Below are 121,896 nucleotides of genomic sequence, written 5' to 3'. Positions count from 1 at the left end.
AAGAAAGTAGAATGATTTTTTTTACACATTTAATAAATAATTCATAGTTTTTTTTATTGATTAATAGGCAATTAATACACCATATAAGAAGTACAAGGGTTATACAAATTCTTTAGGATAACCTCTACATCAAAAGAAACAAAAAAAAAAAGTGAGGAAAGAGAGATAACGGTGATTTAAGTATATTATAGGTTCCTCTAAAAAAAGTATTATAAGTTGTGATTTCTAACTACATACATGATCCTTGTTTCATTATTAAACAACTAGCATTTTTTGCACGCGATGCGTGCTTGAATTCTTTTCAAGACATGAACTCGATTTTTTTCGACTTATGTAAAAGTCAAAATTTGAACATTAGACAAACAAAGTATAATTATTTTTAGTTACAAAATTTAATTGGTTTAGTCTCTGTCACTTAAGTCTCTCACCAGTCTCTTTTCTTTTTTTACTTCTCAAGGTCGAAATTCTATGAACAAAATAGAAATTTTATTCAATTTATCTATGATTTCTAATATTATAATTTTTTAGTTGATTTTTAAATTAAGTACACTACTTCATATATTGTGAAGAAAGTGGACACTTGGATTTCAAGTCAAATTTTTGTGAGTATGTATTGACGTGGTAGTGTATTGGTTGTAGTTTGTAAGTTAATTTTTTTGTTTTTGTAAAGTTTCATCATTTGGGTGATTTGTATAATGTAAAATATGCAATTCTATGGTTTAAGTTGACTTAGCTTGTGAATGATTGTTATAATTTTATTTCCAGTATTTTTATTTAAATCTCCCTTTGGTTTTTAAGTGGATTTGTAATTTACAAAGGAAAAGGGGTAAAATAGTCTCTTCATTCGGGGACGCCATAGCCCCCCTCCCTCCCTTATATAATAGAGATATGTTGTACTTTAATTCTTGAATGATAATTTACATAAACCTTTTTACCTTGATAATTAATCGCTATTATATAATAGAAAGAGATAGGTCCAAATATAAGTAAAAGTTTAATTATATATAGGAAACACTATAAAAAAGTAAATAATATTTTTTTTCCTTGTCTAACTTCTAAATTATGATTTCACTACAAATACACCTCAGGGTTTTTTCCTTGTCTAACTTCTAAATTAGTTTGCACACATTGATATTTAAAAATTTTCATCGTTTAATTTTTGTCCTTTTCTAAATTTTAACACTTTGAGCTTCAATTATATTTGAAATGAAATTTTGATTTTTTATCATACACAATTTGATATTGTATTATTTTTTGTAGAAAAACAAAAATCGTTACTTTTCGCAAATGAATTTAGTTTTTTTTTTCTGAAAATGGATTTTTGCAAAAATTGTTCGCAAAAAGTTTGATATTGTTTTGTTTTTCAAAATTTATTTCTGAACATGAATTTTTCGCAAAAGTTATGGGCAAAATTTTTAATATTGACATTTTTTTAGAAAAAAACTAAATTTGTTTTATATGAAAATGAATTAAATTTAAGTCTAATTGTATAAAAGCCCTTTTGAACTCATTGTTGTCATCTCCATTTTTTTAACTACATAACAGTCAACTAATTTGCTATTGTTTATTTCAACTTATGTGAAATAATTTTGAAGGTTAAAAGAATTATGTACCTTTTTCGAAGTTCGTGAATTGCCGATGGATGAATGTGTGATATCGCCGTCAAAATCCTATGCTTTTCTCAAATTTGTGTTTATATGTAACTTTTGTGAGTATGTAATTGTGAATGGTTCTTGAGAACAGTGATTTCTAAGTAAATTTTTGTAGTAAACGTTTTTATATGTATTGACGTTCTAGGTTATTAGTTTTACTTTGTATGTTAATTTTAAGTTTTAATAAAGTTTCCTGATTATTTGAGTGATTTGCGTGATTTTGATAGCATGATTTTCTTAATTATGAGTGATTTGTAAAATTTCTTCTTTTAAGTGATTTGTGAGTGATTTGTGAGTGAGTGTTAAATTAATTTTCGGTAGTTTTTTTGAGTCCCGATTCTAATTTTGAGATTCCTTTTGTAATTTAGAAAGTAAGGGGGGCAAAATAGTCAGTTCAAAAGAGGACACCATAACTCTCCTCTTCCCTTATATAATAGAGATAGAATTGTTTGATCCCTTTAATATATACTGATAGAACTAGACCATGTTTTTGTAGGCTAAACTAATTTGAAGTAAGCTAAATCGAATTGAATTGGAATTATGGAGGAAAGTAATTGAACACTGGAATGAGCTAAATTTAATTAAGCTGAATTAAAGTTAGATGAATCTAACCTAACTAAAGTGAGTTGAACTTAAATTATGCCCAAAAGAACATGATCTTAGTATAAAGATAACAAAGTTACGATGCGATTAAGATCAGATTGTTCATATAGTACTTACATTGTCATCTTTATAATCCTCGGTGCATAATTACTAAGATACTTAGAATGTCAATAATATTAAAGGTAACAATAATTGTATTTACACAGAGATTAAAAAAAAAATACATACAAGTATCGATCAAGAAAGAAGTTATAAAAAGTAATTATTTGATAAAAGTGTATATAAAGGTAGTCATTGTCAATTTTCCAGGTTCTTTATAATGTAGTTACTAATAATTTAGACATATGCAAGAACAAAACTTTTATTATTTTTTTCGATTTTTCACCAAATACCCTTGACAAAAAAAATAAACCAAATACCCCAACTTTTTTCAAAATTCACCAGATACCCCTAACTTTTTAAAAAAATTCACCAGATACCCCAAATTTTTTAAAAAAATGACAAATAATGCCCTTAATGACTAACGACGTTTAACCCCGTTAGTCATTAGTGTTAATTAACCCTAAAAAGCCTAAAAAACTCTAATTAACCTAAAAAAAACCCTAAAAAACCTAACTAACCTAACCCCCCTCTCTCTCCCCTAACCCACCACCCCCCAACAACCCCAGCCCCACCACCCTGCCCCCCTCCCCTTCCCTGCCAGTCGCGCGCGCCCCCTCCCCTTCCCCGCCAATCGCGCCACCCCCCTCCCTTTCCCCGCCAGTCGCGCAACCCCCTCCCTTCGTCTCCCCGACCCTTCGCGCATCTTTCAGTCGGATTTTTTTTTTTTGCATTTCAGAGGGGGTTGGCGGCGTTTGCGGGGGAAGTGGAGGGGTTGGCGGCGTTTGCGGGGGAAGAGGAGGGGAGGGGTTGGCGGCGTTTGCAGGGGAAGGGGAGGGGAGGGGGTTTGGTGGCGTTTGCAGGAGAAGGAGAGGGGGGCTGCGGGGGGTGGGGAAAGGGGGAGGGGTGCTGCGGCAGTTGGAAGGGAAGGGGAGGGGGATGCGAGGGGTGGGGAAGGGGGAGGGGGTGTTGCGGTAGTTGCAGGGGAAGGGGCTGCAGGGGGGGGAAAGGGGGAGGGGGGTGGCTGCGGCGGTTGCAGGGGAAGGGGAGGGGGCTGCGGGGGGTGGGGAAAGGGGCATGGGGTGCTGCGGGAGTGGTGGGTGTGGTGGGGGGAAGAGGTGTGGTGGGGGAGGGGTGGTGGGGGAAGAGGTGGGATGGTGGGTTAGGGTTAGTTAGGGTTAATTAGTTTGACTTAGGACTAATTAGTTTGACTTAGGGAAAACTTGTAAATAAAGACTGACTAACGTCCGTCAATTTTTGGGATATCCGGTGAATTTTATTAAAAGTTAGGGGTATCTGGTGAATTTTGAAAAAAGCTGGGGTATTTGGTGAATAAATTTTTTTGTCAGGGGTATTTGGTGAAAAAACTGTATTTTTTTTGGCCCTCTTTCGAAAACTAGTGATAAGATGAATTTCTGGACTGCCCTCACACAGGGCCACTCACCCAGAGACCCAACAAGCCTCAAATTCGGACTTTTTTGCCTCCAACGGAAGGTATTTTGGTAGCGTCTATACCCAAATGATATTACTTAACATTTACCTCCTCGTAAATATAATACTTTAATTTTTGCATTATTCTTATAGTTAATCTTGATCGTATTTTAAGCCAATACATAAAAACGAAAATGATGATAAGAAATGTTGTTGCCTTGTTGGTATTGTTTTGAATGATACTAACAACAGTTATGGGTGGGCCTTAAATTTGGTTAAAAGTGAGCGGATAAATAAATAAAGACGCGATCCATGAGTGATGAGTCCCCCGAAAATGAGAGGGCAGGCCCAATTCCGGATTTCCAATACCCGAAGAAGAAGAATTGGATGGCGTTGAGTGTACTGCTGAGACTTGAGAGCGCCATTAACTCCAAATTCAAAAATATGCTCTCTCGTCTGTATTTTCTCCCCTCTAACTGAAATTCTGAATTGTGATTGGTGAATGGGTGTGCAACTGTGAAGTTTTGGGAAGATTTACATCTCTCTTTGATTAGAGATGCAATCAGAGGTTTGCTTTATCCATTTTCCATGGACGGGGAACCTAACCTTCCGGTTCCGGCCCCACAACTAAGCTCCAAGACCAACTTCAACTCCTCCTCCTCGTCCTCGTCATCGTCTTCTTCCCAACCTGATTTTCTCCGTAATGTTCAAGCTGCTTTCAAACGACATCGTTCCATTGGTATTTTTTCCCCTTTTCTCTTCTACTGTATTTCCGTCTCTTGCCATTTTTAGGGTTTTCTTTTTACCTTTTGCATGTTTGCAATTCGTTGATTCATGTATCTCGTAGGTTATCAATCATCATCTCATTCGCCTTATTTTAGGCTTTCAATTAGATTATGCACCTTACTAGCTAGGGTATTAATTTGCACTACTGTCTCAATTTGATTATACATCAATGCTCCAAATTCGTGTAATCAAACAAACCCTAGCTCAATTCACTTTTACTTTGTTTTTTCAATTTCTTCTTCCGTCATCCTAGGTACAATGCAATCAACTAATTTGTTACCAAGACGTAGCGTGCCGCCGCAACGAGACACATCCTCAAGCTCCGGCTTCTATTCAGGTTTAAAAGTAGAGACCAAAAGGTGTGTAGATGTTGCTTCTCAACCCAAGATTTTTGATGGGCAAAGGAATGAGGCCGCTGTTGAGGCTCAGGAAGATGCCTCATTTACACCTCCTTCCATCTCGGCTACTATCACAAATACATATGATGACAAGTATAACCCATTTGGAGCTAACATCAAGGAAGATCAACCAGCTGTTCACTGTAAAGACGTCGACATGAATGTTTCCTCGTGCGTAGAATCAAAACATTGTCAAATGCCCGAGGGATCAAAGAAAGTCAAGTTTTCAGTGGCTAGTTCCGCCGTTGCACAGGGTAATATAGTCTCTGAATTAATACTTATTGATAATAATCTAGCTCTTTTCACTCTGTAAAAATGCTGTTTATTTTTTTTTATGATTATGTTGACTTGTGTTAGCTTGTTTATCAAACATACATGCATATCACTCTTGTCTCTGTGTGTTTTGCTTGGATATACCTTTGAGTGGAATTCACTTTCTTTAATGCCATCTTCTTCTTTTTCCATACTAGACATTTATATCCTCTAACCGCTTTGAAGCTGGGTAAACATTGTATTGCCTAATCATTTTGTGGGGAACATACCATTTCCTTTCCTTCAATCGTGCAATCAATGCAGGCGCTGATGGTCAAAAGGCCACCAGATTGGACTTGATCACCAGATTGGACAACTTATCTTCTCATATGGATTCACTTGCATTGACAGAAATGGACTGGGATGCAGTTAATCAAGCAGAGTCGTCAAATGTGATTAGCAATGAACCAAAACACCAGAATCCTGTTAGCACTGATGCAGATGGTGTTATAAGAGCTGATGGAGGCTCTTCTGTACTTGCAACAAGAATGTCATCTCTTCAGAATCAGCTGCACCACTTTAGGAACTTCCTGCATAATGATGTAAACCATCCAATGACACAATCTTCGTGTGCCACCACAACCTCTGTCCACGCAACGTCTGCTCCACTGCTTAATTCAACTACTCATTCGTGTCTGCATCAAGACAGTTCAGCTGTAAGGTCCTTAGCTGATGCCAATATCAAATCTGAAAACATAGCCCTAGGAGATGGGATGCAGCAAGCCGGTTCTACATCCATGCTAGTCAGTGTAGCTGATACTGATAGGGCACTCAGTGGAGCTCAAGCTTCAAGCTCTGCAACAAATGCCTCAACACAAGTTAAAGAAATTCTTCAAAATAGCAACTTGCTGCAGCAAAGTCAAGCATTGACAGATCCATCTCAAATTCAAGGTCAGGCTGTAAAAGAGAAAGAACGAGCGCCAGATGCTTCAAATATTCCGCCACCTTGCGCCCCATCAAAAGACGTATCTTCTGATGCAAAGCTGGAGCCTTCTAAATCAGATAAACACGAAAAGGCTCCATCTCGGAGAAAGGGTTATGATCCTGACTTGTTCTTTAAGGTGAATGGGAAACTTTATCAAAGGCTTGGCAAGATAGGAAGTGGTGGAAGCAGCGAAGTTCATAAAGTTATTTCATCTGAATGTACAATTTATGCCCTGAAAAAGATCAAGCTCAAAGGTCGTGATTATGCAACTGCTTTAGGATTTTGTCAAGAGATCGTCTATTTAAAGAAGTTGAAGGGGAAGGATAACATTATCCAACTTATTGATTATGAGGTAGGTGTTCTTCAAATTCCCATTTCACTGTATGTCCTCATAAAACAAGGTTTTTTTTTTCTTAAAATGTAATGGAGATGGTTCCTTTAAATAGTGGTCTCCACGTCCCCGAGTCTTCTACTTTGTCAGTCGTTTAAAAAGTTGTCAAATTAGTCTATTAAAAAAATAATTATCAAATTAGTGGTACCTTATGTCTGCGTACTAGCTGCAGGCTTAATTAGATGTAGCACACTTGAATATTTCCCTCATCTAATCATACCACACTGAAGCTCCCTCTTGTTCCATTCGACAAAAACATTCCTGAAGATTATTATTAATCTAAAGGTTTTATCGGATTGAGCTACACAACAAAACCAACTAGCTACAAGTCTTTCTTGAGGACTTTGATTGCTGGACTAAGTTTTTTGCAATCTTATTTTCTAGGTCACGGATAAAGCTTTATTGCATGAAGTCATGAACGGCTCTACTAGTAGCAAGGACAACCGAGTCAAAGATGATGGATATATTTACATGGTTCTTGAGTATGGAGAAATTGACTTGGCTCACATGCTGTCACAAAAATGGAAAGAAATTGAACGGTCCAACTCAACTATGGATCAAAACTGGCTTCGTTTTTACTGGCAGGTAAATGGCATTATTCTTAGTTCATCAAAACCTACTGGAATTGCTAGTTTATGCAGAATGAATTTTAATGTTCTGCTAAGTTTGTTTGTCGTATTTGCGCTTAATGTTTCCCTAAAAGTTATTTGTGAGACATAGTTTCTGATTAAGTAGACAAGGGTGACCATATAGACTGACTTGCTTATGAATTGTCCATTATACCAGGTATATAGATAGGTCACTCTCAGATAGAAGTTTGAAATATATCTTTTGAAACTGGTTTTAACTTTTTGATTAGATAAAGGGTACAAGGCAATAATTTTCTTTATGTCAAATACACTGGCAGCAAATACTCCAAGCTGTAAACACAATTCATGAGGAACGTATAGTGCACTCTGACTTGAAGCCAGCTAATTTCCTCCTTGTCAAAGGTTCATTGAAGCTCATTGATTTTGGCATTGCTAAAGCTATAATGAGTGACACAACCAACATCCAACGGGATGCCCAGGTTTTCTAATCCTTCTTCCACTATATATATGGTATATTGTGATTTGTTGAATAAAAACTGGAATTCAGGCCGTGCTAGCTGCTTAGTTACCCTTTAATGTTCATGCAGGTGGGTACATTGAGTTACATGTCTCCAGAGGCATTCATGTGCAACGAGAGTGATGCACATGGGAACACTATAAAGTGCGGGCGCTCATCCGACATATGGTCTCTTGGTTGCATTCTTTATCAAATGGTATATGGACGGACACCTTTTTCAGAATACAGGACATTCTGGGCCAAATTCAAAGTAATCACTGATCCCAATCATGAAGTCATATATGGTCCAGTTTCCAATCCATGGCTTCTGGATCTTATGAAGAAGTGTCTTGCATGGGATCGCAATGAAAGATGGAGAATCCCTCAGCTTCTCGAACACCCATTTCTTGTTCCTCCTGTAAAGTCGGTAATGTCCCCTGCACAAGAACAGAACTGTAAATTTATTGATGTGCTAGTTGAATCTTGTGCAAATGATGAGAAAGTCTCAAGTCTATGTTCTGAGCTACAACAGCTACTAGGAGATCCAGCTGCAGCAGCTCGTGATCAGCAATTTAGAAATTTATCGCAAATCTCAAGCATATGTCGGCAACTACAGGAGCACATCACAAAGACCAGCTAGTTAAAAGTCTCAAGTCTATGTACAGTACAAGTTTTTTGTTAAGCACTTGATTCACGTTCTCTTCTACACAAAATGAGTTGTTTTTATAGTCGCTGATTTACAAAAGTTCTTCAAGACGCCTGTTGACGAATTTATTGAATCTGGATTTATGATTGTTGTACAATCCTGTAATGTCCAAGAAGTGAATGTAGCTCCCATTGTTCTGAAGTGATATAGTATTCTCCAATCCGAGAGGTTTTCTCTATTTTAGTTCTTGAATTGCTTGAGATAGAACTAGAATGAAATCAAATTCGATCTGGCAAACTTGGATTGATGTAGTAAACTTTCATTTGATGGCCCCTACAAGGCTACAATGATGGATGATCTGCCTTGTAATTTTCATCATTGATCTTTTGCCTCCCAAGTTGCTATGTATTGTTTCTTTCGATGTAGTTTGTTATGCTAAGAAATTTAGCAAATTTCACTTCATCTAACAAATATCATCACCTTTCACAATGGAAATTATAGCCATCTGTCTGATCACACTGACAGCTCTTAACATTACTATCAGATTCGCAAGTCCTTTTCAATTTTCATATACAACTCATGGCGTCCTCAACAAAAACAACACGAAATTTCTGGAAGTTTATCATTAAATTTCCAAATTGTCTACTAAGTACTTATATATGAAGCCAACACTGATACTCAAGCTGGAGGAAGGAAATGACAAATTCGAATCTCAGATTAATTTGTTTGAAATTCCAGTCTGTACAAATTCTCAAGAACAAGGTCTTGCTAGCATAGAACACTGAAAAGCAGAAACTATTTTTTCTTGAAAGGCACAGATGTACTGATCCTTGCAGCAGAGCACATATTCAGTCCTCATCAAAGGTCTTAAGTTTGAAAGAGGCTTCAGCACGGGCTTCCTCCAGCTTGACAAGTAACTCTTTGGTAAATTGCGTGTTTGTCCCATGGGTCACTCGCAATATATCCACAGCCTTCATTAATGATCTAACACAATTCTCGGTCTCCCCAAGTAACCTGTGCACATTGTCTTTCTCAAAATTGATCCACATAACAAGGGTAATTAATCAAGTTAGAGCATAACCGTTTCCCAGATAAATTTAATTATATCTAGCATCCTCTTCTTGATCATAGCATATCTAGAATTCTATGTAATCAATGAAGGCTACACATAGACAATGTAGCAATTTGTTTTTTTGTTTTGGGGGGGTGGGGGGGGGGGGGGGGGAGGAACATGGACTGTTTAAAATCAAGAGCAAATTCTTACCATTCGAGTTTTCCACATGTATAATATTGCAATCCAAGCATAGGATGACAACCAGGGTATACCACTGTAAAAGAAGTCCCACAAATGGTCAAAAAGAGTTGGCAAGAGATTGAAAATTAACAGCTCTATACCTAGAATCTATATAATTAGAAAGACCACCAGTCCCGCCAACAAAATGAAACCTTAATCAAACTTGAAATGAACACTCTGACCTAACAGAAGATATCGAGGCTTACTTTCATAAACAGGGACAGTCATTCTACAATAAACTAGTGCATCTTCCCAGTTACTCAGCTTCATATAAATCTGCAATGAGATTGTATATCAATGAGATGCAGGTGCTTATTATCCGATATAAGTTTATAAATTATGTTGGAAGATTGATGTACCAACAGACAACAGTCCAACACTAATTCAGAAAATTAAATGTAGAAATGATAAAAGAGCTATATTCATTCAGCTTCCAAGAATTGCACTCACTAAAGTCCAATTAAGATAATTGGAAAAGGATTGCTCAACACTTCATTGTGTCTCTTGGATATGCACCTATATATAGCGCATAAGCTCACTAGTATTATACACGCAAGAAAAATCTGAATTATTTAGTATCTGCAGTCCAATGTTCTCTAAAGCTTTCTAAGGTTCCTGGAGCTCCGACATCTCCACTATGTATCTGTTTTTAATCCCCCTCTTGCGACATTCATAGCTTCACTCTGCAAAGAGCGACGAGCTTTTTGATATATTGACGTAAAAAGCCAACACATTCATTACTCTTCTAAATGGTCAAAGAAAATATGAAAAAAAGACTTCACACAATTTGAAATTTTGCAACAAACAGGTTCCCCCCTTAACTTGTGCTTACTGCAGGAAGAAAAGTTAAGCACCTCATAATGTACCTTTAAGAGAGAATCTCGTGTGCGCATTAGATTAAGAGATGATGGATGACATAATTTTAACTGTAGCTTTTCAACCATGCTATACAAAGAACCAGCTTCTTCACAATCTGAACTTTGTCAAAGAACCAACTCCATGGGAAATGATAGAAGGAAGAGGAATAATATTGGGGAGGGGGAACCGAGATACACGGCAAAGTAACCGTAGAATATGAACAATATTCCTACTTTCCTGGCTTTTAGAAAACATCAGAAAGGATACTCCCTGATTTAAGGGAAACTTCAGCCTTTTCAGAAAAGGTTTTCACTTTACTTGCAATCTGTTTAATATCTTCCAAATTCCTCACACAGCCACATTCTTGGCATATGAACACCTTGTTATCTGCATATCGTGACAATATAACTGAACATAGATATCCAAGTGATGTTCATGAATTTGCTAAAGAAAATATGTACCTGAATCACGAAGTAAAAAACCCATGCATGTATAATCATCACACCTATAACCTTCCAATATTGCACTTTCTTGAATATCTTCGTTTTGCCCCTTCAATATAATAAGAGGGCTGGTGTCAAACTTTAGTTTGATTAATGTATAAGGGCATTATTCTAGGAAATTACCAGTTTCATGCACCGAGGACACGAGCAGCTGAAGAAATACTGTTCTTTTAGAGCCTTTTGCCTAGTCATGGTGCTTGCAGCCGTCTCTATATAACTTATCAATACCTTAATGAGCATCAGAAGAAAAATAGCGATCAGGTTTCCGAAATGCCACCCTTTATGTTTCTCTTTCCCCAGCTATTAGGGGGAGGGGATCAGTTCATACTTGGGATGGTATGGACAGAAGAATACAACTTAGTTTGTGCAATGTTAATGCTACTCTAACACATTTAAAATAATTGCAAGTTGCAACACAGGATTTGGAGAAGTATGCAAGTTGCAACACAGGATTTGGAGAAGTATGCAATTTGCGACAGGATTCAGAGAAGTACTAGTTGAATGATATTTAGTACCTCAGTACCTTTAGGTATGCATTGCACAGCACGAACCACGGCTGTTCTTCCTTCAAACATCAATACAGCATTTGGGAAGCAGCTGAAGTACATATAACCAATTAGCAGAAACAGTTTCAGAGAAAGTACATGTAGAAGGGAGAAATGTAGCCAGATCACCTGTGATTGATGACAGATATAACAGGATAGAGTCCAGTACCGAGAGGCCTGAGTTCTGGATCACAGATACTGTGTGCATTGCACGCAAGCTGCAACAACATAGAGCAATGAAAGACAGTTCCAGATTCCACAAACTAAAGAAGAAAGAGTGACAAAAGACGGAATTAACTATCATGATAACAATTTCAAACCTCACTAGAAATCCGATCAACCAAACAAATGCTTAAGTCTTTCTTGAAGCACTGAGATAACAATTATATTTGTTTTTAGAAAAGAACTTGATGTAAGTGTGCTTGAGGTTACAGGAGTAACAAATCGACGACATTATATAACTTTCTCATAATCTATAATGTAACACCAGGCATAATATTGGTATTGGTCGGCAAAAAGGTTAAGCATTGCGCAATCAGAGCATATCCAGCACTGAACATATTCGAAGTCAAATTAATCTGAAACTAGCCCACTTCGCGTTTCAACGCAAACCTTGGAAAAGTTCTCTGCAATTTCTTTTAGTTTCAGGTCAGGCCACTGAAGTATTACGTTAACAAGGTTGGCCATCTGTGCATATAGAAGCAGCTGCTTCTCATCCATGTCAGGCATATCTTCAAAGGTATGTGGTTAAGTAAAACAGTAAAGTTTAGGAGAAGAGCATGTCAAGAGAAGGATGTGTAGATGCATTATACAAAATAGCAACAAGCAAGCAAGGATACGCGACACCAAGGCCTCCACCAAGTTGTAGTTGTCAGTCACGGTTGTTGGTATAACCTGCCAAAAGAACCCAGCTCTTAGTTAGGATCGGAAAACAAATTAATGGAGACAAGCTATTTGGCTGAGAACAATACTAGGTAAGTAACTTGGTCAAGTTGGTAAGAACTTTGACAATAAAATGGAGACAAAGGCATCTCACGTCAGAAAAAAATAAATATCAGCAGAACTTCCAAGTCATGACAGTTACTGCAAATATAGGAGTATAGGCCAGGAGATAAATCTCTGTACATGCAATGAGTATGGCCATAAAGCTTTGCCTTCTGCTATTATATGAAGAATTTCTCTAATGAGTTGAATTCAAAGAAACATGACATATGCAAGATGCCCCACATTTTCGTCCTGCAGCTTTCTTCTCAAGTAGAGCTTTACCATCAGGCGTATAGAGGGTGTAAGGTACTTCTGTCGTTCCTTTCCAAGCTTTGAGAGTGTCTGGCATTCAACACGATGCAAAGTCCAATCTGCTTTCTGGTAGATGAGAAACAAATAGCATTTCTTCAACTATCCAACAATATATGAAGAGTACATCAAAGTGGGATTAACGAAAACATCAGGATATATACAAAATAATCCACTCAAAGCTCTCCCCGTTCTTGAAAAATTAAAAAGCATCCCAACCCAAATGTTGATGCTTTGGCTGTATAGTTGACGCTACTGATCCTAAATTTGGTTACAAGTGATATTCTATGCTATCAAGTGGAATTCACCAAAACAAGAGGATATATATAGAAATCATAATTTTGCTTCGAACTTTGGAGAAGAAAAAAATACTAATTATTCTGACACATATATTGATTGTTCACATACATTAGAGAGACATGAGGCGTTGAGTATACATCAATGATGCCATTTTCTCTAATTAGTAAGGAGTCATAAAAGTTTTATTCCAGTGTATAACGTTCTTATGGTATGCATTGACAATTTAGATGTTCTCTTATGCACACTTCGTCTCTGAGATCTCAGCTTCAAAGGCTTCTCTAGAAAACAACCATTTCAAATAGGAATATTAATAGCAGATCAGAACACGCATACTGATGATAAGATACCTGGCATGTCCTTCCACAATACCACACAAGATGACAAGCAGAGCATTTCTTGACATTAGCAGTCGCAAAACAGACTTCACATCTTGAGACCCCCGAGGAATTGTTTGGTACAGAAATACAAGGTTCTTGACTTATGATAATCTCGCCTGCAGTGACAGAGCTACAGGTCAATGAAAATTGGACAGGAAAGCCTATTGGTTGTAGACAAAGATTCATTACTCAGCTACCCTACTTGTGTCCACGAACAGTCGCGAAACCCAGTTGAAGCAGCGAAGATAGTTGATTACAGATTTAGGGTACATATTTGCTTTCCAAGCAGGTAAGGAAAATCTGCTAACTAGACCATTCTGACGAGGTTGGCAAGAATACAGAGGTGGAATGAAGGACGAAGCCGAAGTTAAGTATATCATTGTTTAGACTTTAGATTACAAGTTGGGTGGAATTGGGAATTAACATTGAAACCTGGCCACTTAGCTGGGGATAGAGAGCAGGTACCCCTCCCCATTAAGGTAATAGTTAGCAATTATGACTTATGAAGGCACTACAAGTAAATCAGTTATCAGTACCAAAAAACAATGATCAACACCAAAGTACGCTGCTCTAGTAAGAACTAAGAATAGAAGGAACACATAAAGTCATTCTAGGGTAATTTTCACAAACACCTTACCTGCTTTCCTAACTAGTAATTAGTATATATAATAGCTAAGTGCAGGGAATTGGGTTTGTTGCAGCAGCAAATTAGCAAATTAGCAAATTACTAATGAACTTGGAATGATTGTTTGAGAACGTATATTGATTTAATTAACTGTATAAGAAAGTTATTGATTAATTCAAACAGGAAACTTGTAGTCAATGTCGTTGGTAAGAAATCTTCCTAAAAAAGACAGACCTGGAGAAAAGTTGTTGGCGGCAAGAAGACAACGGCCTTTTTCTGGCAGAAATGAAACCGTCAGACTCAGTTCCGCGAGAGCGCGGCGAAGCTCCTCCATGCTTGATGCTTCTTCTTCCCCCACTTCCAAGTTCCAACTCACTCACTCACCACAAAACTACTTCTATGGACATTACAGTTAACGGTTAAACCCTTGCCATCAATTAGCGCAAACTTCTTTAATGCAAAACGAGTAAATATAAAATGTACTTCTATAGACTATAGTCTAGTCGGACTAACATTATCACTTCTGAAAATACCATGCGAGATGCGAGACGATGATGATAATAGTGGCGGAGATTACGATGATGATGAACAGAGAGAAAGTAGGAGAAGTTTGTTTTGCTTAAACTGATGAAAGAAAAATTAAGAGGTTTGATCTTATTTTCCTTATGGGAACATATTGGTCCGCATAAGAAATTTTCCATACTTTGTTTCTTTTAGACTCATTGGCCCAAAAATTGACGTGTTGATACAAGATGATGACCTTCCCTCAATTCTCTTTTTTTACTATAAAGAATAAAGATATACTCCCTCCGTCTTTTTTTATTTGCTACAAGCACTTTTTCACAAAGATCAAGGAGGGAGTGGAGACCATTGATATAAATGGAATTAACAAAAAAGCAAATAGGTAAATTGTGGGACCTATGTATTATATATGGAAACATTTACAAAATCAAGAAGGGAGTGATGACAAATTTGTAAATAAAGTGTGGGACCTATGAACTATCTATGAAAATATTTGCAAATGTAACAAATAAATTGAAATACCTCTAAATGGCAAAATGTAGCAAATAAAAAAAGACAGAGGAAGTAAGAATTAAGAAACCCCTAAAATCTAAATGGCCACACAAAAATCCAAATTACGTGGAAGATAGACCTTCCCTCAATCCCGATTCCCGATGCCAGTAATGGACGGTAATTGAAGCTTGGAAATAGCTTTCTATAAGATGATGACAAGTGGGCGGCAGATGAATCACATTCTCTTTTCAATCACTGTTATAAGTACCTCCTCTCTACTCTTCATTATCTATCCGCTCTATTCTGTTTTGATTATATCTTTCTTCTTTACTTTCCCAACTTTTGCTCCCATTTTCTCAAATTAAAAGAATGTCTTGCTGTGGTGGAAACTGTGGTTGTGGATCTTCTTGCCAGTGTGGCAACGGCTGCGGAGGGTAACCCCTACTCTGTTTAATTGTCACTCTTGATTCATTGCTCATGTTTAAAATTTAATAATGAGGTTTTGTGAAAAAAAAATAAAGGGACAAAATGGTAGATTAGAGATCATCACTATAAGAAAAACCAATTTTAATAAATCTTTCTTTTCTATAATTTTTTTCAAAAAAAGGATTAAACTAGAATTCTTTTTGACTTGTCTAAAATTATCACTGAGTCACGTTAATAATAGCATGTCATGGTAGTATTTGATTATGTTTATAAAAAAATAAAAAGAATAGCGGTGTTTGTGTAGTATTTTCCTGTATTTTTAACTTACACAAACTTACAATTGGTATACCCATTATTTACATGGGTCGATGAGATTTTGTTATTTTCTCGTTCATTTGCCTGGATGTTCTTCCATCTTCTAAATCTTACAAAATGAAAAAGTAGGAAAAAAAGGGGAAAATTCTATTTATTAACTAAGTGTTGCAATTAATTGATATCTTTTTTGTTTCTTTATCAAAATTTGTTGATCCAGGTGCAAGATGTTCCCAGACTTTGGCGAGAACGCTTCCAAGCCTACTATTCAAATCTACGGTGTTGCTCCCAAGATCTCGTAAGTACTGTTTTTGGCTCTTGATTATTAAGTTGGAGATGTTTGACATATTTATCAAACCCTTTTTTGTTTTTTAATTCTAATTTATTTTTATCCTTGCATGTTGGGGTAGGAGAAAAATTAGATCATGTCTCAAGAGAAAAAAAGTGTGACCACACAAGATAGTGAAATAATCTTTGAATGATTAAGGCTATGTTTGGTAATATTGGTTGAAATAGAACTGATAAGGTGGTTGAAGTTAATTAGGTAATAGCTAAAATTATTAATATGTTGAAATTGATAAGTTAATTGATTGTATAATCTGTTTGGTAAAATTATTTATGACTGTAGCTGAAATATTGTTTAGGTTTAAAAAGATTAAAAAAAAATATTTTTAGGCTTCAAAAGATAAAAGGAAAATACAAAAAAGTTAAAAAGTTTTAGCACCTGATCTCATACGCTATATTCTATTCCAATTCAATTTCAATCAAATTTTGGACTTAAATTTTATTTAAGTTCCTTCACCAAACACCACTAATCATATAAGCAATTTAACATTATAGCTCCTTATTATTTAAGTCACCTGAAATACTTTCTCAAACATAGCTTAAAATAAAAAATGAAACCTGATGTAATTTATTAGTACTTGGGAAATTAGGGTGATTTTGAATATTTTATCAAATTTATGCACATTGAAATGATTGGTTCACAAAAAGAAAAAGTAGTTAGTAAGATAAAGCTCACTCATGCCTCCATCAAGGTCCGTATACAAACTATTTTGATTCAATCTACCTTTTAAAAGGGTTTGGTCACATGATCGAGGACATGGAAGATCCTCTGAGCTAGACATGCAAGATAAGTTAAAACTCCTTAATGAGCTACCCTATAACTTTACAAAATATTATCTTATTTTTTGAGACGGTCACTACAATTAGTAAATATATAGGTATTACATAGTTACTGTTTGGTTAAGAGAGGTTTGGGGTAAAAATAGAGGGTTGAACATATATTAGATGATTCTAGTCAATTTTCTAACGTGGGTATTTGGTAATGAGAGGTTTGAAGTAGTTTTTTTTAGCTTAAGAAACACTTTTGAAAAAGTTGAAGTTAGGGGATGAGTTTTTTGATATGAGAGGTTTGAGAATGAGTAGGAAACATATATTTATGTCCTAAAGTTCAATATTTCTACCCTTACTAAGGTATCCCTAAAGGCCTAAACCTATCATAACGGTATTTTTTTGATATGATTTTTCTTTTCTTGTAATTGTTTTTGTTAATCTTGTATAGTCTTATATCTTTCTTTTTTCTTGTATGTCTTATTCTCAATATATATATTCACCAAATATATTTATTTTATGAACAATAAATTGTACATTAATGGATTTATGTTCATGTCTTTATTAATTATATTTGTTAATTATCTACCCATAAGTTTAAATATTTAAAAAATTTAAATAATGATGAATATTTATAGATTTGTTTAAATTAAACTGGAAAGAATACGACACTGATAAAGGAAGGAAATAGTGAAAGAGTTATACTTACAATTGTGGACTACTTGTGATATTGAACGTATACAGGTACGAGGAAGGATCGGAGATGGGCGTTCCTGCCGAAAACGATGGATGCAAGTGCGGTTCCAACTGCCAATGCGATCCTTGCACCTGCAAATGAGACCCATATTAAGATATCGAGCCATTCATGGCAGTAGTTTAATATAACTTATGTGATTTGTGTTAAGAAGTGTTATAAGTTTCGTGGACTACTATTGTGTGAACCAACTTATTATGTAGAATAATCATATCACTAGAATATGATATGATATGTCATGTTGTTTCTTATTTCTTTTGGTCTAATGTTGTTGTGTCTTAAAACACTTTTGTGATCGTGGTGGTGTTGCTTCTATGGCGAGCCACTTTCTAACGAGAATCTTAATTATGTAATGTCTTACCATGTGGTTTCTTTTTCCTTAATCTTGTTAAGACAAGAATTCAGTTTCACTATAATGTTTACGTATTTTGGGCACAAAAATTAACATCTAGAGAGAAATATATTGATAGAAAAAGATATAATCGTATCTTCTTATTCAAAAATCTAATGATATAATATATACTTATATAGTGGTTTTAATTGGTCCAATTTAAAGAGAGAGCAGTTTGAAAAGTCAACTCAAAATAATTTTTAAAATGTTAAATTTATATTTTAAAACTAAATTAATTATTCTTAATAGTTAACTGCATTTTGAGCTCATAAATAAAGTTTTGAACACAATTCTTTAAAAAAGCGCAATCATGAATTATTCTTGATAATTGATTATTTAGTTTTAATAATTATTATTGTTGATAATTAATTATTTAGTTTTAATAGATAAATAATTTTAAAGACATTTTTATAACTAAAATTGAATTTTCAGAGTAAAAAGATAATAAAAAATTGTTAAATTGCGTTTAACAAAAGAGCTGTGAAAACGTATCGAAAAGCAAAGCAGTGCGCTTAGCGTACCATTGTCCAATTGTGTCAGGTGCACTTGTAACACCCCGACAATTCAATATTTTCCAAAAAACTTATCAATATAAAATTAGAAAATTATCAAAACATCATCGCCCATGTGATAATTTATTAGTTTATTTAGAATTTTGCAGCATAAAATAATAAATAACTTTGAAAACAATAAATTAGACAACCATAAGTCAGCTCCAAAACCAAACTAAAGTCAAACCAACATAAAGTCAAACTCAAACCATAATTAAAGTCAACTAAGAGTATTAAAGCTAAACACAAGTTTTACACGACTCTCGAACCCATGATGCATTATCCTCAAACCTGAAATGAACGATGCGTTAATAATTTGAGATACTGTTCACCATATGGGTTATCACAGGATCAATAAGGCACAACCATGATCGACATACACACACAAAACACGTAATTAGCAAACATGAGTATTACATAGTAAATAAATATAAAACCTAACATGATACTTCTAATCATTAAAATAAAGTTAAATAATAATATAACAAAAAGACGGACTAACTTGACCGAACTTGACTCTAGAACCAATAAGTTAATTAAATTTAGATTGAATAGACAATTGAAAGAATTCTCTAAACCAAATCAGACCAGTATTCAATTTATTGGAAGACAAAGTACCGGGGCGACTCCGTAGTCACATGACCAATGATATCGAGATACTAATTTAAATAGCCTCGACAAATTTAAAAATTCACCATATACCCTAAATGTTACAAAAATTCACAATATACCCTTGAGTTTTCGAAAACGTTCACCAAATGCCCTTTTTCTAACTTGCATTAATTCACCGTTAGCTTTATTTACGATTTTGCCATCATTAAGCCTAAATCCTAATTTAACACTCACCCTTACCGTAATCCTAATCCTAATCCTAATCCTAAACCTCACCCTAACCCTACCCCTAACCCTAATTCTTTGGCAGCCTCCACCCCACCCCTCCCCCACCGCTGCGGCACCCCTCCTTCTCCCATCTTCGTTCACTGTCGCATCACCTGCCACCACACTAGATCGGAATTCTAACCTAACATGATTTTTTCATTAGAGAAGAAGAGAGAAGTGGCGGGAGGGAATGGGTCAGAATTTTTCGATTAACCTTAACGTGGGGGGTGGGGGGGGACCGGTGGTGAACGAAGATGGGGTGGGTCGGACTTTTCGATTAACCCGGACGCAAGGGGTGGGGGAGGCCGGTGGTGAACGAAAAGGGCGTGGGTCAAATTTTCGATTAACCCTAACGAGGGGGTGGGGTAGGCCGGCGGTGAACGAAGATGGGTGGGGAATCGACGATGAACGAAGAGGGGGTGGGGGAATCGCCGGTGAACGAAGAGGGGGAGGGGGAGGGGGAGAGGGGGGTGCTGCGGTGGTGGGGGGGAAGGTGCTACGGCGGTGAGGGAGGGGTGGGGGCTGCCAAGGAATTAAGGTTAGGGGTAGGGTTAGGGTTAAGGGAAGGGGAAGGGGAAGGGTTTAGGTGTAGGATTAGATCTAGTAAGAGTTAGGGTTAGATGAGGGTTATGGTTAGATCAAATTAAGATTAAGGCTTAATAATGGCAAGATCGTAAATAACGCTAATGGTGAGTTAGCGGAAGTTAGAAAAAGGGTATTTGGTGAACGTTTTCGAAAACTCAAGGGTACTTGGTGAATTTTTGAAACATTGAGGGTATATGGTGAATTTTTAAATTTGTCAGGGGTATTTGGTGAAAAAATCGTTTAAATAAAATAGGACATAGTGATCAATCTGATCCCGAGAAAAGCCATGGGCTGTCACCATGTACTCCAACTCATAATAGTTTAACACTTCATATGTGCACAACTCTAAAACTTATTGCTATTTGCTTTCCACTTTAATTGTTTAATAATTTATTTACTTGTTATGACTCATAAGGTAAGACAAACAATATAACAATCAAGGATACATAAAACTTCCATTTTTATCTTAGGATTAGATAATAAGGTGATCAACAACATAACCATCCAAGAATAATCCATTATTAGTTCCATAACCATTATTTTTTTGTTGATCTAAGTCACAATCAAACAACTTTTCATAGGTGAAAAACTAACTTACCAAATAAGACACTCGGTTTTTATAAAGTAGATAAAATAATACAAAGGGAACACCATGATCCAATTCATGATCCAATAACAACAAATTATTAATCACTCAAGTGAATTAATAAAATATATTCTCAATGACATATGCTTGCATCAATCATACATGCAAACATAATACAACCAACATAGGCAACATGCTTCACACAACAACATAAAACATTTAATTTCACGTGAATATAAATCACACATGAACTATAAATAGTTCCCTATACATGATATTACATCAATACTAATCTTAGAATATGATACTAGTCTACTAACATATAGTGTAGACAATATGCGAGACCACTTTAATAATCTTATAAGTCGTCTAAAGAGAATTCTCCGCCTACCAAATATCAATACAACCACTAATCAATATTCAAATAAAATTCCAGGGACTTTAAAATATTTTAAACCCTCTTTAAAAGTGTTTAAAATCCTTTTTAATCATTAAAACTTCAACTATAGATGTCTCCTAGTATAGTACTACCATACTAGTCATTAAAACTCTAAAAAACCCATAATTTGACAATTAAAACTCCAACATAAGCATACTAATAAAAATTTCAATAACTTATAATGTATTTAAAATCCTTTAAAACATGCTTAAATATAATCATAATCATAAGAGTATTCAATTTTCATAGTACTACAATTTCCAACTCATAAAACCCTAAAAATCCATAATTTGATACTTAAAACCCTTACTCAAACAAAATAAATAAATCTGAAATTTAATTACTTCATACAAATTACATAATTTGAAATTTATATTTAAATTATCAAACTACAAACTTTAATCATGAAAAAATTAAATCAATCTATACTCCAGTTAGAGTTTGTGGGGCTGTAGTAGAAGTGATCATGGGCCGGGGCGGCAAAAAAAAAATTGCCCATTGGTCGAGTCGGGGCGAAATTTTGTGTCTAAAGCTCGCTATTTCGGGCCTAAATTAGCAGGCTTTTGCGAGCCAAAACGGACCGGGAAAAAAAACAAACTACAAAATCATTTTTAGCTTGCCCAAAGCCCGTCCAAAGCCAAAAAAAATTCTACCAAATCCTGGCCTAAAAACGAGCCGGGCCAAAAATGATCACCTCTAGGCCTAGCCCGTAGAAGTAGAAGTAGAAGTCCAAGGGTTTGACTAATTGATGACCTTTCAGTTCCAGTTGATCCGCGCTAGTTCCCGACTTCCCTCAGTCATCAAAATTCCAAGTACCAATTCAGTCGCTTTCTCTCTCCTCCCCAAATTGATTAATTCTGTTGTTTCCATGGAATCCAGCGAGCAGCTTCAATTATTTTTGTGTGGAAAGTCATGTTCCGAGAAAGAACTCGCAACTTATCTCCACTCCAATCACACTCTTCAACTTTCTCATACCTCTAATCTTCTCCTTCGTCTTCAATCTCACCTTCCTAAACCCTCCACGACGTCGTTTAGTGTCCATTCCTTCTTCAATTCCCTTTCAACCTCTCGTTTTGGACGTTTTCTCATTTGGTCTCCTCGCTTGCCTTCTACCCACGACGTCGTTTCTCAGTATACATTATTCCCTCTTTGTTTTTTCCCCCCAATTTTCTCTCTTTAATCTTTATTTATTTTTTTAAATTTCTGTGTGTGACAGGAATTTCAGTGAGCTTCCTGTTGGAGCTGTTTGTGTTGCTGATGTTCAATATAAAGGCAGAGGTTTCACTTTCTCTTCATACTAATGAGCCATACTCCCTCCGTTTCATTTTAATCTATATGACATTTTATACTATTCACAAATTGCACTTTGACTTTTGTTTGTGATTTATAGGTGAATAAAAACATAGTCATGTGGGATCTTGTTAGATTCGTCTTAGTATAGTATGTATTTTATTAATATGTACTTTTTATAATTTTTACAAATACAAAACTAAAGATATATGTCCTCAAAATTTTGCATTGTCATGCGTGAAAAGTGTAAATGTGTAGATTAATATGAAATGGAGGGAGTACTATTTAAGGGTCATACTATATCATCCTTATATGACTAATATGAGTATTGAATGTGTAGGAAGGACAACAAATGTCTGGGAATCTCCACCAGGTTGTCTTATGTTTTCATTTACAATAGAAATGGAGGATGGACGAGTAGTGCCTTTACTACAATATGTTGCTTCACTTGCTGTTACTGAGGCTATAAAAGATCTTTGTTTTGAAAATGTAAGTTTCCCCCAATATGAATCACTATATAAGTTAGTCACTTTTGTGTTACTTGTATATCACTTAATTGATGTTGTCTCATTTTTTATAATTTCATCTTGTAACATATGGATCTTGCTTACTCTAGTTTCATGATCTTGCACATCAAGTTTACATATTTTACTCTGATTAACTACTTTTTGGGTTTATATTTTTCTCTATGAGGATGTTTCTTTGACTATGTGATATGCAGGGCTTGCCTCAGCTGGGGGTTAAGATTAAATGGCCAAATGATCTTTACTTGAATGATTTAAAAGTTGGTGGGATATTGTGCACTTCCACATATCAATCAAAGAAATTCAATATAAGTGTGGGTAAATGCCATCAATTGCAATTTTTACTTCTGTAGACCTTTTTCCCCCTTTCAATGGTTTGCCTTTCCAATCATATACTAGTGTACTATTATTGTAATTTCTGAATTAACAACCTTTATAGTCCGTATGTGTCAACATTATCGTTTCACTTTCAGGGGTCGGCTTAAATGTTGATAATAAACAGCCTACAACATGCTTGAATGCAAGGTTGCAACAAATAGCCTCTAAGGTCTGCCAATTACGCAAAGAAGACATTTTGGCCTCCTTCTTTGGCAAATTTGAGAATTTCTTTCAGATATTCTTAAGCCAAGGTAAATCGTTTTTAATAAAAAATATTCATCCATAGTTAGTTTGTACTTTGTAGTTCTTTTTAGACCTGCCCACTGGCCAGCTTAATGTTAGGCCAATGCCAGTTTATCACTGTATGCCTGGTGGCGCACCTGTGAATTATTTTTAATGATAGTGCCAGTGAAGGCTTCCCTTTGCTTTTCTGATTAAGATTCCTTACAAAGTGCAAACTGTAATCATTGTACAGAAAAGAGTAGTGCTTATTTTATTTTCAGTCCAATTCTATTTTCGGTCATTAAACTCGTCAATATCTCTTCTTTCTTTTTTTAATTTAATTATGAATTTCTCACAATGAGCTGCTGTGTGTGGTGTGTGCGTTGAGGGTGGGGGGTTGTTAGATGTAGGATTTGTGATTGTATCTCCGCACATGAAAGTAAAGATAGACATTCTTTCTTGCCATAGCCATCAACCTAATTCTCTTATACTCCCACTATCCCTATTTTTGATATACGAAGAAACCAAGGTAAATGCACTTTTTGCACTCTCTTTGTTACTTTTTGGTACTTCTCTCTTACTTTTATTTGGCCAAATAGGGTAATATTCTCTATAGGAAGAACTTTCTGAAACATCTCAATGGAGTAAGCAGAAAGAACAAACAGGATCGCAGGGAGTTCTATGTCTTATTCTAGGCAATAATGTTTCCTACACTATATTTCTTCATTTATTCTAGTATCTGGTCCGAAATATTAACCTTTTAGAAATCTGCTTGATATTTGACATTGTATATGGTAGGGTCTTTTCTTTTGCTGTCATGGATCCTAGTTGTATGTGGGACCATATGTAATTGGTCTTTATCTTCTTCCAATTAAAGGGCTATGTAAGTCAGACCCTCTTGATAAGCCAGAGTCGAGCATTAAAAGAATTTGGAGGAAAGCCTCACAGGCGTAAATGATGATCAAGAGCCTTTCACAGACATTGTTCAAGGGAAAAGTATGCAACTATTAAGAGGCCTTCCAGGATCCATACTGGTCTTATGGATCACATATGAAATTTAACCCAAAGTCGTCGATAGAGGGGAGGGGGAGGAGTTACCCGCATAGGACCTATACAGGAGCCAATGCTTAATGCTTTTGGAATTGGAAATTTTAATGTCAGTGTGTAACAAACTCCCAAGAGTATAGATGTCACCATTCACCAGGCACAATCGTTGTTAACCTTGAAAAAGGCCCTAATCATCCTTGGGGACCCTACAATACAAAGTTTTTTTTTTTTTCCTTTTTGGTCATTTGGCTCTATAAGACACCCGTTCAAAAGTGCCCGCTATTAATATTGATAAAATCGAGGGAGCTGCATCTGAAAGTCTCACTACTTTTAGAGAATTAAAGACACAGGGCAACGCGGCACTTGTTTGACCTTGCTTGAAGTCATGCTGAATACCCTTTAGGACGCTGAGTCGCTGACTAGAATATCATCAAGCAAAGATTCCCGAAACCAGAGATCCATATTACTCATATCGATTATATATGAGATGGAATGCAAATATATCTGTTAAATTCCCTTTGTGAAGGTTGGCCATATTGGCCTGAGATTTTGTCTGAGTGACTCTAAGTTATGGTATCTTTCCTGGTCAGGTGTTTGATAATATCAAGAGAAACGGGAAGGAAGTGTTCTGAACTGCTGAAGATCTTGCCAAGAGTCAGTACTAGTTGATGCTGGTCATTTGCATCTTATATGACATTGCACCCAAAAGTTTCCTTGGGAGTTTTGGAAAATGCTACTAGTCCATTTAAAAATCAGATTGATGTTTGACATTGATGTAAAATAGCAATGGTACTGAGACAAAAGTGCATGCAAATGGTTGATGCAAGTGCTGAATGTACACAGCATATCACTTTAAGTTATTCCTTTAATGAGTGTGCGGCTACTGAAGACATAAGAGGATAGTACATATGAGTAAAATATGATCAGTACTGATCTGTCTGAGTGAGAGTGTACCTTTTTCCCACAAATTGTTGCTTCCCATATATTTAGTTTTTGAATTTTATCCCATATATCCATGTTTTTTGAGGCCATTTTCTGATCCAATTCCCACGTTTGCTCCCTTCTCGCAATAACCCTAACTGTCATTTAATTTTACTGAAAAGCTAATGTTAAATCAATTTTATTTTCTAATGAAAAACCTTTCTTTATATTACAAAATTCCTTTCTCCGTTTCCTGCTGGCCTCCAAACTCCTTCCATTCTCCTCCCTGCCAGCTGACTTGATTAAGGCCAGCAATACATTTGAATTTGTCACAACACAACAAGGCCTTGGAGGGAGGGGCTGGATTCCTTGCGGAGAGGAGGGGGTGGGGGAATTAATGGCGGGGATGGGACTTTTTGTTGGAGATAAAGAGGGGATGGGTAGCAGTGGAAAGCGGAAGAGATGAAGGGTGTTTGCTTCAGACTAGGGAGGGATTGTTTCATTTGGCCGGGACAGGGGAGGGGTTCCTTTTGCTTTAAGCTTCACATTAGATTTTTATTTTTATAGAGCTAAAAGTTGCAATTGACTTGACAACATTAGCCTTTTCGTGAAGTCTTAATGATTTTATTCAAGTTGGGGTTATCATTGAAAGGTGTGCACATATGGGGGGTTAAATCAGAAAATTCCCCAAAGCATGGGGTTATATGTGGTAAACTTTCTATCTATTGATATATTGCATGTCACTGTACCTGTTGTTCCTCATATGCCTGCTACATGGTGATCATTCTTCTTCCTAGCTTTTAGATTTTCATTTGTTGTGTGAGTTGGGACAATGGAGCAGGAATACTGAAGACCCTGAGTTCTATTATGATATTTTGTAGGTAAATTTGTAATGACAGAAAGTGCATGCATCCCTTTTAGAGTATATATCATTATATTGTGCATGTTGCATTGTATCTGGTGCCAATAGATATACATCATGCATGATTTGTATAAAGCCAACTTGTCAAGCTCATTGTTCGACTTCCCTCATTGACAGAAACGAGGAGGAATTTTTCGCAGAAAATGGTAATATGTCGTCTTTTGTATAATACTGATGATTCTGATACCTTTTTTTTCAGGTTTCCAACCTCTGGAGGAACTCTACTACAAGACTTGGTTACACAGGTCCTAACTTGTTTATACCTCAGTTAGGAGATGTTGCTTCTTTTTGTTACTAAATCCTATTATGGTTGTCTAAAGACCTTGTTATGTTATCACTTCCATGCAATTTTCACATATTTAATTTGGACATTCAGACCCTTTAGTGTTTAATCATTAATGAGTGCTGCACTGCTGCTAGCCTTTGGGGAGTTGATCAGCAATTTGTAGTTTGGAATTAAACTTGCATAAAGAAACTGGGGTATATAACACTAGCATGTCTATGTCTGAATTCTCAAGTATACTGCTATCAGCTTTTACTTTTTTGCCACAATCTTTGCACTCCTTTTTTAGTCTCTAAGACAAATATTTAACCAATAATATTTTTGATATCACATTTACAAAATTATGAAAAGTACATTAAAAGGAAACTACAATATGTTCTTTGTACATTTTAGTGGAAATTAACTATCTAAGTTAATGAACTCCAAAAAGCAAAGGAGCAAAGATTCTGGGTCATTATAATAACAAAGTTTTTGAGGTCTTTCTTATGTATAGCACTATAGCTGAAGCATCTCTTAGTCGTTCGCATAAGGATGCAGGTTTTGCACTGCAAAAGGACATAATCCATACTCTTCCGTCAACTTCTTTTCTCTTTTCTTTTTCTTTGAGCAAATCTGTAATGGGGAAAAACTAGTCATTAGCAGCTTGCAAATCCAAAGACAACAAAAAAGTAACAGCGAACGACAAATTATTTACAGAAATTCTTCTACCTGTCTTGCATGACAACAATGAGCCATTCATCAACTCAGTCCTGTCCCTCCAACAGAAGACCCAGAAAACCATAGCAAAATGAGAAGTATTCTTTAAGATCAAACAAAAGTAGTTCAAGCCTGTTCTCTTTTCTTTAAAGCTTCTACAACACTCTGGCAACCACTGTCCTATACTATCTTGCTAACGCAAACTCCTCTGCCACCATCTTTCCCAATAGCACAACCTAGGCTTCTGCAAATTTGAAGACCCCCCAAAAGTTGAAGGTGCTCGCAGCCCCAGGAGTTGCTATATTGGGACTATAGATCAATTGTGTATGAAAGTAGTGGTTTGGGGTTGAGAATATGCATTTTGATCAACTTTTCAAGTATTTCTAGCTAGAGGTTTAGTGTCGTCAGAAAGCGGGTCTAGTAGATGCTTCCAGTTCTGAACTACCGTGAGTGGTTACTTCTGAGAATTGGTTCCACTTCTAGTTATCTCTCCGTAAAAACCCATATTGCAAATCCTTGACTGGTTGTAGGTATCAGTATATTTAGTTTTTTCTCATCTATTAAATTTTATATTAAAGCAAGTATCTTGGTTCGCTTCAAGCAATTTAATTTGTTGTGGTGACTTGTTCTTTTGCTGTATGCCTGCAGTGGACAAAGAGTTATCATACAAGATACTTGCGAGGGGAAACCAGTGGATAATATTGTGACTATTCAGGTAATAATAGGAATGGATGAGTGCAGGTTTTCTCAGGCCTTTCCATTTGTTTTTCTTCACATTTATTTTACTCTCTTTACCCACTTTTATGAAAATTTTTCAAATTTTATTTTTATATCCTCAGTTTATTCTCTCTTTACACCATCTTTTATAAAAACCTTCTCAAATTTTATTTTTATATACTCATGTTCTGGTTTGCTCTCTTTACACTTCATTCAGATCTTTGTTCCTTATGTTTTATCTTGTCTTACTTTACTCACTTTCACTTCCTCAATTTTCTTTGCTCACTCTCTTTAACTTTATTTCTAAGTTTACTGGTCATGGAAACGATTTTATATGGCTATTCATGTCAGTAGACCCCAAATCATTTTGGTGGTGACTGCAAGTTTTCTTGTCAATCCCTGGTAAAGGATTATGATGGACCATGTGCCTTGCTCTTTTACTTCAACTCTTCAGTTTACCTTTCTGCACCTGTGATGCACTCATATCTGACACACCTTTAACGGGTTTGTATGTCGTTATGATCCTTGAAAACTAATGGGTAAACATAGAAAAGCTTGACCTATCCACATTAGATGAAACCATTTCTGAAGCATCCAAGTGACTCAGCTTCCTCATAGTTGCTACTTGCTAGTTCAAAGATAACTTAAATCAAGAAAATTTTAGGTGTTATTAATAGATGATAATCACAGTGGTTATTTATTTATGTTTAGACGGTAAATCCCTGCCTGTCTTTGATTGTTGTTGTTATTGTTTGAGTTGACTGTGATGCTAGCCAGATGAGCTGAGTCTATTGATCTGTCATTGGATGCTCTTGCAGGGATTGACATCATCAGGATATTTACGGGCAATTGGAGATGATGGTCAAATGTGTGAGCTGCACCCAGATGGCAATAGGTACGTCTTAATAAATAGTATTATCCTTCCAATGTTGATTAAATGCTTACTTTCTTAGTATAGGCAATTAGACGTCCTATATTACCCATTTCCGTAGTTTAGGACAAAGATGGTTTTCATTCATCACAATTGTATTAATCTTGGGAACATTGAAACTTTTGTATTTGAAGGAAAGATAGGAACAAAGGTGTGAAATCGATTACTGCATTCCTGGTTGGGTAGGCCTTGAAACATATTGCAAATTTGCAATGTTAATCATGGAGCCTAAAGGTGTCTCCTTGGAACTTTTGCCAGTCTCTTTCTGAGAAAGTGCCAAAGGTTTTGTTCTTCTGTAAGATGAGAGCATCATGTTTTGTTGTTTTAGATCTATTACTCTGATGACCATATAGAGCTTATGACCTGCCTTATACTGTAAACATGAGGATTAGTCACGTTTTATGAATCTTACGTTGCTAGGTTATTCCTTCAGTACTTCTGTTGCCCATCCATCTCAGACATTGTCCCCAATCTAGACATAATCAAGTCGTTCTTTTTATGACATCTTTTAAAATCTAAAGCATGCCCTTTAGGGAGAACCCCCTTCTCCAAGTGTTCTGCAGAGCAGCTGTTTACATCAAAAAACAATACTCAATCTGTCCCATTTTATCCTCTGGTTTGCCTTTTTATGAGTCTGAGCTAACATAACCATATAGTTCATCAATGAATATAAATATTAGCATGTCTGATTTTGTTGGATTTATTTCAATATGTAACTTCAAAACAACAATTGTCCTTAACTTCTATCCCCAATTAAGTATATTAATTTTCAAAGATGTGCCCATGCTTTCTAGGAAGATTTGAAATTGGATGGTGGGAGCACAAAAGATTCTTCTAAAATCTAATTATTTTCCTTAGATCTTGCTGTGATTTCAAAGAACTAAAAAGAACCTCCATAATTGAAGAAAAGAACACAAGAATAATGGCTGATGCATTATTATCAGAAGAATAAATTAAAGGTGGAATCAATCATTTGAGCTAACATAAGCAGGGAAAAAAAGAAAAGGAGATTATTACTAAAAGTTTAGGCCCATTTTACTGTCTCCATGTTGAAAGAGTAGGAAATGTTTATAGGAGTTTGATAATAGCTTCAATCCACATTAAAAAATGAATCCAAAGGTAGTTGTTATTTGTATACCATAGTTAAGAGACGTGCCAATACAATCTTATTCTTTCACCAATCTCATATTTTTGCTCCTCTTTGTGGTGGTTGGTAGAGCAGCTAAGTTAATAGTAATATTTTATCATGGGATGCACATCTTGTCCACCATTGATGGCTTTTTGAGATCATTTATTCAAAATTTTCCCACTTTCCATGAATTTGTTATTGATACAATAGCATTGTCCATTATTACTTTGTCAGCTAAATGATTAATATCCTACATGACAGCCTTGACTTCTTCAAAGGACTAGTCAGACACAAAATGAGTTGAAGAGTGGGCTGCTAAGCTCTTTCATGTGCTATTTATGAGGTTATATCCTTTCCCTTTTTATTTTATTTTATTTTGGGGATATAATAAATATATGTAAATAGAGTAGTCTTTAATATACAATGACAGATCCCTGTACCTTGCTCTATTTCCTGTGCTTAGTGCAATCTTGGTCAAAGTTTGATTTAATTTATCATTTCACCATGTCAGAAATTGATTTGAATGATTCTCTGCAGTTTATATTCATCCCAGATCTGATTATCTTCTTGCCACAATTTTGACCAATGTTGTTTTGGTAGTTGAGAGACAAAATAATTTTGATATATCAAAGGGGTGTGTCACATATGTGATATGTGTGGGTTGATGCTCGGTTTTGGTTGCATTAGCTGTGGGAATTTTTTTTGTTTTTGTTTGTGGCTGATCCCTGATGGAGTGATGGGTTGATTCTTAGTTAATAATGTCACCAAACAACTTTATGTGGTCTGACGACCCTAACAGTTATCTGATGACTGATATCTGTTGTCTGGTGAACTGGCTGGCCTGACCTCACTGTTTTCTATAGGAGTAAAAGCTACCCAATTACTCCTTATTTATTTGTAAAAGTGCAATGAGGGGGTCCATTTTTGTATTTGGATCTTATACAGCTGCTATGCTCTCAACTCTCATGCATTTCTGACTATGTCACTCATGACTCGACACTTAAACTATATATATGAATTAACAAGTGTATAAATCTTCTTCCAAATCCCACATTGGCTAGACAAAAATAGTCCTGCTATTTAGAGAAATGTTCTCCACCTCCACTACATATGAGAAGGGGTATTTTGGTAAATTTATTAATGTGGTCTCCGCGGCAATTCCTCACTATTTGATAGAGAACAAGTTCTCCATCTAGCCTTTTTTCAAACACAATATTCTCTCAGTTTTCAACCTTCCACCTTGTGTAATGAGGATGAAGCTCTAACATTTGGATTTAATCTTTGAACGTTTGAGTTGCCCAAGCTAACTAATAAATCTACTTGCAGCATTAGTCGAATTTGTTCGATAAAATTGCCTCACTATAGATATTCGATCATTGCCTTTTTTTTTTTTTCACAAAGTGGAAGTGAATGTAAAACATCTCTCTGTGTAATTATACTTCAGGTAAATTAGTTATATGATGTCAAGACAAAGTTACTTTTTTAAGGTTGTCATATGTGATTGGATTTTTTTATATTCTTATAATAACGACAATTTGATCGATGAATTTGCACCACTACATGATTAGAAATTTGACGTTAAGTTTTTCAACATTTGACAGCCTTTCAGTTGGGTGCTCTACTGTTCTGGGCATGAGCTCATCCCATAACTTTTGTAAAAATAAGACGACAATTTGGTTGGATTTTAGTAACATGCGTATCGCTATGATTCCCTTAGTTTTGATATGAGGGGCCTTGGCCTAGCATTAAGCACACACTTTTGTTCGCATTGCAGATTTGAAGTCTCTTTATATGTTGAAGTGGGCTCCTTTTTTTCTTTCTTTCTGGTGTTAGACTACTGTCAAAGTGAAAATATATGGTCCAACTTAGATGTAGATATAGAGCTTCCAGCTCATTTTTGTCAAACAACTTTTTTGGATTTTTAACTCAAATTCCCACCTTAGAATAGATACATCATATGATTACATGTTCTCCCTATTTCACCATAGTAGTAATTAGTAACCGTTGGCACCTTTATTGCTTCTTGCATTTCATCGGCAACATATTTCCTAGTTAAGTGTAATAGTTAGTTACTTGAGAGCTTTCCAGCTTCCGAATTTCTACACCTCAAATTGAAGGCTTTATTTGGTCAAGTAAAAAGGGACCTACTAAGAACATGTTCTTTAGGATTCATTTCTTTTAGTTTTGCTTGTTTAGTTTAGTTCAGTTCAATTAGTTTCTTCTCGTAAGTTTAGTTTAGCTTAATTATCATTAAAAAAAAGTTCAGTTTAGTTCACAGCGATATGGGTTTGTTACTCCATCTTTAACCATAGGTGTTGGTTTGAGCCATGAAAGCACATCATTTCTTTTGGAGCAGCTTCACCACCAATCGGATGTCTCTAGTTCGAATCTAGATAGTAAATTTTGAATTACTAGATGATTATGGGGGATTTGAGACAAGTCTATAGTTTCACATTGATGTTGGCTTAAAATGAACAAAGTGAGTTTTTTTTTTTTATAATAGGGGTATGAATTATAGGTGAAATTCAAGATATTATCTGCAGGATGGATAATTTTGTCCATATCCAGAGATGCATCCAATATTGGGTTGTTGTCATAGTAGTTTTTGGATGTCTAGAATTACACTAGTGTAGAACCCCACTCTTAACCTGGACCCCCTTTTTTCTTTTTCCACTGGGTACTGGTGACTGGTGAAGGGAAATCCATAAATTTTGTCCAGCAATCATTCAAACTGTTGTATCGTTCAGAAATCAGAATCCAATAAATAGCACCTGCTATTCTGCTGTAAGGAGTCTTTGTTTTTTGCTTACCTTTCAATGCCACCAAAAGTACCTGTTACTTTTACTTTAAAAGTTTATCTACTTATAATTTGTGTTATTTATAGTCTAGACGGTGGAATGTCACGTGACTTTGTATAATAAAGGAAATGAACGCATTCATTGAGTTTGGTTAAGTGCACAATTTGAGCTATTTCAACTTGTATCGTATGCTTCAATATTGCAAATATGGACGTGCTTAATTTAAGCCGATTTACGTAGCTAACCATGCAGTTTAGTCTTCATGCAATGTAGCTTTCTGATTGATTTATGACCTTGGATAACTATTGAAAACGTCAAGCAATCAATTTTTGACTTTGCCTAATACTACTTTTCTCATTATTGAACTAACTAAAATGTTATCCCCACAATATTGAGTACTGTATATCATAAAAGCAACAAATCAACAAACCATGTTACAAACTTAGATTCTACATCCTGCATCATCATAGGCATTATGATCTCGAAAGCGAAGCACGAACGTTTTGAAGGAAGAGAATATAATGTTTCTTGACCGTTAAAAAAGAATAACTAGTGTGATTATGTGAATAGATCAAATTGGGCAAAAAGAAGTATTTGACATTGAAACAGAAACGGAAAGAAATGAGTAATATTGGGAAAGATATAAGGAGCATTTGATTCGGTTAAGGTAGAACATTAGCATCAATGGGGTGTATATGTGTTAGTTTAGTCACATGGTTAGCAAAGTATGGTGGGGCAGAGCTTAAGTGAAGAAAAAGAAGGTAGAGTAGCTTTCACGATCCCAGGGGCCAGGTAGTACATTACATATTTACATATACTTCCAAGTTCGAAGCGAGAGTGTGAGACTTGAGAACTACATTGAATTGTGAGGCCGTACGTTGCCCACCACTAATCTTCTGAGAGAATCACTAATTCACTATTCACTAGTAAATTTAATGCACGCTTGAAGTGGCAACCGTTGTTCATGAGTACTTTATTAGCTTTTTCCTCCTTTTCAAATATGTTAACAATATGACAGTTGTGCATGTCTAATTTGCTAAGAGTTTTTTTTTTTTTTACCTCCTAGAAAGGAAAACCTTCTTAATATTTCTTGTTATTACTTTGTAGTTTGTATGTAAAGAAAGCGTAAAAGTGCTTGTGTAACACTTGTTTATGTTGAAGCAAATCGGGCGGCGGATTATCTTATATTTATGTTGAAGCAAATCGGGCGGCGGATTATCTTATATTTATGTTGACGCGAATGTTAAAAATATACAATTGAATGAAAACAAAACTCTTGTTTTGAGCCTTAGTATTAACAAATTACAGAAAAGACATATTATATGAATTATAACTTATACAGGCAATGAGAAATTTGGTTGGTGATATATGAAGTTGAGCCTAGAAGAAGAGTACGGAGTATAGTTTGTTATTGCACTTGCACAAGTTATAGTTGGAAAGCAACTAAAAATGAACTACTAGTTATGTTGTTTGGCAAAGTGATTTGACTTATAATTTTTTAATAAAATGGCCATCTAGAACTAAATTGAATGGAGCAAGAATTTATCTTTGATTGTGTGTATGAAAGGAATAATTTTTGCGTGGTATAAATTCTAGGCATAACGCCGCATATAACATTTCAAGTGAATGAGAATTTATTCCAATTTCTATTCAGTTTAGCATTCTATGAGTGCAAAGTACAACGACCAATCATTTATTTCAATATTAGCTACTTAGCACAAATCTAATTACTCCAAAGTCCTACCTCAAAGCATACTGGCAAAGTTGTAGCATTATAGAAATATCTTTGAGGGATAAGAACTGTGATCTAACACAAATAAGTCTACCATATTTTGCTTGTAAATGAATAAGATAGGAAAAATAATATGCATATACAATACTACGTAACGTGCGTGAAGTTGGAATAAGTGATGGATTTTGTTGGGTGACAAAAATTTGACTAGTCACACAAGAATTCATCAAATTTTAATCAGGTAGGTGCAACTTAAAAAACCTATACAGCTAGATAATTCATAAGTAGACAAGTATACCATCAACCCATAACTTGGAATAAAAAAGAGATCTGTGTGTTTTTTTTGCATGACAAATGACAGAAGTTTCACTAAAAAAATTCAATACTTTAACTAAAAAATATCATGTTTACAACTTACAAGTTGAAACAAGCGTAAGCAAGTGCGGCAAATCATGAATTAGTCCAACCTAATCACTTTAAAAGATTCGTGAAAGCATACTTGGAGAGAACGTCTCGTGGTTGATTAGATAGTCTTCCGCGTCACACAACTAGATTATTTCATAACTGAAAAAAGTAATTTTTTTTTTTTTACAGTAACTGAAAAAAGTAATTAAATGTTTAAAAAAGTTCATTTGTTGAAAAACTAATAAGCTAAGTTATTTAAATAAAGATGTGTTCTTTATTTCTTTTTACCTAAATTTGTATGAACTGAATTTCGATTATTTAATTGAAAATACGATGAGCTTGCTAAACTTTCGAATTTCACTAATATGCTAAGAGGATGAGCTAGTAATCTAACATGTATCATATATAATTCCAATTAGTTGATTCTCCATGTGGTTGTTTTGTTAAAATAAATCTTTTTTTTAAGTATAATACAATTTTCGTCTAACTTAATAATGTTTTTTTGTTTGAGCACTTTGAGAAAGAAAATAGTGAATCTTCTCTTAATGTTGAAGTAAAGCGCTCAATTGAGGTACTAGGTACATGTTCATCTTCGTAACTAAAGCCAAGTGATGCTTTGTGCGTTTTGCTTTTTAGGTGTAAATAAATTAAACAAATCCGAACTTATGAATTTATCATATTTGAGTTATTTGACTATTAAAAGCAAAGGTAAGTAATATTAGCCTTTTTGTTCCTTGAAAGTTAAGACATGATTTTAAGAATAATTATGAGTCTAATTGAGGCTAAATCATCCTAAACAAGTGGGTGGATTATATCAAATACTACGTTAGTTCGATAATCTAACAGGAGTCATGTAAAATAATCTTATCTTCAATCAAGTAACATATTACCTCTATTTATTTTTTTATCTTTTTCACTTTTTTGTGTACATTTTCCAATGCACTTCTTTGAACTTAAATGTTTTTCATTACATATTAGTAAAATTTAACGATTGAATATAATATTGTACTAATTGAGACGAATCAAACAAGATTTTACATGACTATATTTTTTCTTACAAATTGAAAATATTGAGAAGATTTTTTCTAAGCATGAATAGTGTCAAATTTTAAGTGAGAATGATAAAAAAAAAAAACAAGAGTACTTTATACTTTTTACTTTAAAACTCGGGCAGTACTAACAATTTTAGCATTAATTTATATAAATGATCATTGTTTTAGCAAATAAAAATGATTTTCAGAAGAAAAAAAAACGAAAAAAAAGTTGAAGATGGTCTATGGAATATGGATGTTGTCATATGGTAATTTGGTAAACGTGTGCGAAAAATGAAAAATTTGACTCGGTGAAGATTCGTAGACGCAGTTGGAAAATGAAGAAAATAAAAACGAAATTCCAACCGCCTACAAACTCAAAACTAAATTAAACAAAAAAAAAAACATCGCACCATTAATTTTTCTCTCTATATCTCTTTTCTTCTAAGAGTCTCCTCTTCGGTATTTTTTTAAAAACTTCCCTCGACATCGTCTTCACTCTTCATCTCTTACAAGTTACATCTCTAATCTCTCTCTTCCCAATTCCCTCAAAATCTGTAATTGTAATAATTAAAATATGAAATACAGTTTGGTGGTTTTTAGATAACTCCGGTAAAATTAAGATGAGATGATCCGGTGAAAAGTGTGATGACATGCATCCTTTCTGCTGTGTGTCTCCAATCTCAGATCCAATGCCGCCTAATTCTCTCTCCTCCACCGATACTTGTTCGATAATTCACGATAACGCCGCCGTGAACAGGAGAGAGATTACCAATGGTATCAATTCTATTTCTAATTCTAATAACAGTCAACAGATGTCGACTGTTGATCAAAGAGAAGTGAAGATTAATGATATGATTGGTAACGGCATATGTGGGATTCTATATAAATGGGTCAATTATGGCAAAGGTTGGAGATCTAGATGGTTTGTACTTCAAGATGGAGTTCTTTCTTATTATAAAATTCATGGCCCTCATAAAATCACTCTTACTTTAGAGTCTGAAAAAGGGTTTAAGGTCATCGGAGATGATTCTATGCGTAGGATTCGCCGCAATAGCAGTAACAATAATAACTCACATCATCTTCTTCCTCGGAAGCCTTTTGGGGAGGTTCATCTTAAGGTAACATAACTTATGCTGCTTTACTTTTTTTCAATCATGGTGGTTTATGTTGGTATTGATTGGATTGAACTTTTTAAGGTTTCATCGATTCGCGAGAGTAGGTCAGATGATAAGAGATTCTCCATTTATACTGGAACAAAGAGACTGCATTTAAGAGCTGAAACTCGAGAAGATCGGATGGCTTGGATGGATGCATTGCAAGCTGTTAAGGATATGTTTCCTCGTATGTCTAATAGTGAACTCATGGCTCCTGTTGATAATCTTGCTATGTCTACTCAAAAACTTAGGCAACGTTTACAACAAGAGGGTCTTAGTGAAGGAGTTATACAGGATAGTGAGCAGATTATGAGGGTTGAGTTTGCTGAAATCCAGAAACAACTTGTTTTACTTAAGCAGAAGCAATGGATGTTCATTGATAATTTGCGTCAGTTAGAGGTACCACCTACATCATAATTCATAACAATGTTACACAAAACCACCTTGTTAATCGCTTTTATCATTCTTCTTCACTTTTCATCATTCATTCATTCTTTTTCTAAATCTAACTGTAATGTAATCAACCACTACTGAGTAGTGAATACATCATCAGTTCAAGGATCTTCTTTTCTAATTTCGTTTTTTTTTACAAATTCTATAAGAAATACTGCTTTTGCAATTTCTTTTCGTGTAATTTTGCAAGTATATTTTTTTATTTCTAATAATAAAGTTATTATCTTTGATCCTTTGTCTCGTTCAAAATGCTTAGATTAATAGATGATGCTTTCTACCTTTGTATTCTTGTAAATGTTTCTGGCTACATGAAGTATTATTGATTGCAGCCACTTTGAAAGTGAAGTTTTTTTCTAGTATCTCTTATAACATGTGTTTTGTCAAGATTGATTTTGAAACCCTGCTTCAAGATCCCACTCCCCCAACCTAATAATTTTTAAAGAAAAGATTGAAAAAGTAAAACTAGAAATTTGTCTGCTTGCTTTACAATGTGCATGAACATTGGTATAAACTGGTGCCTTTGGAGTGTGAGGTGTGTTAGTTTCATGCTAGGATACATGTGCAACGTTAAACTATCCAACTCATGACTCTTGTTATTGCTTCATTGTCATATTGCAACTACAAATAACATTACAACTTTGACAATTTTTTGGGCTGAAGGAGTTCAATGTAGTCATATATCGATCTCCAAGAACTGCTAATTAGATTTAAGTACTTAGCTGTTTTTTTTTTTTAAGGTGACTGTGGGACCCACATCCTTTCTCCAGTCTCTATCTTAGGGCATCCCAGACTGCCCTTTGGTTTATGGGGCGTATGAGGATTCATTAAAGTCCGGGTCATTGCTTTGAGAGTCAAGTGACTGCACCATTGCAGCGCCACTCCACTCTCTCACATTGCATCCATATATCATCACTAATTAAGAAGTCAAGGTATATTAAGGGTGACCTTGATGACAGAGATCTGTAGGATCATGATATAGGACATGAGAACCCCATCCAATTTGGTTTTTGAAGTGAACCCCATCTTTTAGAGTTCAGGATTTGATATTCTTGTATTATTTGACTATCCGAGTCAAACCTCATACATTCGTTGTGGTGAGGGTATTGTTTAGTGATGACTTTATCTTCGAATCCCCTGTAGTTTAGTCAATTATTGATGGAGGAGCTGGCATTGGCAAATTGGATGTAGATGAGCTATCATTTGTGACTATTTTCTATCATTTCCTTGTTTTTCCTAATCAATGCTAATCTTCTTTGGCTGCTATGTTGATTCATTTCGATGGTGAATCAATCTGTGCAATTTCCTCTTAGTTAACCCAATCTATTGCAAATCGAAGTAAATCAATTTGCCTAACTGGTGCACTTCTCTCTTGCTAGCTGTCTTTCGGTCATTTGTGCACCTCTTTCCATTATGCAGTTTTCTTCCTGCATTCTTATCTATTCTTTTTTTCCGTTGGCTAAGAAAGAAATAGGCATCTGAGGATATACTCTGGATCTTAGGCATCTGTTCTTTCAGTCTTTGACATCATATCGAGATGGACTTATGTGGAGCTTTTTTATTGTTGCTTGTCAAGATAGTCGGATCAAAGTACAATTCCCCACAGGGTCATGAATGTAGCATGTCTCTATTTACACTTTATGTCATCTCTAAGTTTGCAATTACGCGTCACGGATGTTGAAGTTTATAAATGCTTTGTTTTATTTTTCAAATAGCATTTGCAAACCCTTTCAAGGTATATATAGCCTTAAATGTACTACCTGAGAATTGAGATTGCATTGATCTGGTTAGCATGTAAGCTACTGAGTAAAAGAGGGGAGGACTCGTAAAATCCAGGATGTCAGACAGTATTCTAATTCAATTGAAAAGATATTCCAAACGACTATAGACTTTGAGGTTACTTAGTGATTATCATTTCTCTTTTTAAAAAGATTAGGTTTAGTGGCATTTGGTGATGCTGATATCTAAAAGGGTTCTTCCATTCCTTCTTTCTTTCTTTCTTATATTGCCTTTTTGTAGACAGAAAAAGTGGACTTGGAGAACACAGTTGTTGATGAAAGTCAGAAGCAATCAAAAGAACAAGGGGCTTCTTCCAGTACAAAGCAAGATAAATCTAGTGGTAAGATTTATATTACTGAAATTTTTTGGTTGTTTTGGTTGGTTTACTGGTTTTCCCTTTTTCTTTAACTCTCCAGGATGCCTGCTATAAGAATTGAGAAAAGTTAGACCTGATGAGAGCTTTTAGCTTCCCTCACATGGTGGTATTTGACTGGACATATTGGCATATATGCGTTGCTTTCAGATTATGCTATGTGGAACTGCGGTTCAAATACTACGCTTAATATTTTTTCATAGTTAATCATTTTCCAGAACATTGTTTTCACCGTTGTAAGCAAAGTTTGCAATGCTTATTTATATCCTTGAAACTGAAGGCACATGAATTGTAATCATGTCCTAGAATTTGAATAACGCAGACTAGTTTATGTCTTGCTATTTCAAAAGTTGAAGTTACTTTCTATTCGTACATGTTCCTTGGTTTTTTCTTTTTCTTTTGTGGTTCCTTTTGTTGTTGTTATGGTTGTATGCATTTGAGGAGATGACGTTGACATACAGTTGTCTATTCGTGGATCCTACTTCTCGAGGTTGTTCATGCTTATTGGATGTTTTCATCTTGTTATGTTTGGATTTCTACATTTGAATAATAGCTGCTGCTTATAACTTTATTAAACATGTCTTTCCTGCAGAGGCAACTCCAAGTGATTCTGATAATGATAGGGCTGATGCTGCTGAGGAAGACACAGATGAAGATGAAAATGCCTTTTTTGATACAAGAGACTTTTTATCGTCAAGTTCTTTCAAAAGCAATGGATCGGATCTGAGAATATCATCTTTCTCCTCTGATGATGATGCTTTTCATGCTTTTGAATCTGAGGAGGACATTGAATCTTCTATAAAAGATGCTGTAGCCAACTTTCCTTATGTTAAACGCCGTAAGAAGCTGCCTGATCCTAAGGAGAAAGAGAAAGGAGTTAGTCTTTGGTCTATGATAAAAGATAACATTGGAAAAGATCTTACAAAAGTTTGCCTTCCTGTGTATTTCAATGAACCTATCTCTTCTCTTCAGAAATGCTTCGAAGAGTTGGAGTACTCTTATCTCCTTGACAGAGCATATGCATGGGGGAAGCAGGTAACTGCTTAAGATTTTGTCATGTCTTTTTGTCACATATTGAGTTATTCATCTGCCTTCTAATCTTTGATACCATATTTCTGTGCAAAATGTCCTGCCAGGACGTTACTCTTTATGACTGTCTTCTTTTTGCTAGAGTTTCTGGGTCTATGTAAAACGCAATATAGTTTGGCTTCTGTTATTTTTCTTCCTCGTTTTAGAAATTGGGCTATGCATTGAGATTTAGTGTGCATTGAGAGTTTGATTTTGATATCTTAGTGGATGTCTTCTCACTTTTCTTTTTTAGTGATCTTTTATCTAGACTGGTGGCCTCTCGAATATTTTGTCCTCACCCCTTTTCCTGTGGCTTGGTAAAAGTGGGGAAGTGGAAAAGGAAATTGATGTCTTCTCTATGTGTGTGAAATTAGAAAGGCTTAACATCAGTTTCATACGGCTCGTATCTCGTATCTCTTATCTTTGCTAGTATTGTTGCTTGTTCTTAGTGAATAAGTTTCATTTCTGTATGTGTACTGGCTTGGCTCCATATTCTTGATCACGATACTGAAATGACTATTCTCACTTCTCAGGGCAACAGCCTTATGAGAATCCTCAATGTAGCTGCATTTGCAGTTTCTGGATATGCTTCTACTGAGGGACGAATCTGCAAGCCATTCAATCCATTGTTGGGAGAAACTTATGAAGCTGATTTTCCTGATAAAGGGCTCCATTTTTTCTCAGAGAAGGTTTCTCTCTCTGTCTCACTGAAAGTGCCAAGTTATTGGGCTATTGTTTCTATTATCTTTTTAAATCAATGGTGTATTCTTTTATTTGGAAAGTTTTCTTACGAATAATTAGGAAACCTGTATCTTGACTTACTGGAAATAAGATGGTCTATCTTTAATCTATTTGACTATGGGTCCTGAATCTGGGAATTGCCAATAGTGTAATTAGTAAGAAACTATCATTGACACGAGTTCATGACAACCCAGGATAATAAAGACAGAGGGATTGAATGTTTAAACCTCTCACTTATGTTTATAAGATTTTTTTGTTATCTTTTGCCAGGTAAGTCATCATCCTATGATTGTTGCCTGTCATTGTGATGGAACTGGATGGAAATTGTGGGGAGACAGCAATTTGAAAAGTAAATTTTGGGGTCGTTCTATACAACTTGATCCTGTTGGAGTTCTGACCTTAGAGTTTGATGATGGAGAAGTCTTTCAATGGAGTAAGGTGAGGTCTAAACTATTTTCAATGATGAAGAAGTCTTTCAATGGAGCATTTTTGTTTCTAATCTTCTTTTATGCTCAGATTCTGATTGAACTTTTTGAATTTCAGGTAACAACATCCATATACAACCTTATACTAGGGAAGCTATATTGCGAACACTATGGTACAATGCGTATACAGGGAAATCAGGAGTACTCCTGCAAGCTGAAGTTTAAGGAGCAGTCTATCATTGACCGAACTCCACGCCAGGTATCGTCTCTCCCCTTCCATCATTGCCAGGCCTATTTGATTTTTACTATGACCAACATCACATTGACACTTTTTTACCTCTATATGGGCATGGAAAATGAGACAGTCAAAGGCTTAGGCTGTAACTAGCTATATTTAGGATACTTTGATAACCTCTTTAGGCACGCCTCAGCAGAATCGACATGATATAGTTTGTCATATTTATTGAATGGCAGTTTTGAAGAGGGGGCCTGGATTAAGGTTACTTGAATGACATGTATGGAGCACAATTTAGCCTTATTTTGAAGGCTTACGTCAACTTTAAATATACTATTGCCTCTTCTACTCCTTTATTTTCCAGTGGGCAGTGGACAATTGCCTATCGTTTTGCTCAGTTTGAGCCTTTTCAGTTCTCTTCCATGCAAGGTGCTTTAGTTTAGTCTTTAGACAGCTATGCATGTACTTTGCGTATTCGAAGTAAGTTGCAATATGTTCTCATAGATAAAACATATGGGTTTATATTTTGTATTCATGTGGAATGATGTTTAGAGAACATTTTAGGGGTAAGGGTTGTGTAACAATTACAAGTCAACCATATGTTATAGTTCACTTTGACCTAATATGTGCTATAATGAAATTTTCTTAGGAAATAGAAACCTTCTAATGAGCTTCAAGGATCTTTCCAGATTGTGTTTTTAGAATCAGAAAGGTCTTTTATAGAAAGAACCAATCTTCAGGAATATACCCCCTGCTCTTGCCAGAAAAGAACAACAAATAAGTAGCAAAATAAAAGCAGAAATAGATACCTCGTCGTTTCTTCTACTGTATAGCTTATCAAACATCTTTCTGTCTCTACTGTATAGCTTCCTCTCGTTTTATGGATTCTAGAAATTTGTTTAGAATATATTTTCTTTTGTTATAGAGTTGGTTTTCTGGTAAACTCTTGTACTATGTGATGGTTTGAACTTGGTCATCTGAAAATTTGACATAATGAGTTAATGACGTTGCCTTGCAAGTTGCAACATGCTAAAGATACGTAGCTTAGGTCCATGCATCGTTACATCAAGATAATATCACCTGCTTTCTGAATTTGTGATTGCTTTTCAGGTACAAGGTATAGTGCAAGACAGAAATGGGAAAACAATGGCGACATTGTTTGGAAAGTGGGATGAAAGCATGCATTATGTAAATGGTGACTGCTTAGGTAAAGGAAAGGGATCCGAAGCTTTTTCAGAAGCCCACTTGTTGTGGAGGCGAAGCAAGCCTCCCAGATATCCTACCAGATATAACTTAACTCGCTTTGCAATCACATTGAATGAGCTTACTCCTGGATTGAAGGTGACTACTAAAACAAATTGTCTCTTTCTTTTATCTTGCTCTTCTTATTGATTGGTAGAATAAATGTTGTCCAATGTTGGGGTGGATTTATAGTTTTGGTAAATGTTGGAGTGGAATATTTGGTTAGTTTTATGGCTCAAATTAAATCACGGCATGCAGTAGATTGGTTTCGTTTAAGATGCTATGACATACGAATAATGCAAAGCGAAGTCTTGGGGGTGAACTTTTAATTTTCATACTGAGAGCTTGCAAGTTTAGATTTTGTCTACGGAACTTTGGATGTTGAATTTTGATTCCCATGTTTCCCTTGGATTTCGTGTAGGAGAGATTACCACCCACGGACTCTAGGCTAAGGCCCGATCAGAGGTACCTAGAAAATGGGGAGTATGAAAAGGCGAATGCAGAGAAGCTACGACTAGAGCAAAGACAACGACAGGTAAATTAAGTATTGTCTAATATTGTGATTATCCGATAGCAAGGGTGAAAACACAATGAATTTGGGCTGTCTATATATTGGAATCTCTATGCTGATAGAAATTTTAAAGCAGAGGTTCTAAAACAGTTTGCGCTTACTAATCCAGGCACGGAAAATGCAAGAAAGGGGCTGGAAGGCACGGTGGTTCGCCAAGGATAAAGAAACCGACACATATCGATTTGTCGGAGGGTATTGGGAAGCCAGGGAACAGTTGAACTGGGAATCATGTCCTGATATCTTTGGCCAAATTCCGGCTGAAATGTTGGACTGAGTAAGTACTCACATCTGACAAGACCTCTTTGGTTAAGCCAAAAAAAAAACCATACATTTTTCGGTGTCATTAGAATTCATTTTTGGTCATATTTGGTTAGGCTAGTGAAGCATTGATAGTTTTTAGTGGTTAATATGTGAATTACATCATTGTAAAGTATAGTAGATGATGATAGGTGAACAATAAAAGCAGCTCTATTCTTTTCTTCTTTTTTTTCCCATGGCATATAGGCTCCTAATCTCTTGCCTGTTGGAAGTATGTGGCAAAGTGTTGTAACTATAAGTGTATCTTATTGGCAAAGCTTAAGTGAGCACATTATAAATACAGATTTATGATTTACGCATGGTAAGGATTTTTTAAATTGCGTCTCATTGGTGTTCATTGTTTGTGTTTGAAGTGGTGAACGAGATAAGGATCAACTATCTATCAACGCAAGTCTGTGTCTGTCGGCACCTTATATTGCCAAAAGTGTAATCATTTAGGCATATTCTTATTTCTAAGCGCTGTATTCTTGATTGGTGTTGGCTATACATGAGAATTTCAAGATCAATCAAAACCCCAAGTGTCGGCAACTTATTGCCAAAAAAATCATACTATCCCCTAATGCCCTGTTATGTCTATAACAATAAAGGAGGATATGGTAACTATTTCTAATTTTAGAATTTTTTGTACAGGAAACTTGAGGTCAATACTTATGGTAGTTTTTGCCCACCTCTTGCAAGTTCTATTTTCTTAATAGAATTTATTACCATCCAGTACGGTTCAAAAAAATGTTGCTTTCCCCTGAAGCTTGATTTTGTTGTGTATGCTATAGTTTTACATGTTCTTTTTTGGGACCTTCATAGGGGACCCTATGGTAATAAGAATCCTACTGAACTTGTACCAAGTCATCAAGTACGGTAGAGACCCCAAACACAAATAGGTAGTGGGGTTCAAACTTGTGACCTTAAAGTCACAAAGTGAGTTCCCCACGACCTCCATCAAGTAAGCTTGGTTGTTTCACATGTGTTTATGGTTATATGAATTTTCTTTCAGAAAAGGTATAACATGATTTTAACTACAGTATATAAGAAAGATTTTAGAAGGTTATGAAATAAAACTTTGTTAGGGGTTTTTTAAAGTGAAGTTTTCCTTATAATTCCCTTCCTTCTTCGCAAGTCATACTTACAAAATTAATTGGTTTATACCTACCTTTAAAAGTTACTAATGGGTCGGTCCGATTGTAGGTTTAGCCACTAATCATAGATAGTAATGAGCACATGCTAACATGTCATCTACATACTCAACTTGGAAAATATTATTTTTGTCATATTTACAGAATTATTGGGTTGTCATTTTAGTATAGTACTGATCTTATCCAATAAAAAGAAACTGAATCCATTATAAACAATCTAGAGCATCATTACTCAGCACCAGAATACATATAAAAATTCCCCTCTCGCTTTTGTATCTTTATAAAATTTCAGCCTCATCACAATCTGTCTTTTTGTTCTGATGAGTCATTTTGATTACAGGACATTTTACATAAACCAAAACTGATGTTTTTTTTAAACATTTTCATATAATATATTTCTTTCATTTAGAAATAATTGCACCATTTGCATAGTGTTTACTGTTCAAATCTTATACTTTGATTGTCTATGGTGCCTTATATTTTAGGAAAAACATAGCCATATAAAATCTTGTTAGACTCCTCTCAATGTATATTTTTTTAATATCAACTTTTTATAATTTTTACTTGTTGATAATTAGAGATATTAATATTTGAAATGTTGCATTGGTAAGCGTGAAAACATGAAATGGTGCAACTATTTCTAAACAAAGGAGTACTCCCTTCGTCCCATAATATAGTGCTTGCATTCCTCTTTGGGTGTCCCAAAATGTTGTGTCTATTTATTTTTTATCAATTTGTTTGGACTAAATTATCCTTCATTTCTATATAAAACTTTCCAAAATACCCCTGCTTTCTTTTAGAATATATGTTCCTATTTATTGTTTTACACCATTTCAAGGAATATTTATTGCTCTTTCATTTTATTTTAAAGGAAAAAGAAGAAAAAAAAACTAGTTCCAAGACAAAAATACCCAATAAACATTTACCTAAATATATATCTTTGTGAAATCCTAAAACTCCTTCCATTTTCCTTATTTCTTGTGAAAAATGAGAAGTGAGCACTATATTATGGGACGGAGGGAGTATATGATTATTGATTGCAAATCGAGAGATGACGTGTTGGTGTTTATGTCATTGACATGAAAACAGAGCAAAAACTTTTAATACAATTGAGAAAATCTATCTATACTAATATATTAAAAGACATTTAATTTTCAAACAAAGAACCGTGTCACGTGGCGCTCGCCCTTAGAGTGTTTCACTCTGATTCACATACTAAAAAAAAAATAATGCATACATTGTGTAAGATTTGACCCCATGATTTCAAGCTTATATGCTAAAGTTTCAACCACTAAATCAAATGATATTTGGTATTATCATTTTATAGTAAAATATTAATAAATGAAATATATAAGTACTCGAGGCATAACTCGAGCCTAAAAACTAATCTATACAAATATATTAAAAAAACGTGTGTGATAATGTATACATGTCATGTGTCACCTCTGTTACTCCACTAGAATTGTCTAATGTGTACATAAGTCATGTCGATTAACAAAAGTACGTTGAGCTTGCAACAAGATTTGAACCCGTGACCTCTTGCTATTACAACATGACACAATTATCATCTCAACCAACTTTTAATAATGCTTTAAGTGTCCTGATAAGAAGTTTTTAGTGTGTCGTTAAGGCACTAAAAACCGTTTTCCAAACAATATTTATAAGTCCTAACAAGCAATTACTAAGAGAATAGTAAGGGCAAGTCAAGGGTCGATCCACAGGGAAAATGGGATTGATTAAAGTCTATCAAGTCCAGACTACCTAATTGAAAGGTATTTTGGGGTTTGAAAGATGTTTGTTAACAATTAAGACTAACTATCAACTAGAACAAGCAAATCTCAAGAGTTTAAATATCAAATAAAAGACACTAGAGTTAAGGTTACTAGTATGAATAAGAACGGATGATGATTGTTAACGCGATTGCGAAGCAACAGAGACGATTATGCAAGGTTTAGTTTCCCTCTAAATTACTTGAGTCCTCTCTCGAATGGTCCTCAAGAGTAATCATTCAATCAATCAACTAAATCCTCTCTCGAATGGTCTTTAGTTAATTGATTAAGCGATTCGAAAGTTTGGAAAACCCCTAATGAAGGATCCCCTTAATTTCCATCCAATATCTTGGTATAGAAATTAAGTTGATTCTTGGGGATGATAAAAGAGTTCAAAATCCGGTTTAAGAACGTTTGAAATCAAAATACCACAGTATAGATGTGATCAATATCTATCCTAAGGTCTCAAAACACCAAGATCAATGCATAATTTTCTCTAAATAATCACAATCACATCAACATCATATTTAAACCCTAATTCATACTTTCACCCTAACCCTAGATTATGAAACTACTCACTAATCATGGAATTAAAGCAATTAAACAATGAATCTATGACTAATCTAAGATTAAACATGATTAAGAAATTGTTAAACTAATAGAAATCGCAATTATTAAACTAAGAGGATGAAGATCTTAAATAATATGAGAACATAAACAAACACCAAGAGAATGAAATAAAAACTAAAACTTTGAATTGAATTGAATAAAAAGTACCTTGAATGTAAATCGAATCACAAACTATGATCTCTAATCTCAATTACCAATGAAAACTCAAGTGTTTTCTCTCTAATACAAAACCCTAAAAAGTTGTGTGAAAACTAGAATAAAGCGTAAGTCTTTTACTCCTCTCAAAAAGAGGGTTTAATGATCGAATGTTTTCTTTCCGGATCGTGAGGTGCGGGCGCACCAAAAGGAGGTGCGGGCGCACCTTGCTCAGGTGCGGGCGCACCAGACTTCAGGTGCGGGCGCACCTGAGTCTTCTGCCTTAGGGTGGAATTCTCTTCGTCAAATGGTGCGGGCGCACCAGTTGAAGGTGCGGGCGCACTAGATGAAGGTGCGGGCGCACCCAATTTAAGGTGCGGGCGCACCAATGTAGTTTGTTTTGTGCTCCAGGATTGGTCGATGGTGCGGGCGCACCAGTGGCTTGTGCGGGCGCACCATCGTGTGCGGGCATACCAAGCGCACCTCAGGCTACCTTTCAGCCTCTAGCTCGATCCCTTATGCCATGTCTCGCATTTCTCGACCCCGAAAAGGGCAATACCTGCAATAGAAACACGAACAAACATGGTGAAAGCATATGTGCTAGAAATTCGATCGAAATAGATCGAAAATCTAGCAAAATGTCACTATGACCAAGTATGATCACGTGAATGAAATAGAAGGGAAAAGTGAGGAGAAAGAAGGAAGAAAAGGAGGAAAAGGGAGCTAAAACAAGCCAAAAGAAGGATAAAGTGCGTTAGAAACGCACTTATCAAACTCCCCCAAGCTTAGCGTTTTGCTTGTCCTCAAGTAAACCAAGAATGAGAGTGAAGGAGAGAAAAAGAAAAAAAAAAAGGAATAAAAAGAAAAGGGAAACATGCAACAACCTAACCTATATGCTCTAAATGCAAGGTTACAAACATGACATGCAAGCTAAATGAGTTCATATCAAGATTTAGGAGACCAACCAAACACAAGAGGGAAGATGATTAGGAAGACAAGAGTGACTCTAAGGTCTCAATCCACCGATCAACCGAGTCTTTTTGAAAGAAAGCTTTCCAAGAATGATTTCTCACTCTTCTCCACTTCCAAGACCCAAGTTTGACTCCTCCCTAGGGATGCTCAACCATAATTGCTCGCCTCTACCATGTTTTGATGACCCTCATCATGACTTGCACAAAATCTCACCCGCCACTACTAAATAGATCAAGTCCAATCTAGAAGTCAAAAGGGGCTTTGTTAAGGTTGTAACGGGGCTAGGTTAGGGGTGTGGATCATATTCTAGGAATGTGGTGCAAAAAGGGTAAGTGGAGTACAAACTAGGGGTAAATACTCCCCCAAGCTAGTCCTAACACTATTCTCAATTAAAGAACTCTCACACATATCCTTGAATTTCACTTGTTTCTTTTTCACTTTGTGAACTTTTTCCTTTTTCTCATCAATTTGATCTTTCTTTCTTTTCATTTTCAATAATAAACCAAACACAATAAGAACTTTCTTTCTTTTATTCTTTTGTCTTTCTTTTCACAAAATTTTTCAACTTTTACCATCATACAAGCACATTAACTCTCTTCAACCAAGACTTAATATCAAAACCACTTAACTCAACAAAAACTACACATGTACTCCACTTTGGGGAAAGTTTGGCCATGACTCATTATGTGGGTTAAGCAAAAATAGGATAGAAAGGCTCAGATGGGTTGAGAAGCGAATATTATGCGGGTATTCAAGCTTTTGGCTCTGTAGCTCCTATTACTAGCAAAAGAAACGCCCTAAATCATTCTCCTAGAGGCTCGTCTTATGTAATCTTGGGGAGCTAAAATGCAAGTCACAAGTTAGGCGATCAATGGTGAGGGTTGTGAGTGAGTCTTACGAGGTTCTTGGCCCTCCTTCGGGATTCATCGCACAAGGGGCAAGGCAATCCATTCATCCAACTCGCCTAATTTCAAAGAGACTCTACCAAAAGTTATTGGTTTCAAAAGACGCCTAAAGTCACAACAGGGCTTCCAAAATCATCAAGTCTAATATAAGGAAGGTCTTCCAATCAAGTCATGAACTCTTTAGCCACAAATCATGCATGCAACCAAGCTATCCTAAATGCAGAATTTTTTTTTTTTTTTTTTTTTTTATAAAAAAAAGCAAGGCAAAAGGATAAGACAAAAAGAAACTACCAAAGCACAGCTGTACATGTGAAGAGAAGTCAGCAGGGGTGGAGGATGTCAATACCACAACAGAAACAATCACCAATAACAACCGAAAACCAATGAGACCCCTAACTTCTAACCGTCTACGACCCCGAAACTCCCTAAGATATAGACATACAAGCAAGTCCCCAAGCTTAAGCAAAACTCCGCGCTCGGAGTTGCAAAAGGAGGGAGAGGGAGGGGGGTTAGGAAAAGCTCTTAATAGTTCCCACCATCCCCCCCATCGGGAGGGGGGGAAATACCCACCAGAGGACCCATCATAGTAGGATGGGTAGTGGGGGTAAGGACGGAATGAAGGCTCCTCAAATGGCCCTTCTCGAGGGTCGAAAGAAGGGGGTAGTGGGATGGTTAGGGAAGGGAGGCTCATGTCCGGAGTGGACATTGGCGAGGTGAGTGCGCCAAGCCACCCTAGACACATGGTCCAGGTCGGTGCGGATACCGGCAAGAGTAGCCGTAACCGCATGGTGATTGGCCTCCTGAGAGGCCTGCATCTGCTAAGGCTGCCATGACAGAGCCCATGTCGAAGGATTGAGAGGAAGAAGCTTCGGCCACCTCACTCTCAGGAATGCGGTGGTCGGGCCTCGGACCTCTCGGAACGCGGGGATCGATCTCCATAGGCATGGGCTCGGGGATAGCCCGTGGGATGTCATGGGCAGGGGGAACCCGCCAACGGTTTTCGACGTTAGCTGGGAGGTCCCAAACGAAGTCGGGCCCTATATGACAGTAAGGTCGCCCCCCCACAAGCCAGATGCAGTTTTCCTTTTTATAATTGCGCAGAAATTTCATCTGCTGAAGCTGGCACCATCCAATCTGTTGGACTGGCCAACAGTAGGCATGCTGGCTTCCAAGCGAGCCAAGTCATCGGTCAAGTCAAGGTAAGATGCTAGCCGGGTGACCATGCCACCACAAAGAATCTCCCCAGTCACCGTTGTACCCCCCCGAATTTCCTGCAGTCGGTTGAGGAGGAGAGCAGCAAAGTTAATGCGGGCTCTATGGTGAGCCCCGTCAGTGGCCAACCAGAGAACCAGCAGCTCGTCCTTCCGCAACTGCCCGACTTCCTGTTTAGGAAAGATGGTGTAAACCAACATCCTATGGAAGTATCGGAGAGCAAGGTGGATGATCTCCGACGCTTTGGACGAGTTCGTTCGAAACGAAGTCGTACCGTTGGTGATCTTTGCCACCACTCTTGCTCATTTATCCCTGCCAGATGACGCCAAAGGGGCATCGCAGGGGCTCGAGGGTCCATCCCAAACACCTCACAGAATTCGTCAAAAGACAGTGCTCTTTCTTGATTAAACATGCGAAATTGAATAGTTAGCACCTGTCACATTACTTACGTTCAACGTACTCAAAAACTCGAGAGTGAGTTGATCGTAAGTAGGTTCACGAATACCGAGGAAGTCCGATAACCCGACATTAGCTGCCATCTCCCTTATCATCGACTCGATGTTAAGGTAGTTGCAGGTAGTGAGGTCATAGAACTTAGTGGGACGAAACGTGCGCTCAGAAAGTTGTTGGAAAATTTGTTTATGAGCGGCGTTTGGAAACTTTAGAGCATAAAGGGGAGGGGATGCGAGCTAGACGAAGGTCCTTGTGAAGGACCCCGTCTTTGCTCGCTTAGACCTGGATGAGCCTTCACCACCACTTCTTCCCATGGTGAAAAAGAAAATATGTTTGGCAAAAAGGGAAGGAGAAGTGATGATCTGCTGCAAAGACACAACCACAAAGCGGACTCTCTACACAAAGAAACACGCAAAAGAAAAAAAAAAAAAAAACACACAAAAAAAAAAACAAACCACACAAAAGGGAAAACACAAAAAAAAGAAAAAAAAAACTAAGCCTAAGATCTACCAGCTAGCCATCCACAATTAGTAGCAACAAAGTTGCTAGCAATCAAGAGTTTCACCACTCAAAGAGACTTTCAAGCCAATTTCGCCAAACCAACCACAATTATGCACATAAAGCAACAACACCTCACAATTTCAGCAATGTAGTTCTCACAAAGTAAGAATATTATGAATTTATCACAAACCACAAAAATTGCATATGTTCACCACATCACCAAACACAAAAATGACAAAGTTCATGAACAATCAAAAGAAATTAGGAAAAACAAGCATGCAATCAAAAGAAAAACATACTAGAAGTCCAATTTAGTAGATTATTGATGAAAAAGCAAAGATTAGAAGGGAGTTACCAACATGGAGATGAAAATCCCCAATTTTGAAACCCTAGAAATCGAATCCTTGCAAAACCCCCAATTTTTGTGCTTTGAATGTTGTAGAGAAGATGGTGTGAAGATTTTGGTGAGATTTGCCCTTGAAAGTCGCCGGAAAAGGGTGTAAAGTCGCCGGATCTAGAGAGGAGGAAGAGAGAGAAAGAGAGTGAGTGTGAGAGAGAGTTTGAAAATGTGAGGAAAAGAGGAGAGAGAGGCCCGAAAATATTGCCCAGCCGGTTTGGTGCGGGCGCACCTCTCCCTGGTGCGGGCGCACCAACCGAAATTTTTTTCAAAAAATACGATTGCTGCGGGCGCACCTCTCCCTTCTGTTTTTTCCAAAAAATATTTCGTAGGCTTTGGTGCGGGCGCACCACGTCGAGGTGCGGGCGCACCAAAGTCTACTGTTTTTGTCAAACTCAGTCGACAGAAGTGGTGCGGGCGCACCTGTGTGTGGTGCGGGCGCACCTGTTTTTTTTTCGAAATTTTTTAAAAGGTGCGGGCGCACATGGCTAGGTGCGGGCGCACCAAAGTCTTCTGTTTTTTCTGAAAATCGTGTGCAAAATTTGGTGCGGGCGCACCTTGAGGTGCGGGCGCACCAAAGTTTTTTTCCGAAAATTTTTCTCATGTGCGGGCGCACATTGAACAGGTGCGGGAGCACCTAACCCGTCTGATTTGTACATATTTCTTCTCCAAAACACTCAATTCACTCAACTTCTCATAAAAATTCAGATGTTCCAATGTACCTCTCATGGCTGACTGATAAATCAAAACCGTAACTAAAAAGGAAAAATAAAAGAAATGAAAGAGAGGAAAGAAGAGAAACGGGTTGCCTCCCGTGTAGCGCTTGTTTTAAGTCATTAGCTTGACTAAAAAGGATACATCCATCATGAGAGTCGCTCAGGTGAGCGAAGAATCAAGCAACCAATGGAGCCAACAGCATGCGAATCATGGTAGAGCTTTAATCGTTGACCGTTCACCCAGAATGGACCGTTCTCACCCATAACCTCATAAGCCCCATAAGGAGTAGTCTTCAACACGGAGAAGGGACCCGACCACTTTGACTTTAACTTTCCGGGGAAAAGCTTTAGTCTTGAGTTGAACAACAAGACTTTGTCCCCAACCCGGAAATCTCGTTGTTGAATCCGGTTGTCGTGCCATTTCTTCGTTTGCTCTTTGTATAGTCTAGAACTCTCATAAGCGTCAAAACGAAATTCCTCCAGTTCTACTAGCCTTTCTTTTCGAGCTTCTCCCGCCAAGTGTAGATCCATGTTGAGCTCCTTAACTGCCCACCAAGCCTTGTGCTCAAGCTCAACCGGCAAATGACATGCCTTGCCATACACAAGGCGATAGGGAGTGGTGCCTATGGGCGTCTTAAAGCCGTGCGAAGAGCCCAAAGAGCGTCATCAAGTTTCAAAGACCAATCCTTTCGTGTCCTATTGACCACACGCTCAAGAACATTTTTAACCTCTCGATTCGAAACCTCAACTTGGCCTTGTGTTTGGGGGTGTAAGGAAGACCTACTTTGTGATTCACCCCGTATTTCTTCAATAATGCTTCTAATTGCTTTTTGGCGAAGTGTGAACCACCATCACTGATCAATACACGGGGCACCCCAAATCGAGGGAAGATGATCTTCTTCAGAAGCTTGGTGACTACCTTATGGTCATTGGTGGGAGAGGCAATGGCTTCCACCCATTTGGTCACGTAGTCGACCGCAACAAGAATATATACATTCCCACAGGAAGGAACGAATGGGCCCATAAAATCGACCCCCAGACATCAAACGGCTCAACCTCAAGAATGTTCTGTTGAGGCATCTCGTGTCGCTTTGTGATGCCACCACTCCGTTGACATCTATCACAAGCCACCACAAATGTTCGGGCATCCTTATGCAATGTTGGCCAGAACATACCACATTGGAGCACCTTAGCAACAGTTTTGCTTGCTCCACCATGTCCTCCACATGCCAAAGTATGGCAATGATGCAAAACCGAGGCCATCTCATGATTAGGAACACACCTCCTAAACAGCCATCAGCACACTTCTTAAAAAGGAGCGGGTCATCCCAGTAGAACCTCGAAACTTCTTTAAAGAACCGCTTCCTTTGTTGGGAAGTAAAACCATGAGGTTCAATCCCACAAGCCAGATAATTTGCATAATCAGCGAACCATGGAACCTCATTGTTCAAATGGCGAACAAGGCTTCTTCTCTCAAATCGTCCTCGATAGGAATCTCCTCCAGATTGTCAGGAGGGAGGCGTGAAAGATGGTCAGCTACCACATTCTCCGTCCCCTTCTTCTCTTTCATCTCAAAATCAAACTCCTGAAGAAGCAACACCCACCTAATGAGCCTAGGCTTAGCATCCTTCTTACTCATCAAATACCGGACCGCAGAATGATCCGTATACACCACCGCCTTATTACATGTCAAGTAGGAACGGAACTTGTCAAAAGCAAATACCACGGCCAACATTTCCTTTTCCGTAGTTGCATAGTTCCGTTGAGCATCATCCAGAGTCCTACTTGCATAGGCTATCACATGTAGCCTCCCTTCCTTGCGTTGCCCAAGAACAACTCCCACTGAAAAGTCACTAGCATCGCACATTAGTTCAAAAGGCAAGCTCCAATCCGGAGCTTGCACAATGGGGGCAGAAGTAAGGGCTTTCTTAAGAGTTTCAAAAGCCTTAGTACAAGACTCATCAAACGCAAAATCAACATCTTTCTGAAGTAGATTCGTCAATGGTTTGGCTATTTGAGAGAAATCCTTGATGAAACGTCGGTAAAAACCAGCATGTCCAAGGAAAGCCGAACTCCCGTCACCGAGTTCGGTGGCGGAAGCTTCTCAATAACCGAAACCTTTGCCGGATCTACTTCAATACCCTTTTTCGACACTTTATGCCCAAGTACAATGCCTTCCTCGACCATAAAGTGACACTTTTCCCAATTCAGTACAAGGTTCGTCTCTTGACACCTTTTTAACACAACTTCAAGATTAACCAGACATGTGTCAAAAGACGAACCACACACACTAAAGTCGTCCATGAAGACTTCAATGGAATCTTCTAGCATGTCAGAGAAGATTGCTGTCATACACCTCTGAAAAGTGGATGGGGCATTACACAAACCAAAGGGCATCCTTCGATATGCAAATGTCCCATACGGACAAGTAAAGGTGGTTTTCTCTTGGTCATCCGGATGAATGGGGATTTGAAAGAATCCGGAATAACCATCAAGAAAACAGAAGTGTGAATGACGAGCAAGCCTCTCCAACATTTGGTCAATGAAGGGAAGGGGGAAATGATCTTTCCGGGTGGATTTGTTCAGTTTCCTGTAATCAATACAGACTCTCCACCCAGTGACAGTCCTAGTTGAGATTGTTTCTCCTTTCTCATTCTCAACTATAGTCATGCCTCCTTTTTTTGGAACCACGTGAATCGGGCTCACCCACTTGCTATCTGAGATAGCATAAATGATTCCCGCGTCACGTAGTTTCAAGATCTCCTTTTTACAACCTCTTTGAGGTTGGGATTGAGCCTTCTCTGATGCTCGATGGAGGAGGCATTACTATCGATGAGATGGATACGATGCATAGCAAGAGAAGGGCTTATCCCCTTAAGGTCATCAATCGAATACCCAATGACATCTTTATATTTTTGCAAAATTCCAATCAGTTTTGATATAGAAATGTCATCAAGACTCGAATTGACAATAACAGGATAAGTACATGCATCATCAAGAAAAACATATCTAAGAGAGGAGGGAAGGGGTTTGAACTCTACCTTGGGAGGAGGCTTAGAACACTCCTTTTTCAGTGGATGATGCAGCTAGAACCTCAAACGCCTCATCTTGCGTGTCCTCTTCCATGTCCAAGTTAAGGGTGTCGGTAAGTGCAGCATACAAATCGCTCCCAGAATCATCCACACTCATGGTGTCCTCCACCTCATCTTCCACTAGGCTTACCCGGCAAATTTTCTCCATCATAGGCCTCTTCAGTGTCTTAGAGAACTCGAAACACCACCCGCTCATTAGCTACCTCAACCGTGATTGTGTCGTTTTTGCAGTTTATCACGGCACCCAAAGTCTTCAGAGCTTCTCTTCCCAGAATAAGAGGAGTCTCAGGATCTTCCTCCATATCCATCACCACAAAGTCGCATGGTACAAACACATGCCCAACTTGAATCGGTATATCCTCCAACTCACCAAAAGGGACTCTCACAGTGCGGTCTGCCAATTGAATCGTTTTGCGCGTAGGATGAAGAGGAAATTTCAGGTGCTTTGCAATAGAAAGGGCATCAAATTGACACTGCTCCCAGATCGGCCAGTGCACCCTTAGGTTCTAAGTCACCTATCTTCACTGGCAAGGTGAAACTCCCGGGATCTCTTTGCTTCTTGGGCATAGTTCGTTGCACAAGAGCACTCACTTGGTAAGGTAGGGAGATAAGCTCATCTTCAAGTTTTCGCTTATTGGAGAGGATCTCTTTCAAGAATTTAGCATAAGCTGGCATTTGAGACATAGCCTCAAGGAATGGAATGTTGATTTGCAGGCTCTTCATCACATTCAGAAATTTAGTGAACTTGTCACTCAACTTTCTCTCTACCAACCTGTGAGGATAGGGAACCGGAGGCACATAGGATTTGGTTGGTGGAGGTGATGGCAATGTGTTTTGTCACCAACTTGAACATGTGACTCATCCTTCTCCTCAACGTCCTCTTTCTCAGTTTCCTCAGCTCCACCTCCTTCTCAACAACCTCAGCTTCTCCATCCTGCTCTAACTCCCCATTCGGCATCTTAGGACCCGCATAACTTGTTCCCGACCTCAAATGAATGGCTTTGGCTTGATGGAGGTTGGGGTTAGGAATGGGTTGGCCTGGAAGTTGATTTGTGGGGTGGAGGGATTCTTCTCAGCTACTTGGGCAATTTGGGTTTCAAGCATTTTGTTGTGGGCTTGTAGCTCTTGAAACCTTTGCTCATGGTTTTGGAGAATTTGGTTCATGGATTGGAGTTGTTGGAGAATTTGGAGAGAGGGATCGGAAGATGGTGTAGGTTCGGGATTTTGTTTGGGAAAGGAAGGTTGGAGGGAGGTTTTGGGTTGTTGGTCCTTTGATGTGGAGCTTGGTAGTATGTTTGGACCCTTGTAGGAGGAACCACCTTGGTTATAGTTTTGGTTTTGGTTATACCCTTGCGCAAACCCTTGGTTGTGAGCTTGGTTGTACCCTTGTTGAGGTTGATTCCATCCTTGTTGAGGTTGGTTGAATCCTTGGGTGTAGTTTTGTTGAGGTTGTCTCCAACCTCCTTGTTGATTGTTCCTATACCCTTGATTCCCTGATATCCATCTCCTCTTGAATTGATTGCCGCCACATGCTCCGAATGGGTACCTCCACAATAAGAAGTATCATGGTTAGTACCACCACAAATATCACAAGAAAAAGAGTTTACCTGTGAAGGAGTAGACGATGCAAGATTGATCTTGGAGAGCTTCTTATCGAGTTGGTCCATCTTAGCTTGAATTTGATCCATGGGGTCAATTTCAAACTTTCCGCTCTTCTTAGGTTGAGCACCTCTTCGTCTTCCACCCCATGAGTAGTTCTTGATCACCTCCTCAATTGTGGACTCAAGTTGTTCTTGCGGGATCTTAGATAGTTGACCTCCCGCTCCAGCATCAAGATTGGCCCGTGAAATCGGATCAAGACCATCATAGAAGAATCGCATGAGTAGATTCTTGTTGAACTCATGGTGTGGGCATGAACGGATCATCTCCTTGAACCGCTCCCAAGCTTCGGCAAGTGTCTCATCGTTCTCTTGCTCAAATGAGGAGATCTTCCTCCTTATGTCCGCAGTCTTCCACTCCGGGAAGTATTTCTTCAAGAATGCCATCGTGACTTCTTCCCATGTAGTGAGGGAATTAGCAGGCAAGCTCTTGAGCCATGACTTTGCTTTTCCGGTAAGAGAGGACCGGAACAGGTGCATCTTGATGTAGTCAGGAGAGACATCATTAGTGGTTATCATGGCACAGATCTCGAGAAACCTGTCGAGATGGTCTAGAGGATCTTCATCTGACCCCCACAAAACTGCTCTGCTTTCACCATCCGAGTATACTGAGGGTGAATGCTGAAATTTGTAGTGGTGGTAGGGAGTCGAATTCCACCTTGAAGAACATAGGAACCCGGATTTCCGAAATCCCTAAACAGTTGTGGATTTTCTTCACCCATTTCTGATTCAACTTCACTTGATGTACTTGAGATTGGTGAAGAAGGCTCGGAACCCAAAGTCAGATTTCCAAATTCTTCCGAAGCTTTCGCAACGTACGGTCGATTTCAAGATCTAGAGGCAATGTGGGTGAACCGTGAGTTCTTCTTCTCATGTAACACAACAAAGCTAAGCAGAGGATTAGCAAATAACAACCACAGTTAAAAAGAAAATAAAAGAAAATCAACTAAGCAAACTAAACTAAAATATACTTCAATCAATAGCACAGTTCCCCGGCAACGGCGCCATTTTGATAAGAGGTTTTTAGTGTGTCGTTAAGGCACTAAGAACCGCTTTCCAAACAATATTTATAAGTCCTAACAAGCAATTACTAAGAGAATAGTAAGGGCAAGTCAAGGGTCGATCCACAGGGAAAATGGGATTGATTAAAGTCTATCAAGTCAGACTACCTAATTGAAAGGTATTTGGGGTTTGAAAGATGTTTGGTAACAATTAAGACTAACTATCAACTAGAACAAGCAAATTCAAGATTTAAATATCAAATAAAAGACACTAGAGTTAAGGTTACTAGTATGAATAAGAACGGATGATGATTGTTAATGCGATTGCGAAGCAACAGACGATTATGCAAGGTTTAGTTTCCCTCTAAATTACTTGAGTCCTCTCTCGAATGGTCCTCAAGAGTAATCATTCAATCAATCAACTAAATCCTCTCTCGAATGGTCTTTAGTTAATTGATTAAGGATTCGATAAGTTTGGAAAACCCCTAATGAAGGATCCCCTTAATTTCCATCCAATATCTTGGTATAGAAATTAAGTTGATTCTTGGGGATGATAAAAGAGTTCAAAATCCGTTTAAGAACGTTTGAAATCAAAATACCAAAGTATAATGTGATCAATATCTATCCTAAGGTCTCAAAACACCAAGATCAATGCATAATTTCTCTAAATAATCACAATCACATCAACATCATATTTAAAACCCTAATTCATACTTTCACCCTAACCCTGATATGAAACTACTTCACTAATCATGGAATTAAAGCAATTAAACAATGAATCTATGACTAATCTAAAGTTAAACATGATTAAGAAATTGTTAAACTAATAGAAATCGCAATTATTAAACTAAGAGGATGAAGATCTTAAATAATATGAGAACATAAACAAACACCAAGAGAATGAAATAAAAACTAAAATTTGAATTGAATTGAATAAAAAGTACCTTGAATGTAAATCGAATCACAAACTATGATCTCTAATCTCAATTACCAATGAAAACTCAAGTGTTTTCTCTCTAATACAAAACCCTAAAAAGTTGTGTGAAAACTAGAATAAAGCGTAAGTCTTTTACTCCTCTCAAAAAGAGGGTTTAATGATCGAATGTTTTCTTTCCGGATCGTGAGGTGCGGGCGCACCTTGCTCAGGTGCGGGCGCACCAGACTTCAGGTGCGGGCGCACCTGAGTCTTCTGCCTCAGGGTGGAATTCTCTTCGTCAAATGGTGCTGGTGCACCAGTTGAAGGTGCGGGCGCACCAGATGAAGGTGCGGGCGCACCCAATTTAAGGTGTGGGCGCACCAATGTAGTCTGTTTTGTGCTCCAGAATTGGTCGATGGTGCGGGCGCACCAGTGGCTTGTGCGGGCGCACCATCGTGTGCGGGGCATACCAAGCGCACCTCAGGCTACCTTTCAGCCTCTAGCTCGATCCCTTATGCCATGTCTCGCATTTCTCGACCCCGAAAGGGCAATACCTGCAATAGAAACACGAACAAACATGGTGAAAGCATATGTGCTAGAAATTCGATCGAAATAGATCGAAAATCTAGCAAAATGTCACTATGACCAAGTATGATCACGTGAATGAAATAGAAGGGAAAAGTGAGGAGAAAGAAGGAAGAAAAGGAGGAAAAGGGAGCTAAAACAAGCCAAAAGAAGGTAATAAAGTGCGTTAGAAACGCACTTATCATGTCCACAATAAAAATTTAAATTACCATCTAGAAAAAGACATAATAAAAAAAGAAGTCACCAAAGAAACAACCCTCCTGGTAAAAATAAACCTGAAGGCCATCGTTTTTCATTATGAAAAAAGAAAACCTCACTTACAAGAACAACAGAATTGGAAGTAAGGATGTGTAAATCAATAAACATTAAAAAAAAAATTTAAAAAGCTATTTAGCATGGAAACTCTCATGAAGATCATGTTTTCCATTTCCGAAACTTGAGAGAACAAATTTTTTTTGAATGACCAGCGAGTTTCCTGCCACAATGATCTTCAATCACAAAATGATATTTTCGCAACTAAAAATCTCTTAGCTAACTCTATAGTCTATACCCTATAACATACATCTTTAGTCGATATAAACAAAACTGCAACAATTTTCTATGCAACAATAGTTATTTAATCCTAAATTTGGTTTCAAAATAAATGAACAAATGGGATGTTCAAAACCTTTTTCGAGGCAACACAAATGTGCCAAGCACCCGCGCAATGTTATAAGTCACTTGGGCTTTTCTATGAATGTTTCGGGATAAAATATGGCCAGACTTAGAGAATTCCAAAAATGTTCCAAAAACAACCAAAATTGAAGGTATACACGCTTTCGGACTTTCCAATGGCCTAAGCTACGAACGATACGAGACGCCTCCTAGGGACATGGGAGGTCATTGGAAACGAGTCATGTGGCTTGGAACGAATATGTGGATGTCTTTACGTTCATTTCGAGACAGTTTTAGGTTTCACAAGAAATGAACAAATGGGATGTTTAAAGGCTTTTCGAGGCAATACTAATGATTTCAAGCACCCGCGCAACGTTACAAGTAACTTCGACTTTCCTATGAACGTTTCGGGAGAAAATATGGCCAGACCCGGAGAATTCCAAAAATCTCCCAAAAACAACAAAAATTGAAGGTCATAATACACGCTTTCGGACTTTTTCGTGGTCCGAGCTCCGAATGCCACGGGATGTCTCCTAAGGACATGGGAGGTCATTGGGAATGATTCATGTGGCCTGGAACGAATATCTGGATGCCTTTACGTATATTTTGAGCCAGTTTTAGGTTCCACGAGAAATGAACAAATGTGGTGTTTAGAAGCTTTTAGAGGCAACATAAATGGTGCCAAACAACTGCACAACATTACAAGTCACGTCGACTTTTCTAGTAACGTTTCGGGAGAAAAATATATATGGCCAGGCCCTGAGAATTCCAAAAATGTCTCAAAAACAATCAAAATTGAAGGTTATAATACACGTCTTCGGACTTTCTCGGGGCCCGAGCTTCGAACGCCACGGGATGAATCCTAGGGACATGGTAGGTCATTGGAAAAGAGTCATGTGGCTTGTAACGAATATGTGGATGTCTTTCATTTATTTCGAGACAGTTTTAGATTTCACGAGAAATGAACAAATGGGGTGTTTAGAAGCTTTTCAAGGTAACACAAATAGTGTCAAGCACCTACGCAACCTTACAAGTCACATCGGCTTTCCTAGGAACGTTTCGGGAGAAAAATGAACATGCCCAGAAAAGTCCAAAAATGTCTCAAAAACAGCCAAAATCAAAGGTTATAATACAGGCTTTCGGACTTTTCCGGGGACCGAGCTCTCAACGCCACGGGATGCCTCCTATAGACATGGTAGGTCATTGGAAAAGAGTCATGTGGCTTGGAACGAATATGTGGATGCTTTTATATTCATTTCGAGACAATTTTGAGGTTTCACGAGAAATGATAAAATGGGGTGCTTAAAGGCTTTTCGAGTCAACACAAATGGTGTCAAGCACCCGCACAACGTTACAAGTCACGTCAGCTTTCCTAAGAACATTTCCGGAGAAAATATGAGCAGGCCCAGAAAAGTCCAAAAATGTCTCAAAGACAACCAAAATTGTAGGTTATAATACACGCTTTCAGACTTTCCCGGGGACCGACCATCGAACGCCACGGGATGCCTCCTAGTCGCATGAGAGGTCATTGGAAAAGAGTAATGTGGCTTGGAACGAATATGTGGATGCTTTTATATTCATTTCGTGACAATTTTGTGGTTTCACGAGAAATGATTAAACAGGATTTTTAAAGGCTTTTCGAGGCAACACAAATGGTGTCAAGCACCCGCGCAACGTTACAAGTCACGTTGGCTTTCCTAGTAATATTTCGGTAGAAAATATGACCAGACCCAGAAAAGTCCTAAAATGTCTCAAAAACAGTCAAAATTAAAGGTTATAATACACGCTTTCAAACTTTCCCAGGGTCCGAGTTCCGAACGCCACGGGATGTCTCCTATAGACATGGTGGGTCATTGAAAAAGAGTTATGTGGCTTGGAACGAATATGTGGATGCTTTTATATTTATTTCGAGACAATTTTGAGATTTCACGAGAAATGATAAAATGGGGTGTTTAATTAAAGGCTTTTCGAGGCAACATAAATGGTGCCAAGCACCCGCCCAACATTACAAGTCACGTCGGCTTTCCTAAGAACATTTCGGGAGAAAATATGAGCAGGCCCGGAAAAGTCCAAAAATGTCTCAAAAACAGCCAAAATTGAAGGTTATAATACACGCTTTCGGACTTTCCGGGGGCCCGAGCTCCGAACGCCATGGGATGCCTCCTTTGGACATGGTAGGTCATTGGAAAAAAGTCATGTGGCTTGGAACGAATATGTGGACGCCTTTATATTCATTTCGAGACAATTTTGGGTTTCACGAGAAATGAACAAATGAGGTGTTCAAAGGCTTTTTGAGGCAACACAGATAGTGTCAATCACCGGAACAACGTTACAAGTCATGTCGGCACTCCTAGGAATGTTTCAGAATAAACTATGAGGAGAATTCCAAATAAGTCCCAAAAAACTAGGGGTGAGCAAAAATATCTGATCCGATCCGAAATTTCGGATATCCGATCCGATTTTAAGATTTCGGATCGGGTATCCGGAAAAAAAATTGGATTTTTGGGTCGGATACGGATCAGAATTTTTCAAAAAATTCAACGAACCCGATCCGAAGACTCGGTATCCAATCCGAAAATCCGGTGATCCGATCCGAAAATTTCGGATCGGATTCGAATCGCAATTTCCCGGATCCGAAAATTTCGGATCGAATCTGATCTGATATCCGACATTACACACCCCTACAAAAAAACAGCCAAAATTAAAGGTTATAAGAAGTAAAGACTAAAGGTGACCGAGTCCGATTAAAATTTAGCTGAACTAACACTACCTCCTTTCTTTTTCTGTTACAACAATTTGTTTGGAGACAATTTTTAAGGATTTGGAACAAATGAGTAGTTTAGAATAAAAGTAACTCTTTAATTAACTAGAGTAGGAGAGAAATCATCCGATCCTTAGAAAATAAAAACAATCTATAAGACAAAGTGAGTAATTAATGATGGTTTTAATAAGATAAATTAAGGGCAATATTGTCATTTAAAGTTGCTTTTTATACCAAAACTGAAATTATTGGAATAGATGTGAAACTACCCAAAATAGTAGTTATTGTAATATAAAAAGATTAGAGGAAGTACATTGTAACCTCATCTCAGGCACGAATCTATAATATGTAAACTTTTGTATTATAGGAGCTTTAGTGCTTTACCATTTAATACTACCATACATCATCTATTCTAAAATAAGTAAGATGTTGATAGAGACAGTGGAATCAAAGAAAGCAAAGAGATAGAAACAAAAAAATTGTGACCTATGTGCAGAAAGAGTCGGTCCTAAGAGACCATCTAATTTTAATTTAAAATTAGGCATTTTTTTGTAAGATGAAGGGATTTCACTTGGGGGGTATGAGAAATTACTCAAATGAGTTCTATGAGGTTTGATCCTTATACCTCAGGGATAACAGATGAAAAGCGATACCACTACTCCACCACCTCAACCTCAATTAGGCAACTATTCAAGTTCAATATTAAGAAGAGAACATACCACTATTCGAATACAGTGAATAGTTTAAGCTATGTCGATTAACAAAAGTAAAATAGCTTGTAATAATATTTGAATATGTGACCTGTTGCTATTATAACATGACACAATTACCATCTCAACCAACTTTTTATCATGCTTTAAGTGTCCATATTATTATATTTGTATCATTTAAATGTTGAGTTTTTCTTAATATATTTTTTTGAAAATGGAAAAAAAATACATATCAAGTTCGAAAACACAATACCAACTCCGGACCCAAAACTAGTTTACTATTGATAAGGTGGACCTAGTTACCAATTACGCCATCAACAAGCCAAGCTTGTACTTCTATTAGCTTACTTGAGTTCACTAATTATCTTTAATAGAAAGGTTATTAAATTTAATTGAAGCTTATGATATGAAGGGTGCTAATTATTGAGTTTGATACTAATTTTACCCTTTTTGTTATTTGAAAGTCGTTTCATATTAATTATAATATTTTTATAAGGTACTCCATATCTTCTCTCTATTTCTCTTCTATTACATGAGTCCTTCCTTATATCTATCTTTATTTCTTTTCTTTACATAATTTCCTTATAAACTAGTTATTAGGCCCGAATTATGTTCCGGGTAAGAAAAGTTTCATTTATTAATATAATACTTTATGATAATAACAATAAATATAACTTAGCCTAATGCATGGTTAAGACTTTTTTCTTCTAACACATAAGGTCTTCTTTTTTTTTTTTTTCCTTCAATCTCTTCTCATCTCTATCCTCTCCTAAATACTTGTGTAGTTGTGTTATGATGATGTAGTGATGCACCGATGCTCATATATATATATACATCCTTTGGCCATGCCAATGACCGATTATATTAAGGGCCTGTTCTCCCCACCTTATTTTCAGTTCAGTTCAGTTCAATTCAGTTCAGTTCAGATCAGTTCAGTTCAGTTCAAACCAGTTCAGTTCAGTTCAGTTCAGCTCTTGACAATACTTTTACTCTCACATATCACTATTCAGTTCAATTCAGTTCAGTTCAGTTCAGATCAGTTCAGTTCAATTCAATTCAGTTCAATTCAGTTCAGCTATTTTATGCCGAAGAGAACAGGCCCTAAAATCCTAGCAGGTCCAAAATTCACATACTAGTATACTACTGCTAGATTTTGTCTGTGTTGGGAGGCCTCGAGGGGATTTATCATACCCTTAGCTTGTTCGACTGTTCCTGTATATTACGTCGGAATCAGGATGGTCAAAAACAAATTCTGGCAGAAATGACAAAATTTACAACTCCAACAGTTTGAACTTTGAAGAGCATAAATGCATAATAGCATATCGAACAACATTAGCATATATAGGATTATCATTTCAAGACCAAAATTCCTTCCACTCTTCGCTCTGCAACGTAACCTCAGCAAACACTTCTATGTCCCATCACCTACTACTTGCTTACCCAAGCCTTTTACCATTTTCCAACTTCCTAATAGATAAAACTATATTGTTTAATACAAACTCAAATACAGAAAGTCTAAAAAATCTCTAGATGTTAGAATGTGGTCTGCCCCACTTCAAGAAAATTTATAGAAATATCCGATAAACTTACTTTCATATTTTAAATTTTAGATATCTAATAATTATTTTTTAATAAGCTAAACTTCAAATTTGATTTCTGGGCCCTATTAATATTAGGACAGTGAAAGAACTTGGATGTGTGTTTTTTGTGATGTAGATGGGCCGACTAGTGACTGGTTTAAGAAGAGAAGTGGCAGCAGAATTTGTCAAGAAATAAATGGGAAGAAGCACATCAGCAAATGCGACAATTGGCAGAAGCGGGGAACAATAAACAAAAATTGAAGAGTCCCACGAGACGTTTACTAAACTAGATAGTCGGTTGGATGCTTCTGTTTTTTATGTATGGGCCTCATAAATCAGGACTCAGGAGCCAAGAGGGGATTATGTGCTACTATATTGTCATCTTCCTCTATCAAAGATATATCGACTTCGTGGTTGAGATTGAGGTGTTGTGAAAGATAGATCACATATTCGAATTTCCTATTATTATCTTCTTTGTACTTTGTCCCGCCTTCATGGCTCATATGGATCCAAAAAAAAATAATTGTCATTTTCTCGTAATTTAAACCCTAGATTATTAGAGTTGGTCACTTGACCAAAACTCTAAACTTCTATATACATCAACTTTTGTTATTCAAAACTATAGTAATAAAAATATATTATGCGGCATTTATTGACCACTGGTAGGCACATCTCTTACTTTTAAAAACTTCTTCATTTATATACATATGTTGATTAATTGATTAGCTTAGAGTTATAAACATACATGAGCTTGAAGATGACTTATTTGGGATATTAGTGTTGGCTTATGTCGTGTTCAAGTAGTTTATTGTGTTAACAACAACCAATTATGTGGAGCACTATAGTAATTATAGCAATAAAATAATAAGTTTGAGGGGAAGGAAGTGATGCAAGTCCAACTATCTTTATTTACTTTCGTAGAATTGTTGCATGGTTTTACTTTACTTTTAAATTGAAGGTTTTACATGAAACGAAAATATGTCTTTTATTATGCTTGTTTGTTAAATTAGTTAATTGGGTAGTTTAGTTTCAATAAATACGAAAAACTTAATAAAATTCAGTGCATTAGAGAGTCTAGTGTCATGACTTGTATTTTAGGAAAGTTTCATTATTTTTGAGTTGTAAGTGACATTCAAGGTGTATCCCTTGTAGCGGTGTGATTCTAGAGCATTTTAGGAAAGTCTTAAACATCTTTCCTTAAGCTATTATTTCCTTAGGTTCTAGCTAGATTATAGGCTTTAATTTAGGAGAAACTTTCCTTATTTCTTTTTTTTTTTTTTTTGAGGGGAACCCCAAGAGGGAGATCATATTATATCATTCATAGCCAAAGACATAACATCAACCGGAATATCATCCACCCAAACACGTTTGCCAATCTCCCAAGGTTGGAGATGAGCCAACATATGAGCAACATTATTACCGGAACGTTTCACAAAAGACCAAACAACAAAATCAAAACAAACAACCAAATCTAAAATGTCATCTATAATTAAATGAAACTCACTAGATCCCCCTCTACCCTTTCTTAAAGCTTGTATCGCTAGAAGGCTATCACTCTCCACCTCCAAGTGACGGTAGCCTAACTCCTTCGCCAGTTTGAGACCATGATAAATCGCCTTTGCTTCCGCTACACGCGGCTCCCAAGCGACCTCGAATTGAAACGCACCAGCAGCTAGTACATCACCCTTCTCATCACGGAACACCGCACCTAACCCGCACCCACCAACCCCAATTTGGCCCGCATCAATATTGAGCTTCACGGTTCCAGCGCTGGGCTTGGCCCATTCAGTTGCGTGGGGGGCAGCAGCAGCTCCTCCCTTGTGGCGAGTTTGGCTAATTTCCAAGGCTTCTTTACATATCTTCTTTGCATATTGCCATGTGGCCATAGGATAGCCCCCCTCACCTTCCATTAACATCTTGCATCTAGCCCCCCAAATCGCCCAAGATAGAGTCACCAACTCGCACATCGCCTCCCCTTCCGACTTTTCGAAACAACCTTCCCACCAGTCACCCACATACCTGCCCACGTCTCGCTCCCTAATGTCGAAATCACTAAGTCTCCAAACCTCCTGTGCGAAAGAGCAGTAGTATAGTGCATGAACTACAGATTCATCTCCTTGCCCACACACGCTACAAATCTTTTCCCTACTAGGAACACGACGGTTCAGAGCTAAGTTTGTGGGGAGGGCGTTAGAGAGAGCCCTCCACGCAAAAATTTTAACCCGGGGCAGCACTTGCAAACTCCATATTTTCTTCCAAACCATCGAAGGAGACGAAGTAGAGGCTTCAATAGCTTGTTCCGAGTCCCCCCAAATAGCTTTGTATGCAGATCTCACCGAATACACTCCATCCTTTTCAAGGTCCCAACACATAACATCCTCCGGAAGACGGGAACTTATAGGGATACTCATTACTCGTTCCACCTCAAAAGGTAGAAAGAGTTGTGATAATAAACTTCTATTCCAATTCTTATAAATAGGATGAATTAAATCCCCCAGAGTATTAGGATTCGAATTCCCTCGCGGAGAAATAATTTTGCGAGACTGCGTACCTGGAATCCATTCATCATGCCAAACTCGGATTTTTTCACCATCACCAACCCTCCACCTAACTCCTCTTCTCAACACCCACCTCGCTTCCCAAATACCACGCCAGTATAACTCGGATTCGACCCCAGCTCAGCATCCATAAAAGAGGAATGGGGATAATACTTCGCCTTTAGAACTTGTTCAAACAAACTCCCCTTATGAGTCGCAAGACGCCATGCCTGTTTTCCCAATAGAGCCCAGTTGAACAGTTTCATATCTCGGAATCCCAAACCACCTTCCCCTTTTGATTTACATAGTTTCTTCCAAGCAACCCAGTGGATCTTCCTTTCACCATTTTTTTGCCCCCACCAGAATTGAGCTATCAAAGATCGTATCTCATCACAAAAAGAAGAGGGAAACTTAAACACACTCATCGCGTAGGTAGGAAGAGATTGGGCCACTGCCTTTATCATAACCTCCCTACCAGCTTTTGAAAGAATCATCCCCTTCCACCCTTGAAGCTTTTTCCATAATTTTTCTTTGACACCTTTTGTAATGACTTTTTTCGAACGACCAACTGTAGTAGGTAAGCCAAGGTATCTATCATGCACCTCAACCACTCTAACACCCAAATTTCTGCTCAATTTCACCCCTCCTTGAATCTCTTACGCCCTTGCTGAACGAAAGAGTTGTTTTATCAAAATTTACCTTTTGACCCGAGGATAACTCATACACCCGTAGGGCTTCCTGAATAGCCTCCGCATCATGAATGGTAGCTCTAGAGAAAATCACACAATCATCAGCAAACAGTAAATGATTAACAGAAGGAGCGGTGGGGGCCACCTTGATACCTCTCAGAGAATTATTCTCCTCCGCTTTCCTAAGCAAATGGGAGAACACTTCAGCACACAAGATGAACAAATATGGCGATAGGGGGTCCCCTTGTCTGAGACCTCTGTTAGGAGAGAATTCCTCCGAAGGTCGACCATTAATAAGAACTGAGAAGGTCACAGAACGGACACAATCCATAACCCTGTTGCACCAGTCAACCGCAAAACCAAATTTTTTCAGCACCTCATCCAAAAAATCCCATTCAATACGATCATATGCTTTAGACATATCCAGTTTCAGAGCCATATGCCCCTCTACATGTTGCGAGTTTTTCATATGATGAAACAACTCAAAAGCCACCAGAATGTTATCTGTTATCAGACGCCCCGGAACAAAAGCACTCTGATTAACAGTAACAATTTTATCAAGGAAAACTTTGAGCGATTAGCAAGCACCTTTGACACCAATTTATAGATGACATTACAGAGAGAAATAGGGCGGAAGTCAGACATACAATCAGCTTTGCTTTTTTTCGGGATCAGAACAATGAAAGTTTTGTTCAAATGACTAGGAATCTTAGCTCCACGCAAAATATCAAGAACTGCATCAGTAACAGACTTACCAACAATGTGCCAGTATGTCTGAAAGAACATAGGACACATACCATCAGGGCCAGGAGCCTTGATTGGATGCATCTGGCTAAGCGCTATACGAACCTCCTCTCCATTATACTCCGCTCTCAGAATGTTGTTCATCTCTACAGAAACCCGGCTCTGAAAATCTGCAAGGGCCTGTGAAATCAATGAAGGGTTCTCCGAAGTGAACATTTTGCGAAAATAGTGCACTGCAAGCTTTCCCACACTCTCATCCCCCTCGTGCTCAACACCCGCATCATCTTTGAGACTAGTTATGCGATTCTTCTTCTTCCTCTCTGAAGCTCTCTGATGGAAGAATTTAGTATTACGATCACCATCCGCTAACCATAAAGCACGTGAACGCTGCTGCCAGTACCGCTCCTCATGTTGGGACAAAATCTCGATCTCACGGAGCAACCCACGCCTACTCTCCAACTGGCTTGCCGAGAGCTGAGCACCATTAAGCTTCTTTAATTTCTTGCGCTTCTTCTTTAATTCTCGGAAGATGGGCCCAAACTTTTCCCCACTCCACTTCTTCAAATTCGCCGCACATGCCTCCACCTTAGTCTCCAAGTTCGCCCCATACAACCACGCTCCCGCAATGACCTCCTCACACTCTGCTTCGCTAGCCCAGATTTGCTCAAACCGAAAAGGTTTACCACCCAGCTGTTGCACACTATCGCGTCTCCACAAGGTGAGTTTAATCGGGGCATGGTCCGACCATTCTCGATCCAAATTCCATAGATGAGCATCCAAAAACAAATTCGACCAACTAGTAGTGACAAGAGCCCTATCAAGCCTGCATTGAACATTATCCTGAAGCTCGCGGCCATTATCATATGTAAACTCATACCCTGAGAACGGGACATCATAAAACCACACACATTAACAGCATTTCTAAAATTCTCCATTTGCCAAGACGCTCTATCATTTCCCCCCATCTTCTCCGAATCCAGTAAAATTTCATTAAAATCACCCAAACAGAGCCACGGAAGAGTAGACTGAGCAGTAAGACTCTCCAATAAGCTCCAAGATAAGTGTCTATTCTGTATCTCTGGCCAGCCATAGAAACCTGTGCATCTCCATTCCTCCTCCCCCAAGCCCCTTCTCACGATCACATCAATGTGGTGTAGGGACATAGAGCTCAAAACAACATTAATATCCTTTTTCCAAAGTAAAGCTAGACCTCCAGATCGACCTCTAGAATCAACTGAGAGCCCATAAAAATCCCCCAATCTACTAATAATCCGCGCAAATTCGCCACTACTCAACTTCGTCTCCGACAAGAACACCAGAGACGGGGCCTCTCTTCGGAGTAAATCCCGAAGATTACCAACTGCAGAGGGGTTGCCCAACCCTCTACAGTTGAGACTCAAAATACTCATTGAGCTGGGCGGGACTGATCATCATCAGTCCTCGCCATTCGCCATCCAGAAGAAGAAACATCCAAAATAATTTTTTTATTCGAAGGGCCACTAGAAAAGTCAACGTCCACTTTATCCCTATCTCTTTTACCATTTTTACCACCATCATCATTCACTGGTAAGCTAGCAGAATTAACCTTTTTTTCACGACCCAATTTTCTCCATTTCCTCACTGTAGTACTCACTACCCCAACATCCTCTTGCATCACTGTATCCAAATTGAAACCCATGCCATCTGAGTCCCCAACATCCGTCCCTTTGTCCACACACCCCCCCTCTTTTTCAACATCAAAAACATTAAATGACCCCACTACATTATCTACTGCCAACTCCCCCTTTTCTCCCATATGCACAACATCCCTCCCTCTTACACCCTTATCCACGCAATCCCCTACATTTTTATGATTAAAATCATTGAAACCAACTTCCCCAAAGTCTACTGCCAGCTTTCCTTGTGACCCCTTATTGTCAACATGCTCATAATTAACTAAATCACTAACTTCTTTGCCCACAAAGTCAACATTTAATTCATTAAAAAGGGGCCCAGCATCATTATTAAATAACTCCACATTCTTTGTGGAAGAAAGAGATTGAGTATTAAGAATATCACTTACTGCATGAGAATTTGTGGTCTGCTTTACTACGTTGCTGCATTCACCTTGCTCACCATCATTCTCGGCCTCCTTACTTGTTCCCTCTTCCACACACCCTATCACCGCACCACCCCTCAAAGTGACATCCTCCTCATTAGCTTGAGCGCTAAAGATCAATCGACGCGAGCGGTGAAGAAACTCTTTGGTCTCCTCTATCATCTTCATGCGACCCTTCCGTGGGGATGCCCGAAGCCATGCCCCCCATTGTTTACCATCGTCTTGGTCCTCCTCTATCTCTACTGGGCAATCTCTCTCAATATGTCCCATAACCCCACATTCATAGCAAAAAGTGGGAAGCCTCTCATATTTGATTTCAATCACCACCATCCTCCCATTCCTAGTTTTGAGTTTTTGAATGCGGCGAAGCGGCTTGGATACGTCCAGATTCACCTTTACCCGAGCCGACTTGTCCCATGTAATACCATCTGACTCCACCTCTAACACGGGTCCTATACTGTTGCCTATAGTCCTCACCACGGCCTCCGCTCTACTATCCATAGGGAGGTTATAAAGTCTCACCCAAAAAGGGCATCGAGTCAGTGAAATTTCGGATGGTTGTATACTACTCTCAATCTCCTCCAAAAGCACGAGATGGTTGTCAAAAGTCCAAGGTCGGCCAGCCATAACCTTGGCTTTGTCCTTTGCCGTAGCAAATTGAATCACAAAAAGGCTATTTTCGATTTGACGGAAAAGAGCCCCTTTTGAAAGAGTCCAGATTTGATTCAAAGTCCTTTTAAGGGCTTCAAAATTATACGTTCTAATGGTGAGGACTTTTCCCACCAGTGCTAGGTTTATCGACGCCGTAGGATTTTCGTCCAACCCTCCCAAGTCTACGACAATACCTTCATCTGCTGTGATTTTGAGATTCGAAACTTTGTCTGCGAGATTGTCAGCCATGAGACTGACACAGATCCCACGCAGGATTAGCAATGAGCGAAAAACGAGACTGAGCACTCAAACCCTAGCCTTTTCGCCAGAGAGAGACTTTTAAATCTTGTTTGAAAGTAAATTTTAATTCCTTATTTCTTACTAGTAGATACGGTCATGATATAGCTTGGAGGGCAAGGTTGTTTGCTCATCCTATATGAGTACATGTCTTGTCCGTAATAAGGGGAAAAGACTTGATTTGATAATTGTGAGCGTTGCTTATTTCGGTTGTTAACCAAAGCAATACTTGTTGCGACCTGTATACATCTTCTAATCGCGATTAGGAAGAGACCATTTAATTATTGCGAGAATCAAGACTACTATCCTTGTTTTTACTTCTTGTTTTCAATATTCATTCATAAAGACAACTAAAAACATCACTTAGTTTTCAGGGCAAATCTTGTGAGTTTTCGGACTTAGAATTTACACCAGGAAGACTGGAAAGCGTATAGATTGGATTAGCCCCTATTCTTAGGCTGGCAGTTGAGATTTGAGACCAACCCCTACCGTTCCCCCTCAAAGCTAGCCTAATTTTCCTCAATGATAAAATCACTTAACATTCTTAGGTCACGTGAAACACTTTCATTGTAAATGCTCTAATGAAGGAGGCCAAAATCATCTGGTAGGCTGGTATATATAATGACATCAAAATTCTCTAGAGATTGTGTGAAAGCAAAAAAAAGCCCTTCATGAACCATCAATAACTAGCTCCAAATGAAGTCCAATTCTTGGCGACAACATTCTCTAACAGGTAATTTCAAATATCACATATATCCCTAATTTCAAGGACTTCGTTGCGTTACACCATCCACAAGTCAACTTACAGTAAATCATCTAAATCAACTAACAACATACAATTTCGTACCTTCAAATTTATGAACAAGTAATTTAGACAATATTTGGTCATTTATCAGATGCTTAAATGATAACATCAACTAAGTCTTTCAAAACAGACACTTGATCCAACTCATAGTTTATCAAGTGAATAATATAATTATTGTTATATACAACTATAGTACTATATCTATATGCTCCAACTCCTAAGTACTTTTTCTTTATTTTAGAGCAATTCTTTGTCCTTAATCTCTATAAGCTAATGCATGTATGATGTATCATGTATGGAGTTGGTTAGTGGTTACTTGACGAATGACGTGACTATTGGGGTTTGATCTTGGCTGCAAATCTACTATAACTGGCTCCTAGGTTGCCTGAATCGGTACACTTTTATTTTTCTAAGGGCGTGCTTCAATTCCATGCTTCTCCATATATATACTATTCCACTTGTGTTTTGTAAGCTTTATCGCTTTAAGTTAGAGATAATTATACATGGAAATTTAAAGTGTTACACAACTTTTACGGCAGATTTATACGTGGTTGTTAATAAGTGTTATTAGTGGTAATAGATTTACATACAATTTTACGATGAAAATACTGGCCATGCTATATGTATCTTTGATTCTATTCTCATGGATTTTTCATTATTATTTGATAACATATCTAAAGTGAATATGGATGGTCAAGTAATCTAATAAAGAATAGTAATAGACATTTGGGGATGGACAAGCACGATATTTCAACTTCATAACTCTAATAGCTCGTTCAATAGTTATTGGTGTTAAAATATATATATAGACAGCGATGATATATATGTTAATAAATTTAATGTAAATTTTGAAAAAAATCACGTTAATGCAATAAAGTCCATCATGGTAATGATATATCACCTTTTTATATATATGTATTTTCACTTGTAAATATATTGTATCCATTACTATAGTATCATGTTTTCACCTAGCTCTCAAGTGGTCATGTGAATAGTTCTGAAATATTGTGAATAAAAACAATTACTTGGAGATGGACAAACATTACAAAAGACATTGTCATATATATGACTTTACTCTTCACAAAATTGTTGGAACTAAAATGAATTTTTCCTCCTAAACGACATTGTAAAATTTTATAAATGATTGTATTGGAAATCAATCTAGTAAGGTTTTAATGAAACTAAAAGTGTGCATTCAAATTTAAACCAATAATTATTTTTTTGGACGAAAATTTAAACCAATTATTTGGATAGAATATTATACTGAAAATAACGCGCTCAAACATTTTTATATATACATTATTTGGAAAAATCGAGCTTAATTCTGTATTAACTAGTAGGCATTGTCAAATCATTTATTTTTTTACGTGGTGCTCTCTAACCGTAAACTTGAAACTACTCAATAATTTACTCAGTATAATAAATTTATTTGTTATTAATATTATCTGTTGACTAAGTCCACACAATTACATGTTGAATCACAAGTCGGGAACTCAGGATACGTATATCTTGTATTATCATGGAGAGATAGCATCATATATTACGTAAAATGGAGAATAGTATAATTATAGTTTTCCCTCTTTAAAAAAAATAATATAACTATATTATAGTTTTCCAAAGCTGAAGAGATTGTATGATTGCATTTGTAACCATGTTAATAAAATTATAAAAATGAGATGACTTGCGACGATAGACATAAGCAAAGTAAGATATATGATTGGGTTTGGCAACGTGACAAGTAGTCTAGGCCCATCTTCAAGATTCAATCAGAAGGTTGCGTTGTTGAATGTTGTCATGTTGATGATTAATCCTTTAATTATTAGTTTCCTTTTTCTCCCATGCATATATATATATAGGTACTTAATTAGGTAGCCCTTCGTCATTTCCTTGAGAGTCTTCTAATTGAATTAGGTTACCTGAAAAAAAAAACAGAAAGGGTTTTGGTGGTTTAAAAGATTATTAAGATGGAGAGGAGACTTTAGAAAACAAAAGGATTACTGAAATTTATTTGGTAATATAATTGAGGGAAAATTGTAACTATTAAACCTAAATTTGTGATGTCTTCTTATACTAATAACATATTTGGTTTATGTTTTAACTTTTGCTCTTTCTTATCTCCTAATGCCTATTCATATAATCATATCCCATACTTCTCTTATTTTCATCCACAAGACTATCATGGCTAATTAGAACATGTTACATGGATTTTTTTACATCTCAAATTGATCAAATTTAAATAATTATGACCAATATGAAGAAGGTACCACCAGAATTTTTTTTGTAAATGATTCAAATTTCGGAGTACTGGAAGATACTCGATACTTAGCTTGCAAAAAATAGATTATACAACATAATATATAATGAACTTGTCCTATAAATGCAAGAAAATAGATTAATGCATGGAACATTGATATAATTCATATAATTCTTCCGTTTTTTTATTAGATGTTACACTTTTCAAATCACGGACTAGTCCTAGGTACTCCTAGGTAATTTTTGGAGAGAAGAGAGATAGAGAGAATGAAAAACAAAAGGATCTCATGTGAACATGTGATAAGAGAGAGATAGAAAGAAGTTATTACCCAAAATAAAAGTGTAACGTCTAATTTAAAACTTTCCAAAATAGAAAGTGTAACATCTAAAAGAAAGTGATCATATTCCTATATATATACTTCCTCCGTTTTTTATTAGATGTTACACTTTTCAAATCACGGACTCCTAGGTAATTTTTGGAGAGGAGAGAGATAGAGAGAATGAAAAACAAAAGGGTCTCATGTGAACATGTGATAGGAGAGAGATAGAAAGAAGTTATTACCCAAAATAAAAAACTTTCTAAAATAGAAAGTGTAACATCTAAAAAGAAACAGAGGAAGTATGTATATCTCTATTATATAAGGGAAGGGGGGGCAATAGTGTCCTCTTTTGAAATGCCTATTTTGCCCCCCCTTCCCATTCTAAATTACAAATTCACTTACAAATCAAATAGGGCTTCAAACAAAAATACCAAAAATATAATTATAACAATCACTCACAAGTCAACTAAAATCATAAAATTGCATAATTTACGTTACGCAAATCACTAAATTGAGGAAACTTTATAAAAATTTAAAACAATCCATCTTGCATGGACCTCGTTCACACTAAAAATAGTGTGGATCAGACCCAGATATGTGACCGGTTAAGAAGTACTCACTTATACACTATATCAAAAATAGATACACTATATCAAAAATAGATACACCATCTGATACATATGTACACTATATCAAAAATAGATACACTATATCATGTAGAGGTACACTTTATCATAACTAGGTGCACTATATCCTATAGGAACACTATATAATAAGGTACACTATATCCTATAGGAAAATATTTACTTAAACGCATTACAGAAACATACACTATATCATAAATAGATATACTATATTATACATAGGTACACTATATCATTTTAACATATACTATATCATTTTAACATACACTATATCATTTTAACATACACTATATCATATCAATACACTATCCTAAACTCACGTGATATGGATCGGGTGCACACTAATTAGTGTGCACCGGGTTCATATTAGTTTTTTTAACTTAAAAATTCACTTGCAAACTACAACTATGAAAAAATTGACTTGAAATCAAATTGTCTACTTTCTTTACAATTTATAAAGTACTGCACTTAATTCAAAAATCAACTAAAAAATTATAATATCAGAAATCATAAATAAATTCAATAAAATTTCTATTTTGTTCATAGAATTTAACTTTGAAAAGTTGAAAAAAAAACAAAAAGAATGGTGAGAGACTTAAGTGACATAAACTAAACCAATCAAAATTTTCAACTAAAAACAATTATACTTAGTATGTCTAATGTTCAAATTTTTAAAATGAACAAAAGTTTCTTAAAATGAGCAAAAACATAAAATGAGCAAAAATCATAAAATGAGCAGAAATCTGCAAAATGAGCAAAAAAATCGATTTTCAGTTTTCAGTGTAAGGTTAGTTTTCAGTGGATCTTACCCTTATATATACTAGCCTTCATATGCACGTGATGCGTGAGTTAATTTCAAAATTTGTTATTCTATTAGATACTCCATTCGTACTTTATTTATGATTAAACTTAAATGTGAAAAATTCAACAGTTAGATGAATTTAGATATATTAATTCACTAATATAAAAAAAATAAAAAGGTTGTGAGTGATTGTTAACATTATTTTTTTGTGAATGAATATTGAACAAAAAGAACAAAAATAATGGGTTGGTTTAACTGAATTAAAGAGTATCAAAGGTAGTGAATGTTCAAACTTTTCATATGTACGATATGTATGCCATCTTTTTTTATAAGGTATAAATATTTTGTCCATTTAATTTTTGATTGAAGTATTTGATGCATATACCATTTTAAACTGTTTTAAATGGCAATTTGGAATGAGAATTTTTAAATGATTTGCTTTTGTAATTTTTTTTCATTCTATTAATTAGATCATTAAGGGTATTTTAGGCACTTCAAAAGAGGACATCACACCTCCTCCCTTGGCTTATATAATATATATATATATATATATATATATATATATGGTTAAAGAGGAGTGTGTAAATAATTTAAAAGTCGAAATATTTTTGCACCTTTTGTGCAATATAATAATTTCCTAATTTAATCTTAACAACATTATAATATTCTATAGTAACATGATATAAATTTCCAAAGACAGTGATGCTCCATTTTCAGCAAGCTTAGAAAGCTGATAAAATTACTAGTCGTTTCTCATTTGCCATCCTGCTACTACAAACGGTGATGGAGTACAGTCTACAGCTGATAATTTGATAATTTGGTGGTATTCCACGTTTTGCACTTTACAAAAGTTGCATATTATATATCCCTAATAGCCATTCCACTTGATTTCATTCGCTCGGCTTCACCGAGTTGCGATACCCACAAAGTCACGAGTCGGTTGATGGTTCTCCAGTGCGCTTTAATTGACTTCATGGTCCTTGGGTGGATGAGTGATGGTTTTTTTACCACTTCAGCATCGTAGATGCGCTTGATTTCTATCCAAAGCTTTGCCTTTGACTGATCTTCCCACTAATGGATCACCACCACAATTAAGGTATCCGGAGACCAATGCTATATCCTCATCATGCCCCACCTTTCTTTTAGTATCTTATTTTTACCTTTTCCACCTTGGTCCGCTTCATCTTCATCATCATCATAAGCATCATCATCGTCTCCGAGTTGTTGAGTTTGGTAATAATCTCCAATCGGTATTCGGTTATTGCTCCCGTCTCCCCCTGGAGTTGAAGGATTTTGATCCATATATTGAGACATTGGAGATGAGAGATTCACCGGAGTATGGGGCGGGGTTTCGAAATTAGAAGGTTGTTGATTTTGGAGTACAAATGCTTGGAATAAGGCTTGGATTTGAGGGTTATTGAGCATATTTGGATCAAAAGCAATATTAGTATTTTGACGATTTGGGTTTTGTTCGAAATTTTGATGGAAATTTGGATTTTGTGGGGAATTTGAATTTTGTTGGAAATTTGGATTACTTTGGAAATTAGAATTTTGTGGGGAGTTAGAATTTTGTGGGAAATTTGGATTTTGTGGGTGGTTGAGATTAAATTGATAATTGATTGGGTTCTTTGAGGCCTATTTCCATAATTAGAATTATTAGGATTCATAATTATGGATAATTTGTTTGGAAGTATTTAAAGAGTAGAGGAATAAAATATATAATTAAGAGGAGAAAAATTAGAGAAATTAAAGATTGGAAAAGGTAGAGAAATTTGAATGTATCTAAAATATGGCAAAATTGGTCTCTATTTATAGACAATTAAAAAATATGAACGTTGGTATAATTATTTTTTTTTTAATTAGCAGATTTTTTTTAAAATGGCAAAATTGTGCAACGGCTATTTTAAAAATAACCGTTGCTTTTAAAGGAGAAGGTGACATTTGTCACCTTCTGATTGGGCGCGCGTCATCCTTGCCAGCCAGCTCACCCTTTCTTTTTTTCTCCCTCTGCCGCGCGTCAGAAATCATGGGAAGCTGCCATTTTTTTTCTCTCTCTCACTCGCCATGTGTAACCTTCTGATTAGAGCACCATTTGGGCACCTCCCCTAATCTTTGAGCATCCTCATTAAATGGGGAACCAACCCCACTCATGGGGAGCCCCATTTGAGGAGAGAGAGTGTATATGGGGAGGGTAAAAAATACCATTGGAGGTGCTCTAATGCTTACAAAATTACAAATCTGAATTCACCATTTAATTGGCAAATGTATTGGCATTTGGCAAGTAGTACTGTATAAGTTAGTTTCTTCTATCCAAGTTTGGAAATCAATGCATTTATTCATATTGGATGCATAATGCAATTCATTCTGCAAATTCATTCCTCCTCAACTTGACCATTGAAGAGTACAGTTAGTTTGATTCTAGTTTTGTCTTATTAACTTTTTTTTCCTGGAATGCAAATACATGACTAGTTTTCCTCATCAGCAAGTTACTACACCATTGTATATATCATCATTTTTAGAAAGGCATGACCATTTTCTCACCTCCTCCCCAAGTTAGGTAATTACTACCAGTAACATTTATATGATAAATGTGCTCATATTTCATAAAACTATACAAGAAGTATAAAAACTATTGCTCTATGTTCAGAAGTAATAATGTGATATTGTGATGTATGTTTGGAGGCTATGTTTTCGAACTCTTTTATGGAATACACTACTCTCAGATATGGATTTAAACACTGACACACAATTTTGACTAAAATAATTATGATAAATTTTAGTGAATAATAGAGTGCAACAATTAGTAAACATGTACCACGTCCTACTTGAGTACCCGGCCGATTGAGTAAGATAGGCTTGAACTTTGGAGGTTCCACAAACCTAGTATAGACTTAGTAGCAAAATGAATTTTTTTTGGATTTGGCCTAGTCAAGCAGAGTTAACCATATACATGATTTTCCAAACTTGTTTGTGTTAAGTGTTATTAACGTTATACTTTATTCTTCAATCGGTCTTCTGTTAAATAAAAACTTATTACATGATCTCCTTCACAAGTTGCAACTACTACAAATTGGCAGGAAGTGTCTTTGGAGTTTAACATTAGTCAGTGGATTCAACAATCACGCACTCATTCATACACTTGTATGTGTATATGGATAAATATATATACCAGCCAAATATAGACACAACTTTACACGTAGAATTCGAATACTTTAACCATACATGGGGTTCAGATTTTGCTCCTTAGATACATATGGCTAATTTACTTAAAATGTGGAGAGGTGACGAAAGAAAAGCCAAGTAATGTTTGTGAAACTGGAGTAAAACTAGGAAAGACGCCGTTGATTGACATCATCATAACTTTATACTAAAGAATGAAGTGAGGTGGAATTTCCAATATTGCTTTGTAGATACATGAGATGAGATAATTAGATAGCTACCTAACCATTTCTTTTATATTTTCACTTAGGACTTGAGTAAATCCTCCTAACTACATGTCATGAGCTCATGACTCATACATATATGTATTATAGTCAAAATTAGGAATATTGACATCAGAAGGCCGGCCACGCAAGATTGCATATGTACGTATGGGTCCGTTGCTTTGTGATTCATGCATCAAGCTCCTCCATTTCTCAAGCTCTCTTAATAAAGTAACTTCCAAGTATTAGTTATTCAGTGAATATGATTATCTTCTTGTAGTGAAACTCCTATTTTGATCTCAAAAGCTAAGCTCTTTAACGTACCGAGTAATTAGAAAAAGGGGCTTTGAACCAGTAGCCAGATTTCTACATATAGATGTACCTATACAGTATAGATTCGATTTTTAGCGGCTTCAATCATGAGAATTTCTCCTATCATTCCATTAAAAATGGTTCTTTCATTTTACCTAAAAAAAATAAAAAGAATATTTAACATATTAAAAGTGGTATTCATACGTAAAACACACTAATCTATTGTTTGATACTCTTAGCTATAAATTTCGAATACTTGGAGGCTCGATAAGCTTATTTCATTTTGGTTGGTTTCTCGTTCTATATGCCCTATTTGGAGTGCAAAATAGTTTTACACTTCATTTGTTGATGTGTTTGACGCATTTAATAAATCCATAGCTACGACAATATTGGCTTGAAGCTCAACAAAGAAATCAAATAGATTCCTATAAACTATGATACCACGTGCATATATATATTCATTAAGCTCATATCAATTAACGTATATAATTATCTAACCGGTATATACTATGATAGGTGATTAACATCTTTGACTGGTTAAGAACATCATCAGTCTTAGAAATTTAATCAGAACAAGCTCCTAATTAAGCTATAGCATGTTAATTTCCTAGCTAACATCCAGGCGTGAGCTGCAAACAATTCAAAGGATTTTAAGCATATAGGTGAAGCCATTATGTATGACATCATCCACGTTTTCTACTCATCAATTTTTATATTGTTGTGAAATGTAATTCAACTGACCATGTCCATTACAATTTGTTAGTAAACTCTTGTGGATCAAGCTCTAAAATATTAAAATTGGGAACGAGGAAAATAAGGAGCGATGATCTTAATTCTCTAGTGATTACATCAAGGATTGGGGTGATTTGGAGATTACATCCCAAATTTATTCTCTCCTCATTGTGTAAATAGGAGTACTGGATATCTAATGTAATAGAAAGGATCCTCACTTAGAAATAAGATAGGAGTAACCCTAACCCTAAAAATTTTAGGCTTGTAAAAAACAAACCTCTTTGAAAATTGAAACTCGAAATCCCATCATTTATAATAAACTAATAGGTCACTCACTAAACTCAATTAGTTAAAGCAATTATGTCGAATATAAACATGTCTATTCATTTATTTTATTTGATTCTTATAAAAAAAAAACTACTAGTATTTATAATAAAAAGTTAGTCAAATGGACCCTTGTTATCTTCTCTTGGGATCACTCCCTTTTCTTTCAAGAAAAAAAAAATGCAATAAAGCACTTTTGTTAATGCATAATAACTAGAATCATGACATGTCTCATACACGCACATAGTTAAATTTTATTATATTAATAATATATAATTTTTTCAAAATTTTTGAACTTAGCATAAGTTGGCAATCCTACATTATCTAACTTGATTGAATTTTTGAATCCTAATTTAAGATATACAAATTTGTTAGCCTTAAACTTAACTAATCCAAACTAATTGTTTCTAAATAAACTTATTTAAAACAATACATATTAAAATTATGAAAAGTAATTGTGTAGCCCTATACACTTATTAAATTAATTTATGAAAACGTAGTAACCATTAATTTTTAACGTGTGTTTTGTTAAAACAAGTGGAGAGTAATGAGAAAAGAAGTCCCAAACAAGGCAACAACCAAAAACCAAAAGGGGGCCTCTTAATTCAATTCTCATAGAACAAGGAATTAAAGACATACTGTATATTTGTACGTATACACATAATCCATATGAATAAAAATACCCTTATACCCTTGCTCTGTCTACACGATTCCATCACGTCAAGATAAACATAATTAGCAGGGAGAATCCAATTGCAAGGGACCCATTTAAGAAAATGCCACAACACAATTCGTCGAGGGTATAACAGTCTAATCACATTACCTTTCATTTAGGGGTTTTTTTGCTGGCCATTGCACCACCAAACCATCCCCCCCAAAACTCAATAATCATAATAATTTATTTTTTCATTTTCTCCTTCAAATTCCCCTTTTTTTTCTTTCTTCATCTCTCTTTCCTCCTCTTCTCTGCTTCTTCAACTTTACTACTTCTCTCTCTTCTGCATTCTCATTCTCATTCTCATTCTCTCTCTCTCCTCGCCGGAAAATGCTGCAAATTAGTCCGAAAAACATCCCGGAAAATCCAGCCCCACTTTAATCTTCCCCAAAAACCCATTAAAAAAAAAGAAACCTCCATAATTATCAGTCCTTATAACATAAATTCCAGCATATATCCTTTGAATATGTTTGAATCAATGATGGAATTGGAAATAATTCCACTCCCAGAAACAGCAGAAAAAGAATCATCAAAAAACCCATTAATGAGAAGCAGGTCACAAGCAACAACAAGAAGAGTAACACCAACAACAACAACAATAACAACAACAACACAAACTAACCACGAAAACGAAGGTGTAGTTGAGAAACACCTCCCAAATGGAGATCTATACAAAGGAAGTTTCTTAGGAAACGTACCACATGGTACAGGAAAGTATCTATGGTCAGATGGGTGCATGTATGAAGGTGAGTGGAAGAAAGGTAAAGCCAACGGAAAAGGTAAGTTTTCATGGCCTTCTGGTGCAACCTACGAAGGTGAGTTCAAAGGTGGTCGTATGGAAGGACAAGGTACTTTCACTGGTTCTGAAGGTGACACTTATAAAGGCACTTGGGTTTCTGATAAAAAACATGGGTTTGGTCAGAAATCTTATGCTAATGGTGATTTTTACGAGGGTTCTTGGAGGAGAAATTTACAGGATGGTAATGGTAGATATGTTTGGAGGAATGGGAATCAATACCATGGTGAATGGAAAAATGGGTTGATTTGTGGGAAAGGTCTTTTGATTTGGGCTAATGGTAATAAATTTGAAGGTTGTTGGGATAATGGGATTGTTAAAGGGAATGGTACTTTCTCTTACCCATCTCCTTTACCATTACCATTACCATTACCACCACCAGTTTTATCATTGCCTTTGGGTAAGAAAAGAGTTTCTTTTGAGAATGATGGTGTTGCAAGAGGAGGAGGAGGAGGAGGAGGAGAGAGAATTGTTCCTAGGATTTGTATCTGGGAAAGTGATGGAGAAGCTGGTGATATTACTTGTGATATTATTGATAATGTTGAAGCTGCTTCTATGATTTATGGTGATGGATTTGTAAGGTTAGATCGACATTTAGCTAAAAGTCCTTGTTGTTTTATCAAAGAAGCTAAGAAACCTGGCCAAACCATTTCTATTGGTCATAAGAATTATGATTTGATGCTTAATCTTCAGTTGGGTATCAGGTAATTTTACTTTTCTATTCAATCTTTTTCTTCATTTTTCTGTTTCTTCTTTAACTTAAACTTAAACTTAAACTTAAACTTAATGCTGGGATTTGGATGGATTGTTCATGTTCAATTCTGTAGATATTCAGTTGGGAAGCATGCTTCAATCTTGAGGGATCTGAAGCACAGTGATTTTGATCCTAAGGAGAAGTTCTGGACAAGGTTTCCACCTGAAGGATCTAAATTAACACCAACACATAAATCTTATGATTTTAGGTGGAAGGATTATTGTCCTATGGTCTTCAGGTAATCTTTTCTTGTTAATCAAATCATGTGTACTATTTTTGGTTGTGAATAAAAATCTGATGAATATTATTATTTCTGGGTGATTTAGACATTTGAGGGAGTTGTTTCAAGTAGATCCTGCGGATTATATGCTAGCAATATGTGGAAATGATGCTCTCCGAGAGCTTTCTTCTCCTGGAAAAAGTGGAAGTTTTTTCTACCTTACTCAAGATGATAGATTTATGATTAAGACTGTCAAGAAATCTGAAGTCAAGGTTAGTTTAACATTTCTTTGACTTGTGTTTTTTCCTTTCCAGATGTTTCTGCTTCTAATCTGCCTGTTTAATTGCTGTTTTGCTTTACTTTTAGTTATACTAATGGCAGTTGGTATTACTATTAGAATATTTAGGTGTGTCCTAATTTCTTGATTATTGTTCAGGTTTTACTTAGGATGCTTCCAAGTTACTACCAACATGTTTGCCGGTACGAAAATTCACTCGTTACTCGGTTTTATGGTGTGCATTGTGTGAAACCAAACGGTGGACCTAAGGTAGAATTCCTATTTTTATAGTGATTGAATGATTGATTGTGTGTTTGTTACATTGAATTTTTAATGAGTTGCCAGATTAACGGTATTCTGTTTAATGTATTTGAACCAGACACGCTTCATTGTCATGGGAAATTTGTTTTGCTCGGAGTACCGTATTCATAGACGATTCGACTTAAAAGGATCTCGACATGGGCGGACAACGCAGAAGCCTGAGGGTGAGATAGATGAAACGACTACCCTCAAGGATCTTGATCTTGACTTTGTCTTCCGTCTTCAAAGGAACTGGTACCAGGAATTGATCAAGTGAGTGAAAGACACACTTCTTTTAAAACCTTGTAGTACCACTGTTGTGCAGCTTGAATTGATCGTAATCTCTCTTAAATCAGGCAAATTGAACGAGATTGCGAGTTCCTTGAAGCAGAGAGAATTATGGATTACAGTCTTTTGGTCGGGGTTCATTTCCGTAATGACAATACCGTGGATAAGATGGGCCTTTCCCCTTTCGTCCTCCGTGGTACTAACTCAATCCTTCGCGCATTAAAATTGCATTTTACTTGAGTAAATATTTAAAATTGATCTAAATCTGAGTCATTTTCCTTTCCAGGCAAAAGGGATTCATATCAGAATGAAAAATACTTGCGTGGACGTCGTTTCCTCGAAGCAGAACTACAAGATATGGATCGTGTTCTTGCTGGCAGGTGTGCTTTCTCGTCCTTGATTATTCAACTGTCATCATTGAATTGTTAAAGTGATTAATGATATGATGCTCTAGAAGAAAAATGTTATGGTCTTTTTGAGCTGATTATTTAATATTGTGATTAGTTTCTATGAACACTTGATAGCCAGCAAGTTCTCTAAAGAACAACTTGTCTTACTCACATTACTAGTAGTATGCTTGATGAATGTGATTTAGTGACAGCTTCATCTTATTGAGGTTATCCAATTATTTCAGCAATTGAATGTGGCCATGCTGGAATGCATTATTAGGAGTGGCATTGGCTGTGTTTGATTTGGTGTAGGTAGTTTGGTAAACAGATGTTTTACTTATGTTCAAATATGGATATAGTTCTATAATATCCACAGATAAGGTTGACAGTCTATGTTGTCTATAGTTGGACCAACAGAAGTTGGGTATGGGATGCCATGAGTTTTTCTGGTTGTAGATATGGTCCTGAGAATCATTCAATCTCAACTCTCAAAACAAGTGTTGAGTCTTCATTCATAGATTAGTTATGCAAGTTTTACGTGCTAGTAATAACGTTATTGTTTTGCTCATCAGGAAACCATTGATCAGACTAGGAGCAAACATGCCTGCCAGAGCAGAGCGACTGGCTAGGAGAAGTGATTTTGATCAGTACACTCCTGGGGGGTATGGCAATATGGTCCCTGCTCGAAATGGTGAAATCTATGAAGTAATACTTTACTTTGGGATAATTGACATTTTACAAGACTATGATATCACCAAGAGGTTAGAACATGCCTATAAATCTCTACAAGCCGATCCAACTTCAATCTCAGCAGTGGATCCTAAGCTATACTCCAAGAGATTCCGTGATTTCACAAGTAGAATTTTTGTGGAAGATAGGTAGCAGTTTGGAGAAGTAGAAAGACAAACTACAACCATAAATGGGCTGTGCCGTTCCATTGAAAAGGAATTCACCTAATGGTGTTAGTACTTGTTAAGGTCCCCTCCATGTGGAATGAATCACAAGTCAAGAAAGATTCAACACTTCTCTTCTTGAATTGATAGATGTTTTATGAAGACAGGACCAAGAAAGTCTTTTTCTCCACTCACTTTGTTGGTAGGAGAAAAATCGGTTGGCTAGTGCTGCAATGGCGGTCACTTGAGGAATGTGAATCAGATTCGGGGGATGGCATTTGGCTGAATTTTGTGGATCAGCCAAGAGCGCGATAAATGAAACGACAGGTCATTTTTGTATATTCAAGGGGTGAAGGTGAAATGGTAAATTGGATTGGGTATTCTTATTAATTTTCCTCTGTTTTTGGCTAGAATTTTGTAGCAAATGAAAGCACTATGAGGGATTTGAAAGATAGGTATATAGAGAAAAAGGGAAAATGTGATTTTTTTTCCCCAAGTAAAGAAAGAAACAAAAAAATGGGAAGAGGATGTATGGAATAACAATTGTACAGGTTAATAGAAAGGATGAAGAGATTATTTAATATGAAATCATCTTTTTGGTACTACTGGTCTGCTAGTAGTTAGATGAGTAATGTTGCTTAATCTTATGTGACTTTTGTTGCAAGGAAGGACCCATTTCTCTCTCTATCTCTAAAAAAAACTAAAGAATGTAAGGCCATGTTTGGGAAATGAAGATTGGTGGTGGTGGGCAATTTAGAGGAGCCTTTTACAGGTAAAAGTGAGGCATTGGAGTTGAAGGGAGAGAGATTCATTAAAAGCAGAGAAAGCATAAGAAAGAGGATCTCTCTTGTTCTTTGGTCACTTTCATTTCATTTCATTTTTTTTACTGTTTTCTTATTTTACATTTACTATTTAGGTATTTCTACACTTATACTCCTAGTGATAGTTTTATAATAGGAAGGAAAACAATAGGTTTTACTAAATACTACCTCCGATCTTTATCAGTTTATCCGTATTTTTTTTTGGGATGTTTCTTATTAATTTACCTATTTCTTTTGTTTTTATTTTTGAAATGGGACCACTAACTTTCCATCATATACCTTCAACTTTAATATAAAATAATAATTTTTTTTTTTATGTTCTTATAATATTTTTTCTAAAACTTTGTACAAAAGAAACGGATAAACTAATAAAGATCGAGAATTCGAGATCGGATGGAGTAAATATTCAAAAGCAGCCATACCAAACAAAGAACAAGGAAGACGCCCTATTTGATTTTGACCAGAGTCTAGCATTTTAAAAATATTTTATCCAATGGATCCCAATGACATCATTTTTAGTCATTACATGTGAATGACTCATCTGCCCATGTGGCAGATGGGTATTTGGTGGAATCTAAAGCTTGGCTGTCAACCTGAATGGATGGTGATTTAGGAGGGCATAATAGTCATTTTAAAGATGTTAAATGGAATTTATTAGTGATATTTTTGGGATATTGGGACTCTTAATTGAATTAATGAATTCTGATTTATAAGGCATGGTACAATGTGAAATAGGGAAAGTCCATATACTAGTGACTAGTGTGTGTAGGGACTGCAAGGGTCAAAGTCAGTGACAGAGCCTAGGCCCATGCTCATTGTCTCTCTTTCTTACCTTTTTGGACCACTTCTTCCTCCTTTTTCTTTTTCGGGTGTGTTGGGGTATGTTACATACAGGTGAGAGACCCTCTTCAAAATCTTTGATAAGTTCTACTTGTATGAATCTTATATTCCTAAAATTGTAATTTTAATATCCATATACTAATATTATTATACTATTCTTCTTCCATCTTTTAATTCTCACAACCTTGATATGGTCCATATAAACAAGGATCAAAGATAACAGAGTGAAAAAAAAAAAACCTCGTATACGAATATAATATGCCAAATTAAGTTCAGACCAATAATTAGTAATTTCAATATTCTTTCATTGTTCCCGTAAAAAAAAAAAAATTCTTTAATTGTCTTAAAAAAAATTATTCTTTTAGGGGGTTATTGAAACTAAAGATACTACTCCGGTTTTTATTTAGTACCGCATTACTATAAGACTATAAACATGATAATCAAATTGAGATGGAGGGATTTTAAAACTACAAATGATTTATCGTGAGCTATTTTGACATGCAATTGTAAGATACCTTTAATTCAATTCAATTATTTATAATGATGTAGTATTCCGTGAAATTTGTTACATCTATTTAATGGATAAACTGAAATCGGTTGTTGCTAATTATCACTAATTTAAATCATTGAAACATACTTTTTGCTAATCAACTAGTTTTTTGTTGTAATTGACTACTTCTTTTTCAAAGTTTGAGACTCTAAATGCAAAATCTTAAACCCGAAACTCAATCTAACATAAAAATTGTACTATGAGATGTCGAGTCCAAATTTTGAGGTCAGAAACCCTGAAATTTGAAGCAATATGTGAGACTTAAAACTCAAAATACCCTCTCTTTTTTTGGAACTTTGATACAAAATGGAAGATCCGAACCCTATATCTAAGATTTCGTTACACCAATTTGGTGGTGTAGCGACTTCATATCATATTTTGCTAATTGAAAATTGATTCTTTTTTCATCACTAATGCTTTTTATAAATATAATTTTTATTACCGATCAAAATATAATTTTGAAAGTAAATCGTATAAGCATAAGAAAATCGACCTATTTATCCGTATTGTTGGTCCAGTTGTAGTTCTTGACAATGTAAACTTTAAACTAGGTGGAATGATTCTTCCCCTACTAAGCTCTCTGTCTTTTATTACTTGATAAATTATGTTCTCATTTTTCGAGACACAACTCCAAACGTTAATAAAAATTATATATTGAAAAAGTATACATTGAGAAAAATCAAACAAGATTTTGTATGACTATATTTTTCCTTACATATGTATTATGAAAGAATTTTAAAATTGTCATGTGAATAGTACTCAGAATTAAAAGGTATCAATTAAAAAATGAGGGAGGAATAAAGTCCTATTCTTTTAGATCGAAACTCTGAGAGATTCTAAACTAAAATGAAATAAATTGAAGTCAATTGAGAGAAATTGAAATATAAAGAGTAACTGAAATGAATTGAAAATAAGTTAAAAAAATTAGCACAATTGTTAAAGAGTTTTGGTTGATGAAGAGTTTTAATATTCAAACATACTTTATGTATGAACATCATGATGACCCTTTTTACTACCAGAAGTGGTTATGATGCCAATTTCAAGAAATATTTTAATATGAATTGTGCAATAGATAAAGCTGGGTAAAATCATCTATACAACTCAGAAAATCTTCAATAGAAAATCTTCAATAGATGGGATTGACTTGCATAAATCCATAGTATAATATAATGTTGCAGTTAAAAACTACACCCTAAGTACATGGGATTTCTCGTCACCGGTGGGTTTACTATCTTAAAAGCATCGAAAGCTAAAAAATGGCAAAAAAGAAAAACAGTAAACTTAAAGAATTAAAAAAATCCTCAGCAATAATGGAGGATAGATTTACATTTACAGTCTTCTAAAAGAATATACCAATTTTTTTTCTTTTATCTTGACAAATATAACCGTTCTCTCTCTATCTAAAGTATTGTTGTCTTGGTTTATTGAGACAAGAGTCGCCGTCGATGGCAGACTTTAGCATTTACTATTTTACTTGGCTTCACGTCTAGCCTTAGTATGTTAAGCATCACTAGACTCAGTGCAATTATATTTTGAATGGACTTGAATTCCATTGAATGCAATGCAGTTAGTTTGATAATTCATCTTTCGATTTTCTTTGTTAGATTGAGTATTGATCTTCATTGCATCTTAGTACAATATATCAATTATGTTAGTTGTTTTTTCAGCTTTAAACTTTGAAATGGATAACCTAATGTTGTCAGGTGGTCTGTCCAATAATATTTCTATTACATAGAGATATCAATGTTTCTATGCTAGCTATCATAGCAAATAGTACATTTTTTTGAAGGAATAACAGAGAGCACATATTGAAAAAAGAAAAAAAAAATCATAGCAAAATACTACCCCTTAGTGATGCACTACATTTTTTTTTATTTAACAAGGTATCCACCATCGATAATAGTGACTAACCCCTTCGCTTCGGTAGTCCGGGTGATCCACTTAAAGGTAAAGGGTTGGCCAAGAATCTATTTTCATTCCCAAAGTTTGAGGATCGAATCTCCGACCAATTAGTTAAGGGACAAAGTGAGCAACTGCTATGCCAAGACCACTTGGTTGATGCATTGCGGCCTACAACTACACCTATTACGGCCCGTTTGGTAGTTGGTTATAAACGGTGGTAATAGGAATGAATTTGTGTGTAAATTTGTGAAAAATATCATGGTCCATTCCTATGATAATGCTAATTTATTCTAAAGTGTCCACTTTCCTTCTTGAATTTTCATTCTCATCCAATACCACCTTGTAGGTGGTAATGAGTGGTAATGAAATTGCTTCCCTTTGGAGACAAAAACACAAGTTTAGGGGTGAGATTGCTTGCCCATGGAGAAAAAATGCCTCCCCATAGAGATTTTAAGGGTGCTTCCCTAGTAAAATTACACTTAAAATTCATTTCCATTACCGCATTTTATTAACGACTACCAAACGGGCCGTTAAGGTAATAAATATGGATAGAGTTATTTCTTATTTTTGCTTATTTTTTGAAGAAAAGAAAAGTTCAAAAAACTAGTGAAGGAGAACATACTTATTATAGAAGAAATAAGGTGAAGAGAATAGGCTTATTTCAAAAAAAAAAAAATAGATTATTTCGACTTGTTTTAGAAGAAATTAGCTCAAGAAAAATCGGATTAGTTATAATAAGTTTTAATTAATTTTAAAAAATAAGCTTCAACAAGCTAGGATAAGTTTGATTTAGTCTAAGTCTCTAAGATCGATTGAATAGTGTACACTCCATAATCATAACTTAGCAAATTTGATGTTTCCAAGAATTAAATTTTTTTAGATAAGATTGTTTTTTTGGGCAAAATTGGCTAGAAGAACATGAATTATTACTTAGTAACCTTGAGTATAGTAGCACAACATTTGGCAGGTGCGCAACATAACCTTCTAGCTGAGAAAGGCTTGGTAACCAACTGTTTGAGTCCAAAAAAGACTCAAACACCCAAAAAAAAAAACACAATGGTACCATTATAACCTGACATTGGTATCAAATTGTTATCAGGATTGGTACCAAGGTATCAATATTTTCCGAGAATGGTACCATTATAACCTAGCATTGGTACCAAGCAAATGTCAGCCACACGCGCGTGAAATCTTCCAACGCATAAAATGACCAAATTACCCCCGTTTGAGTCCCCTAAGAGACTCAAACGGTTGGACGCCAAAACAAGCTCCCTTTTAGCTAAAAGATGCAACGAGTAACATGAAATTCGTCGAAAATTTAAATATTTTACCTGAGCAAGCTCAGAATCTTTATTATCCTTTCTTTTTCTTTTTTCTTAAATTTTCCTCCCTATCTAAGTTCATGTGCCTTGTTATTTCTCCTTTATTTTTCTTTACTAAACAAGAACTCCTTATTACTACTAATAATGAGGGCATTTCAATTGGGATTAATTCTGTTAGGGATTCAAATTTAGTAGAGAAAAAAAGGAAAGAGAAGGCAAGTGAAGAAAGGAGAAGAAGAGAAAAGAAAAATATTATAAAGTAATAAAGATTATAAGGCTCAGGCATAATCTCTGAGAATTCGACCTCCGAGAGCTTTATGTTACGCTTTGTACCTCTAGCTAAAGGTTTGGTTGTGAACTACACCCGCTAAAGATTTTTTGTTGTTCTTACCAATTTTGTCTTATTTTATTCGTCTTCAAGTATTATATATATTTATTATAGTCTCTTAGTTACGCGTTTGTAGAAATTATGCAATGTTGATTTTTGAGAATGCACATTCAAATATTCTAACAAAATCCTATATATTAGTGAGAAAAAGTGGTAGAAAGTTTGGGTGTATTATCAAGCGTTCAAAATAAAGATAATAATAGGAAAAGACTTGTTTTTAATTTCTTTTTATTTTCTCTCTCGTTCCTTTAAATAGTTACACATATCATATTTAAGCGATTAAATAAGTTAATAATAGGAAAAGACTTGTTAAAAACATATTAGTGTTAAAGGTTGACTTAGGATAATTAAAAGGTTGACTTATTTTTAACGAATGGCTCAAAGATTGACTTATTCTTCATAATTTTTAAATAAAATTTGATAGGTCCAAAACTCGAAATGAGTGATAGTAACTGGTAAGCTTTGTGTTGACTCGCTCTCGAAAATCATGTAGGTGTAGACGTAGTATTTATGTTGCCGCCTTGCCAATGTCGTGTATAATTTGGGCAGATGATGAGTGCCCTTCGATCGAACTCTAACTCTTGGAGTGCTTATCAGTTATCATATCCCTCTTCAAAATTTTGGCAAATAGTATCTTCTTGTCTTGTTTTCACTAGATCGTCTACCATTCAAATTTCCAAGTGGTGTCCGATTTCAGTCTAATTTGCGCATCACATTCTACTATTCTAGCTAGCGAGCTCAGGTGTCCAGGTAGAAGCAGACCAATCGGGCCACCGAAAGCACACGTATATCTACCTTTTATTATACTCTATACATTTCCCAAAGATCCTCACATTTTTTTTACAGGGTCTTTAATGTACTAATTTGATCACTAAGGAGTACTCCCTCCGTTTCAAATTATAAGACATGTAAACCACTTTTACGCATATTAAGAATTTAGTTAGTTTTAGTTAGATTTGCATAGATAATAAGAATTGACATTAAATATTGTGTTGATAATAGAAAATAACCTATAATCTTATCTTGATAGTATAAAATTGCATTTAATTTTACATTGGAAATGTAAAACGCCTTATATTGTGAAACAAATTTTTTTAGCTTAAATGCCTTATAATTTGAAACAGAGGGAGTATATTTTAGTGTCACAATTCATGTGTAACAAAATAACAAAAACTATAATTAAATATAATCGTCATGAATTCAACAAAATCTCCCATGATAAGATTTTTCTCATATATTAATTACCGCATAAGGTCAAAGTTTTATAAGAAACGGAAGGCGTAGTTCTATAAAACATGTATCCATTTGAGTAGTTATAAAAATTACTTTAGGATTTTTAGTTTTTATGTTGTGTCCTTATATTTGCTGAAAATTTACAGGCTTCGAACCAATTCAATTAGTTGGAACTTCTTGTGTTGAAGTGAGAAGAAATTTAACTAATTAAATATATTTTAAACTCGAAAATTGATTTTTAAATGCATAAAATATTGCACAATGAAATCTATTAGTTTACATATAGAATGTGATACATCATTAAGATACTTCTAGAACTACAAAAATACCATGAATACTTAGGAAAAAAAATTGTGAGTGTATAATAATATAATATAGATTTTTAACAAACATAAGGGCATGATTGTAAGGGAACAAAAGCAATATAATATTACATATGCATTTAGTGTTAAGGGTTTAAAGAAACAAGATAACTCATGAGCTACTTAAAATTTACTCGGTTATAACTTGACTCGAGTGAGATCGAATCGATCTCGATCTTGAGCTCGACTCACGATGTTAGCAAGTCAAGTTGAACAACTTGAAATTTGACTTAAAAAACTCGTAAGAAACTCAAGTACCTGTTTTCCAAGTACTATCAAAAGCAAAATGTCTAAGTCCTACATATGGTCAATATCAGAGATGCAAATAATAAGACGACACACTTGCAAGCTAGTTAAGATTGAATCGGTCAGCTCAACTCAATCAAAAGTTAACTCGAATGAGCTCCACTCAACTCGTTGTCGACATGCTATTGAGTTGAGTTGAATTACTCCAACTTGAACTCAACCTTATCACCGACACCTTTACTTAATAGTTGATGGTCACAAGTGCAATTCTTGAGGAGCCAATATATCCTCTTTTAGCAATCAATATAACCCCCTTATAATTAGGAAATTGCACTATGATCATATAAAAGTTGTATTATTAATATAATATTACTAATTAGTTAGTACATTAGTAACAAACTAGACATTGATGTTATGCATATGTTGGGAATACTACAAAGTAGTTCTTGGTCTAGTGGTAAGGAGAGCACCCTTCCAATTTCAAGGTTAGGAATTCAATCCTCACTAGAGACACTTTGAGGGTAGGGATTCCCCTTACCCTTCCCTCTTACTCTCAAATATCTGGTCCATTAAAATCCGAACAGGGTCCGGGTCACTTCTTCTTAAAAAAAATAAAAATATGTTGGGAATACTACTGAACTTTGAAGCTGAGGTGTCATAACACCATTACACCAAAAGTAGGAAACCTCACGATTACGAATACACGATCCTAGAATTGTGTATGACGGTAAATAGATTGGTAGTCAATCTCGTGTATACTAATAATGTCTCGTTCATTCTTACACAGTGAGCAGTTATTCTTCATGTTTAATTTGATTGCAAGTCGTAACAACCAAACATTTGTTTGTCTTTTATACATTGTCGAATCGCATTCATATCACGTGTCATGTTGCTTCCTTGCCTTGCTATAATTCTTCTGCCACACACAAATTAATTAAAAGAGACACCCAAACTCACTATTTCACGACCTAAACAAGAGCCTTAATTATGCACTAAGTAAGGCTATGTTTGGCAAAACTAATTGAAATGGAGCTGAAACTGATAAGGTGGCTGAAACTGATTAGGTAGCAACTGAAACTGTTAAGGTGTTGAAACTGATAAGCTAGCTGATTACATAACCTGTTTGGTAATATTATTTATGACTGTAGCTGAAATATCTTTTTAGACTTAAAAACATAAAAAGAAAAATATTTTTTTTAGGCTTAAAAAGATAAAAAGAAAATAATAATAATAATAAAAAATTTCAGCACCTGATCTCAGAAGCTATATTTTACGCCAACTCAATTTCAGTCAAATTTTGGACTTAAATAAAAGTTCCTCCACCAAACACCACTAATCATATAAGGTGACTTAAAATTGTAGCGCCTTATCATTTAAGTCACCTGAAATGCTTCCCCAAGCAGAGCCTAATTAGTCACGCTATTTGTTACTCTTACATTCAACATAACTAGGGTACCCGTACTACGAAAGTGGTCCTTACATTAAATTTAAACCTATGTTAATGTTTACAAAAAATAAAAAATAAACTAAATTGTCTCACATAAAAATGAAATTATGAAATATTTCTTGATAGATAGAAAATAAACTAAACAACTTCCACAAGTTATACCCTCTATTACAAAATATATATAGTCACACATATTATGATACATATTGATTTTAATTTTGTATCACTAATTAATTAAATCTAAATGATAAAAGTAGTAAAATAATACAATTAGTTTGTGAAGTCTTGTATGTCATATCTTCAATCAAGAAGGGTTAGTACAATATGACAACTATTATATGCTTGTTTAATCATTTTTTATAATCCTAGGCCAGGTGACTTTTACATTTTATATGTTCAAATTCTCATTAACTGTTTCACAAAATACATACCTATTTGTATAAGTCAATAAAGAACCACTAATAACCCATCAATAATAAGTAGCTATTTAAATTGAAAATTCAATCATGATGATCTTAATAAACAACCATTAATACTAGGGGGAAGAATTCGGTGAATCGAACGTCTAAACTTTCAACCTTTTTTCTATGAATGTGCAACAACTATAGATGCAACCACATTATATAAGAATACTTCATATATATATATATATATATATCAGCTTTTATATTCCTGTCTTTGGGTAATAACATGACGTGGATGGTCCATATTTAGATATTGGAAGGAGATTTAATTTTTTTTATTAACTTATATCAACTTACTTCATAAAAAAAATAGATTTAATAAGTGCAACCACACCTATATCATCTCTAACAAACTTAAATCGATCAAAATTCATGAGACTATAATAAGTACTAGCCCACTAAGCTACAACGCATGGAGAAGCTAAGGCAAATATCCTCCCAAAATTCTCTTTTCATACGAAGAAATGAAGAATAATTCGCTAACTTAAGAGTGGTTTTAACTTGTGGATTTTTTTGTGGCCAACAAATTGACAAATTTGTCGCCTCTATGCTCTATAATATAATCCGTTTAACAGAAATACGCGTAAGCTCACCAATAAGGTTTCGCCAGTGAAAGTAATAATCAATGATGATTACATTAATGAAGTATCTTTCTCTTGGTGCAAAAGTAATCATTTTATTAATTTAGTTGAGGATGTTACTGATTTGATAGTAATCCCCACCAAATTTGACAATCCACATAAACTATTCTTCGATTTAGGAAATAAGAGGAGCTAGTTAGTACAATTGACAAATGTGGAATTTGCAACTTCTCTAGAATTCTTTAACACGATTCCACTTTTTGAAGATGCGTCGTTATCACCAATAATTCTACAGTTCAAAATTTATATTAATAATTATACTAATTTTGCAACCTCATATGGCGACAATTGCCTAAACTCTTACTTTTTTTTCCACTTTTTTATTTGTGAAATAAATTACACACAGTTTCTCACGTATATATATTATCTTAGTGTTTTGCGGCAATCTCCACTACAGTTTGTCCGATCTAGTGATACCCCCAAAATAAGGACTTGGGTTTTGATTCGGATATTAATTACGACTACAGTCTAATATTATTACTTATTAGCTCGGTTTTTTTGGACTGAATTAATAAAATACAGTTTAGACAAATTCAGACATTCAGTTCAACTCGGTTCATTTCATGTAGTTTCTTCTCACGGTACTGATTCAGTTCAGTTTAATTCAGTTTAGTTTAATTTGGTTAAAACAGATTTAGTACAATTTAGTTCAATTCAGTTCAAAAAAGGAAAAGAATTATTTTTTCTTATCTTATATTAGAATTCCTTAGCATTATACTTCCTTCCGTTTAATTATTGAAAATGTACTTATCTTGAGAGTTGGATATTGTTACAAGAGAAAATATGGTTACAATTTGGCTAAAATGAATTACATATTGTTCAAAAAGGATTATTAAAAATGTTTTCACGTTCTCATATAAGGATTGTCATCGTTGAAACTCAAACATAATTCTAGCATGTACAATCTATAAAATCTTATCATGTAACAATAATATTTTGATTTTATAAATAACAAACAGATGAAAGGCTTATATATTTCTGGCTTATACAACAAATTCTAACACTTTTTCTACTAAATTTGTCTGATTGTGTGAAATGAAGGTAAGGTTTACGAGTAAAAGTAACATGATCATCCAATGTTATCAGATCGGGATCCTACTTTGGATCGTAGGGGTTGATAGAATCGAATCGTAGGATCGTAAGATCCTATAATTCCGTAAAATAGGGAAAATTATGTTAGAATATGGTCAGAAACTCATGTTAAAAATTTATAGAAATTAATAATGACTTATTTCATTAACGAATGATGATATTTTGTCAATACTATAAGATTGAAATAACATGCAATCAAAATCTAATAGGATAAATATGTTATGTGAAATTACTTTAAGTCTTTTTTACGATAGGATCGGATCGTAGAGTCGTAGGATCGTAGAATTGTATTGTATTAAGATCCTACCATGTGATTTTTTGTGGTTGGGTAGTAGCGAAAGATCCTACAAAATTAAGATCCTATGTAGGATCGGGATAGATAAGATCCTTCCGGATCGTAGAATCGTATGATCGTAAAATCCGGATCGGGATTTTAACGTCAAAACCAATTTCAGCAAACATACATGTGTATATTTAAATATATTGTAGCATTAAAATTAGATTTAACGCGATTCACATTTCATAACTACTGAAATTTGAACAAATTCAACCCCTAACGGCCCGTTTGGTAGTTGGTCATAAATGGTGGTAATGGGTATGAATTTGTGTGTAAATTTGTGAAAAATATCATTGTCCATTACCATGGTAATGCTAATTTATCCTAAAGTGTCCACTTTCCTTCTTGAATTTTCATTCCCATCTAATACCACCTTGTAGGGTGGTAATGAGTGGTAATGAAAATTGCTTCCCCTTGGAGACAAAAACACAAGTTTAAGGGTGAGATTGCTTGTCCATGGAGAAAAAATGCCTCCCCATGGAGATTTTAAGGGTGCTTTCCTAATAAAATTACACATAAAATTCATTCCATTACCGCAATTTATTAACGACTACCAAACGGACCGTAAAGACAATTCACAGTGCCAAAACACAATTTCTTTTCTATTTTCCTATAAAAAGAATTGCGTGGGGGATTTACTGTTTATTCGGTTAGCTACGTAATGGATTGAAATTAGTTCACCTATGTAAGTCCAGTAGATTTATCCGGCGAGGGCGGTTTGGCTTCTTCAGCACCTGTTATGTGATAGTGGCCGTATTTATTGATCTGTCCTTTTCCTTCTGCCGTCATCTTTAGACCTTTGCTTTGGTTTTATATCTCAAATTCTTATAATCAGTATTGTTTGGCAAGCAATGGAGGAGCAAATATAAGGAGGAAAATTTTGTACGTACGGTGTAATCTATCCACTAGAGATAGAACGAGATAACTTATAATCTATTTTATATAAAACGAGTTGATTTATATGCTATGACACGTCAATACGTTCCACTCAAATTAAATTTTCGAAGAAATAGGAGGTCATTTTGAATTAAATTATAAATATATAAGTGAGTTCATATGAGAAAAATAGGAGGTGCAGGGGCACAAATCTTCTAACTCGATCAATCTGCGCAATAAACAACATTGTGGACGCATCCTGTATGTGATGCGGAGGCACCTTTTCTCTCAGCTTCTCGGGAACTTGAAGTTTCTGAAAGGCGATCCACCTACATTAAGCATGAGAGTAAAAAGAGTAACATGCACAGAAGTCATCCAAAAGTGAGTTAAATCCTACAAATTTACTAAAATGGCGCTAGAAAAACAAATAAGGAAAGTAAGGAAATTGTGAGGAAAATATAATTAAAATAGGAGTTAAAGGAGGATACAAATTGTAAAAAGAGGTCAACAAATACACTGGAAAAAAAACACTTATCACTTTTCACACATATTTTTACTCCGCTACATAACATACTAAAAATAGATCTATAGTTAGTCAATACACAAAACATACAAATTTTAAATAATTTCTATTGACTAATTTGATGGTACCACATAACATCTATGATAATTATATCAACTATATGATCGGATGCGAGACATGAGGCATATATGTATCCTCATGCAACAAATTTCACGTAAAAGATGTCTTCTAGATCAAGACTTTTAGGTCCCATCTTCTTCAACTTAAAAGCCAAAATTACACAAAATTTTAGAGTTCAATTTTTTGACTTTGAATTTAGAAACAGGAGAGTAGGAGTACTGCCAAACATTTATAGGCCTTTTAGGTAAACCTTTTTTAAAAATTAATCATCATTTACGTTGGAAAAGGAGGTAAATTTGTGTGTTCATCAAGAAATTAGAGAGCCAACAAAGTTTAGGAGAAATGTAATGAACTTGATCGTACGTGGTAACATATGTATTGTGTATGCTTTAATACTATAAGTCTAGGGACCACGGAGAAAATTTTGTTTGTAATTGTTTGTTGGGAAAAAGTGTCAACCGTTTCCAACATTAGGATTGTTGACAAGGCCACAAGGGGACAAAAGCTTTAATTCTCCTATATACTAAATTATGTCCTTTCATACCTCTTTTAATTGTGGTATTTTTAAGTAATCCTTATATCACACATGATGAAGTGTACGTATTACATATATATGATGTATTTGCATCTAAAAAAAAAAACATATATATGATGTATGGCCACTGTAATTATAGTGTCCTAAAAAGTTCCATGGCAGGTTGGTAGCTAGATGATCATCATATGTCATTAGCTCATTGCGTAATTTGTGAAGATAATCAAAAACTGTTTTTAAGTGATTATTGTACGTGGGGGTACTAATTAGCTGGCTGCTGCTCACGAGAATTATCAGTTCATCTTGCTGATGCTTCACCACATTGTTGTTGTAAGTAAGAACTAGGTTCGTGCGAATCTGATTAGGAAAATGAATAACGGTAAGAATCGGATATGGGATACATCAGATAAGAACCCTTAATTATGTCTTAAGAGAGAAAAAGAAAGAATATATTGTTATAAATGTCAACAATATAAATGATAGGGCACTTCCTAAAATAAATATAATACACGTCATATTATATAAAAAATTGGAGGATTTACTTAGGGCATATTCTTTTCGGCATAAAACAGCTGAACTGAACCGAACTGAATAGCGATGTGTGAGAGCATCAGATATTACCTAACAATAACACAGTTAAAGGTCCAAGATTAGAAACTTAGAAAGTGTGAGTATTTGGGCCTATTTGTCATTAATACGGTGGGCCGGTGGTCTCCTTTGTCTGTACATCCTGCCTACAGTAATGCGTGGGACTTGTCCCACCGACCCAGTAATCCTCACACAAGGTTCCTCTTGTGGGGAGCATTTTATATATTCATGCCCACTTTTATTTTCAATTATTTATGAATTACGAACAACTAAGCAACCCAAAGAAAAACTATATAGTATATCAACTAGTGCTTTTATGGGCATCATCAAATATCTTATTTCTTTGCCATCCAAAAATAAAAATTATTGTTTTAAACTACTAGATTAATTTTTATCAGAATATTTCTTGTATGCAATATTTTGAGAATCGGTTAAAGAAGGGTTGATAGGTTCTTACATTCTTCATATTAAATGCTCGGTTTTTATTGTCATGAGAAGGTGAATATGGGAGGTAAGATGGACTACGCTTTTTAGTACGAGATAGGGGAAAACTTTTTGCTATATATATGTACACTGTTCACCTGTTAAAAGATACGTATACACTTTTCTTTTGAATTGAACTATGTTAAATTGAATTGAACGAAAATTGTGAGAGGAAACTACTAAACTGAATTGAAATAAAATAAAATTAACTGAACTGAAAATAAATCCAAAAAAAACAGAACCATAGAAGACATGTCATATGTGGTTTTTTTTTTGTACCAAATGCAATACACAAAGAAGAAATTAAGTTGAAGAGAGCCTATTCCTTTCGATATGGCCACCAAGATAATAATAATTATTAGAGAATCAAATTGTTTGGTCTCAATAACAGTGAAGATTAAAAAAAAAAAAAAACAATTACGTTGATTATGGAATTTTAGATTAAAGATTATGCAACCGTGTGGCTATACTTTCAGTGTTTGTTAACCAAAATTTCATTATTCTCATAGATCGATCTAACTTTGATCACATCATTATTAGCATTCAGTAGTCCAACCCCCTTTTTTTATATGATTCGAGAATTGCCCAGCTATCATAAATCTTGTTCTTCTATTTGATTATAGTTGACCCCTCAAAAAAATTGATTATAACCATCAGACAGTTGTATGGATGGTATTCCATTTCATACACCTAATGTCCATCAATCATGATATGCATGAATAAAACTCCAGCATGATTTGCAAATTCAATTATTCTGATTTATCAGCCAACCTTTTGAGGAGAATATAACAGCTCTGAGGAAATTATATTCTCTCTATTATCTAGACTTTCTTTTTCCTTATTGTATTTATATTACTTTGGATGCATTGTTTGACTATTACATTTTCTATTTTTGTTTCCACTGTCACTTTTTTTTTTATATGAAATAGTAAAACAATGATATAGACGAGATTTGATCATAGATTCATATGTACTCTTATTATTTCTATTCAAGCAATTCTTATCTACAAATTATTACACCTAAGCCAGCAAACAAATAAATTCGGAGAAATCTTTTCTTTTCTACCATTGATATAGAAAATTGACCATCTATTTTTTTTGAAAAAATGAAAAGGATCTCCACTCATTATAGGTACCCTTTACATGACTTTACCTATTAACTTAGTCCATATTCAGTATCAATAAGTGTTATAATAGATGTGAGAAAGAACAAATAATCGAATGCAAAACAAAGAAAAACGTACAACATATTTACGTGGTTCACCAACAAAGTATTGGCTACCTCCACGGGCAGAGAGATTTAGAATATTTTGTTGATATGAGGAAAAACCAAATTACAAAATAATTAAGACTTAATTCGAGGTATGAAGAAACTAGGTTTAAAACATATTTATACCCCGCTTAGGAAATCGCGTTTCCGCATCAAAACTAACCACCGCCCGACCGGGCGACTTATTTTCCAAACCAAGACTTGCTCTCGAGTGATGCCATCGGGTGCCCTATAAAGTAGCCTGATGGACATCTTCGACTCGGGCCCGATCGGGTGACACTCGCCCGACCCGATTGGACAGCCCTGCTAACATTCCGTCGAACAGATTTATGTCATATAATTCTTACAATATGAAAATTGCACCCAAAGAAATTATAAGAATCTAAATGTTAGATAGTATGATTCTATAAATCAGATATGGCAGACAAAGAGATAGGTACAAATTATAAATCTCAGAAGAAAAAATAAAGTAGGTGTTGGTTGAAATTAGTGGAAGAAATGAATAGTTCCTTTCTTTGTCAAAGATAACACCTTTTTGGGTTGGGTAGGCGAACAATCCTTAATATAGTCGCAATCTTAATATTTTCGGGCGGGAGTAATTGTGGAGAGGAAAAACTTTGTAACCCAAGACGCCAGCAGATAATTGGTCCAGGCCCAATGTGTATAATTCAATTAAAAAAGGTAGGCCATGCGGACCACATAATAACCCTATATGGCCCAATTCTTCCACTGGCAAAATTGATATGTCAAGAGACCTAAAACACCAAACAATAATACGATATACATACATACATTATACAACTAGCATTTGCTTTTGTAATAGAAAATCATTGGTCCAATTATAAGTTGCTTTCACTGATGTTGATTAGCAAAGTCTAATTACTCCAACTCCTTCCATTCATGGTTTTAGAGCTCCGATACTGTCAATGATCATTACCACGATTGCCAAGTCATCTTCACGAGAGATACGTAAGGTTTGTTGTTGTTGTGAATTTGTGATCTTAATTATTCGTCGTAAGATTTTAAAAGAAAATTATAAATTGGATGATTCGCGGAGATTTTATACCTTCTATTTACATTAAATGAATATGTCTACTAAAATTATAAAATAGTAGAAAGAAGATTGATAATTATTGAAACATTTAAATTGTCAATGGGCTGTAATGCTAACTTACTTGATTGGTAAACTCATGAAGGTCAATGTCTAAGGTTTATCGTTTTTTGTTTCGGAATTTCATCTCATGAAAATTAAAACACAAAATTATGAAAAATCTAAAAAACTTGTTTCCAGTTTTTTGTTGTCAGTTTTCAAATTTTACTAGATTAGTATAAATATGACTAATTTTGAATTCATCATACTAGTATACTACTTACATCTTATTGCTCTTAAAATCATAAAACTAACAATAATGTCAAAGGGATCCTAAATTGTAGATATAATCTTATCTACATTTATAGTCTCTATAGCTCTTCATAAACAGCCAACAAAAACAATACTAGTGACAGATAATTTCTTATCAAGACTTAAAGATGTCAAGTCATAGTGCATTTACTTCTAGTGAAAAGACACTAAAATTGCTTAGCGAACAAATAATACAAATCTAAGAGTTGTGCCCACTAAATTTAGAAAGTAAATATCAAGAAGAGCCCAAAATTTGCGTGCGCATAGACCATGAAATGCAATAAATTGACAATTCAATATATCTTCATAGCACTCTATGTGGTTTAAGTTGATAGATCTTGGAAATGCCACGAAGAAGAAGTTGTTTATGGTTTTGCAGTAGAATGAATTTGCATCGCTAACAAAGATTTTCATGTTAATATGGGGGACATGTATGGGGGACCTTTGGATGCTCGAGTTGTGATCACTTGATTGGTAAGTTATCATGATCCTCCATACTTTGAAGCATTAAGGTTTTGATAATGACACCTCTAAACTTGAGATTCTTAGAGCTTTGTTTGGCGTCCAATTGTTTAAGTTTCCAAAACACTCGAACAATTTTCCATTGCCATCTTTTCAAATTGGTATTAAAAAAATTGTACTCAAAGACTCAAAGAGACAAAGACGATTCTTCCAATAATCGCAACCAATTTATACTGAGATAATACCATTTTTAATATCAATTAGAAGAGACATAAATACCAAGTAAACTCAACTATATCCAAGTGACTAAGTCTTCTAAAACCTCATATAAGTATTGTTTGAAACCAATACTTTTTCATTATTCTTGCATCGAACTATAGTATTAGGCCCTGGGAATCTACGCACTTCTAATAATATTCAAGCAAATCTTTTTACGTTTGAAGTTACATACAATATTCTAAATGCATGGTATGAGGAAGTGAATTATAATCAAAGAAAATTCCACCCTAGACAAAATTCTTATTCTACATGACATCACCTATAAGGCGAAAAATTGAGGGTAATTTGGAAAATCTGGAAAATTTTGAAAAAATATGTTTCGACGTATACTTAATTTAGATTTTTTTTTTCAAAAAAGTAATTTATTTTGGCGGAAAATGGGCAAAAATAGGCGAAAGATAGTGAAAATAGGGTAAAATACTTGGAAAATATTTGACGCCTCGAAAAACCTTTCAAGGCCCCCCGTGGTGCCTGATGATCCCCCCGGATTCCACGGACCTTCATTCCATGTCCACTTTTGCCTTCCCTTGGCTCGCTTGGCACGACCATAGCTAGGCTTAAGAGGGCCTACGGACGGCACCACATGACCCTTCTACGGCACGAGTGTGCCTTCAAAGGGCCTCCCACGGCCCCCGGGTGCACCCCATGTGCACCGGTTCACGGGCCGCGGGCGCCCAGATTCGTGGATTTAATCCACGATTTTTTCAGTTTTTGGGCCATTTTTCGACTTTCCGGGACTCGGCGAATCTTCTCGTCCCAGACCTCCCTAGTGTCCCCGGGGTGCCTGAGGATCCCATGACTCAGACCTTCATTTCCTTCCCACTTTTGTCTTCCCTTGGCTCTCTTGGCACGACCCGGTAGGCCTACGAGGGCCTTTAGTCGGCACCACCTGTCCCTTCTAGGATACGAGTGTGCCTTCAGAGGGCCTCCCACGACCCCGAGGTGCACCCCATGGGACTCGGTGCCCGGACCCCGCGGGCTCCTGAATTCGTGGACTATAATCCACGATTTTTCCTGTTTTTGGACCATTTTCCGACTTCCCGAGGCCCGACGAATTTTTTTCGGTTTGGACCTCCCTAGGGTCCCGGGGTGCCTGAGGATTCCCCATGAGGCCTCAGACCTCAATTTCCTTTCCACTTTTGCCTTCCCTTGGCTTGCTTGGCATCACTACCCACGCTCGGCCTAGGAGGGCCTCCGAATGGCTCCCTATTCCCCCCTTCTAAGGCAAGGTGTGCGACTATTGCCAAAGGGTAAATTCTAAATATATTGGTTGTACATACGATATTGTCCAATATCAACCAGCGGTTGAACCCCGCGGGTGCGATGAATCATCAATCACTTCCCCCTTGTCTTTGAGATAGCCTATGCAAAACATATCATTTTCTTTTGGTGCTAAGTAATATACTTGTGTTCTCCGTCTATTTTGTAGGATTCAAAGTTTTACGGTATGGATTGGCCGGTTAAACCTTGATAAAAATGTGGTGAAAATTGTGGTATTGAATGAAAATAAAAATTTGTTGTACCCATATTTAAGGATTAAATTTCATTAATATATATAGACAAATATATGAGTTTTTTCTAATTACATATAAGTTCCTTACTAATACCAATAATTATTAATGTTTACAAGACAAGTCGTAGAAACTAAATAAAATATTGTTCCATGCACCAAGCACTAATATTTACCTTAATTGAGTATTGACTTGGTAGGAAAATGATATACGTAGCCCTTAGGGCTATGTATAAGGTGCTTAAAATGGAAATAAAATATTGAATCAAGCATTTATTACCTCAATTGACGTGAAAATGTGTCTTGAATTTTTAAACTGTTTCCATTTAAAGAAATGTATTCAATGCTTATATGTAGCCCTAAGGGCTACATATAACATTATTCTTTATGGCAAAAAAATAACATTGGTCGATATTGGTGGCTTGATATTATTTTCAAATGTTAAAATTTTTATTTTCCCTCTTTTGTTCCTTTTATCTTTCCCATGTTTTATTTCTTTCTCATTTTTAACAAATTCTTCCACTTAGAAAAGATGATATTTCATCTAAGTACAATAAAAATGTCAATTTTCTACTGAATATTTATCATTTGGAGGTAAAATCGGGCCAATTTTTTACGAATTTTATACCCTGTAAAAAGAAGAAATGTTGAATTTAAGAAGAAAAAAGGGAAAATCATGCCAAAAAGAAAGGGAAAAGGAGCAAAATGGGATAAAATAATAATTAAGTGCAATGCACGTGTGGATCAAAGCCCGAAAGCAAAGTCAATTTGTTTGGATCTTGCACTGGTACCTTTCTGCTACAATAGTTTTGTGCCTCATTTTCTATTAGATTGTTTTTCGAAAAAAACTTTGTTTTCTAATATAATTTTCTAGTGATTTCTTCTTTAACAAATTTGCGTTTGTGCAGTGTAGAGTTTGGGCTGGAGAACCTATAAAACTAGATCATTAATCTTTATAATGTTTGTGCACTATGAAATTCGTCTACCTTTTAGTATGGATATCAGGATATGGATATGATCTAAAATATCTTAAGAGGATGTAAGACAATCCCAAGGGATTTGAAGTAGAGCTCACCAAAGTTATCAGATCAAATGAGCCTATACACTAAAAAGCCGAACTCAATCCAACATAACAACGTTGTCAAAAAAAGAAATCCAACATAGCCAAGATTGAAGGTAATAGAAAAGTTGTAGACTACAACTCAATAAAATATTAACCTTTTAATCTAGGAGACCGTCTTAAAACAGAGCTTGGTCTGATTCTGAAAAGAATGATTTCGAAGTGCAAGAGCAATAACTAATTGGCTTATATAGGGGATGAAAACACAAACTTTTTTCGTATTCCTTCCCTGACCACTAAACAAAGCTCTTTCTTTCTTGTCTCTTCCCCCTTGTAATTCATTTTAGTGCCAACCACTTATAAATTGCTTTGATTATAATCGTTTAGGAATGTTATGCACGCAAAATTTATAGTTTAATTTCTTATAACCTTCATTTAATTGAGCATTCTCTATTTAACCTTTTATTATGAAAAACACTAAAAAGTTATCAGTTAAGTTTTAATTTTTTTATTTTCTCTTTATTTTCTTTAATAGAAAATAGTTCATTATCTCAATTTCACGATATGAAGAACTTTCTTTCTCATGTTGTTGGAAATAGTATAAAAATTTCCATTATTCAACAAGAAATTATTTCCAAAATTCAAGAATAACTCTTAAGCACCATTTGTCTCAACCCTAGATGGCTTAAACCTTAATCTTAATTTGAGGTTCCCTATTTTCCTAGGCTAAACAATAAATACCATATTAGTAAGGTTTAGTGAGTCAAACTTTTAATTTGTACTAAAAACTAAATTACCTCTCCTCCATCAACAATCAACAAATCGTCTCAGCAACTGAAAGCGATTTGGTTAATCTGGGAGTAGAGATGGGTTTAGGTTTTACAGTCGGTGTGCTCGGAGTTCTCATTCTCTCTCATGCCGCATACTCCACTATCCAATGTAATTTATCGCGCCTCACGTCTCTCCGTCCACCATTGAATATATGAATGTATGTAGATTTTCCTTTGATTTTCGTATGTAAACTGAATTTTTGTTTATGGCAGATAGAGGATTGTTAAAAATAACCGAGGAAGAGTTTTCAGGACCTCCTATGAATGTGAGTTCCTTTTTTGATCTAATTATTGTATATTCTAGATGTATTCTTTTCGTAATTAAACTTGGAGTTGAAATTTGGGGGTTTTGATGATGCAGGTAGTAATTGAATTGATTCTAGGGTTTCTGTTGTGTATGTACGCTGGGCTGACTGTTCCAGGGAATTTCCACTCTATACATCCATCATCTGAGGAAAATAGGTTATACTTCGTTCTCTCTCTTTCTGCTTAAACTTCTTGAATTCAGACTGTATATGATCTTATCACACTCTGTCGCCCTTTTGATCTGATTATTTGACCTCTACAATTGGACTTGTTACATTGCTAATTGTGATTGAGATTAGATGATGCCAGATTGCATTTATACTAGGTGATGTTTGAGCCTCTTTTTTCGCTGTTGATGCTGTTTTTTTAGGTGGATTTGATTATCTCTAGTGTTGGTTGTCTAATTTTGACAAAATATGGGGTTTCAGATGGAGATATTCATGTGACTTTATTACATTATGAGTTAAAGTTGAAGACGCTTTTAGTTTTTCGCGTGATGAAGTCCATTTTCGACCTCGATTTTGAAGCTGAAACAAATCCATACCATAGGCAATTAGGCTATCATATTTACAACATATAAACTATTATAACTCATAAATTATGTTGTTGAAGTTTTTAACTTTTGGACTAAACTTATGCAAGTGTTTGACTTTTGAATTTCTAATATTGGATTTTTTGGAAATCAAAATGTTACTTTAAATATAATCTGAGAGGGTAGAGTTTGAAACTTGACTCAATATGGAGTTTGGACATTGATATGGTGATCTGAATATAAACTGTAAGTGTAGATTTTTGAAACTTGATTTCAAATTCAGTTTCACTTTGTAAATTCCACAAGATAAACAGGCTATCTGAAGTAGGTTATATGAAATTTGGGACTCTATTCTATTTGTTGATGTGCCACACTTAGGCACTAATTCTGAGCATTTCAGTAATTTTATCTCATTTTTTCTCCCTTTTGGTAATGGGAACTAGAGCATCCTGTTTATGGATTATATAAATTTAAAAGTTCTACAAGTAGAGATCTAAGCATAAGAGAGATTCTAGAGTCTTGTTGACTGCTTTGCATCTCCCGTGGAGGGATCTTTGGCCCACTTTATGTTCAATCTTATGTCGTAATGGATCTCATCATGCCACATTACATGTTTAAACAATCCATCTATCTTAACACGAAATAATTTGCTTAGGATAGAAGAGGACAGAAAATGTAACGGTAAACAAGACCAATGATGGTAAAGCATAACAAGGATCAGGGTCTTGGTTACATGTCGGACAAATGTAGTCAACTTTAATGTCTAATGCAGTTGTTTTCCCATCTTCCAGCTTAATAAAAAATAAATTTCGTCAAGAGAGACAAATGTTAGAGCTGATTTCTCGAAGGTGCTTGTTGGTTTGTCTTTCCTCTTTACCCTTAGACTCTAGAAGATATCTTTGTACGTGTGTCGTGTGGTCAATCATGAAAAATACTTTCCTAAAATGTAAATAGCTACCTCTTCAGACAAAGTTTTCTGTGGAAGACGAGTTTAGGTCATGTCGTCATCAGAGCTTTGGGAGGGAGGGGGAGGGGGAGGAATAGCATGTAGGTTATATATTTAGGGGATTTTGGTACGGGGTCTGTAAGAAAAGGAAAAAGAGTTGTCCTGCTCCTTTTCGTTTCTCAGTGTTTGGTTCACTTTTTGTTTTGGTTAATGAAGTTGACTTGAATGCTTTAATACTATTCCCGTCCCCACCACCCCTTGGGATTTGAGTTACCCCCTTTCAGGTTTTGTCTCGTACACTTTCCTGTTCCCAGCGACTACCACCAACCTGGTCATGTTCAACACCAACACAGTCCTTCATTAGCCACTCTTCACCCCCTTCTCCATCACTTCCCCCACCAGTTTGCCATCAACCGCATTTTAACTCTCCACCTGACCTCGCAAACATAGATATAATCCTTTGGTGGTCGAGTTAGCCACTAAGGTTATGTTCTCTTTACCTAATATAAGGTGGTTTTGTCTGGATCTTATAAGATTTGGTATGGTCTCATACTGATTATATTACGGAGCTAGTCTATAAGAAAATAAAATCATCGTGGAGGATCTTGTTGGTTTCGTGTGTATTTTTCAGAATTCTAATTATCATAATTTTTTCTTATACATAATTCAATATATGTTTGGTATGAAGTTACGGAAATAAGAAGGTTTGGTTTGAAATATCTTGGTGTCATTTGATTCTAACAAGAATGAGTAATAAGTTCTTGAAGTAGGGTGAAGGAAACATAGGCTTTGTTCACTTGTGGGACCTTAATGTTCAAATTCAACCACCATTTGATCGAACCCAACCACCATGGCAGAAGAAAACACTATGTTGGTAGAAAGAGGGAACTCCCGTGGTGGCGTCAAAATATAGGGGCTTGAGTGGCGTCAGGATATTCAGGAAGAGGAGTATGTGTGACCATGGTAGTACAAGTTATGGTAGTAATGAAGGAGGACAGACTATGGTGGTTCAGGATCGGAGGTGTCGTGCTGGACTTCACCAGACAATAAAAAAGGGAATACTTTTTCTGTCTTAAAACCAAACATATCAGGGAATATGAGGAGTTCTATTTCATTCTTCCTCTTCCCTCTTTTAGTTCCTTACATTTCTCCTTAATTAGCCAAACATCCGCTTAATGTTTCTCCTGCCTTTACAAGCCCACATTATCTCATCTAAATCCATCATTTGCTTGTTTAGGCATAATATACTGGGTTCGTTCTGCAAATGGATTTGTTGATGTCCTATACTTGGAGGTACTTGGAGTTAAGTGAGTCCTTCAATTTTTTGTGAGAATGATGACCATTGGGTGGGAGCTAGATTAACTTTGTACGGACTACACATCATAACTATCTGGAAGACTTGACTTCCCAGTGGTTACCGACCACAAAATATTTTATCTCTTCTTTTTGGCAATGGGGACAGACCACCCACACAGGTAGTAGAAAATTGTTGTTCACATATGGATAAGATTGTATATTCATTTAAGGTTGAGATGGAATGACACTTGGGGCATCCTTCTCATAATTAACCTGTATATCTACGCTCAAGCCTGAACTGTTCTTCTCAGAAAGCCTTTTCTCAAGTTTTCAACCAAGTTTCCTTTTCTGATTCTTGATTATTGGCAAGAATCTAGCTGAATATATCTGACACAACGTGTAACTTATCTGAAGCGATTTGGACAAATAGATTTGTTAAAACGCATTCGTAGAGTAGCATGGACTGACCTAGAGATTATGAGGAGAAGCAATACGCAAGACTAGGGTCAAATGAGCACGCTCTATTAATCTCCTTCATTCCAGAGGACGTAATTATATAGTGATTCCCAGCAGGCATCCAAATATTTTCGAATTTTTCCTTACAATCATGAAATTTGTGTTTCACAGGAAATTCTACCTCCCTCATATTTCATCTACGAACCAGAAACCTCTAGAATACTTGTAGGTTTGTTTGTGTAACTTTGAGACTGTCAATTTCCTAAACCCAACTAGGGCAGACTTGTTGATGGTCTCAATTTAGAAAAACCTTTATACTCAACCCCTTCTCCATGTCATATTGTTCTTTCTGCATACTTTGGAACCATTGCCTTATCGACACTTCTCCCTCATATTGTTGTTAATGTCTTCTTGCCACTCACCTTCCAGATTTTCTATGCTATTCCCAAGACGTTACTTCATGGGAAAAAAGGAAAATTAAGAAATTTGTTCTTGTCCATACCCCTGGATGATTTGCCTACACTTTAGGCCAGTACTATGCATTCAATCTTCTCAAATGCAAAATTTAGGTCACCAATCTTGCTGAATTGGTGCTAGATTCTTTTTTCCTTGTACCTTCTCTTGGCCATCTGCTCCACGGATTTTCTTTATCCTGTATGGACTTGCTTGCGTAACATAGTGTGTCCTAGCTGATTGATTATTTCCTGCTCAGTTTGATAGAATCAGACAATATTGCACGGGTTCTCAATGTAATGTTGATGGCTGTTTGTTTCCTGCAAATCGTCACAATTATCTTTGTGAACATTTCATGAACTACATGATACCAACCCTTCATTTGGGGTAAAAATGAAAAGGAGTTGTGCTCTCAGTGTCTGGTTCACTTATTGTTTTGGTTAATGAAGCTAACCTGAATGTAATACTATCCCCCCCCCCCCAACCGGGATTTGAGTTACCCCATTTCAGGTTTTGCCTCGTACACTTTCCTGTTCTCAGTGACTACCACCAATCGGGTCATGTTAAACACCAACACAATCCTTCATTAGCTACCCTTCATCACCTTCTCCATCACTCCTGTCACCACTCACCAGTTTTCTATCAGCCCCATTTTTACTCTCCACCTGACCCCACAAACATATATATAATCCTATGGTGGTCGAGTTAGCCACTAAAGTTATGTTCTCTTTACCTAATATTAAGTGGTTCTCTGGATCTTATAGGATTTGGTATCGTCTCGTACTGATTATATTCAGTAGCTAGTCTATAAGAAAATAAAATCATCATGGAGGATCTTGTTGGTTTCGTTCGTGTGTATTTTTCAGAATTGCAGGCCCTTTAAAGTCTTGACTTTGTTAATTGCAGCCCTAGTGGTTGGGTTTTAAGGCTGCAATTGAAGAGATTTAAATAAAAGGGCTGCAACTAACAATGTCGAGACTTTAAAGGGCTGCAATTGGCGAAAAATCCTTCTAATTATCATAATTTTTTTGTATACGTAATACAATATTTATTTGGTATGAAGTTAATGGAAATAAGAAGGTTTGGTTTGTAATATTTTGGTGTCATCTGATTCTAACAAGAATGATTAATAAGTTCTTGAAGCAAGGTGAAAGAAACATAGCCTGAAGTTCAAATGTGGAACCTTAATGGTGAAATTCAACCTCCATTGGATTGAACCCAACCACCCATGGCAGAGGAAAACACTATGTTGTTACAAATTTATTGGTAAAAAGAGGGAACTCTCGTGGTGCGTAAAAAGATAGGGGCTTGAGTGGCGTCAGCACATTTAGAGAGAGAGGGGTGTGTGTGACGGCAGCACGAGTATGGTAGTGAAGAAGGAGGACATACTATGATAGTTCAGGATGGGAGGTTTCATGCTGGACTTTAACCAAACAATAATAAAGGGAATACTTTTCCTGTCTTAAACCAAACATATCAGGGAAAATGACGAGTTCTATTCCATTCTTCCTCTTTCCCTTTCTTAGTTCCTTTCCTTTCTCCTTATTAGCCAAACAGCCCCTTAATGTTTCCCCTGCATCTACAAGCCCACATTGCCTCATCTAAATCTGTCGTTAGCTTGTTTCGGCACGATATACTGTGTTCTTTCTGCAAATGGTTTTGTTGATGTCCTATATTCAGAGATAGTTGGAGTAAAGTGTATGCACGAGTCCTTCGATTCCTCGTTAGAATGATGACCATTGGGTGGAAGCTAGATTAGCTTTGTACGGACTATGCATCATAACTATCTGGAAGACTTGACTGCGCATTGGTTACAGACCACAAAATATTTTATCTATTTTTTGGCAGCGGGGACAGACCACACAGGTAGTAGAAAATTAATTTTCACACTTGGATAAGAATATATTCATCTAAGGTTGAGATGGAATGACACTTGGGGGAACCCTTCTCATAATTAACCTATATATCTATTCTCTGGCCTGAACTATTCTTCTTTGTAAGCCTTTTTCTCAAGTTTTCAACCAAGTTCCCTTTTTTTATCCTTGATTATTGGCAAGAATCTAGCTGAATATATCTGACACAATGTGTAACTTGTTTGAATCGACTTGGACAAATAGATTTGTTGAAACACATTCGTAGAGTAACATGGACTGACCTAGAGATTATGAGGAGAAGCAATATGCAAGACTAGGGTCAAATGAGTACACTCTATTAATCTCCTTCATTCCGAGGACCTGATTATATAATGATTCCCAGCAGGCATCCCAATGTCGTGAATTTTTTCTCACAATCATGAAAGCTTGTAGTTTCACAGGAAATTCTACTCCCCTCACATTTTATGTTTGAACCAGGAAATACTCTAGAATACTTGTAAGTTTGTTTGTGTACAGTGAGAATGTCAATTGCCTAAACCCAATTAAGATAGTCTTGTTGATGTTCCTAATTTCAACAAACTTTTATACTCAATCCCTTCCCCGTGTCATATTGGTCTTCCTGCATACTTCGGAACTATTGTTGCCTTATCAGCACTTCTCCCTCATATCATTGTTAATGTCTTCTTGCCACTAACCTTCCAGATTTTCTATGCTATTCCCGAGACGTTACCTCATGGTAAAAAAGGAAATTAAGAATTTTGTTCTTATTGATACTCCTGGATTATATTTGCCTACATTTTAGGCCAGTACTATGCATCCAATTTTCTCAAGTGCAAAGTTTAGGTCACCAATCTTGCTGAATTGGGGGCTAGTTTCTTTTTCTTGTATCTTCTCTTGGCCATTTGCTCCTTGGATCTTCTCTATGCTGTATGGACTTGCTTGCGTAAGATTGTGTATCCTAGCCTATTGGTTATTCCTTGCTCAGTTTAACCGAATCAGACAATTTTGCACGGGTTCTCAATGTAATATTGATGGTTGTTTGTTTCCTGCAAATTGTCACAATTTCCTTTGAACAATTATCTTTGTGAATATTTCGTGAAGTACGTGATACCAACCCTTCATTTGGGGTGAAAATGAAAAAGACCAAAAGGTTATTTACTTCGACATTCAATCTTGTGCAGGTGATATTCTGGGCCTTTACATCCTATTTTACTCTACATCTTTGAATTACATAGTCGTTCAATGCGAATTTAATTTAGCAACTTATTAGTCGGAAAAAATGTGTAATAACTAACAAGTGATCATTTTTTCAAGCTGATCAAAGTGGTTTAATATGGTGGTTTCATACTTTTAAATCTGCACCAGTTATGCGTAAATTATAAAATCTCCGACTCTATGCCTCTACACGTTATGTTGTTGAGCTTATGCCTTGTGTGGTAGGAGCTCATATTTTCTGTTTTCAGTCTTTCTATCAAATCAAGATCTATACCACGAGCATTAGCCATGAGGCTTGAAAAGCACCAATGAAGTCTTTCAATAAATATTTTCTAGTTCCCCAAGTACTTACTTTGGCTCCTCATGGTTCTTTTCAATGTATAGACTAGCCCACTTAGACATTCCTTAAAGTTTTGCGAAGCTTGGTTGACTTAATCTAATCTGAATATAATGTACCAGGGATGTCTTTTTTTAGTTTGAGTATTAGGATTATTGTTCTTAGATTTCATCTTCTAATCAGAGACATTGTTATGAGTACGATAACACAAAAAAGACCAGTAAAACCATAAGTACATAGCTTATATGCCACAGTTGGCTGTTGGCAGGATTTGGTAGTTATTTGTGGGAAAGATCTCTGGAAACATTTACTAAAGTCAGGAGCACTTTTTAGTAAATTGATTCATATGTCTGGAAAGATGACATTGAATTCTCGTGCTTTTGGCCCCTTCATTCGATTCGCCGTCCCTGCAAATGTTCTAAATTGCCTAGTTGACAATCTCGCAAGTATGATGTATCGTGAAATAATGAAGCTATGATTTTAAGAATTGTACTTTATGGATTTAAAAAAAGAATCAAAGAAAAGAGATAGCTAAGCGTAAGTGCCTTTTGACACTAGCTGGACTGCAATTGCTCATTTATAAAAATCCTAAACCCCAATGTCCTCTCAGATTTATGGTTTAACTTGGTAAACCTTTAATTATTTCTTATGGCTTTAGGGCAACCATTAAGCGACTGATATCTGTTGGATTTTCCCTGGATCCTTCTATCTATTGACTTTTCAGTGGCACCCAATCGGTCTACTTAGGGTTAAAACAACTAGTAATCAATTCTGATTTTATCTAGAGCTCTTATGGTGGTACGGTGTTCCTTAGTAAGCAGACAGGAGGGAGGGGGAGAGGAATTATGTAAGAGAGACCGTTGAAGAGAGAAAACTAACCTACATAAATTAGACCCTATATTCTTTTTTTAGTTATAAATTTCCCTGTTAAAAGAGGCCTGATAGAAAAAACCTCTAGTGATTCTATATAGACCCCCTATAAAGAGTTAACGATCCTGTCCAGTAGTATGTTAAAATCCTCGCTAGTTGACCTGATCCTGCTTCCCAATGGACTACTGTCCTAAAGCTCTTGTGGTGGTGTGATGGTGTGGTGTTCTTTGTCTTGGGTGTCTACACAGATGTTTGATTTGTCCAGAAACCTTCACTTACTAGTTTCTAATGCGTACGTTCTGGATAAACCTCTTTTTTCGCTATTGTGATTCAACTTAGGAAGTAAGCTATGTTCACAAACGAAAGAGCTGTTAGGTAGAAAGGTACAAAGGTTACCGGTTTATAGTTGCAGTGGGTAAATAGTTTTAAGGAAAAGAGAGGTACTTCTGCAAATGCTCGTGCGGAAGTTAGCCCTCCATATGCAGTGTCTAATGTCCTTTTAGAGAGGCTTATTGATTATTCATGTCATCCTATTTATATGCAGATATCTTATGTTTGTTTGTCCCCCTGCATTTGGTCTTTAACTGTTATAGAATAAGACTAATTAGCGTCTCAATGTTGCTAATATTGGGAAAGTTGATAATGATTGCAGGATAGTTTCTTTGCCTGAGAATTTGGACTTCATGATTTTCAACCATCGAGGCAGATTGGCTCCTTCAAATTCTGATATGAAGCTTAAATTGTGAGATATCATCTGAAGACCTCAGTTCTCTCTTCCAAAAGACTTTGGACTATTTGAAAATTTTGAAGTTGTCTTCTCGTTTCTTACTCTCTTATCTTTTTCTGGCTCAGTGTTTAAGTTGCTGTTTATTTTGCCTATGTTTCAAGTTTCCTCGAGCACTTGAACATAATGCTGTAAAATATAGCTGCAGAATAGATTCTAACTACAGCGGGAAATCATGTTCCGTGCAGTACTACATTGTTACAGATCTTTATTTTGACAATCACTGTGTGAGATGTGTTTATGATTAATTCATTACCAGGCTCTAATATTCATCAGAGATTATCCTACAGATCTCCTTTGTTTTGAGATCATCTGGAAGTACACTTAATGTTTTCTACTTTAGGAAGGCAGCTGAGCAAATTTGCTTGAATGTTAGACACTAATATGATTATTGAATTGTTGCTATGCAATCTGTCACTGTTAAAATTAGCCATGATCTCATTTATCAAGAAAAACACTAAAAATCAAACTATTTGGTATTTTGGTAATGAACAACGAATTGTAGGACATCTATACCCTTGTTTTCTTACTGTAGTTGTCAAGAGAAGGCTATGTGCGCCTTTTCACCACGAAACCATCTGGTGTTAGACCACACTTTTAATCAATGACTGCCTTCTCAATAAAAAAAAACTCGAATCTTGGTAAAATCTGAAACTTGCAACAAGGACCTTAATCGACAAAGGGTCAAAGAAGTTATACTCAACAGTACCAGAAAATACAACATAGTTGATAGAAGTATGATACAACAAACTAAATCAAGTTATACATTGTAATTTTGGATATCCAGAGTTGCAGGATGAGAAAGGATACGTTAAAGAATTTTAGTAGTACAAGTGTGTCAAAAAATGTCAAGTGGAGAAAGAAGATTACTGCTACAAAGCTAGAAACAAAGATAATGTACCAATTATAAATCACCCCATCAACAGACTGACTACTAGCTTCAACCTGACCAAGTTTCCTACACCTACAAAGAATTGACAAGAAAGATGAGTAATTTACATCTGAGACACTTCCTGTGGATTATCCATAGATGATTGCCTAAGAATGAATTCAGCTCTCCTTTTCTTGTCATCCATGGCATCATCTCTTCCCATCAATGATCCCCTCTTTTCATTCATCTTATTCCTAAGATGTATATCCAAATCTTCAACCAGCATTTTCTTTCCAGCCTTCAACTTGAAATGAATCACTGGCCGCCTCTTATTCGGAATCACCCTCTTATCTAAATCCATGGCATCCGAATCCGAAACATCATCACTTCCACCAGCTGCCTTAAATGCATCAATAACAGGAGCAAATGTCTGCTTCACCAACACATGTTTCCTATCACAAACACCATTTTGATACCCATCTTTGTTCCCAACTGGCGGTCCGGACACCGAATTATCCTCCATACACATTCGATTCTCCCCATTCGACCCCGAACACGAGGGTCCGGCTAAAGCATTGGACAGCAGGCGTTGCTGCAAATTAAGCAAAGAACGTTCCGCCTTTCTTCTCTGCCTAGCTTGCTCCCCTTTATCAATCTGAAGTTCCAATTTCCTATGATTCCACACAGGTGTGCGAATATAAGTATGAGGATCTGGAAATGCGGGCAACCAATCTGGTATATGATTACTAACTGGAATTTCAGCCATTTGCAAGAAAGTCGGAGTTTGAATGTGTTTTGATGAAGATGGAATTGGAAAGCGTGGAATTGGTTGTGCAAATGGAATTTCATTCTCTTCCACAAAATGAGACAACTGCTGATTGCTGATTTCTGGCCCTAAATCTTGTAAACCCTTAAATATGTCAAAAACGTTAGATTCTGATCTACCAGCTAAATTAGCATAAAAAGTAGCTGATTTTCCTAAATCACAGATGTATCGAATCACAATATCTGATAATGCTTCTAAACATGATTGCTTCACTGCTTCATATCCAATCCCTTCGCAAATCTGCGCAACCGCCATTTTTGATGCAGCTCGTCCGAAGTCGTCTGCTTCAGCTCTTTCTCTTTCTCTTCCTCGACTATCTTCTTCATTCTCTCTCTTCATTTTTTCACCTTAATCGCTCATATTCAAACCCTAATTTTTTTTTCTTTTTTTTCCTTTTTTTCTCTGTCGTGGATGAACAAAACAACAATTCTTTCAATTTAACCTCCGGGTCCGGGGGGGGCAATCGTGCAATTGTGCGCAATTTCAAGGGCATTTACGTCTTTTGAATTAGAAAAAAAATAGAAGCTTTAAAATAAGTCAAAGTGTGTAATTGTCCAACACCCCAAGGCCCAAACCCAGCCTTCGTATCTTTAACGAGTTTGCTTATTTTTGCAGCCTCCGTTCAACGGAATTGAAATTGCCGAAGATGAATCCCGTCAATTCTCTTCTCCGAATTCTGGTTATTTGAATTTACGTGGATATTATAGATTATTGATTCACATTTCAATTATTTTTTTTTTCAAATATGTTATTTATATTAGTATCCGGTTTATGGATGAGTGCTCCTGGAATAGTTGGTCTGGCTTTAAGGGTGCGTTCTATTCAACTTATTGGACCTGAACTTATTGGAACTTATTTGAACTGAACTTATTGAACCTGAACTGAACTTATTGGAACTTATTAAACCTGATTGGACCTTATTCAACTTATTGGACCTGATTGTAACTTATTAGACTTGATTGAACCTGATTGATCTTATTAGACCTTATTGAAACTTATTGACCCTGATTGAAACTTATTAGATCTTATTGGACCTGATTGAAACTTATTAGACCTTATTGGACCTGATTGAAATTTATTTGACCTTATTAGACAAAAACATTGACCATGAATAACATAAATATTACCACTAATGTAAATACTACCCCTCAAAATTTTTTATGGAATAATTATTATTATAATTCGTCCTTTAAAAAATAATGATTATTAATTATCTCTTATGATAATTAATTTAACAAAAAAATACTATTTATATATTTGCCTATACATAACTTTCATCACTAATATATCTAATAATGTTGTTTTAATTTTATAAAACACTAGTAGAAAATCAAAAAATTAATTATTATTATTATTATTATTATTATTATTATTATTATTGTTAACCTTAATTATTTGACCATGATTATAATATTATTCAATAGCAATATGAATAATCAAATAATAGACAATAATACAAGTATAATACTATACATTGTGGTACTTTAATAAAAAAATCTAATAACAACATAATCAGCTAATAGTAATATGAATAATAAAATAATAGACATATACAAATAAATTATAAAATAATAGACATAATACAAATAAATAATAAAATAATAGACATAATACAAATAAATAATAAAATAATAGACACTAATACAAGTATAATACTATATGATCATTGTGGTACTTTAATTGAAATTCTAATAATAACATAATCCGCTAATAGTGATATGAAATTATGAATAACAAAATAGTGGACAATAATACAAATGTTTATTAAACATTGACTATTTGGACCTTATTGGACCTTATTAGACATGATTGGAACTTATTGGACCTTATTAGACCTGATTGGAACTTATTGCACCTGATTGGAACTTATTGCACCTGATTGGAACTTATTGGACCTTATTAGACCTTATTGGAACTTATTGCACTTATTAGACCTTATTGCAACTTATCTG

General features: G+C 36.0%; 8 protein-coding genes and 1 non-coding gene across 12 annotated transcripts; 7 read left to right on the top strand and 2 right to left on the bottom strand.

The window, feature by feature from the left end:
* Positions 1 to 4,134: 4,134 nt before the first annotated feature.
* Positions 4,135 to 8,572, top strand: LOC104906127 (serine/threonine-protein kinase MPS1). 2 transcript variants are annotated; one of them, XM_010695123.4, is made up of 6 exons: positions 4,135 to 4,524; positions 4,825 to 5,223; positions 5,546 to 6,558; positions 6,982 to 7,182; positions 7,505 to 7,666; positions 7,775 to 8,572. In XM_010695123.4, exons 1-6 carry the CDS (start codon positions 4,374 to 4,376, stop codon positions 8,321 to 8,323), a joined length of 2,475 nt encoding a protein of 824 aa, XP_010693425.2. In that variant the 5' UTR covers positions 4,135 to 4,373; the 3' UTR covers positions 8,324 to 8,572. The 2 variants fall into 2 exon arrangements, with proteins under 2 accessions (XP_010693425.2, XP_010694021.2); XM_010695719.4 differs by having other exon boundaries at positions 4,136 to 4,524; positions 5,633 to 6,558.
* Positions 8,573 to 9,026: 454 nt separating this feature from the next.
* Positions 9,027 to 14,871, bottom strand: LOC104907381 (histone-lysine N-methyltransferase ASHR1). The gene is made up of 14 exons (XM_048638204.2): positions 14,359 to 14,871; positions 13,470 to 13,615; positions 12,757 to 12,891; positions 12,369 to 12,423; positions 12,142 to 12,260; positions 11,659 to 11,747; positions 11,500 to 11,581; positions 11,108 to 11,212; positions 10,943 to 11,033; positions 10,749 to 10,868; positions 10,490 to 10,596; positions 9,830 to 9,899; positions 9,594 to 9,657; positions 9,027 to 9,343 (listed from the first exon to the last, which is right to left on the bottom strand). Exons 1-14 carry the CDS (start codon positions 14,456 to 14,458, stop codon positions 9,178 to 9,180), a joined length of 1,449 nt encoding a protein of 482 aa, XP_048494161.1. The 5' UTR covers positions 14,459 to 14,871; the 3' UTR covers positions 9,027 to 9,177.
* A 539-nt stretch (positions 14,872 to 15,410) lies between these two features.
* LOC104884484 (metallothionein-like protein type 2) lies at positions 15,411 to 18,096 on the top strand. Its single transcript, XM_048638307.1, has 3 exons — positions 15,411 to 15,572; positions 16,097 to 16,174; positions 17,734 to 18,096. Exons 1-3 carry the CDS (start codon positions 15,508 to 15,510, stop codon positions 17,825 to 17,827), a joined length of 237 nt encoding a protein of 78 aa, XP_048494264.1. The 5' UTR covers positions 15,411 to 15,507; the 3' UTR covers positions 17,828 to 18,096.
* A 3,547-nt stretch (positions 18,097 to 21,643) lies between these two features.
* On the top strand, positions 21,644 to 33,177 carry LOC104885223 (biotin--protein ligase 2). Of its 2 annotated transcripts, XM_010670623.4 has the most exons (10): positions 21,644 to 22,305; positions 22,391 to 22,452; positions 22,805 to 22,953; positions 23,186 to 23,306; positions 23,462 to 23,617; positions 26,678 to 26,723; positions 28,106 to 28,172; positions 28,993 to 29,069; positions 30,496 to 30,577; positions 31,836 to 33,177. In XM_010670623.4, exons 1-9 carry the CDS (start codon positions 21,923 to 21,925, stop codon positions 30,536 to 30,538), a joined length of 1,104 nt encoding a protein of 367 aa, XP_010668925.2. In that variant the 5' UTR covers positions 21,644 to 21,922; the 3' UTR covers positions 30,539 to 30,577; positions 31,836 to 33,177. The 2 variants fall into 2 exon arrangements, with proteins under 2 accessions (XP_010668925.2, XP_010668445.2); XM_010670143.4 differs by lacking the exon at positions 31,836 to 33,177 and having other exon boundaries at positions 21,647 to 22,305; positions 30,496 to 30,748.
* A 3,257-nt stretch (positions 33,178 to 36,434) lies between these two features.
* Positions 36,435 to 45,260, top strand: LOC104886494 (oxysterol-binding protein-related protein 1C). Of its 2 annotated transcripts, XM_048638387.2 has the most exons (11): positions 36,435 to 37,321; positions 37,400 to 37,756; positions 39,827 to 39,926; positions 40,552 to 40,994; positions 41,561 to 41,716; positions 42,039 to 42,206; positions 42,312 to 42,452; positions 43,539 to 43,769; positions 44,092 to 44,205; positions 44,351 to 44,515; positions 44,913 to 45,260. In XM_048638387.2, the coding sequence occupies exons 1-10, from the start codon at positions 36,854 to 36,856 to the stop codon at positions 44,513 to 44,515; spliced, it is 2,343 nt and encodes a 780-aa protein (XP_048494344.1). In that variant the 5' UTR covers positions 36,435 to 36,853; the 3' UTR covers positions 44,913 to 45,260. The 2 variants fall into 2 exon arrangements, with proteins under 2 accessions (XP_048494344.1, XP_010669271.2); XM_010670969.4 differs by lacking the exon at positions 44,913 to 45,260 and having other exon boundaries at positions 36,440 to 37,321; positions 44,351 to 44,858.
* A 13,107-nt stretch (positions 45,261 to 58,367) lies between these two features.
* LOC125494487 (small nucleolar RNA R71) lies at positions 58,368 to 58,474 on the top strand. Its single transcript, XR_007270735.2, has one exon. It is a non-coding gene; the product is annotated as a small nucleolar RNA R71 (small nucleolar RNA).
* A 25,346-nt stretch (positions 58,475 to 83,820) lies between these two features.
* Positions 83,821 to 88,200, top strand: LOC104886640 (phosphatidylinositol 4-phosphate 5-kinase 1). The gene is made up of 8 exons (XM_010671125.4): positions 83,821 to 85,181; positions 85,305 to 85,469; positions 85,558 to 85,723; positions 85,888 to 85,998; positions 86,108 to 86,301; positions 86,385 to 86,512; positions 86,603 to 86,696; positions 87,278 to 88,200. The coding sequence occupies exons 1-8, from the start codon at positions 84,148 to 84,150 to the stop codon at positions 87,585 to 87,587; spliced, it is 2,202 nt and encodes a 733-aa protein (XP_010669427.2). The 5' UTR covers positions 83,821 to 84,147; the 3' UTR covers positions 87,588 to 88,200.
* A 20,801-nt stretch (positions 88,201 to 109,001) lies between these two features.
* LOC104886706 (membrane magnesium transporter) lies at positions 109,002 to 118,499 on the top strand. Its single transcript, XM_010671224.4, has 4 exons — positions 109,002 to 109,287; positions 109,392 to 109,444; positions 109,540 to 109,640; positions 118,116 to 118,499. Exons 1-4 carry the CDS (start codon positions 109,215 to 109,217, stop codon positions 118,207 to 118,209), a joined length of 321 nt encoding a protein of 106 aa, XP_010669526.1. The 5' UTR covers positions 109,002 to 109,214; the 3' UTR covers positions 118,210 to 118,499.
* Positions 118,500 to 118,953: 454 nt separating this feature from the next.
* Positions 118,954 to 120,629, bottom strand: LOC104886779 (transcription initiation factor TFIID subunit 8). Its single transcript, XM_010671326.4, has one exon. It carries the CDS (start codon positions 120,281 to 120,283, stop codon positions 119,243 to 119,245), a length of 1,041 nt encoding a protein of 346 aa, XP_010669628.2. The 5' UTR covers positions 120,284 to 120,629; the 3' UTR covers positions 118,954 to 119,242.
* Between the last annotated feature and the right edge of the window lie 1,267 nt (positions 120,630 to 121,896).

The sequence above is a fragment of the Beta vulgaris genome, chromosome 1, assembly GCF_026745355.1.
Source record: "Beta vulgaris subsp. vulgaris cultivar EL10 chromosome 1, EL10.2, whole genome shotgun sequence".
Classification (NCBI taxonomy): domain Eukaryota; kingdom Viridiplantae; phylum Streptophyta; class Magnoliopsida; order Caryophyllales; family Amaranthaceae; genus Beta; species Beta vulgaris.
The sequence above is the reverse complement of the archived record's forward strand: the minus strand, read 5'-3'. Positions and strand labels throughout refer to the sequence as shown.

Excerpts from the sequence above, each read along its gene's own strand:
- LOC104906127 (XM_010695123.4), top strand. The coding sequence starts at position 4,374 with ATGGACGGGGAACCTAACCTTCCGGTTCCGGCCCCACAACTAAGCTCC. Across the intron at positions 5,224-5,545 it reads TAGTTCCGCCGTTGCACAGG|GCGCTGATGGTCAAAAGGCC; the intron begins GTAATATAGTCT and ends CAATCAATGCAG. Across the intron at positions 7,667-7,774 it reads ACATCCAACGGGATGCCCAG|GTGGGTACATTGAGTTACAT; the intron begins GTTTTCTAATCC and ends ATGTTCATGCAG.
- LOC104886779 (XM_010671326.4), bottom strand. The coding sequence starts at position 120,283 with ATGAAGAGAGAGAATGAAGAAGATAGTCGAGGAAGAGAAAGAGAAAGA.
- LOC104886640 (XM_010671125.4), top strand. The coding sequence starts at position 84,148 with ATGTTTGAATCAATGATGGAATTGGAAATAATTCCACTCCCAGAAACA. Across the intron at positions 86,302-86,384 it reads TGGTACCAGGAATTGATCAA|GCAAATTGAACGAGATTGCG; the intron begins GTGAGTGAAAGA and ends CTCTTAAATCAG. Across the intron at positions 86,513-86,602 it reads TTCCCCTTTCGTCCTCCGTG|GCAAAAGGGATTCATATCAG; the intron begins GTACTAACTCAA and ends TTTCCTTTCCAG.
- LOC104885223 (XM_010670623.4), top strand. The coding sequence starts at position 21,923 with ATGACCTTTCAGTTCCAGTTGATCCGCGCTAGTTCCCGACTTCCCTCA. Across the intron at positions 26,724-28,105 it reads TACAAGACTTGGTTACACAG|TGGACAAAGAGTTATCATAC; the intron begins GTCCTAACTTGT and ends GTATGCCTGCAG. Across the intron at positions 28,173-28,992 it reads ATAATATTGTGACTATTCAG|GGATTGACATCATCAGGATA; the intron begins GTAATAATAGGA and ends ATGCTCTTGCAG.
- LOC104886494 (XM_048638387.2), top strand. The coding sequence starts at position 36,854 with ATGCATCCTTTCTGCTGTGTGTCTCCAATCTCAGATCCAATGCCGCCT. Across the intron at positions 39,927-40,551 it reads AAAGCAAGATAAATCTAGTG|AGGCAACTCCAAGTGATTCT; the intron begins GTAAGATTTATA and ends TCTTTCCTGCAG. Across the intron at positions 42,453-43,538 it reads TTGACCGAACTCCACGCCAG|GTACAAGGTATAGTGCAAGA; the intron begins GTATCGTCTCTC and ends ATTGCTTTTCAG.
- LOC104907381 (XM_048638204.2), bottom strand. The coding sequence starts at position 14,458 with ATGGAGGAGCTTCGCCGCGCTCTCGCGGAACTGAGTCTGACGGTTTCA. Across the intron at positions 12,261-12,368 it reads GGTGGAGGCCTTGGTGTCGC|ATATGCCTGACATGGATGAG; the intron begins GTATCCTTGCTT and ends ATACCTTTGAAG. Across the intron at positions 9,900-10,489 it reads CACGAGATTCTCTCTTAAAG|ATTTATATGAAGCTGAGTAA; the intron begins GTACATTATGAG and ends ATCTCATTGCAG.
- LOC104884484 (XM_048638307.1), top strand. The coding sequence starts at position 15,508 with ATGTCTTGCTGTGGTGGAAACTGTGGTTGTGGATCTTCTTGCCAGTGT. Across the intron at positions 15,573-16,096 it reads TGTGGCAACGGCTGCGGAGG|GTGCAAGATGTTCCCAGACT; the intron begins GTAACCCCTACT and ends TTGTTGATCCAG. Across the intron at positions 16,175-17,733 it reads GGTGTTGCTCCCAAGATCTC|GTACGAGGAAGGATCGGAGA; the intron begins GTAAGTACTGTT and ends GAACGTATACAG.
- LOC104886706 (XM_010671224.4), top strand. The coding sequence starts at position 109,215 with ATGGGTTTAGGTTTTACAGTCGGTGTGCTCGGAGTTCTCATTCTCTCT. Across the intron at positions 109,445-109,539 it reads TTTCAGGACCTCCTATGAAT|GTAGTAATTGAATTGATTCT; the intron begins GTGAGTTCCTTT and ends TTGATGATGCAG. Across the intron at positions 109,641-118,115 it reads CCATCATCTGAGGAAAATAG|GATAGTTTCTTTGCCTGAGA; the intron begins GTTATACTTCGT and ends TAATGATTGCAG.